General features: G+C 38.8%; 2 protein-coding genes and 1 long non-coding RNA gene across 4 annotated transcripts; 1 reads left to right on the top strand and 2 right to left on the bottom strand.

The window, feature by feature from the left end:
- Nucleotides 1-717: 717 nt before the first annotated feature.
- Nucleotides 718-61,156, bottom strand: ttyh2 (tweety family member 2). The gene is made up of 14 exons (XM_067576117.1): nt 60,680-61,156; nt 44,416-44,588; nt 35,682-35,793; nt 25,788-26,008; nt 21,345-21,440; nt 13,672-13,744; nt 9,475-9,544; nt 9,259-9,314; nt 6,855-6,947; nt 6,619-6,711; nt 6,053-6,195; nt 4,964-5,149; nt 4,791-4,869; nt 718-1,869 (listed from the first exon to the last, which is right to left on the bottom strand). The coding sequence occupies exons 1-14, from the start codon at nt 60,806-60,808 to the stop codon at nt 1,789-1,791; spliced, it is 1,605 nt and encodes a 534-aa protein (XP_067432218.1). The 5' UTR covers nt 60,809-61,156; the 3' UTR covers nt 718-1,788.
- Nucleotides 61,157-62,410: 1,254 nt separating this feature from the next.
- rpl38 (ribosomal protein L38) lies at nt 62,411-66,356 on the bottom strand. Of its 2 annotated transcripts, none has more exons than XM_067576299.1 (5): nt 66,271-66,356; nt 66,038-66,064; nt 65,380-65,440; nt 64,560-64,682; nt 62,411-62,479 (listed from the first exon to the last, which is right to left on the bottom strand). In XM_067576299.1, the coding sequence occupies exons 2-5, from the start codon at nt 66,038-66,040 to the stop codon at nt 62,454-62,456; spliced, it is 213 nt and encodes a 70-aa protein (XP_067432400.1). In that variant the 5' UTR covers nt 66,041-66,064; nt 66,271-66,356; the 3' UTR covers nt 62,411-62,453. The 2 variants fall into 2 exon arrangements, with proteins under 2 accessions (XP_067432400.1, XP_067432401.1); XM_067576300.1 differs by lacking the exon at nt 66,271-66,356 and adding an exon at nt 66,252-66,270.
- Nucleotides 66,357-99,048: 32,692 nt separating this feature from the next.
- On the top strand, nt 99,049-103,547 carry LOC137172464 (uncharacterized). Its single transcript, XR_010924985.1, has 3 exons — nt 99,049-99,248; nt 100,829-100,898; nt 103,264-103,547. It is a non-coding gene; the product is annotated as an uncharacterized lncRNA (long non-coding RNA).
- The last annotated feature ends 13,542 nt before the right edge of the window (nt 103,548-117,089 follow it).

Here is a 117,089-nt window from a genome sequence, read left to right as displayed (position 1 = left end):
TTTCAGCAATCATACAATAATCCTTATAATCCCAAGAGCGTTCCCCTGAAGATACATGCAAAAGGTGTAAATGTTTTATAATATGATACAAGATAAATACTAATTTGAAATGAGCTTTTGCCATTTTTAGACATTTTGTGAATAATTGATTAATCAGGACATAGGTAACAAATTAATGAATAATTTAAAATACAGAGAAAGTACTTTAAATTAATCTTTTTGACACATTAATGCTGGATGATTGACTGAGCTAATTTTAACCCAGGAAAGCTGCTATGCCTCTTATAAACTGTCAGTTAATAGACAATAATAATATATTTTTTTAAAAACTCATTCACCATGTTCAAGTTGTTGTCTGTTTTTCTTCTTTTCAGTTTAAATAAGTAAAGACATAATGGGAAATTTTAAATATCAATGTCTAGCTCACCAGGCGAATATCCTGTAACCAATGAAGCCTTTAAAAAAAACTAAATTTCTTATCTTGGCGGCAAGAAATGATGTTATGTGTATCGTTAATTACAAGTTATGGGTATAGTTTACATCAGGTTCATGTCTTAAAAACATCTTTTGATTTATCTTGACTTTACGAGTACTTTAAGCGCCATCTGGTGTCGATGACAGTGAAATGTAGCAGTACAGTTTGGTAAATTTAAGTACAGGTTGAAGAGATCCGGTCACATGATTTTCATGATGATTTTGCACCCAAAGGACACACAATTGTACTCAAAACTGGTTTATTCAACTCACAATTAGACCCCAAACTCTGGGGTCACACACAAAATTACGCACCACTCTGAGTGCCTGTACAGTGTAACATGCTGAAACAAACAACATAATCATTAATAAACAAAACTGCATTTATGTATTAAAACCCTACAGAAAACAATTATTGGACAGTTTGATCTGATGAAAATAATTACCTGAATATTCTCATTAATCATAGTTAGAGCAGCACAGCTTCCCAAGTAACGGTAGAAATTACTTTGTATTAGTTGAATTAGATATGCAGACAACATGAATTAATGACCCTTTATAAAATACAAAAAAAATAGTGATTCTATGTGACCGAGCCACAGAAAACTAGAAAAAATATATAAAAAAATGGCACATTGTTTGAAATAAAATCAAAATAGTACACATCAGAATGAGACGACAGTCTGTTATTGTACAACATATTTACAGAAGCCGTGGTCTCAAGGTTGCCTCGTCTCTGGAGATTTCAAAACATAAAGCTTCACTCGCAGGCGTGTATCTCTGTGTGTGTGTGTGTGAATGTAAATAAATTATACCTCAACGTCACCTCCTGCTGTGTGCTGCCAGTGCTGGGTTTGTGCTTCACAAATATCATGCATGAAGCATAATATATAGAAAATATGGCATGTTTACATCAGCTGTCATGTTCACATTTTTCTCTTTGGAGACCTGAATGTAAGTTGTCAAAAGTAATACACACACCTCAGCGTCAAAGCTTTGAAGGGTTGGAAAAGGAAAAAATATCTTTGAACAGGAGAGGCGGATAATTTAGAATACGGTAGTCTTTAAGATTAAGAGAGGTTAAATTCGACAGCCTGTGAAATGTTTTCCAACAGATGGCCTGGGGGCAGAAGAGTGTGATTAATCATTTATGAGCATACAACACATGGAGAACAGTACAGATATAGTTGCGTTGTCCTGAGTTCTGGACTAACGAGATGTTCGCTTTGATGCTTGCATGAACCACACACTCTTTTCGGGTTGTGTGTGCAATGCTGTTTTCCCTCCTCAGACAGATAAAGAAGAAGAAGAAGTCTATGCTTGGAAGTCGTTCCCAAAGTGTCTACTCTGTTCCTCCGTCATGGACAGATAGGTGGCCCTCATACTGGGGGAGTACTGTGAAGGAAAGACAAACACACAGACATATAAAGAGCATGTTAAAAGCGGAACTCTGTAAGCTAAAGGATGAGGTTTCATAGGTGTGGACTGAAGCCTAATTATCAGGTATGACGAAAGGAATTGTCATGAGGGGCTTAGAGGAACAGTCCACTGAAAATCTATCTTTTGAATATCAAATTCTCTTGTCTGTAGGATTGAAATGCGGCTCTGTAAAGACTGAAGCTTTGGACGGCAGCTGTAGGCAGCTTGGATTCACAACAGATACAATGAATTCCAGTCATGGTAGCATAACAATATCCATCATGATCCACCTCTCTGCTGTTGATCCATATGTTGAGGATGTTGGAGCTTCACCAATAATATCTCAATATGCTACTTGAACATAGAGAACTTCTGTCCCGAGTGTGTTTCACCAGTTTTAATCACCTGATCTCCACACCCACCTGCACACCTGTTCCCCGCCTCATCAGCTACTCAATATACATGTGTCCAAACTCATAATCCACACAGTAAATCCCACTGAGCTTCTCTCAAAAAAGGAAACATTTAAAATATACAACCATATACAACCTGTCCTCATTCATGATGATTTGTGTTGTTAATGTGTTATTATGTGCAGTAACTAAGTCTCAATATACTCCTATTTTGAGGCAATAACCCACTATCCATTTATCAAATAAATTATTCCGGTAACAATAAACAATTCAATTCTCAGGCATATGGAATAATATGCACAACAAAAAACTCAAGTCAATTTATAGTCAGTTTAGGCTCTTGCAATAATAGACACTCAACAGTAAATTGAGATTTTGGCAATAATGATTTTCACTTTGATTAAAACACAATGCATTTTATTATGGGATTGTTAGCAGAAAGTAGTGTTCATGCCAAGAAATCCATTGTAACGGCTGTGAATCCAAGCTGACTATAGTTGCTGTCTTTCACAAATAAGCATGCTACAAACTTTTTTCAAGTGTTTGATGCTCAAAAAGTAGATTTTTGGCAGAGTATTCCTTTAATTCCTTTCTGTTAAACTGTCTCAGGGCGTATATAACAGATGTAACCTTCAGTTTATTCAAACAAATCAATCCCTTACTCATTAGCAACATTAACAGTAACTGTGACACCGCTCTAAATCAGTCAGTACCCGCATAAATTCAATTCTAGAGCACTATACATGACGCCTTATGGCAGTACAAGCTGTAGACTTGGATGATTGGAGCATGCACAGGGAGACTAAAACTGTGAGGAAATCCAAGGACGCAACTACAGTACCACCCTGTGAACACCAGGGGAAGACAAAACCCTCACTACAGACTGTCTGGAATGAGAACAACAGGTTGTGAGTTTAAAAAAAAAGCCATGCCAAACAGGAAAACTGCACAGGAACCAAACAAAGAGATGTGAAGTGAAGTGGGGGAGAGGTAAAAAGACGGAGATGCAACAGAGGAAAAGTGAGGCATGTAGTCCTGAGGAAGAGTTGAAAAGACTTACTCGGTTTCTATACTGCTGAGAGTATATCTCCAAAAGTTGATTAAAAAAAAGAGGAAATATAGAAATGAAAAGATACAAACAAACAAACACATGACAAACGAACAAACAAAAAATATATAAAAGAAGCTGTTAGCCGAAAACTACTGCATGGTGCTGCACAGTCGTAGTCATGAGGGAGAATTGAATTAGACATTACTTGCTGGTATTAGGAAAGAAGTCATAAGGCAAAGTGAAATCACATATTCTGGTTAAGTTGGAACAACACGCTGAAGTTAAATGAGAATGACGACTGACATAAAAGGAAGAACTTGATATTCTTCATCATCTATAAACTCCACTAAAACTGTGGTGAGACTAACATGAACAGTAGAAAATATACTGATCTTTTAAAACTCTATGCATACCAATGAATAATATGCAATGTATCAGAAATAAATAATGTTTTTTTTTTACAGGTTCTTTGCAATTTTGTACAAATTATGAGAAAAAAAGAAACTATATTTGGGTTCATACATTGTTGTTTCAGTGTGTAGTTTTGTGTGTCAAACTATATATTAGCATATAATCGAGCACATATCCTGTGTATCACCAAATTCCATAACCCTTTCAAAGAAATCTCCTACGAATTAACATTTACACAGCAGCTACTTTAAGGAAATTATTATATAATTATATGCCGATATATCGTTTGACACGCAAAGCTACACACTAAAAACTAGAAGTATTTTCTGTCAAGTATATAAATAATTTATTAAGATTTTTTGCAAATTAACAACTACATATGAACCCAGATATAACCGACTAGATACCTGCTGAATGCATTTAACTGCTGTATTTCGTCACCCACTTGTGCCTTGTGCATGTTATAAAGAGGCTGCGCCCAATGAAAATTTAATCAAAAATGTTTCTATTTCTGTCTCCCTACATGACAGGAGAAAAGTGACCCAGTGGGGGACGAATTTATTCAATGAGGAAGAAAACCTTTAGTGTCAACAATGAGCGAGCTAGGGTTAAAACCTGTGTCACTTTCTCCTGGGAATATGGCCTATGAGAAGCTAAATGATGTTCACTCCATGATTAAATATTAACTACATTACTTCTCCTCTTCTTGCTTTGGTACTGTAAGTCACCCTCCTATAAGTTATGGAGGGCAGTAAAAAGGCACAGTGTACGACTATACACTATCTCATTAAATACCTTTTAAGAATCTTTTAAAGAGATGTTGAATATATCTTAACATTTCAGTTATGTAAAGGTGATATTTAAGGAAGGAAGTGAGTCACTGAATAAAGAAAATTAATAATCAGTAGTTATTTATAAATATAAATAAAATTGCTCCCTGTGCTTTAAAAGTGAAATCTGACTGGTTAGCTCAGAGGGAAGTGACATCATAGGAAGGACTTGGCCTCTGGGACCCAACGCACCGAGGGTGGAGGAGAGCCTCGTCCTATCAGAGGCACATTCTCGTACCGCGGATTTCCCCCGAACAGAGCTGTCTGGTTCCTGAGGAGAGAATAAAAGGAGCCACTCAGAAGCTGAAGGAACTGCGAGCACTTGAAATCCCAGTTTGCTCCGCGCATTATTTCCTTTCACTCACATGTACTCAGACATTGGGGCGTTTGAGACAGCCGGGGCGGGCGGGTGAAGGCTGTTCTGGCTGCCCATGCTGCTGCTGTAGCTGCAGAAGCTGTGCATGTTGGTGTGGTTGGGGTTCTGGGAGCCTATCCTCCTCACCCGAGGGTTGAATGGGTCCTCCTCGTCGATGTCGTCATAATCTCGTTCCCTGGAGGCAGAGTGAAATGTCAGCAAGATCAACAAGTTTGACCTGTGTGAGCTTGAACCAGTGTTTTGAATGTTACCAGCGCCTATGCACTACATTTCTGCTGACCACGTCCAAAAGTACGCCGTAAAGGTTTTAGCTTAATTTCCGACCTTCTAGGAAGCCTTTTGTAACTTTGGTACTATAAGAATATCTACCTAGAGGTACTTTAAACCTAAAATAATTGATTTTTTTGGCCACTTGCGGGCAGCAGAAATAAGCTGCGAAAGCAAAACTGACAAATTATCACCTTTGAGGTTGATATGGCAAACCTGTTGCTTATTGCCGCTGTTTTTGTGAAACAGCTGATGTGAATTTAGTTGTTTCTTGCATTAAAAATGTTTCTCCATGCCAGCAGATTCTCACATCTTGTTTGCCAGACCATTGCTGAATGCATCCACATGGAGTGTTTTCATGATGATAATGTAACTGAAGGTGATAAATTGCTCACTGTGATGAATTACCTTAATGTTCATTGTTAATGTTGATAGTGTACTGAAATGGGACAAAAACGCCTGCTTGAAAGACAGGAAAACAATCTAAAACCTTATGGTATGCTTTGTTAAATATGGAGCTGTAATATAAAGTATGTTTGAAAGGTTAAAATCAGCGGTATGGCCCTTTAAGTGGAGAAGAGTAACTAATGTTTCAGATGAAAGGAGCTCTAACATATTGTATGTCTCATTATGCTCACACAATTGAATTTGTATTTGTAGCAAAACATCTGGGCTCTTGGGCCAAACAGAGAAAATATTCACAAACATGCAGCAGTTGGCTCATACAGTACATTTGGTGCTGCATAGAGATGTTTCCAGGATGAGGAAATGAGGGCACTCAGGCAGGCAGACGAGCAAAGAACGAACTGACCTGCAGGCAATTTGTCTCCATGCCCTGGGAATGGCACACAGCATCACAGTGAAGGCACAGGCTGCCAGGATGGAGAAGAGGCAGAGGTAGAGCACACCCTCCACCCCGTCGTAGCACACCCCCACCATCGCATCCAGGTAGTCCTAAAGAGGTCAAACACGAAAACAAGGCGAATGAACAAACATTTTGCTTGTATAAGCAGGCTCTTGCTGTCATATATGAATTTGTAGTAAACAAAATTAAGCAAAGACGAAAAAGCACTCAGAGCGCTGGTGTGTGTTGTCTCCAGGAAGACGTATTCTTAATTCACGTCATGCACATTCGGTGGGACTTCCAGCATTATCCGTGTAAACCGCACTGCAGTCACACAATGCGAGTGAAGACAGTGCAGGAAATTCACACGTTAATAAGGGAGCAAAGCTTAGAGAAGTTGATCTCGTTAAATTTCAAACTCCGCTCTGCTGCCAGCTCAGTTTCAGTTTCATGATGAAATCCTGCGTGGCCACTTACTCTCCTGTTGACCTAGTTGTGCTACTGTGATGCCAATTAGGATGCAGTGAACGAACCTTGTTGAGCCCCCTGCAGTCCAGCAGGGCGGTCAGCTGGTGCAGGCTGGCCTCTGAGGAGTTGAGCAAATGCTGGATACCCAGTAGGTCTCTCTGTGGAGAGGTCACCATATCACTGAAACATACTCCAGCACTTATTTACACGAGAATGTCCTTTTACTGCTACTCCTATAACCACTTGACTACCTTTTACTACAGGATGTAGCTTGGTATGTGTGTGTGTGTGTGTGTGATACCTCAGCTGTAGGGAACAGAGGCACAGCAAACTGCAGCAGACCCTGGATCTGGATCTGCATGGTGGTCAGGGACCTCTGGAAGATGGTCAGAGGCTGTAAACAAGAAAGTAAGTTGAAATGCACACAGAGTAAAAAGAATGCAAATGAGGAGTAAACATTGATCTTAGGGGAAGCATTTTAATTAGTCTGAGTCTGCACACAGCGTAGAAAATCGAGGCTCCCAAGGCTGTTTAATGTAGCTACTGTAAAATGATAAAAGTGACTCTAGTGACAAGATGTACAAGTTGTGTCCTTCCACAAACTGAAAACACATGGATGAAAGCAGAACAGCCTGCATAATGGATTTTATTTTTTATATAATTTCATTTGTTGGTTTATTTAACAGGAATGATGCAGATTGATCAATAAAACAACAACAACATGGGAGCCAGAGTTAGCCTTGAAAGCAAATAAAATGCCCTGAAATCATATAAGAATGGACATTTAAGGAACATAGCAACAAAACAAAACAAAATGCAACTACTAATGGGCCAAAAAAGTGAACAAATACTGTTTTTTTTGGTTGGCCATGGCTGAATAATTCAACACTCACTGATATAAAATATTCTATGATTACATTACAACATGTAGTTTGAGTCTCTCATTGTGGGCTTGTAGGTTTTTGTTCTTCCAGCAGGGGGCAAAATAAGCCTCCCCATTCAACATGAAATAACTGGATAATCACATCCCACCTGAAAGACAGCACCTTCTGCATCTTGCCCTTTTTTTTTTTTTAATTAACATTCAAGCATAACCATAAATGAAATAATCTGTCACATTTCCAAAGTAAATTTGTATCTTCAAAGTCACCCAACCTAACAAGAGAAGCCTGCAAACCCCTGGCCTGTGGCAGAATGTTAAATTGAAAAAGGATATGGTCAATTACGTCAACCATCCATAAATGTAATTACTTTCCTCTGATCTGACTTTTTTTTTTTTTTCTTCCCGGATGTGCATCAGTGCCATGACAGTCTGTGATCAAACTGCTCTCTGCTGCAAAATCAGATTTGGCTTTTTTACCTTAGCCTGGGTGAGCTTGTTCTAAGCCTAATAAAGCAAAAATAGGACAGAGCAAGGAGCTGGAGGAGGACAAAAAAAAAAGAAAAGCAGAAGAAATGATAATAAGAATAGGAAAAAAAAAGCTGCGGCAAGAAGCAGAGTTGACGCAGGAATGATGCCCTGAGCAAGGAAACACAAGGGCACAGAGGGTAGAACTGCAAGGCACTGTTGCTGCTCAGGCTGAGAAACAGAGAGAGAGAGAGTGTTTGTATGTTTGCCAATCAGTGTGAATTCCTGTATCTGCCAGCTTGCTTGTGAACTTTGCACCTGTTGGGTATCTGTGTGGCAGAGAAAGGAGTGCTGACTTTGTTTACCAGGCAAGGTGACGGTTGCCTGCCCTCCGTAGCTGTGTGCTCTTGTTATCCTCGGGGCATGTCTACGAGAGCCAGATAATAAGATCTGAGCTCCGCTGGGTCAGAGCTCACAGAAATTGACTTTACCGCTGCCTTGATGTCAGCGGCGAAGTCAGTGATGTGACCCACAATTCCTACTCTGCTTCTCTGAAGAGTAACCTCACAGAACCTCAGAGGAGACGTAGGAGCCTTCATCTTGGCAGCTTTGTATCACTTTGGCATGTTTTGCCTTGTTTGCTTGATACACGCCAAAGACTGAAGAAAAGCAGGCAGAGAGAGAGAGATAGAGAAAATAATGGTGACAGACCAGGAGATAGTGTAGTGTTGGATGCTTTGCAGTTTTATAACTGTTGAAAGAACGGTTTTATGCCATAGCTAGGATTTTAAAAACACTGAGGTCCCTCAAATGCAACCCACCACCCATTAACTGTTCATTTATAGTTTAAATTTTTTTTTTTTCTTCACACCGCCAGGTATAAAACTCTGGGAGAGAAATTCTCTTTTATAAGGTTTAGTATTGAACTGTAATACATTCTGACCAAAATACGTGTGTAGAATCAAGTATCAAAAACTGTAAATTATCAAAGGTTGTATTGAATGCTTGGTTAGATTTGTGTAATTAGATATTTCCTAATTTAAAATCAGGAAACTTTTCAACCTTAAGATTAACTTTAATGTGGGCGTATGAAAAAAGTGAAGTAGTGCATAGGCTCCGATATCTTTCTATCCGAAATGTTTTATTTATTTATTTATTTGGTTTCCCTAAAAAAAGTCAAATTATTGTGCATGAAAGTCTATAAAATATTCATTTCTCAAACAAATTTAGTGCACTTTTAAATGATATGTAGCCGTGCTTTTCCCTGCAAATCACCAACTTAATGCTCACTATGACCCATCGCTGAAGATTCAGCAGGAGTTCAGCAAAGCGTCCTAAAGTTTGACAGGTTACATACCTGCTGGAAGGGGTTGGAGAGAGTCTGGTTGCAGTAAAGGTAGTAATGAACAATATCTGTGAAAAAGCAAAAAGACAAACAGAGGAAGAAGTTGGTTAAATGCATTTGGAGCCGTCATTTTTTACTTAACTACAACACTATTCTTGTCATGGCCACAGTTTAATGCTTTTGTAATTACAACTCCACTCAAGCAGGATTATTAATGCTGGAGCTTACCAGTACCGATGATACCCTTTGTCTGACTCATGAGGTACTTGTCGGGGGCTATACAGAAATCACTTGTGCCCTGAAATAAAACAGGAGACGTGTGAGAGCGGCGAACAGAAAACAAAGACACAGTTGAAAAGAATGAACGGTTCTTGAACTGCAAAGGAAAAAAGAAATCCATTAGGAACAGAGTGTCAAATACCAAGTACTCTATGTGACGATAATATTTCATTAACACCTCGGAAAGTCTTTTTGACAAAGCTGAATAACAATGATGACCATCATCTTTATCACTTTTTGACACAAAAGGGAAAATAAAGAGGATGGGCTGTGTTTTCTAATCCACTTTAACACGACTAGACAGGAATACTTTTCAGTTCTGTCACTCACAATCACTTTCACCTCACCACACAGTGCTAACAAGAAACCTGCCTTGGTAAAATAACAAAAGTGAAGAGCAGTGGTCTCCTCCAAACTGTGCTGTCTGAATGCTAAATGTCCCCCGGGCTCAGGGCAAAACACACTGTATGTAGCTTAACCCTCTCCAGGGGCTACGCTAATGAGCCTCACACACACACACACACACACACACAGATGAGATAAAGTGAGCCGAGTTCCTCAGCAAACCCAGGCCAGTTTATTAAAAACAAGGGATACCGAGTAGCTCTGCAATTCAGGGGCAAGTTTGTTAGAATTCCTGAAGGGAAAACAGTGATTCTCTGAGACTACCCGCTGTCTGTAATTAAGAGTTCTGCGAAGGGGTGCATTCATTAAACCTTCATTTATTGTGTACTCACTAATCTAACTGTAGCTTACACACACACACACATTTTGAAGATTCCCATGTAGACAACCAAACATCTGCAGTCAGTCAAGCCAAATAATATATCCGCCATACACATACTTGTAAGCACAAAGAAGATCCTCAGAAATAAATACAAGTACACTGTCTGCACTCTGGTGGATGTCTGACATCATTATAGCACAACAGCAAAACTTGTTCTCATTATAAGTGGGATGCAGCACTCTGGCTGCAGCGGCAAATAGATTGGAGTTTGGAACTGAGTTCAAACCCTAAATAAGGGTGGAGGAGGTCAGTGACAGGCTGATGGCAGTGGTTACCTGCTGTACAGGTGCTCCAGTTCCCTTCAACAGTCTCAATGTGAAGATTTTGCCCATTTTGTTTCAGCCCTGCAAAGGACTGCTGACCTGTCTGATGATCACTACACTCTGCAGCACCAGCAAGGCTCCAGAAATGACTAAAAAGTAAAAAGTAACATGGATGACTGGTGTTTATCATAGACATAGAGAACTACATCCATGGTGTTTATATTATACTTGGAGTTTTACTGAAATAACAGAAAATAAATGAAAATCATCTAAGAAATTCGAGCTTCAGCTAAAGCTAAATCTTTCAAAATTATTTAAGGTAGGGCTGCGACTGACTATTATTTTCATTATTGATTGAAAATGGTGATAAATGTCAATCATAGTTTCCCACAGCCCAAGATAACGTCCTCAAATGTCTTTTGTACCGACCGACAGTCCACAACTCATTCAGATTACTATCACTGAAGATTAAAGAAACCAGAAAATACTCACATTTCAGAAGCTGGAATCAGAAGAATTTGGACATTTTTTTCTTAAAATGACTTAATATGACGATGAATTGATTATCAAAATAGTTGGTTAATTTAATAGTTGGCTACTAATCAATTAATCAACTAATCGTTGCAGCTCTAATTTAACATACCACATTGGGTTTTGTTTTCTTACACAGTATTAGGGCTTAAACAAGATGATTAATCTGTTATTCCATTGTTAGAAAATTAATGAATGTGCGTAAGTCATTTATCAAGCAAGAGAGATGTAGAACAAGGGGAGAGTTTTAAGCTGAAACACATCTAACCCTGGTCAGTCAGCTTGCCATGAAATGTAGTACAGATATTTTTAATCTCCAGGTGATTATGTCAAATGACTGGTGACCCTCTGACTGTTTGTCAAGCACCACTTTCAGGTCAAAGTTTCCCCTTGACTTTGGTCCATGACAAGGAGTCTGAAATACTAATAGGCAGATTTCCATAAACTTTGCTTTAGATGTCCATCGTCTGCAAGGGATGAATATTTCTGGTGACCTTATCATTACTCTACTGCATTCCCCCCCAGGCAACAGTTTCTGTTTTTACATGGAAAATATCAACACATACTGGGCAGATAAGCGTGTATGTACTGGCTGTTCAGAGGATCTCTGTCCATTTTAGTCACATGTCGACTTTTCCTCCAGCGCTACCCTTGGGCAATTTTTTTACACAAGTAAACTACAAGCTGGATTGCCATGAAATTTGCTGTGGAATCCTTTTGATTTTGGTGATCCCGCGGCCTTTGCCCTGGTGCCACTCTTCCACTATTTCCATTTGCAGACAACATATATGTGCAAATACCCTGTGACAGTCAGGGGGTCTCAGTGCTGAAGGCGATATTACAAAACAGAAGAAGAAGCACATGTCAGCCATTAGATCCAAGTAGCTATACTTAGATCTAAGAGCAACTAAGAACAAAAGCGGTTGTGTTTTTTTTATTGGTTTATTTGTTCTGTGATAAAAGGAGTGTTTAAGGACTTTCCTCAAGATAAATAAAGAATTTTTATTTTTTATATGAATTAGTTCACATTCACATTTTTTACTGGATGTTTTAAATAGCAGAGGCGATATGCAGATTGCATTCAAATGCTGTAAATGATTTGCTATTTTAAAAACAATCAACGATTTAAGTTACATAAAATAAACCTTACTGTGTAGATAAACAGAAAATAATTAGGCACATTGTTGGGACAGCCCTAGAATTTCATTTTGAGATTTTCAGAGGGTCAGAGCTGTCAATTTAGGGGTCCCAGACCCCCCAAGAAGCCCTGTATTTTTCACACTGCATACTGTGATAAGCAGACTGACCCACAATACAAAAATGTTCACTCTGTCCTACATTTTTGTATTGTGGGTGTTTATTGAACGCCGTCTACAAGGGCTGCTTGCACAATCTTGGTTTTCCTGTGTGTCATGGCACTCGTATCAAAGGAATCTACCCGGATTTCAACCATTGATCCAGCAAAAATAGACCACAGAGGCTGGAGACAAACTGGTAGATATAAAAGGAAGATGGAACCGGAGACTAACGTGTTGTAACTGATTGCGCCTCCTGCTGCTTTCTACCCGATGCTCATTATCTCCAGCTCTAATTCACACATGTTAACAATTCTCTACGGCCCCCCGAGTCAAAACAGGAGATCCAACAACAAACCTGAGAAAAATAGCACACATGCCTCAGGCAGGTGAGTCAAACGCCAGCGCTCATCCATCTGATATGAATTCTTCCAAATGTATCTCTATTTTCACATATCACTCCCCTCTAGGCATTCAAACATTTGTGTGGCTCTTTTTTTTTTTGCCGTGGGAACGTAAAAGAGAAAAACATTGAAATTATTCAATTATTCATTATGATTTACAAGCTGCAATTGGATTCCGGTTGTCATAATCTTTGACTTTGTATAACGATGCCTGCAAGGTGTGGGTTTGGGATTTTGTTCTTTTGTTAGGCTATTTTTAGCGATGTGCTGTTTGACGGTAGAGATCAAAAGCTCATGAAGTGACAGATAGACAAACTATGATCAGAAGAATTTGAGAATGGGCAGTGAGGAGGTGCTAAAAGCTTTTTAGATGACACTGCGTGACTCTAAGGGCTCTTTCTAGCTCAGTCACATTTTACAGAGAATGATTTAAACTTCGGCTAAAATATTATGTTTTGCATAAAAAGGCTCCATTTAAATGCATTTTTTTACATGCAGCCACATGCATATTTTCATGAAACAGGTGCATATTTGTACATAAGACAGCATAGTACGTGGAAAAACCTTTATCTAATAACAACTGTTACCCCTCCTCATTGTCTGACACACTACAGAATTTTAATTAACATAAACATGCACATACTGTATATGCACATAAGAAAATGTGGCAGTGCATGCATGCAATGTGTTATCATCTCTTCTCCCAAACCCCCTACATTAAAAGACTATTTTTCAAGTGCAGTGTGTGTGTAGCTTAAGCAATTTATCACAACTGTCAAGCATGATAAGAATTGATTGTAGACCAGTATGCCAGTTTATATTGGGGCAAGCCGGTCAGTCAGAGGAGTAGAAGTGAAGCAGCTCACCACAGCAGTGGCCAGGTCAGCTCCCAGAGAAGTCCAGCTTAGGACCAGCGTCAGCACTCCAAACACCATCATCCTGCAGGGACACAACGCCACAGAAAGGTCACAGTGCAACTCGGTACAAAAAAAAATTGTTTATTTGTTGAATCAAATGTAGATTAACTGAAGCCTCAGCAGCCAGTTTGTTCCCAGGAACAGATGCAGCCTGCTGTAGGATTTCACAAAGATGGATTGGTAAAGCTTGCCATTTATCCTAATGAAGTAAAGCTTGCCATTTGTCCAACTGAAACACAATGATGAATGTTTTACAACACTTGTCCTGTTTTGCAGTAAGTTATTTCTGATAATGTGTATTGATTACATCTGTATATTATTCCTTTCTTAAATCAAAACTGTGAGAATACCAAGGGTTTGTCATTTAAACCTGCACACAAACATACAAACATAACAGACATATTATCCTCTTTTAAGTCGATATGCAGAACTTGTTGGAAAACAGCTGCTTATTTTCAAATCCAGTAGACTCTGAGTAATGTTAGCATTAATTTGAGGTCATGTTTGTGTCCATCTAATAAATCTAAGGCCAATATTCGCTCTCATTTTGGCTCTTTTCGCCTGTTAGTCGTTAACTTTGTTTGTTTTTTGGGGGGCTTTTTCGCTGAAAATGGCTACCTCCTGTGGTCAAAAAAGATGCTGATGAGGGCAGGTAGAAAGTGAACCAACTCTGAAAAGTTGCCAGCCAGAAAACCAAAACAGTGAGTAAAAAGAGGCTTTAAAGTCCCGTAGAGATGAGGGGAACATCAGAATTGGGTGAAAATTCTCTTTGAAAATAGTTATGTGACTGTAAAAATGTTGATTACATTTGCTTTAAGTTGGTCTGTTCATAAGACATGAGGAATAAATGGCTTGATGTACAATGCAGGACAACATCTATAGTATATACAGATGACAGATGTGTGGACAATCTCAAAACAAAACCAAAAAAAGTGGAATTTTGCAGAGTTAATTATGTTATCAGCAGTCTACAGAGGGAGTACAGTGACGCAAATGGAACTGTTTTCATAACGGCTTCTGCTATTGAAAGGAAACAGCATGAGCCCCAAGGGGCAGGAGTGGTGATCTCATTGGCCTGTCATCAACAGAAAAGGTCAGAGGTCATGTTTATTTCTGTGGGAGTTGATTCTGCGGCCTCAACATACTGTACAGCTGCAGTGACATGGCTTTATGAATGGAGAAGCAAGCATCAGAGCATGTCCGCTCCGTTGGCCTACATTCGATTACAGCCCCCTGGGTGGATGGCTGTTCCCTGCACCCATGAGGACACAGAAATGTGGTTTTGTTTTACAGAGGGCTCCCTCCCTGATGATCTCATGGTATCTGAAAATGACATCAGAGACATGTGACTTAAAGGCGGTAGAGACTGAGTATGTATTTCTGCATATAGGGGCAATGATATGCCTGTCTGTGTGTATACTACAAGATACAATAAGATCAATACCCATTAAAAGATAAACACTTGTCCTATTAAAGATCAGCTTTCATTAGATGAAATAATCTCCAGAAAATCCAATAAGCTCCTGTTTTCTTTGACCACTGTGGCACTTTCCCAATATTCCTCTTTCAGCATATCACCAGTGTTTAAATATAATTTGGATATGCATGTCAAGGCCAAGTACCAGCCTGTTCATCTTTCAACAGCTCCCCAGTTAATCCAATTCACAATGTGCTGAGAAGATACTGAATGCCCTACGTTGAACTTACAAGCCACCACTTAAGTCCTTCTTCCTTTATCTTTTTTCTATTTCTTACTCTCTGTCTTCCCATAGCCCTCTCTCCCCTATCATTTCTCTGCCTTCTGCCTCTTGCTTTATCAGTTTTTCTCTTGTAGGATGTCTCCCACCTTCTCTCTGATACAGAGCCCTCACCCAGCCCTGACACTTAACAACACAGGAGAGAGAACAAGGCTTCAAAGAGTAATCTTGATTTGAAATTGAAAAACAGAAGAGATACAAAAATTGCTCTACTGTCTTGTCTACAGTAATGTGTAATGAAAGTTCCCCTTTCAATTTAGTCTGATTATTAGTTGTTTGAATGTGTCTGTTGCCTGGATCCAGATCTTTTAATCCACCGACTGATTCTGGTCTGGCATCATGACACGAAATAGCAGTTTCTCGGTTGAAAAAGCAATCGATCCAATGAGCGCCATGGGGGAGACTAATGATTAGCCAATCAGTGCCGCGTTGTGAAGCGTTGTCAAGCTGTGCGCCGAAACCAAGGAGGAATAAAATATGAATCAAGATTCTGTTACTGCATTACCTATTTCTTGCCTCAAATGTCATCAGAAACATATTTTAGTGTACTGTTTAGCTGTAATATGAGAAAGTTTGTGACCCGGCTGCCATGTTGAAAACGGACAAACCAAAAGCCCCACTCAACTGGCGGTATGTCACCCATCACAACATAACTGTCATAAAAGTAGCCTCATTTTTGTGTCAGATTGGAGAGGCTTTGTTTTGTCCTCCCGATGTATGAAATAATATCACTTTTTTGAAGTCTGAAGTGGGACATGATGATATTTTGCTAAATAAATGTTGGCCTCCCTGATATGTTCTGTAGCTGAATATGAGAGCATGAAGAAAAATAAAGCGTTCATATGAAGTGCCTCCAGTATGTTCTCTTTAAGTTAAGGCAAACCCAACATACATTAGACAGAAAACGTCTTTGTTTATATGAACAGGTGTAAGCTTTTGTATGGCTATCACAGAACTGTGACTTTGGAACTGATTTTCAATTTAAACAGAAAACTTTCAGCCAAGTTGTAATAAACTGAAATGACCTTTGGTTCATTGGTCATTTGCCCTTTGTCACTGCATGCCAAGTGGACAACGTCCCTGTCAATCTCAATACTAATTGGAGGAGAGGACGGTCTGATTTATTGGAATGTGATCTACTATAACTATTAATCCGGGGAAACCGTCGAAATGGTACAAAATGTATCCCAAAATCATTTTCAAAAAGTATAAAACTGGGTGGAAAACTGTCCAATCTGACAACACCGTCCCCAGTCTTTTGGTCAAGACCCCCAGGTAGTCGCACAATAAATCTGAGGTGGTCACAAAATGATCAATTTCTTAAATGTCTCAAATGAAAAGAATTTCAGATTGTGACAAGGCCAAGACCATTGTGACAGGTCAATGTGAAACCTGATGGTCAGTCTCCTAATAAAGTTGTTCTTGATTGCCGCCTTCTTCCTCTCTGGTTGGACTGATTGCAATGTCCGCCTTTAGGCCATAAGCCCTGACGAGGGGCACAATTAGACCTTGCTTTGCCTTAAAGGGTAATAAGCCATAAAGGTTGGGAACCATTGGCCTATGTGTCTGACAGGCCATGCCTATTTGACAGTTTGTTGTGGTCAGTTTGTGATACTGCAACATATACCCTTCTTTATACAACTTTGACACTGGTGACAGACAAACGGGAATACAAACTGATCGCCCCCTCAGAGCTGGCAGGTCGCGTCCCAATCAAGCAAGGCTGTATTCAGTTATGTGCTCTGGTGAGCAAAGGGGATTCACTGAGCTACACAGACTGGCAGGAAAGCAGGCATAAAGCTGACGCAAAGCACATCAAGTGAAAAAGTGGCAGGGCAGTTGATGCTAGTAAATGCAATCACCAAGGATGAGGTCAAGTCACTCTGAATTAAATCAGTGTGGAAAATAGATTTTCTTCTCAGTTGAAAACTAATAGATTTCTATAGAACGCTGTTATATCTTGTCTTTAGTCATAAGGAAAGTGTATCATCATTATACAAACCATCATTATGATGTATGTGTCAATTAAAACCGAGTGAAACAAAAATGATATGATCATAAAAGCAGAAAAGCAGGGAATACACCGAGCGATACCAGACTCTGCCAATTAGCTTGTCATAATAATCACATCGTTTTCTCAAGTTCTAATTTTGGTTTCTGCTTTGTGCTTTGCCATCTAAGAGATCATTAGTGACTAACTTAGAACACACCTCATTATATTGTGTTTATGTGTCTTGAGCAACTTTGTTCATAGATTGTGACTTTGACATGCAGCACTTCATAACTTTCAAGATAACATTGGACTCTTGGCCCTGACTGAATTAATGAGTAGTTGGCTCCTGTGCCGGTTTGATATTCCATCTTTAAAGGAGAAAAAGATTCACACGGTTAAAAAAGGTTGTTGCCAGAGAGAAAACAAATAAGAGCATATTGTGATCTAATTGCATGTATAGGTGTACGGATATATGCATTAACATGCTCAAATAAAAAACAGAAGAAATGTGGAGTAAACCAAAGATGTATATATATTGTGAAATTAAACACGATGATTTTGCTGAAGCTTATCTTCTTTATAATCTATTAAACAGGTCTGTCTGTGCTCAGATTACAGCTGGTGTACTGCATTAAAAATGAAGAGGCAGTAATGATTGGAAGGATAAGTCTTTCAGTAGGTTTTTAACCAGAGTAACATACTTTAGTGCTTTAAGTCACCAGCGAGAGGAGCTCCACTGCTAGTGACAGTGACAACGATGATTCAGTATAGTCAATTTAGTTTGAACATTTGGTGTTGAAGATTTGATCGTACGTGTAATGAACTGTGTGAGTGCTACCTTTTTGAAACATGCACAACTCATAGGGACGTGGTTGGGGTGAATGGTGGGCGTATTAAGCTTAAAACTTGCTTAAAACTGACAGCAGAGACCGGGGTTCATATCACATCTGAGTTCTATGTGTGGTAACATTTGGGCAACAAAAAAACTTGATTATGATCATTGCTTCGGTTAAATGTTGATAAATATTTAACCAAGACATTAACCAAGTGCTGTGAGTGCCTAAACATAACCATAAAAAATGCTAATTGTGCTTTAGTTGCTATGAACAGGTATTGCACTACAAGAGTATAGATATTAGATTATATTATATAGATATTGTAGGAAAACACATTTAAATACGTTGTCAGTGAAAATGTTGCAGATTTGCTCTTGGTAGATATATTCATTAAAAACATTTCCACATTATGTTGATGAAAACGTACTAAATCAGGATGCATTACAGTATGTTTACCTCATTTGCTGTTGAAAATCAGTAGTCTAGAAAAAATAATTTCAAGCAGACAGGGTTGCCTGGTTGGGATTCTGTCTAAACTAGTAGTCTTATTAACTTGTATCTTAATCAGTTCATTTAACACTGCTGTGTTTATATCTAGTTTCACACTCAAAGTATATCTTACATAAATGTGTGTCTCAAGGAAGCAGACATTTGATCAGCAAGCTCGGCTGCACAGATGAAAAGCTAGTTGCTGAATTCAGCTGGCATTTCCTCAGGCTTATAGAGTCAATTGGTATTTTGGACATTTGAGGTTACTTGAACAGCTCTGGCTTTCCCTGTAAAACAGTTTATGTCTCTCCACGCAGAGCTTCAGTTGCCACTTGCTTCCTCCAGGCAGTAAATATATTTTTTTTTCTTCTCCTTCTTTATAAATGCTGTGGTTTTGTTTCATTGTAATTTGAGCGCATCTCAGTGATTTACCTTGTTTTATAGTGCAATTCCTCTTGCTGTATGTCCTTGGCCCATGACAACCCTAATGATTTCTGTCATCTAGGGAAACGGTTTCCCTCCTTTACTTTGTTCTGCACAATGGGGCACATGAGCACTTGTAATCCATTAAATTAAGCTTTGAAATGTGCTTATGCTGTATTTGCATCATGAAATTTTAAGGTTCAGTTCACTCGATAGTTTCTATTATTTATCCAAGTTTTGAATTTTCTGCTCCCGACCCATTATAATAGAGGTGGTGGAGGTTTGTCTGCAGTGCTCAAAGCATGAAAAAAAAAGGACATTTGAAAAACTCAACAGCAACACGACCCTCCGGAAACAGAAATAGTCCAAAAAAGAAATCAAAATAAAAAACCGCTAATGGTGAGGTCTGTGAATGTTTCACATGTGGGCGTATCTCCATGTCTAAGCTGTGTGTCATGCTAACACAGAGACAGCTGGTTGTGAGAACCAGGAGGAATCAGTAGGGGCCCCTGAGAGTAATCTGCTCCCGAATGCCTCCAACCACTTCCACTCCGCTGGAAGAGAGCATCCCTTGGAAAGGCAGACAACTCTTGACACTGACTTATCTTGTGTGTGCAAATGGGTAGGAGGGTGAAGTGGGGGGTGGTTTGTGGTTAGTAGGGCAAGTTTAGCGCAGTTCACACCCGGAGCTGACTGATTGAGAGAGACAGAGTGACGCTTGGCTGAATGAATGGAGGCCCGGGTGGATTTCATGCCCTGTGAAAGCTCATTTTATAGCGGAGAGAAAAAAAGTGAAAAAATATATTCACATTCCAGTGGAGATGGATGCAGTTGAGCTATAGATACTGTAAGGAGATTAAATGAAAGTGGAGGCTATGCATGTGAATATATACTGTACATACAGTATTTATGTGCTGTGTATAATCACTTTCAATATTATCTTTCAGTGTAATATGTATTCATGTATATATGGGAGTATTTATATGTCATATTTCTGTCATTCCAACATCGTTTTTTCATTGAAATTTCTTTCTACATCCAAAAAATTATATTAATTAAATTATTGTTTCTTATCTTGAGAACATTGTAATATAATTATTATTACCATTGAGACATTTCTTATACTAGGTGAATCTGTTTTTATTTATTTATGTCTTCTGTTTTCTCATGTGTACTTGTCACTTATAAATGGTACATTTAATATACAAAAAAAGAGAGGCTAAAAATACAAACCTAAATAATTAATGGCATGCCATGAAAGCCTCTGGAAATAGTGTGTTTCAAACACGTCAAGTCTTAAGCTACAAAAACAATCTTCAGGAAGTTATACTGTTGATAAGAATCAAATGGCTTCACTCCCTTCTATCCACAGCTCTCCGATCCAATTTGTAGAGCAAAGCTATTGAGATGGAAACACTCTGAGCAATGCTTACTGGCAATGCTAAAAGGCAAATGGTGAAATACAACAGGGCTTGCAGGGCAGTGTTTGCACAAGGACATGATCCAATAGTTAGCTGCCTCGTTCACAGGCAATGTCTCATGGGACTGAAGCAACTTCTTGCAGGGTACACACTGGTCTGCACACTGTTAGGCTCCCAATAAATAATTTTATTCTCTTTTTTTAAGGCAATGTTGTTTCGATTTGTTTGGATCTTGGTCCCTCTACTGAAGCAACTCCTGCCTCCAGCTCCCTTCCCTGTCTACACAAACTCTTACTGTACTAATTCATCTCACTGTATTGTATTATATGTGTCCTTGATCTTCATCGGGATAACAAGATGTGATTATGAGGTGTTAAACAGCTGCAGCAGCAGCATTGATAGAAACTCCAGTTTTAAATTGCTTTATCTTCAGTCTCATAGATGTAGGTAGTCTTCTACGTTGTAAGATCTGGACAAATAATGGAATTTGTAACAGCTAGTGTAGCACTTAATTTCCAAATCCACTGTTGCTCTCAAACAAGCTGCCCCTGTCTCTTTACTCCCTCCCGTACCTTCCTGTTGTGCGGGATAGGAAAATCACACATGAAACACATAAAAATGGAACAGACTGTCTCTCTTGTAAACAAAAAAACAGCTCTTCTCTCTGTAAATAGCTTGGTTTTACAGGGTATATTAGACTCACGTGGTGAGCAGCCAGCGAGACTGCTTGGCCAGCCCCAGACAGGCCAGCAGGCAGATGATCAGGTCCAGGATGAGTAACAGTAGGTAGGTGAGCCACCTGTAGAGACAGACGGAGACAGAGAATTAAACTGCTGCTTGTGAAGGCCTGTAAGGAAAGGGAGTTTTTTTTAAAAGGGAAATTATGCTTTTATTACACTTGGGTCTAATTTTTGACCATTATTCCTAATAATAATAATAAAATAGAACTCAACTAGTTCATTGAAGGTTCGCTAAACTGCTTACTGAGGGACTGTCCAATCGCAGCTTAGCAACTGCAACTAGATATGGCAGGCCTGTCAACCTTTGGATTTCTCCACATGTAGGAGTTGTGTGCGTGGGGCTTTAGTAAGAGTTTTACTCTGTCTAGAGTTTGGAAAGTTGTTTGTTTTCAGCCGTATCAAAACCAAAAACATAGCAAAATTGTAAGGAGTGGATGTGTAAATATCTGCTCCAATGTAAGCAGAGAAAGTTGGCATGCCAAGATAACTAGCTTACCTACAGAAGTAATCGGGTGTCAAAGCTTCTACATTGCTACTATATGAAAGTTTACAATTTACAATTTCCCCCACTCCTTTTTTTGTGGAAAAGTGACACATACTGTTTGAAAATACAAACGACAAAGCAAATCTAACCTCTCTGTGTTGTTGTTCTACAGAAATCATCTAAACAGGATGTAGCTTGTAAATTTAGCCTCATCTTTTTGCATCATAAGTGTATAAGTTAAGTGAATAAGTTAAGACCCTTTCACATGGTTCTTGTCTTAAAGTTATTAAAAGGTGAGGTGGAGATTTGCCAAAATATGGATAAAATAGGCTAGCAACAGTCATCATTTCAACTGACAAAATCAATGGTTGCTGGCTAGAAATGAGAAACCTATCATTGTTTACTTTGTGTGAAATCAACTCCCTGTTGGATCAACAAGACTGAGAGTCTACAAAGCAGTACAGCTTTGAGCTAAATGCTAATGTCAGCTTGCTAACATGCTCACAATGACAATGCTACACGCTGATGCTAAGCATAATGTTTACCATGTTAACCATCTTAGTTTAGTGTTTTAGCATACCAACATTGGCTGGTAAAGTCTTGAGGAAATTTCATGGCAATCCAATAACTGTTCACATTGTTGTTGACATTTCACTCAAAACCACAAATGTGAACTTGACAAACGTTTTGTTGGAATCCATCCAGTAGTTGCTTAGATATTTCAGTCTGTCATTGGCACCCTTAGAACCAACACATTTTGTAATTCTGCCACCCTTATCATTGTAAACTACAGTATATGTGCAATGCAAGAACAGAAAGTATGACATGCATAGCAACAGGAGTATGCTTAGGGTCAATGACCCTGGTAAGTACAATGTTCTGATAGAAATGATGGACAATACTACAAAAATATGACTGAAGCTGTAGGAGACTAGAATTTCCTTTTAAGTCAGTAAAGCCCCTTGACTTCAAAAAATGAGCAAGAGTGAGAAATCAGAGGCATACAGTGTCCCACTTATTTTCACCTCAACAGATACATGCAATAGCTGTCATCTGAGGTGTGTGTGTGTGTGTGTGTGTGTCTGTGTGTGTTCATGCTTGAGGGTGTACTCCTGTCCTGCATTGCCCTCCTCAGTGTATCCATCTGTTACGAAAGCATTGGTCAGTTGGTGACCGGACATAGCAAGCCTGTACAGATGGTTAATAATTAATGGAGTCAAATCCATATGGGTAAATGTTTTATGCTGTGAAAAAACTGAGAGGAAGGGCAGTCATGTCACCTCTCCGCCCTGATCTATCCCTCTGTATATCTTCTCCAAGTGACCTAAATTTTTCTCTCCTCCAAATTCCTCATCTTCATTTTTATCTACATCAGTGTTCATCTTCTTTTTCCATCATTCCTCCTGCACATTGTCACTCCTTCAACATGCTCGCTCTGTGCAGTCTTGTTATCTTTTAATCTTTTCTTTTATTCCCCATCAATCTGTGTTTCCATCACTCCGCAGCATCCTTCCTACATCTCCCCCATCTCTCCCGCTCTCCTCTATCTTTCCCTTTTTTTCCCCTCCTCCTCCTCCTCCTCTCCCACTCCCCTTTCATCTCTCTTTTCCTCTCAGCCCCTTTTCTCTCCCTTGCCCTTCTCTCCCTTGCCACCACCTCATTGCTATTTCTTCTTCGTTTCATCTTTTCCCCTCTCGGCAGTGTACAGTACAAGAAGCTGGGACATCAACATGCACACGGAGGCTCTCGGGTGACACCGCCACCGTGTTTGTCTGTGTTATCTTAATCCAATTAGAGTCAAACTGAGTACAGCGTAGAGTCAGGTGGGGATGGAGGGTTACATGTATGTATAATAGAAAAGTACATTTCCTCAAGACATGAAGCGAGATAGCCGAGAAAAGTTAAACGTGCTGGCTTCAGTTTGAAAGGTTTATCTTGATAATTAGACACAGTGGTCAGAGGTCACTACAAATTAGCTCGATATAAACCTCGGAGGAACGGAGATAAATTAAGATAAAAGCTCGGGCTCGAAGATGAGATTATAGATTAAAGGATTCTCTCTTTACCACACTGTCAATGTAGACATTTTAGGGGGAAAACATGAAGCTTTTTATGTTATATTTCATCTATCTTGGCAACTTTACTCACAAAGAAGGGATACGATGAACTCACATCAACTCTCAAATGAGATACAGGATTAGTTTGATCAAATGAATTTTCCTTGTTAGGTATAGATACTAATGAAAACTCACTCACTGCCAAAAATTGAGAGTAATATTAATAATTAATGTATTTGTATTGCGCTTCTTGGCATAGTTACAAGGTGCTTATATAAAAAAAAATGTGAGATAGTAATACAATTACACAGTGAAAAGTAAAAGCAGATACAATATTTTAAATAAAAAATAATAAAATAGCCTAGGAGATATAAAAACTTATAAGTAGCCATTTAAAAAGGTGTTTTTTAGATGACTTTCAGAAGAACTACACAACTAGTTTAGATACTATTAACAGCAAATGCAACCTTAGTAGGACAGATATTTACTGCAAGAGTAAATACCAAATGTATTAAAACAGTGAAAGAGAATCAAGAATCTGAAAGTTATGTTTCTAGTCCAAAGCTGAGAGGACATTAAATAATTAAAGAGTGAGTAGGAATAGAGTTTGTTAGCTCTGGGACACAATTAAATAATTAAATTAAATGTTGGATGATTCCCGGAGTGTATGTTGGTCTGTATTAGTGCTCAAACAGTCTGAGAAACACTGTGAGCATGAGCTTGAAGAGTAAACTAAATATTTCTGGATTAGTATGATAAAGATAGACAGCCAACACTGACACAAGAACACATAAACTTTGATAAGTCAAATCAAAAACATGCGAAGACACACACACACATGTCTGACCACACACAGTCTGTTTGCTGAGGTGAAGCAGTGATAATGAGTCCATTAACAGCTTAAAATGTCTGGCTGTCTGGTTTCAGTCTGCCAACTCTTTTAGTGTGGAGCGATGTGAGGTATTGAATTATCGGTGGAGCAGAGGAGTCACATTACAGATCAATACAAAAAAAACCAGCCTGTCTGTTACTCAAGACTCCAAAGAAAAAGTGGCCATGGGCCTGTTTCTGCTCTAAGATGATAAGAGTTGAAAGTTAACGAGACGCGGTCGAGGATAATACTTTTTCACATACTTTACTGTAGTCGTTCAGACTGCTGCTAAATCTTTATTTGATTGATGCAATAATTGGCAATGATTTAAGGTCCTTCTAATAAACCAATGTCTGCAACGGACTTTATATTCACATCAGTGGGTGATACACACAGGCAGCCACATTATTTCATCCCATCCTCAAAATATCATGTGATATATTCAGGTCATAATGTGCAGAATGTAACTACCTACACATGAATTATCTATTCAACTGCATGTTCAGCCGACAAATTGCTGCCACAAAAAAGACACATTATAAGCTTGAGTATTTTTCATCTCTAAGAAGTAAATAAAATCTATAATTTACTTTAATTTGTACTATTTATACATAACGATCATACATATGTGATATGTCATTTCTGGTTAATCAACGCCCATCTTTCCTTACACTTAGATGTCTTCTCTCAAATAAACAACCACCACTGATTTGCATATTAAAAAATGCATGTGAACATATTTACCTCCCAAAATTTTGTGTGCAATATACCCTTGAATATATTTGTATGGCTAAAATAAATCAAATTTCATGTTTTGGAAGACAATCCACTTCCTGAATTTTGTCCCTTCGGCCCTGAATGGGTATACCATTTTTGATACATCTGTCTTCCTATTTCACAAGAAACCAATAGCATCACAAGGACTGTGAGTAAACAGATCCCATGGCTACCCTGCACTGTACAAGCCCGACACGTGTATTTCCCTGTTCCTCACCTGTAGTACTCTATGTTTGCTGTTTGATCAGCGATGGATGCCAGGTCCACTTTAGCCTCCTCCCAGTCAGGCAAGCCCAGCAGCTGTTTGATCACGTTGTCAGCCATCTGCTGCATGAACTGCAGGGTCTGCACATAGTCGCCCCGCGTGGCAAAGATCTCGTCAAGCCTAGCGAGGTGCTGGTGCAGCCCGCTCTTCATGCTGCCCATGGTGCCAGTCACCTGGAGGGCACAAGAGAGGAGGGGGAGGGATGGTGAGGATGACAGTGAGAATAAAAAATATATACCTACTAGGTTGAGAATAATGAATTTGGAAATTTAAGGCCACCAGGTTGAATCGTGAATGGACAAAAAACTTTTTTTCTTTTCCTTCCAGTACAAATATTATTTACCTGGAAACTAAAACTCTTAAATGTCTTACTAAATAGGTGTTAACTGTTTTAGTGGTCTTGCCATAAGCTCCAAGAAATGTCATCAGCAACTGTTCAGTTTCTTTTACATTCATTTTATTATCTTTGTTTCCTGGTTCAAACACACAGTTGTGAATTGTTTCATTCCAGAGTGTGAGAAAAATCTCTAAATATAAACCAGCCAGTCAACCGCTGCACCTGTGGAGCTGTGAACGAGTCCTGAGGAAACAGCTTTGTGTTTGTGTCTCTCCAAGCCTCTTTTTACAGGCTGTAATTATACAATGTGGTCTTAAGGCAAGTAATCATAATTACTGTCAAAGTTGTTCAGTTTACTGTACAGTATGTGTTTTGTTGTACACAGTAAGAAGCCCTTTTCAGCATGTGTGACCTCCCAAAAGTGGTCTAGATATCCCTATAGCTAATTAACAAATGTTAGCATGCTAGTGTGTTAAACTAAGATTGTGCACCGATACACATTATACCTGCTGAACATGCTAATCAGCATGCTAGCATTGTCAGTTAGTGAGCATATTAGCATGCTGACATTAGCGTTTAGCTCAAAGCACTGCTGTGCCTAAGGATAGCCTCACAGAGCTGCTAGCATGACTGTAGGCTCTTGTTAATTGAGAATTCATTCATTCAAAACTCAACCTATCATCTAATTAACCTTTCATGAGGCATAATAAATAAGTGACAGTTAGTTGGTGATTGAATACCATTCTGAACAGTAAGGAACATGTTTTGCAAAGCTGCCAGCAGTATCACATACCAGTTTGGGGAGATGATAATATTTTTATATCCAACACCTTTCTACTAAAATAATGATGTACTGACAGACTTTTCTAACTGCTGAGCACAGCACAGAATGCTGATCATGTGTGTGGGCACCTTTGGTCAACTTTTGTGCCTGAGAAAGTTTCACAAAATAAGTGACCAAAGGTGAGAATAGCCTAAACATGAGGCTGGTCTGCGCTGCCAATCAACTGCAGAGGACATGGAGGGGTCACTGAGGGAGAACTGGAGAGCGGATGCTAGTGAGGAGGTTCATTCTGAATAAACAGTTCAGCTTGGAAAACAGCCAAAACTAGAAAGCCCAGAGGTGAAACAGTGAGTTTGACAGTGCTGGAATTTTGTATTCCATGATCAGATGTTTATCTACCTGACCAAACACACACAAGAAAAAGTTATATGTGTGGAATCAAGCATCTCCTGTACAGGCGCTACGCATTACCTTGGGTTTAATGACACCATGCTTTGCTTGAAGGGAGATGTTGTTTACAGGGAAATGGCATTCACAGAGACATCCCGCTGTTCGATAATTAAAAAGGGTAATAAATGCTCTCATTCACTCTGGGTACTTGGCATTCACAGGAGAGACAACTCATATTGTTGCTATGTTTGTCAGGGATGGAGTTTGCTGGAGCGGGAGGTGAGGTTGAGCGGAAGTAATTAGTTGGGTTTACATTCAATGCGTAGCCTACACTAGACGGTCTATGGGAAAACTGGGAGAGGGAAGGAGAACAGATTAAAAAAAAGAGGGAAAAAAGAGAAAAGCTTGACATGATTGCGTTTTGTCTGCTACACTTTCAAAAATACTGTATGATTTCACAAGCTGGCCTATTCATTGTAGAGCTCAATCTTAAAGGACTATTTTTCTTTCAACAAGTGAAAAACATCGAAGATATTTTCACCTACAAATGAAGTTATTTCAAAAATGTCTTAAATTAAGTATTATTTTTGCTGTTCGAGTGAAATAATTTGCCTTATTATGTCCTGTGACAATACAGACAAAAATCCCACATACAAGAGGAGCCAAAGTCAAACAGAGTGGAATTTTAAAAAGTTTTTAAAGATAAATTAAAGGTATACAACTGAATCTGAACAACTTTTAAGCTTATTTAGTAACTCTTATTTAGGTTGTCTTTTTCTTTGTGCATGTATTTATTCTCTGTTTTTCTTTTCTATTACTTATGTGCAAAAATGACATATTATAGTAGCGTATAGCAAGAATATGGTCAAACACGTAGTGTATGTGTTTGGATATGAACAATTTATATTCAATTTATATTTATATTCAATATCCTAAGTGATCAAATCATTTATATTTTATATTTAAAGCCACTATGTGTGAAATTTGAAAAAGTTCCCTCTGGCACTCCCAGAGTGAGATTGACTCATTTATCACAAATCAATTCAGGAAGATTTAATGGTTTTAAGGATTACATAAAAATCCTACACATAGTGGCTTTAACGTTTTAAATGACATAAATGAACCATTTCGGAAGCAGCCGCTGAAAGTCACGGACACATACACGAGCTTGTGGCGCTCTGTAGTTTGTTATCTGATCACTCATCCTCCTCAGACTGAGCAGATGAAATCACAGATGAGAAATGAAGCATGTATCTGATCCTTGCCTCCTGTGTGAGAATCTTATCTAAAACGCCCAGGGAGACAGCCAATCCAGCTAATCTCTTCTTCGTCTTGGTCTGATCCTCACCGTGTAAGTGATCCGCACCGATCAAGAAGATATGATTTTTAGTCCCAGTCTTCTCGGGTCTTTATCTCAGTCTTATGTTTTGAGGGCATGGCAAAGCATTCTCTGCCTCACAACTTTCTAAACCGACAATTTGCTGCAGAGTGTGTTTGACGCAAAGCTATTTAACTGTGGGAATTCCATTTCTACAAGTCATAGGGTAAACAACAAACAAAACAACACAAGGAACCATGATAAATGACATAACTGTGACAAATGACAAGTGGCTTTGGGCTGAACAAATGACAATGTGCTGTCAAATATCAAATGTAGATTCTTGCTTGAGGAAAAGGAAAGAAAATATATCAATGAGCATTATGTAAAGGTTCTGGTTTCCATGAGCTCGTATTTGTTTTGAAGACCCTTGGCAGTGTTGGGAGGGGTTGTATGGTCATGTAGTCTCACATCCTTTTCCTTTCCTCATTGGTTGTACTATCAAATGATAAAATCAGATCACTCTTACGCAGAAAACCTTGATTTTTATGTATTCCATTATTCTCATGGGCTTAAAATCAATCTCATGCCTGTTCGGGAAATGTGTATACTCATTTCAAAGAACTAAATACTTGCACTATAAATGGAAAACTATTACTACTGTATTATTACTAAATAATAAATTATATCAGGCAATTTATTTTCATCTGAGATTTATAGCAGGATCAGGACTCCCTGTTGAATTGCTTGTACGTGTCGTGCCCCCAACATTGCAATACTGACTCCCAGGCTCTAAAGAAAATGAATCCCACTTCCTTCAAAGGATTCAATCTCCAAGTTTAAGCCTGTTGGGGCTGGTACCCAACCCTAGAGAAAGTGATGCTTCAAAGATGACTCTGGGAGCACGAAACAGAGAAAGGCTGCAGAGCAGCATTTTTAATTTAAGACACAAACCTCCCAGAGAGTGTCCGCTGAGTTGAAACAGACGACTGCTTGGCAAAGTTTGTTTTTATGTTGTTTTTTTTAAAGGGACTTGTTCCAGATGAAGACTGACAAAGACTTAATTCTGCTTCATGAATTTTATGCCTTGTTCCAAGTTTTTCTTTTTACTAACTTGTGTTTCATCAATGGGGCTTTATTTGGGATCTGAAAATAGAAATGACCAATGAATTCCACACAGTTATTGTTATTCTGGACTTATTTTAGCTGCTGAGCATCCAGAGTCATTTGAACTAAATATTCTATACTCTTACTCATAATTACTTGAGAAACTGGGGCCAATGAGCATATAAAACAAAGGCTAAGATATGAAATTATACCATTTTTCCTGCTCTAAATCATTGTCTCTACTTGATAGTGCAGAGACTTTCTTCAATTAAAATTGAATGTGGGAGCTAGAGCGTGAAATGGAACATGGGTCTGAAGTGCCTTAGCAGCTCGGTCACCCCAAAGATAGAGACCATCTCCACCGCTGGGTAACGAAGCTCAGCAGTACATCTCTTTAAAAATATATTCTTTCCTACTTCCTTTTTTCCCTCTCAGATACTTGATGACCACAGAGCTTTTAAAAAGCTGTCCTGCAGAAGGACTTACAGGCGTTTATGGGCTTGTTGATGACACACTGAGCAGGTATTAAATCATGGCTTTTGGAAAAGCAATGGCCCATGCAGCAAAGATTGTTGACCAAAGGGAAGAAGCAGGTTTGCACTATGATATACAACCAGATGAGAGCAATTCAGCAGAGACTTCAACTATCTGAATGTCTGTAGTTTAGTTTTTAAGAGAGCAAGAGTTCACACAAGGGTTAAGTGGAGCGGAAAGTGGTTTGGCCACAGAGACAACCTCTGGCCAAGCATCTGTACTTTCAGTTCAACTTTACAAGGCTGCCCATCCAGCCATATGAGAGTAAGGAAGTCAGCAAAACTGTCCATTAGTCATATCTCAAATGGACACAAGGATGGCAGTTGTTTGTGGGAGTATTCCTCGTAAACAACTGAGGAAAATATTCTGTCTCTTCTCCTGAAACTGAACAGATTTCTACCTTTTATCACCTCCTCCTAAACCAACACCAATTGTGTGGTAGAGGAGAGATGATGGTGCCCTGTCCTGCTCTCTGCATTCTAGCTCCATTCTTGTGGAGTCACATCCATTCATTTAGCAGTTTTAAGTTGCTTATCCTAGTCTGGTTTATGGTGGCAGCAAGGTAGCCCAGATGTCATTTTCCACTGCCACATCCTCTAGCTCTCTCTGGGGGATCCCAAGCTGTTGCATTTCCCAAAGGACACGCAACATAGTCATCTGCTCCAGTTACAATTTCTTCACTATATTAAAAAACATAAAATGGCAAATTGGCTCTTGTCAGACATAGAAGAATCTAATGCCTAAAGGTATTCCCAGATGAGATTGGATATGTAATCCCTTCAGTGTAAGCGAGTGGGTCTTCTCCAGTTGCTGGTGCCAAGAGACCAAGAGACATCTTAATCAGATGCCTCATCCACCTCAATACAAAGGAACAGTAGTTCTACTTTCAAGCTACCAGGATGTTCAGGATAGTCCCCAGTGGTAACCCCAGACACCCTGTGAAGGAAACTTATTTCAGCCATTCGTATCTACAGTCTCATTCTTTTGGTCACCAAACTTGTGAGCGTGTGAGAGCTGGAGCATAAATCGACAAAACTTCTGAAAAAACCCCTAAATCTTTACATCCACTCTAAATAATTGTTCAACCTCTCCCCCAAGACTGTGACAAAAAGCCCTCACCAGTTTTTATACTCATAATCCTCCCCGCATATTATGAATGGCTTATTATTTTGTATTATTACAAAAAGCGTATTATGAGAATGGTGTGGAAATATGCATGCTTGTAATTATGTAGTGGGATAACTTCCAAATTGTGTTTGAGCTCTGGCCAAATGCTCAGTGACTGACCCAGACATCGACCACGCTCACTGGCTGCCAAAACCTCTCACAACACCCATCTCCTAACAATAGAGTTATTCTTAGTGTGGCTACACACTTCAAATGTCACATCAGTCCCATTACAGCATAGATAAAGCATCCTGGTTGGCCGCTCTCCAGATTTAACAGCCTTGTTTTTTGTATGTTTTTTTTGCATTTCTACTTGTGTCTCCAAATTACACAGCTCTCAGTCTGCAAGTGCTTTGTTTAATTCACATTCTCACTAAGAGAGAAGGTGTGTGTTCATAGACACATCATAAGCATATATTCCAGACTGTAACTAATCAAGGTCTCAACAGTAGCTGAGAATAAAAGCATCTACAAATAATGACTAACTTCCTTCCTTTCCCCTCTTACAAACTGAGTCTTTAGAAGCTAACTCACTTCTAAACTCTCTCAGAGCCCGGCTAAAAGGCATTTGTGTGGGCCAGAGGGCAGTGAGGACTTCATTGTCAATGAGTTCAATACCGATTTCAATCCCGACTCTGCCAATCAGATGGGCTAGCATTGCTCCTTGTTCTTCCCCATCAAAGGCCTTTGTCTCCTCAGCTCATGGTTGATTAGGTGGGGGGAGACTGGGAACTGTGTGTGGCACACTGAGCTCTTTGTCCTGCTCAAGAACTAGACTCCTTAACAGTCTATAGCTGCATGCAATGAACTCACTCAGGCACACATGCACAGGCGTGCATGTGAGAAAACTCACATGCATGAGATGCTAAAATAAAGGCCACCATGTCCAATTATGTGTTTGCATGAGTTCACAGATCTCAAAGGAGCACGCTGACAAGCTGCCAGACAAGCTACAGTATATGTTAATGATCTCTCTCCTCTTGCTAATGTGACTTTGAGAAATGAACTTGAAAACTACTTCACAAGATTAATAGGCGAGACAATCAGTGAACAATTCATACAATCTAGAAATGACAAAGAGATGTATCTATTCCACTGTATTAAAGGGGACATGTCATGTTTTTTGTGATTTCCTGTTATTCATATATTGTTATGATGTCGGACGTTTATGTAAACATGGTCCAAGGTCCAAAACTTTAGGTGAACATATGTGAAAGTGCTCCCTACAAGTCTAAAGCCATGATGACGCTTTGTTTTCAAAATTATCTCTACTTCCTCCTTGTGATGACATCAGATTGGTTCATGCATGCCCACAAACAGCCATCTGTTATGCAGACTTTGTTGCTAAGGTTATTGCAAAGGTTGTTCCATGGGTTGTTTGCATCGTTCACTCATATTTTGGATCAGATTTCCACTCAAACTTGCACAGATGTATTTGAGAAGTTGACGTTTTGAGTATAGAATGAGAAAAGTGAAGTGAATTCCTTCTACTACTGTCCACAGAGCATGAGCACTGGAGACTTCCGTTAGCCGAGCCGGCTAACTTCCGGTTGGCTCTCCATTAACTTGAATGGGGATAAAATCATTTAATCGTGTGGCTCCTCTAGACTTTCCAAATATTATCAGACCCAATGGATCAAATTCTGATAATAAATCGAGTCATTTTGTGGGAATTGTGACGCTGAAAAAAAGTTATTCACCATTTTACAGCCGCTCCTTTTCCCATGATTTTGTGTGGGAAAGATGCTTTTTGGGCCAATGTGCATCACGTGATGGACCCTGAAGTGTAATTTACATGGTTTGGCCATTATGTCAAATTTGGCTTCCAGTCCGGCACACTTTCTCGGGCTTGGTTTACCTAGCCTCCTAAGTCACTGGAAGTCTGCTGTGGGGCAGCTAACCAATAAAAATAGAGTGGGCTCATTGGGATTGCGGCCTTAGAGAGACAGGACCTAAAATGGCCTGTTTCACATAGAGACTGAACTGAAGGGCTGCATAAAGGGCCAGTATAAGATAAATAAGTTAGATTTTTTTTTTCAACTCTAAATCATGCAAAGATATTCCAGTAGAGCCCCACAATAAATAAATGGCCCTAAAATGTACCTGACACCTTCGCTTTAAGGTAATACAAGCTTAACATGTGGTTATATTGATGAAATGGATTAAATCAAAAAAGCTTAGATGTTTATAGTTTGTGTCAGCAGGTTAATCCCAACTGACAGTCTACAGCAGCACTACTGATCTTCCAACATCAGTAGTCACAGGGTTCTTACTGGTTTCCAGTTTTAATTATTTATAAAGTGCATCAATTGGAGCCAGACAGCTCTAACAGCTACTCTCCATTAAAATCTAGGACCGTTTTTCCTCATCATCAGTGTAAACCTTTAAGAAATCCTCACTTAGTGCTGTAGTGAGTGAGTGAGTGAGGTTTGGGCTCTATACCCTCTCAGCAAAGTGTTTATTACTGAGGCCATGTTGAGTCACCGCGCTGAGTGGCTCAGATACCACCACATTAATATCCATTAACACAGATGGAGACTTAATCCCTACTCTTCGACAGCCAGTCACCCAGGGTCTCTGCCTGCTCTGACATCGTCGCAGGACTTCTGCTGGTCACACACATCGGGACAACAACACACAGCTAATGCACAGTACCAGTCTTAGTTTGGACAAACCTTCCCATTCCCTTGAATAAGAAAGTATGTCCAAACTTTTGACTGGTACTGTATATGAACACTGCATTGGAAAAATACATATTATTACATTGTTGGGCAGCCCTTCTCACAGAATTATGACACATAAGTTTCCTATTTTTGTGTTATTGTTTTTGTGTTTGTTATACTCAAAACTCCAACTACCAGAGTTGTTTTCATGTATAAAATGTCTACATCGTGAAAACTGAGTTATTACAATGTGCATAAAAAGGTTCTTTTATTTTAGTTTCAGTCAAACAGTAACGTAGAGGACAACTGTCTACATTAGCGGTCTAGATGTGATGTGAATATTCAAAGTATTTTTGCACACCTAGTTTGCGGCGTTGTCATAATTCCAGGTTGCTAGCTGGCTCTGGCTAGCCTACGTCATAATGAATTTAACACTTACACAATGGAAAAAGATTCTACACACTCTGTGCTCTTGGTTTGTGTTTCTTGATGAAGTGTTCGAGGTGCGATCAACTTTGTTCAGTCCCTACCTACCAAGCTAACTGTAGCTAGCCTACAGTTAGCAAGGTACACACTGTTGCTTCAACTCTCGTCTGCAGATATCAGACTTGTCTTCTGTTGAAACACAAACAGCTGGAGCAGATGATCTTGCTGCATCTTAGTTGAAGTATCTGGTACTGATAGTCCATAGTTGGATAAACTGTATTTTTCTTAATATGACAGCCTTAATATGACAGGTGGTGCAGGCGTTTCATCATTCTTGCACATAAAATCCTAAAAATATGACATTTCAATCATGTTTTAAGGGATGTCCTACATTCTTCAGGAAAAAGAAATCATACCCAAGCTAAAAAAAGATGATTTTTGTCCACAAAAAAGTTTTTTTTCAAAAACAATGTTAGGAAAAAAAACAACCCAGAAAGCAAAATATCCACAGTTTGACTCTCAACTGAGAAGATAAAACTGCCTTGTCATAAGTGCAAAATTTGCCACAGCGAGCTACATTTAGGTGTCTGTGTGATCAGTGTCTCTAGGATGGAAGGAAAGTGAGGCAGATAAAAATAGAAAAGTATCACGCACAAGCACTGAGCTAAAGTGAGCACAAAAAAGACACAGGACGATTCTTTGTTTCTGCTGAGGCCACAGCAACTGGGAGAAGGTGGAGCAGGGAGAGTGTGTGTGTGTGTGTGTGTAAATATGTGTGTTGTCTGTCTGGGAGGAAAGAGTTTCTGCGTGGAGAGGCTGTCAATTTGTGTGTAGCGGTAAAAAGCCATAAAAAGACTGTAAAAACATCTAAAGGTAAACTAAATTGAGTCCCCTGGGCTTTCCTCTTCTCTTGGGTGTTTGTGTCTTTGTATGTGTGTGAAGCTGTATATATATACACTCAAGTCAGTTGGTTTTTACAAACTAAAAACATGATGCCACTTAATTTATACAAGGACATTGTGAGGTATATATGTGTTTATGTGTATGAGACGTTTAACAAAGTCATTTAACGATGTCTCATCATGTGACACTAATGTGAGGAGCACTGTGTTTTACCTACCAGACTGTCCACACCGCCCAGCGTATGATTGGCGTTGTACAGGGAGTAGGTCAACTGGTACACGCCGTCATTGGTCTCGCTGTTGCCATAGAAACCCACACCCACTGCAACGCTGCAGAGAGAAAAGGCATATAAAGGGACAGGTAAGGCTTTGATAAATTAATGAGGGGAGCAGAGTACAACTGATTGGAGTGTAAATCCTGTATGTTCGAGACGATGTCCTTTTCAGTCGCCGTTTCAGTCAGAGTTTGCTCATTGATTAAGTCAAAAAGATAATGTGCGAAAAACTAAAAATAAGAATGTTGTTTCTGTTCTAAAATACTGAACCATCCTGTGGTAGAGATATACCTACAAGAGAGAACAAAAATCAGCACCTACACAGTATTTCATGGCTTCTTTTTCACATTAGCATTTTGGCATTATCACAAAGTGGATTCATCAATTTCTCCACCTCAACCCTGGCTTTTGGAAAAAAACAAGAAAAAGCAAACGTACAGTAATGAGGCTCTTTGGGACGATCCCTGTAAGGAGATAAAAGTGTTATAGGGCATATTATGTCCACTCAAACAGCATGAATGACATGCATTCACTGGAAAGGCAGCAGGAGTTGCTGTGTGTGTCTTGGGGGGATATCTTGGGAGATTTCACACACAATTAAGATTGCGGGAGAGATAATATCAGATTCATTCAGAAGTTGTTTTGTTTGTTGCTTTTTCCTGCTAAAGTCTGTGCTTCCTCCATGAAAAAGGTTTTTGTGCTGCACATTTAATCAAAATGTCCAGCCTTATGTCCTGACTTGTTTCTTTTACTTACTGTACAATATGATAATTTAGTTAATTGAAACTGTAATCTGTGAGCAGCAAACAGAACAAAATGGTTTATTACAGCAGGAAAAAAAACAAAACAAATATGCAGCACATATAGAGAACTGAAACCATTTGGATTTCTGTGTTCATTTATGTAAACATAACTCTTTGAACCAGAAATCTGACAATACAGGGTTTTGGAATGTGAATGCATAATTTGAAAACACTTTTGCATATTCAGTCATCCAAGGATTTCATTTGATGAGCAAGAGAAGCAGCACAAACAAAATACCCGGCATCATAAACCTACGCTCTTAAGTAGTCTCTCTGAGCGTCTGCACTGTGGCACTGTGCTGCCATAATATGGGATTTAAAAGCAGCTACACAATCTCTCTCTCGACATAAACCCCACAAGAAGAACATAATGCCTCACAACATACTCTGAAGACATGACAACAATGATCCCCCGTGTTACATTTAAAAGCTGAGGTCAGAGGTCACAGTTTTTTATAGCAAAACCTGAAATAAAGATCATCTCTGCTAATATCAGAGGAAATTATTACTCTTTTTTATGAGATAAAACATTGATCTTCAGGAGAAACAAGTTGCTAAATGACACAGCAACTACTATAATTAGTGACGCTTTTGTTTAGACCACCACCTACTAACTCAATTCATCATAAGATGAGAAGCAAGCAGCATCTGTCAGACTCTTGTCAGTACAATTCAATACAGCAGCTAGTCATACTGTCACGAAGCATTTAACGATCATTGGAAGCTCTGGTTTGAGGTGCTGTTGAATTATATTACATTTTATTGAAAAGTGTGCCTAATTAAGTCACTTGCACTGCTGTCACTGACTACATTATCTTATAACCAAGTTAAGTTAAGTTTATTTGTAGAGCACAATATCATACAGAAGCAATTCAAAATGCAATTGATAAAACAGTAAAACAGTAAAAAATTGGTTTGGACATAGATAAAGGCACACATTACACACACACACACACACATGCAGGCAAACAAACCTACTTAAAAGCTAAACAAAACAATGTCTTCAGTTATTGTAAGCCGGCAGACTGTCCCATACTTAAGGAGCAGAAGCACTAAATGCTCTGCGCCTGATTTGGAATTAGAAAGCTGTCCTGGGGCCTGAGAGATCTGCCTGGTTGATAAAATGGAAGCATGTCTGATGTACAGTATATTCAGGAGCCGGGCCGTTTAGTGCTTTATAGGCCAGAAGCAAAAAAAAAAAAAAGGTTCTATAATTGAAGGTAGCCAGTGAAGCTGTTTAGAAATTGGAGTGACATGGTCAAACTTTTTAGTTCTATACGGGCAGACGCATTTTGAATAGGCTGGAGTCTGAATCTGCCTGAGAGATGATTTTTTTTTTGAGATAACCAGTCAGTTGATATAAAACAGAGAGGAATAGAGCTCTCTGGGACCAATTTCCCTCTCTAGAGTTGAGCAGATACAGTATATGGCCGATTGACTTGATTATTTATTACAGATCAATATTTTATAACCTCATTAATTCTACATGGTTTTATGAGTATGGGCGCCTCTTCTCTTACTTATCTAATAAACCATAAAACATCGATATAGCTTTCTCTGATCTGTTACTGTAATCACTGCATCCGCCCATAGCTCAGTTTGATAAACCACCACTGTCTCATCCCAAAACGAGTCCCCGGTGACGGCCAGGGGCAGGTCAGGTCAGAGCTAAAGGGAAGGCAAGCTGAGGTAAGCCTGACTGAGACGTGAGCAGTCTCCTTAACCTCCTGGCTCCCCTGGACTCCTCCCTTATGGTCCGGATAATAAACATTAAGCAGAAAAGAGAGACTATAAATCCACAGTCAACGGCGCAACAATGGAATCGCTGAAGTCTGGCAGAGCTAGCTGTGCGGCAGTGTGGCGCTCGGAGCTGAATGCAGGTGAAGCGGAACAACAGGGGCTATTTTCCTAATTAGTAGAACAAGGACAGAGTCTCATTAACTGACCCCCTGCAGGTAAAGCTCCCACTCTGCAGGTTTTAACACAACCCTCAGGGAGAGGCATGGAGATGTTTTAAAGACAGAGCAGACATGAATAAATAAAAGCCTCAGTTTGGAAAGAGAAATAAGGAAGACGTGGAGAGACAGGAAGTGACAGATATAGACAGACTGAAAGAGACAGACTGACAGTGATGGAGGCAGGAATCGAATACTGTATACAGGCAGACGGAGAGTTTACAATAAATAATGTGACGCAACAGCAGAGCGCAAGACAATGGGACAAACAGAACAAGACAGTTCCGTCTTGCTTCACGCACCCACAGTTATAATAATACACAAATAATGACACATACTGCTACATTTTATTTGTTGGATGTGGGTTTTTTGTTTTTTTTTTGTTCCCCCCAAAAAAAGACATCACCTGCAAAAGAAAACATACAACGGGAGTTGCTCTTCTTTCATCTCTGTGTGTCTAAACAGATCCTCTAATGCCACAGACGCAGAAAAATGTATTGGGTAATAGCTGGGAGAAACTTGCGCTTCTTTGAACCATGCAAATATTTTAAGGGTAGAATCTTATGAATATAAGGGAACTGGGAGGACAGAGAGACATTTGCAGAGGAAGAGAAAAAGAAGGAGGAATATTTCGTTCTTTTTCTATCCCTCTTTCGCTCTCTCTGTCTTCCCGGCCCCTTTAGTGCTGCTCCTTAAAATATCTATGGTCTAATTCAAAGAGAAAGAATATTATAGATTTGACTAGGCATGCACTGAGCAGAAGTCCAAACTGTCATGTTGATAAATGACAAAATAGATAAAAGACAGTGAGGGGAATTCAGAAAAAGGAACCAAAAGCTTCAGCCTGCAGCAGAGAAAAAAAAAAAGGCCTTGGCTACTATGAATAGACTGTGTGAATATTTGAGATTTGCACCAAAGTGGCAGCAATGACTCTCTTGAGACGACAAATATAAATAGATGATTTTATATTTCACTCTGCCCTCCTGAAGTCAGCAAACAAGCCACCCCCAAAAATCCCCTTAATATGCTGTAGGCCTGTAATATAAAACACAAATAGCTCCTCTCTAAATGTTTCATGCACATGTCTCTATTTTCAGAGCTCGAACATTTCCAAAATAGCCAATTTAAGACCCGAGATGCAGTAAAAAACAAAGTTATAAATCGGTTACTGAAAATAGATGACACCAAAAAGTGAACAAGGGCTTTAAAGCACTACCGCTGGCACGCTGATAGTTAGGTATTCTGTTACAAGCTGCTCGTGTGCCAAATAAATTCTGTATCAGATCCAATGAAGCATATACACAGATGTCATGTAAACAGACAGTTTATCTCTCTTCCTTTCTCATATTCTTCCTGCTTCTCACTTCCGCGCTATGATTGTCAGCAGACACAATATACAAAACAGATTAACAAATACAACAGAATTTTTGTGTCCTGGAAAAGGCAGCATCCTTTGATGATCCATTTTTGCCTGACAACCATTCATCGCAACCAGTATTAGGTAAACTGACAGGAGATATTTAAGATGTCTTTAACATCATGTTGCAATAGAGGTCACTGTTAACAACTTGCTGTACATCCAAGACTTCCTAAAGAAACAGAAGCGTCATTGTGCTCAAAATCCAACCTGGATAAAACTATCAGTGGCTTTGTAAGAGTCCAGATGTCCTCAGCATGAGCAGCTCAGTCAGTTACACTACAGTATAATTACACAGCTAATCTGTTACACCACAAGCAGAGCTACAACCACATCCACTGAGTGACATCTGCTCTGGCCTCACCAGTGTTAATTAGAATGGACATCACTGCATATCAGCTCCAGCCACTGTCAAACATAATTAGAGTGGAGAACGGCACGGCTTTAAGCAGAAACAGAAGGAAGAGGGGAGGATGAACAAGGATGAGCATAGAGGGAAAGGAAGCAAAATGAAAAGAGGACCTAGAGAAGAGAAAGGGGGAAGAAACATAAGGGTGAAAAGAGGTGAAGGAGCCGGACTGAAGAGATTAAAACGAAGCAGGTTTTCCTCTTCCCAAATCCAATGTGAAATCCACCGGGCAATTCGCATCCATCCTCTGGCATATCAAGTAGATTGACATAATCAAAGTTGGGAATCAGATGAAGGAGAGTTGATTTCCCACAGGATGTTTCCTCCCACTTCATTCATCTCACAATATTAAATCTTACAACTTATCAAATTGCACCACGGAAGCTCTTTAAATCTACTCCAGACCAAAACAGTGCACTCTAATGGGATTACTATTGAGCACTATTTGAGAGAAAAAAAATTTAAGCAACCAACATATGAAGACATTACATATTTTATAGCACTGACAGTATTTTTTTTTTTTTTTTTTTACAGTATATTACATTACAAAGCATAAGCTATGACACAGAAGATCAGACAGGATATAATCTTGTTTGGAGGGTAGAAATCTTGCAGAAGGGTTGACATCATCAAAAATTTGAGACTTTATTTACTTCTGTTAGGTGTATGCAAAGTTTTTAAAAAATCCTACAGAGAGCTTGTCCCTTAAATCGGAATTTGCTGGAGAAATAGTCTGAAGAAGGTACTGAAAGGGTTTTGTTGATCTGAGAACAACAAGACCTGGTGAATAACCCGTTAGGAGACTGCTCTCCCAAGAAAAAAACGAAAGCATCAACGGTTTCAGCAAATGCCCCTAAAACAACACTTGTTTACGCTCAAGTGACAAAGCCCTCTAGCGGCCGTAGGAATTCAGAGGAAGTAGAGTGACGTTGTTGTAGAGGCACAAAGTCCGCAGAGGGAGGAGGAGGCCGGGGGCCGGATGGATGGTGGGTCAACAAAACGAGGGACTTTAATATGGGAATGTCAACAATGGTTTCTTTCAACCATGACCACAGTTATTCCCTAACTATTGCCAAGTGGTTATTACTGTAACCATGACGACGGAAGTTCCCTAACCTGAACAAAGTAGTCATTTTAACCCAAACCACAATGTTTTCCTAAACTTAACCGAGCAGCTTTTGTGCCTAAACCTATAACCAAACTTTAACCACAAGAGTTTAAAATGAGAAGACTGTGTGTGTCGTTCTGGAGGGCATGGACCAACTATATATTTTTCAAATTTGGAGGACTCCTCTGCTAGTCGCTGCTTGCATTTTTTACGCTTCTAAGTTTGGTTTTGCAACATACATTTTTAAAGTGCGGAGGTCTGCCACTTTTTAAGTCATTCTACGTTTTTTAAAAACTTCACATGAATAATTTAATGCCACGTAATGAAGACTGGTTGACTGGATGGGAACAGAGGCCATTTTCAACACTTGACAGAGAGAATTCACTGAATAAATGTGTGTGACATCAAGCTAAGTGTTGTATGGTTAGTGCTTTAGTGCTGTTTTTCCCAAGTAGTGACTCAAAGGTATTTTGACATACAAAATATTCGCCATCATGCTTTTAGCGGCCAGAATTTAGATTTGAATTAATGAAACTGGGAAATTAAATATTTTTTAAGAATTGTTGAATGAGGCGTTTTTGTGAAAAGCATTTATTTTCTTTCTTTTTTTCACTTACGCTTCAGGAAATTACTTCCAGTAGACGTGGACAGTGGCTCAAAAAATATGACAGAGTAGAAAGCCGATGTAATTAATTAGTGATTCAAACCTACAGTGGTTCCAAGAGTTTATCCACTGCCATGAAACCCCTGTGTATTTCCATTTAACAGTGAACTTTGTCTTTTAACAAAAAAAAGACATACAAAAATGCTCGAGGCTCGACTAATTTAATATTACCCACTGGCTGTTAAACATGACTGTCACATGGTTGAGAGAAGCATCCACTCATCTGGCACCAGATTCAATTAGCTACTTTGTGGGAAGAGCACATCTCATTGACTGACTTAATAGGTTCTATCTGGTGATGTAAGTGCTGACTATGCTGCATCACTGCCTGTGTTTAGGTAACGTTATTACAGATTGTGACATGAACTTTGCCCCTATAGTTTGAGAGCTGTAAAGGTTCATGTTTGTCAGCGGCAAGCGTTGCTTTGCAAGTTCGACACAGCAGCAATGAATGAGCTGGTGTTAACCGAATAATAAGCTGGAATAATTAACTGCTCCAGGTTGTCTACGTACCAGCTATAGGCCACAATACTGATGTCATTAATCTTTATCGCAGCTACACGTAATGTCATTTCACATCAGGAAAGTTTTCAGCTCGACATATGATGAAATTCAGCCGCCTGCAGCCAAAACAAAACACATTCACTGGACCGCTCCTCAGATGTAAAATCTGAGGGGAAACACTGGGTCAGATATTATCTTAGAAACAAAGAAACATCTCTCCTGCTCTCAAATAAACCTCACACTAATCATTTAAGTGTTTTTGGAACAAGGTCGATTTCTTCATGCATAAAATGTGATAATTAAGATTTAAATTCATTATACATTATTATTGTCCTGTTGCGTGACGGTGAAACAAGCTGTGGACTAATGAGACTAATGAAAAATATTATTAGTAACCTGTAACCTGCTCTCCATTATTTGGGTTGTATTATCCTGCCAGTTATGTAAACAGGAGGTTTTTATAGATGCAAAATAAATAGGCTGCACTTTACACACTTAACAGTCTCCTAGTTCAGGCAAGAATTAAAATGTGAGTTTAAAAACCCATTATTTTTCATAATATTTCAATCATATCCCTATCAAGAATGTATAGTTACCTTCTACATTAAATCAAATATTTTAAAATATTCAAATAGCAACTCATGATGTTTCTCTGCCTTATTTTCTCTTTATGATATCTGTTAGTCTGCACCTACAGTAACATAGAATACTTAAGGCTACTAAACAGAGAAATTATTGCATTTTTTGTTATATTAGTTGTTTGATTTATACAGTAGTCTATCCTCCTACATGTCATTTGTTTTGCATTTTATTTTGCAGACTCAGTCGGTGCATCCTATCCAGAGAGAGGTTCAAGGTTTTAAGGTGAAGAGACTTGTTTGTGAGTTGGCTGTTAGAGGCAGTAATGCACCCGTTTCACTAAACTCTGCATTGTCAGCAGAATATTTATAATACACCCACATCAGGAAGGGTTTTTCGATAATGATGGTATACTACTTGAGAGTCAGAACACAAAGGGGATATTTTGTTTACACCACTATGAACTCGGAGCTGATGAGTTATCAGCCGATTGTGCCAATACTCCCTAAAACCACAGGTCATAGCTTCCTAAGGAGCTGTTTTGAAAAACACATGTCGAGACTGAGAAGACCACTCTCTGAACGAATATCAAAAACTTTCACTCTTTTAGTTCATTTTTTGTGTGTGTGTTTTTAAACTAGATATCATACAAAAATGAAGCAAAGGTAAGATGGTATCAGAGAGATTTCATCCACATAAACCACATCAATGTCTCACAGATGGAAAAGAGACTTAGCAGAAACAGATCAAAGACTGATTTCATCAAAAGGAAGGAAATAAAGAAGGCTGGATATGCCAGTGTGAACCCGAACCACTCACACTTGCAGAACTGCAAATAGGAGCTTGGGTATTTCAAAAGAGAGGTGGACTGACAGGCATGTACACCAGAGAGAGAGTCCCTGAATGTCTTGAGAATACAAATGGGAAAATGGAGACAGGCAGACAAACAAGAGACTAGCAAACATAATAGACAGGCGGACAAACACATACAGTGTGGACAAATATTCAGAGAGTCTCCGGATGATGAGTTATGGATCTCCTGTGAAAATAGGTTATGTGCAAAGACAGAATGAGAGTCTGTGCAGTGAAAACCACTTACAGATTCCCGTTAGGAATACAGAATGACCAATAAAGAAAATGGGAAAACACACAGAATCACATACATCAGCTGTGTCTGTGGGTGTGCACTATCATCAGCAATTAGACATAACAGCTTGTCAGCGTCTTGATTTTCTCACCATGTGATGAGGCCGGCAGCAACGGCAGACCAGGTTACACAGCAAGAGTTTGGCTTCTTGCTCTCCTCCTCCTCGTCTTTGCGGCAGCAGCACAGGCAGCTCAGGTAGATGGCAAGACATAGCAGGTTGAGGCCGAGCCCTGCAGCCGCCACACAGCCCAGGAATATGAGAGACTACAGAGGGAGAGAAGGGGGGAGGGGGGGGGGGGGGGGGGTGACATGATGCATTTGAATCAGAGACATAAAGTGGTATAAGATCTCGTGTTTTGCCTCGTGCGGTGCAAAACTATTTTGACCTGGAAAGTAGGGTCACTTATGAATAAGAATAGGGTAGCTCCCGATGTGCCAATGTGTAAGTGCCATAAACCTGCATTCTTTCCAAAAAGAAGTCTGAATGTAAGAAAATGACCCTACTTCTTACTTGATTTATTACACCAGTAAACAGTTTCCTAATGAGTTCATGGTCTCAAGTGCTAGTTTCAAGTGTTCTTAAATAGAGCATGATGTTCATTTTGATAAATTATGGTGGCATTTAGAGTAAAATAGACGATAAAGCAGGGTTCGCTTTGGGGCATGGCTACCTTGTGATTGGCAAGTTGCTACCACAGTGACGATGTTGATTACGTAACGTGCACATGGTGTAACCCCAGATTCACAGAGTATAGGCATAGCTGCCACTCTTTTACAGTGTGTTTTCAATGCATGAAAGTTAATTGTCTCTCTCTCCCCTCTACGGAGTCGGCTGTTCAGTTTTTCCAGTAAATACATTTTGTTTGAATGGTTTTAAGCCTGTTTTTCTCTAGCAAAAATTAGCATCAGTATTATCACAGTTAAACACAGAATGTAAATGCACCGTGCTAACCAAGCTAGCAGCTAGCACTAGGGTCAGCTCCACCCTCTCGTCCAAATATGGTCACTTCTCAGTCAATACATCTTACAGCTGGTCGAGGAGTGAGCAATTTCTGAAACTCAGAGGGATGTCAAAGTATAAAGCAGCATAAATTTAAATAGTAAATACTGAAGACATTATTTGAGTAAATGTACTTGCAACCACTGCTTGAACTGAGGAATAAAGGACGAGAAAATGCAATAGCAGAAGTTAAAAGTTAAAATAAGGAACACAGACATCCAAATCATCCATTGTTTGTTGTTTTTTGGTAGCACACTGAGCTAGCATGAAAAGTTTTTCATGTTTTAGTGTTTTCTTTCTTTTACAAAACATGTTAGCTCTGATAACCAACTGCATGCTAACTCCCCAGCAACAAATGGCAGGCAAAATTAGTGACTAGTTGGTGAAGAAATATAACATTTAGCAGCTAAAAATCCCACGTTTTTATCTCAGGAATTGGTGAAGACTAAAAAGGAACTAAAAAGACAGCATAGTCAAGTGGCCAGGAAATTACTAAGGTTAATGTTTCCCTGCTGGATGTGTGATGCTAAATAGCTGACAGGTGGTTTGCTAACAAGTTACCTATGTCAAGGGTCTGTGTTTGTCAGATTGTTGTGGACTTTGTTATCCTGTTACATGGGCTAATAATATAACAACACTGGCTCCCTTACTGTTAGCTCAAGTGTAAGCATTGAGCACTGAACCACATAGTTACCAGGGTTAAATGAATGACTTTTATGTTGTAATGATTGAACAGGTAATTTTACCAGTAGGCCATTTTCACAACTGTTCCTTTAATTAATTTGGCTGCCATTTAACTTTTCCCGCTGTATTAAATTTCCCAATGACAAGATTTCATCAAATAAATGCTGTCAAAAGCTTATCCTTTTCTCCTCTGCAAAATGTCTCTCTATTTATAGCATCATAATGCTGATGGCAATGACGTTCTGTGACTCCAAACACACCATTTCAAACTAAAGTTAACAGCTACTGTGTGGTAATAAAAGACACCAAAAAACTAATGAATATCTCTGCATCAGCCCCAGAAACAAGGCCAGCTGCATTCTGGGAGCCTGTTATCCTCATTCCCAGCGTCCCCTGCCTCCAGTTGGAGAGAGCAGACACCTCTTCATACATCTCTGAATCTACTTCTCTCCCTCTCATATTCCTCCTTTAGCCTCCATCCCACCTTCTGTGAAAGATGGAGTGTTGTGACAAAAATAGCAACAAGACTGTCCTAACAGCCTCAAATGAATTCTGCATCCATCTGTGAGCAGATGGGTTTATTCAAGCTCAGCACCCCCCAGACCCCCCCACCCCCCACCCCCCCAACCATTGCTCCTTTCTAGTTTGTCTGAAATCTTTTTGGTGCTGAGCCATCTGTTCCCATGCTGTGATGTCATGTGTCCTGCAAGTTGAGTTGTGGGATTAAAATCCAAAAATGGGAGAATATGCAGGATTATGTCAACGATTGCTATAAAAGTCCCAGGTAAATTAAAAAATCCTCAAGAAACCTCAAAACAGCTGTTTACTTTACTCACTTTACTAATAAAAGACAAAACTACAACTATATATAGATATCGTCACTACATACTTTGTGTTTTGCACCAAGAATCTTCCATTTTATAATTTGCTCTCCTCCCCTAAAAACAATCTTTCTTTCTACTCTCCCCAGATCTATTTGTTGGGGTGCTGTGCCTCATCTTGTCCCATTTCACAGCTACATGCCTATCATGTAAAAGGCTACGCATCCGCTGACAAAAAAAGAAAGAAAATGCACAAGAAGTGTCAAGGGAGCGACGGGGCAATCAGAGAAACAGCAGAAGGTTGAGAGGTAGACGCTTCAGTCATTGACCCCTCAACTTTCTCATATTCTCCAGTGCCAGATAAAAAAGGTCTGGAAATTAGTGGAAATTTGGCACTGCGGTTTAAGAGATGGGATCGTAAATGCATTAATGGGTGTGTTCAGACAGATGGATGGATGTGTGCACCAAGGTGAGACAAAGAGAAGGAGAGAGAGAGAGAGAGAGAGAGAGAGCTCCTCGTCTCATCTGAAGGCAGGGAGGGGTTTGGAGTCATGGGCGCCGATGTAAACTGGGTGTAATTGAGGTGAAAACAGTAATGAGATGGAGATGTGGGGCGCAGGTGGATAATATGAATATGGGGGATGGGTGGGAGACACCATAAGCAGTGACTGTTAGACAGAAGAGAAAGGGGTTGGAAACTCCTACTAAATGTGCAAACACTGGGCCACCCGGCCGCTTGAATCGTCATGGTAACGTGCAGGTTAGTTAGTGCCCTTGCGACGGGGAGGGAGGACGAGTGAAAAGGCAAATTATCACAGCCTATTTGAATTAAGCAGCATGTGACAGGCCTGCTTAAATTGCCATGCCTCTGTCTTGTGATTCTCCTGCAGCCAGGCAATACAGAGAAAGGAGGGAATTTGGCAGAAGGGGGAAAACCAGTGAGGAAAGTGGTTGACAGTAAAAGGCTTTACTGGGACTCTTTAGGGCGTCAAAGGAATAAACTTTGGTCTGTATGATCTTTTTGTGGCAGCTGTCATCATGTTTGGGCCTCTAAACTCCCTCAGAATCCATTGTGTAATTTAAAAATTGCATGGGCCTTATGAAGAAACTCATAAATGTATACTTTTTCAGGGAAACATTCATTCCAAGGCTGCTTTTAAAGCAGTTATGGACAACACTGTACACTTTCTTTCTCTCTACCTTCTCTTCTCAGTAGTAGGGCGCAAAAATAATGGCTTCTGAATAATGTAGCATCCATTCAGTGGAAGGACTCACACAGAGACTGTACGCACTCAAAGACACAAAGATGCACACACCACAACCCCATCCTGGAACCATCACTTTCCAAGTGCTCCAACCTTCCATTAGGTTTAAAAACACCATTTATCTTTTACCAACCAGTGTGTACACATTCGCTCTTTGGTAAAAATCAAATTGGCAGCTCTGACCACTTAACTGCTACCTAAATTAGGTCTGAGTAGTTTCCCATAAAAGCAGACTCAATATGTTAACACCCTCCTCCTTAGTTACTCATTTCTAACTCAAGAGGCCCACTCCAGTGTCTTCTCTGTTGTGTTTCCTCTCAATTGTCCCTATAGACGGGGGGTGGGGTGCGCAGGAGACTGCAGGCTATGACATAGGAAAAGAAAGGAAGGAAGATCTAGCTGAGCGGAAAGGCAACCCCAGAGTTGGGAGGGAGTAGAGGGGGAGAAGATGAGAAAAAAGGGAAATGGAAAGACAGCATGACAGAGTGATGGAGAGAATACTGTAGGTAATGAAAACAGCGAGACAGCTGGGCGTGGATGAGAGAGAGTGAAGACAGAGGAAAGAGAAAAAGAGGGGTGGTAGAGGCATGAATGATAAAGTATGTGTTTGCACGTGCCTATGGCCATAATGGGAGTACAAAGACAAACATAAAGCTACCTCATCCCTATGGCTACCTCAGACAGACTCTTCATTACTCATTCCACAGCCCAGTTTCTCTCCCATTACAAGCCCATTGTAAATGGTTTCACCCTGAGGCTGGAACATTGCATAATGCTACGATTTTCCCAAAATAGAGAGCAAACCTAGGAATCTGATTGTTGAGTGTACAAAAATGAACACACAAGTGTGTGACAAGACAAATCATCCATACTGTAAGCTCTGAACCAAAGGATGACTAATGGATTAATTTAGGGGTTGACACACCACTGAACTCAGCAAAGTTAACACTGTGATATCAAGAGAAATATTTTTATAGAGAGCCATCTATTACTCACAAATACTCTCATGTGGTCCCTGTATGAACTTCACAAAATGCAATGTTTTATTAAGTAGATGAAATGAAATTAGGGCTTAAAAAATAATAAAAGTTACAATCCAAATGTGCTATAGTCACAAGTGACAACTTCATTTGAGGTTTGAAGATGGAACTCAGCGAGTCATGTTTGGCAATTTTGCTTGATAATGACTTAAAAGATTAACCATTTCTAAAAATCATTGATTTATTTTGACAAATTCATTAACCCTATCATTACTAAACCCAATACAACAGCCCTGTAATGTTTTTGTCCAGTTTACGTTTGTCCATTCATGAGCCAACACAATATTAGAAGTATCTATATATATATATATATATAATATGAGGATTTATTGCAGGGCTGTTTTATTAGATTAGATCTGTAATGATTAATTGATTAATTTATTGACCAAAAATTGAACAATTTTGATGATTGATTAATCATTTTAGTCATAATGGCAACATTTGCTGGTGCCAACTTCTGAATGTGAGGATTCAGTGCTTTTCTTTGCCATATATGATAGTATCTTTGGGTTTTGGACTGTTGGTTGGACAAAACAAGCTACATGAATATATTGCATTGGACTGTGGGAAATTATAATGGGCAGCTTTAAGCATACCAAAAATAGCAAGTAAGTGTATGTTTTGAACATACAAGAAAGAATGAAAAAATGCATTTGTTTACTATAGAGGGATAGAATAAACAGAATAAGAGGCATCCACACACACACACACACACACACACACACACACACACACACACACACACACACACGCAATCACACTTCTATAGGACCAGGGAGTGGCATAATGAGGCAGTAGGAGCCTGGAGCAGAAATGATCCAGAGGGCATTGGGTGAGTCATTTACACCCCCCCAAGTCCCATCAGAGGTATGATAAAAGCCAATGGGAGGATGACAACAAAGATGGGACAGTCAGATAAATGGCCAGTGATGCTGTAATGGGCCTATTACAAAGCTTTCTGGAAAATATAACAAATACTCTAAAAGATAACATTTCAGACAACTGGCCACAACAGAATAGCTGTATTGGTTCTTAACATTCGGTGATTTGAAAAAGCACTGAAAAATAAACCCCTGAATGCTCTCGAGATTACTAGGAAAACAAAAATCAATACTGAGTAGAATCTGTGCAGCTCCAGAGCACATTCATGGTGCATCTTTCTCAAATGCAGGAAATGTGGTGGGAGGTATAATTCAGGGGTAATTTGTGAGAGTCCATATTAAAATTGTCAGTCACACAACTTTAACTTCATTTTGTCAGAGGGACTCTGAACAATGATTCCTTGCAGAAAATCTTCCCAAATGCTGTACATCTTAATGATGATGAGCAAGTTTCACCCAGAAAATCTGACATGAATCTTGATGAAACATCTTGATGAGCACTCTACTGGTGAAAACGGTGCTTTATTGGAGCAGAATGGAAATGCATGTAAAGAAGGCAGAAGAGATGGAGGATGTGCTGCACGTCAAGACGGATACAAACTCACAAAAGTCTAAGTGGTATATAGTTCGTGCCTTATGCCAAGCGCCCATTAAAAATCAATTTTTAATATACAAGTAGTGGCCATAATTAATACATAGAGATGGAAAGTACCTCCATCTGTTACATTGCATCTGCTAAGCAGGCCTAAGTCATCTAACACTGGAATTCCACAAGCTTGGAGCGGTGCTAAATGCACGCTAAGCGATATGAAGTGTCTTCCGCAAGCATGGCTGCTCCACAGCAGGTGGCAGACAGCTGTGCGTAGGTGGAGAAGGTCTCTAGGCACAGTGTGCATTAATGTACAATGTGTGTGTGTGTGTGTGTGGCCTGAATGGACAGTGACATTCCTTCAACTTGAGAGGGGTTAAACGGATGTCAAGTAAGTTAGAGGAAGAGGAAGACAAGGACGAAGAAGGAAATTCCACCTTAAAAGTCGAAGCCTAGCAGGAAGCAGGAGCCTGATCTTGCTGTTGTACAACAGATAGATTTTACTCTTGTACTTACTTTTTAACTATTGCAATTTTCTCCCCTTTTACTTTTAAGGGTATTTCAGCAATTTAGTACTACACGTCCATAAAGTTGGGGGACTCATAAGAACCAGGTTTTATGATGTCCTTAAGAGACTTTAAGTCCCAGCTATTATTATGAGTCAAGCTCCAAAAATGCTAAATGTTAAAAGTTCAAACCCCTAACCCCTAGTTTATAAGACATTGTGTATGACATCATCAGGATTATTTTTTCAACTTAGCAAAGCTCCCCCAGAGCCTAGAAGACATTATAAAAATGTTTTCACAGGCTCCGCAGACTAAAACCAAGAGAAATCTAGAAACCTTACTGAGTAGGAGCCACAAATTATTTCTTTCTTTTATACATTTACCACACTGCACATTATAATACAGCACTTTATGTAATGATTTTGTGCCACCATGAATCGTTGAATAAGGGCTGCCAAGTGCCTCGAGAAATGCAGGCCAGAATGGCATCACCGCGAGGCAAAAGCCCCCCTCACCACAGATCAATGGAGCTGTTCGACTCGCTGTCTTCCTCCATGCTGCCGCCTGCTCCTCTCTTGACACTTGGTTGAATTCCCCCAGGGTCCAGGGGTCTTTCCGGCACAGTGCACTCGGCTGGGCCTGCCCATGTTCACAGCTGGGACGCCATTAAGTCCCAGTAAAGCGACCCATGGGTTATGGATGAGAGGAAGGGGAATAGGGAGTAAGAAGGGGCTTCATTGCTAAAGGATCCTTCATATCTATTATGCTGCACTGCTTTGTTTCCCCTCAACACTTTGCCAGGACAAACCGGAGGTCTCTGGAGCTTTGTGAGGTGTAGTCTTTGCTAATTTCACAAGATTTTCTTTTCTTTTTTTTTTTTTTTTGGAAAAGAGGAATGTTTGGCTTATTCCTGTTGTTTCACGAATCTCTTTCTAGTAACTGCTTCTCTGTGCAGGCCTGCTTACCAGGACTTCTTTGGAGTGCAGTGAAGCGTATTATCTCCCTATTCCCTTGACACCCTCTGTGAACCCAAAGCTCAAACCCTACCCTCAGGGGAGTCAAGGGTCATGATTTTGATGCTAGACCCCCACAACAAAGGAAACTCAACCCCGCCTCCATGGAAGAGCAGACTTTCATTGTTGTTTCTGCTGGAGGGGAGGTTGGCTGCGTGAATCTGCTTGCCCCAGTTCATGCAGCTTTGGCAAGTGGGTACAGGCATTTGATCTGACCTGCTGAAAAAAAGTCTTATTTTGCTATTAATCATAAAAATTATGATACCAAGGAAATCCAGAGACATATCAAACAATCATTAATCCTCAGCACCATGCTGTCATATCCTGTTTATGTGTTGTTAGATCAGCAGGAGGGATGTTCATATTGCCTTATCGGTACAGACCTCAACAATACCATCTAGCCAATCAGGTGATGCTAATAACTGGCTTCATGCACTACAGAGACAGATTGGGGTTAATGACCTTCTGGAGAGCCAGAGGGGGCATTATGAGTGAATGTTTCTGTATGAATGCATGGCACAAAGGAGGAGTAAGGAGTTGGTTGCATAGGAAAAGGGGAGATCATTGCTACTACAGAGGCTGGGCTGAGATGAATCACTGTTATAACAATAAGGATATGCAATCTTTCATATAAACAGGGAGCGGCTGAGGTGGGACAAGCAGCACGGGAATCAAGAACGACAGATTTAAGATTGATTTTTTTTTTGAGGAGGCGACAATAGGAGTTGGTAAATTTCCAATGCAATCAGAATGGTAGTGATAGTTCAACAGATAATGGATTTCAACCCTCGGCATGCATAATTTTCCATTTTCTATCACACAAACTAGACAGAGCTAATGCAAAAGCACAGCATATGCAGTCAGTTGTAAAATCAGCTGTGATCAGTAAAATTGAACGACCTGTAACAGTGAGTGCTCGGACTTGATGATGCAATCAAATAGTTTAGAAAATTAACAAATGAAGAAGAGTATAATTATACTTAAATTGGTGCAGATCAATCAAAGTTAATCATTTGGGGACATTATCCTTTTCTGATTTTATCTTCATGATTTCACATAAATCCTCAGTCTTCCACACGTGAGCAGCTCTGACACGAGGGGAAATGTTAAATATATTAAAATATTAAAATTAAAATATTAAATTGACATAGAGAGGTCTAACATCAATGAACAAAAAGGCGAAGGTGAAGGGAATGCTGATGCGAAAAAAAAGAAGAAACAGGGAAAACAAAGACAACAGAAGAAAAAAAAAAAGCAAAAACAGAAAGGTCTGGAGGAGGAGACTGTTTGGATGCGCTCGGGTGGAACATTTGTTCCCTGGGAATCTCTGTATGAAAAGCCACTGAAGCAGAAAGATCGAGTGTGTTAAGAGTGTGTGTGTGTGTGTGTTTGCTCCTGTAATTGAATAGTATGTCTGTGGCTTGTTCATTTGTCCCGTATCATTCCAGGCCGCAGTAATAGCAAGATAAAGTGCTTTCAGTGGGACCATGTCTGAGCTGAACATTAAAGTGATCAGCGGTGATAAGTGAAAAGTGGATGCTGTGTTGTCAAGGACAAATGGTGCTGGGACAGACGAATCTTCTATAATTATGTATAGAAAGTGTGAGATAACCTCCAGTAGACATCCATGTTCTTTATGATGATAAAATGAATTTATTTTTGCATTAAACTCTGAAATTACTGTCAGTTCTGTAAATCAGGGTTAACTGAAGTTGGAACAGGCACAAGGACGGACATGATAAATTTCCTTACTTGAAATACTTTTTTCCATTGTTTCTAATCTTCAGCACATAAGGCATACTTAATGACAGTATATCCTATGGCTGGGTTTAAATAGTCGATTTTCCGATTTAAATCGTTCTTCATTTAAATTGTCCGATATCGATTCATAAAATCTGAGATCTATCTTTTAATATATGTCTTTTCCTGTGGATTTTAAATCCAAAATGAATCCAGACATCTGCCTTTAGGCTTAGCGGTGCCTTCATTGGAGCAGCTCCAGCCATGTTCAATGAGATCTGGCTGTGCACGATATCTCACACGAGATTTCATTGTGCGAGATCTCGTGGCCCGATCTCGTTGAACATGCTGTTCCGCTGAAGGCATGTTTTCCTGTGGTATAAGTGATGTTTACATTACAGCAGGTATGTTTCTAGCCACCTTATTTACACCGGCTGCCTGGTGTTGTTTATAAAATGTACTAAAGAAAGCAATTATCTGGTCACTCAATACTCACTGACTGTAGAGTCTGTAGAGTGGTATTATATTGTGTTGACTACTGTAGTGTGTTCATGTTAAATAGAAAGTACATTAATGTAACTGCTTTGGGGTCAATTCTTAATGTGAACATTAATGTTTTAATAATGCATCAGATAGAGGGTCTTGTACAGTTTACAGCATTAATTCTCTGAGAATATCTCATATCCAAGCAAAATTGGTATTGTAACTGAACCCCTGACCGAATCGATATCGAATCAAAGCCGGAATTGAATCGGGACCTTGTGAATTGGAATCGAATCGATCTGGAAAGTCCGAATCAATACCCAGCCCTAGTGGCTCCTGTTGTTTGTGACTGTTGGCAGATTTTCCTTCAGCAACAGCGGAACAACTAATTTTATGCTGTTGTCTGTGCTTAACTGAGCATGCATTGAGCATTTACAGTATCAACCACAGCTGATCATAGGAATACAGTCAATGCTCATGAAAAATGCCTGTTTTTTTTCCCAACAAAAGACCTCATCTGTAGAAGTAACATAACTCTGATACATGGCAATAACAATATCAGTCACTGTTCAGCCTGATAAAATGAGTACATTGGATAACGTCAGAGTTTCCTGAATTGCTGAGTGTATATGAGGAACAGCGGTCCATGTGATGGAACCTGAAAGCATTCGGCACAAACTTGTTTGGGTCACAATGCAGGAAATGGTAAGGGAAGTCAGATGGACTAGGACCTGCTGACCTACACATGATGCCACACACACACAAACACACACACACACATACAAACACACGCTCACACACACAAATTAAACCCCGTCCTATTTTAGGGTGAGCTTTTTCAGTTTGCAGTTTTTGCCCTCTTCCCATCCTCAAGGCCACCAGACAGAGAGATGAGGGGCAAAGAAATATATTTCTCACATCACACAGACCGGTGTGCTGTGGAAGGCCGATTGATTGTTGAGAACATCAGCAGATTGCCTCTCTACAAGATGGATGTGTCACTTTGTGAGCAGGAGGTCAGTAAATGACTCAGTATACTTAAAACAAAGTGCTCGTTGGATAGTCAAGCCCCTTTCCGACTATAAAATCAGCGTGGTGTATCTGTGTCTTTTGTAACTTTCCCAAATTTCAACAATCACGCCCACTTCACACAACAAGTGAAAGTAGGCAGGTCAAGCTCTGTTTTTTCATTCTTCACCAACTACTCCTGTCACTTTTCATCACCGAGTGCAACACCATGAATACCTTCGAAGAGTGCCTGTCTAAAACACCCTGATTGTCTTAGAGGTCTTGGAGAGAGATCGTCATGGAGGTAGAGGTAAGCTATGATGGCAGGTTTTTAACTTTGCCTTCGAGAACGGCCATTCAAAATAGGTATACTGGGACGACACGTTCTATGACCTAATTCATTTCAAGCACACTGGAACCTTAAGTGCAGTTCAATGCAGCATTGGATGAGATTTTCCAAAATATGTGACTGTAAGATTAAGGAGAATTGCTTGTTTATTGTCAGAAGACAGAAATTAGAGAAGAGCTCTGGTCAGGTGATTCAGCTTACAGGCATTCCAGCACGGACAACACCAGTGTCCAACAGAGGGTGAGAAACCGACTACCACACACACACACACACACACACAAACACAAAGAACAGTGAGAGATCGCGACCCCTTACATTCCATCACATTCGATGGCCCAAAGCCAACAGAGGAATTTAACCAGGATTGCCCACACTACAACTGGCCAATTACAATTCCTCTGACAAGGCATGGCTCAACTGCTCAATAGTCTCCACTAAACATTGATTCAGCAACTCCTTTACAAAAGAGTGGACTCAACATTACACAGCTTGATTAAGAGGCTTAATTTTTCTCCACTTACGTTGAATGCTTAACTATTAAACACTGCACATGTGCAATGCGGTTTATCACCCCATAGTAGAAATAAACAGCACTGGGAAAATATAACTGTTATTAATACCAGTGTGACGCTTAGATGCTTTCACTGCTTTACAGTCTGACCACTAGCACTTAGAATAAACTGCCAACCACATTTAATCGATTGAGTCACCTCATTAGCAACACTAACACTAGCCCTAAATAATTCACACGTATTATAGCAACCTGACAACCATGCATGTACATCCAGGGGCAATATATCACCTTTTCCCTAGTTCTTCATTCCCTTGATTGGATATACAGGATATTGTCGCCGCTGCTAATCCAGTCAAAACAGGAGGTGGTGATCAAAATTAAGCTTGACAGCCCACAAAGGACAGGAAATGTAATGGCCTAAATAGCCTTGCATCGACTTGAGATTGTGTCATTAGCTTTGGTGCTTTACGGAAAATTGCTCTCCAAAGTGGAAGCATGAGGGTTTGTGTCAGTGAAGGAAAGACAAAAGAGAATGGGAGCTTTTGCTTTTGTAAGACTTGAGGCAGAATAAGAGAAACAGATAAACAAAAGTCATAGAAAAAAAGAGAGGTTGATGGTTGCGGTGTTGGGCTGTGCGATATGACCAAAATCTTATATGCCGATATAGGTCACGTCATATCCAGATAACGATACATATTACGATATAGCACATTTTCTGTAAATTCAATGAATTAATAGCTTATATAAAATGACCACATGGAAAGGCCTATTTCTTATTACATTCTGAATTATATCTTATATATCTTTGTGATTCTTTGCCACATGGTGTGCCCTGGGCAAAAGCCTCTTGCAACATCTGAGTCTGGGGTTTGTTTTGAGCACTTGACTGTACTTTTGTGGTTCTCATCTCCGTACTATTTAATATGATTCTTACATAGGTGGTAAAAGAGGTTAGTGGTGTTTAAATCTGTTGTAGGAACCGGTCTGTGGCATAATTTGAAAAGTATGGTTTTCTGGTCCGTTTCAGCCTTTTCATACATAAACCACGTCCATGAGACAGAAGTAGACCCTCTTTAAGGTACCAGTTCCTCGTTTTGTCTTGGCTGGTTAGAGTCATTCTGTTTGGAATTACCCCATTCTGTGTCATGTTCACTCTCCTCCATGTTTTTGTGTATTGCCTTCATGCAAATTTCCTGCCTGCATCCGTGCAATATGGAAGAACGCGAGGCGTCATCCAAATGACGAAAAATATTGCCGTAAAGAGTGTGATTTGTGATGCAGTGAAACAAATGATAGAGCATAATATGAAACGATATACATTTTTCTATTGTCACATGATATATATATCATCATATTGCACAGCCCTGTTGTGGTGATTTGGGTTTTCCCATCCCTGGCTGACTGACTGCTTGTGGTTGACGGTTAGGAGGAAGTGCTGCCCTCCTGCTGAGACTCACCACCCTCCCATCGCACACCCCGTGGCTCTGACTCCATACTTCCACTGTGGCACAGAGAATGGAAGCTAGCAGCACGAAAAGAAAAAAAATTCCACTTAGTTTGCCTCTGTCTGTCTCTTCTCTGATACCAGCACAACATTATTCCACTTCAGTTGAGCTCAAGTTAAAAGCAAAGGGCAGCATCACAGATGAATGTTGAAACCAATGTTTAAGTGCTTTAAGATGCAATTGGGCCATAAATGCTGGCACTGATTTCGAAAAAACCTCTAAATCTCTGTAGAAATAGAGTCAGTCGTCTTTTTCTGAGGCAGCCTGGACTCCCTGTACTTATGTTGCAATGATTTCATATTAACAAAGGATCTCATGAACACGTGTATGTGACAGAGGTTGCTCATAGTGATGAAAATGATCATCTGACTCTGTAGTTCCCCACAGCTCTACAGAGCTTTTTAGTATTTTTCAGCTCATTTTGATTTTCCGTCACTTAACTTAAAGGCCTTTTCATGGTGGCAGCATCCAGAGTATTGTTCATGCTGACTCACTAAGTGTGTTTCTATGCACCTGTATTCATGTGCGGAAAACACCGGAAATTTGTAAAAAAAGTCAGAATTTCACACCTTTTTATACCTGGCTGAGGTGGAAAAGTTAGTGTATCGATGCAATGGAAACAGACTTTGTAAATAAATTATTATGTACATGAAGCATTTTACTTGGATGCTTCTGCTTCACTTCAGGGACGAAAAATGCCAGCAGACACAAACATCAGATCTGTGCGGAGCGATGAGGCGACTATAAAGTTCCTTGATCCATGAAACAAACATAAATGTCATATTTCTTTAATTTGAGTTTTGATTGGTGATCTTTTAATTACACTAACTGTTTATATCACTGAGACCAACTCCCATAGTCGTATAACAGTAATGGATATAAAGACGCCTTCATTAACATTTTCTTTTCACAACATTCTGGAAATTCTGTCAAAACTCGGGGACTATTTGGATGGACGAACTTGACTTACGACACTTTAAAGGGGACCAATCATGCTTTTTGTGACTGTCTTTTATTTTTATACTGTCTTAATGTCAGATGTCTATGTTAAACATAGTTAAAGGTCCAGAACTTGAGGTGAGTGTATGTAAAATGCTCCCTGCGAGTCAAAAGCCAGGGCTTCAACCTGCTCTGAACGCTTCGTTTGCAACGTCACCTCTATTTCCTCCTCTTGATGAAGTCAGCTTCCTCCTTCTTGCCCATAAACCGCCGTCTGTTCCAAGGGTTGTTTGCGTTGTCCACTTGCATATTTTGGATTCTGGCTCGAACATGTACAGACATATTTGAGAAGTTTCCATTTTGAGTATAAAACAAGAAAAAGAAGTGAATTCCTCCTACTACTGTTTGTTTACATAGCCTCCAGAGATGCTGGAAGTCAGCCAAGGGGCAGCTTCTGGGAGCTAACCAATCAGAACAGAGTGGGCTCATCGGGATGGGGGCCTTAAAGAGACAGGAGCTAAAACATCCTGTTTCAGACAGAGGCTGAACTGAGGGGCTGCATAAAGGGCCAGTATAAGACAAATAAGGAGGGGTTTTTTCACTTTAAATCATGCAAAGATATTCCAGTAGAGCCCCAGAATATAAATATAGACTTGGAAATAATAATGTGTCCTCTTTAGTAGAAGGGAGCCCTGTAGCACAAATATCTGCTGTTATAAAGGTCTACTGCAGAGTTAGAAAGACTTTGGGGTGTTTCCTTGACTGATTCATCTTTCAGCCAATCAAGAGAGGATGCTGTTTGCTTGCCCCACCTCAGCTCCACCCTGTCTCCCATGTTTTTTTACTGATGACAGAAATAGTATGGGAGTTTTATCTTTACTATCAAGGCACACATTACATTCATCTTTTGTGGCACAGTAGTATCCTCCCTTTATTTCAAGCAAGTCTAAACTGATCTGATTTCTGGAAGTTTAACCTTTTGCTACTTCATGTTTCTTTCCCATGAGGCCCCGCTCTTCCTCCACAGGATCCCTAAAGGTCCCCTGACCTCACTCTGTGAAAACCTCTGCGCTGAGATCCTGCAGCAATGAACTTAAATGTCACCTATTCTCGGCATGACGTAACCTCGAAAAATTAAACCGTGAAATAATGAAACATTCATAGTACTTGACATGTGTTCACAAGCAGGTCATTAGTCATCCAACAGTTGATCCCAACCCACTTCAAAGCTGTGTGAAACAGCCCTGTCACCGCATCTGGAGTTGGATGGGAACCACTTCGACTCCCATGGGTGAAACACATCTTTGCAAGCATTCACCCACAACTGTGGGTCCCGATCCTCAACTCTTCCTCTGACTCTCTCAAACACAATCTATTAGTCCCACTTAAATATACATGAAAAATGTTACCAAGTCCAACTGAAGGCAGTATTTAAAAGATAGGCATGTGTTGTCTTTACTGGTAAATGACTGTACATTTCAGTAATAAAACAACAAAACAAACAAAAACATATTCCACAATAGTGTAGTACCCCTTTTTGCAAAGAAGAGTAATATCTGCTTCTAGACAGACCTCTAAAATGACACTTTAAACAGATAACACCAATAACCCCAGCATTTCTGACTTGGTTTACTGGTCCATATAACAGTATGCAGCTTCTTATAAATGTGTTAGAGGCTACCACTTAAGTGGGCTGGATGACACCCAGAGTGATTTTTGGTCCAATTTTTCCATCAATAATGCAAAATGGAATATTAATATGAAAGCAGTAGAAAGCATAATGATTATAAACATCCTATAACAGTGATATACATGAGTGCAATTAGAATTATAACGAGAATGATTAACATTAACTTAGTAAATTAAAGGAATATTATAGAATCATACAATTTGTTATGTCACTGTAAATTGTCTATTGAGTAACAGACATTGCACAACCCCATAGGCATACTGTGTCCCAGTTTTACTTGTGTGCATGATAACTGGGCTTCTGGTATGTCCCATCTTCCTCCACTGACCTGCTGGTAGTTCTCCTCCTCAGGCTGGAAGCTGTTGTCAATGGGCTGAAATCTCAGGTTGATATGAGGAAAATTGTGAAGCCAGTAAGTCCACCAGGGCGCAATGTAATCCACCCGAGCCGAAGACATCCCTGCCCCGAGAAAAAAGTTAGGCTGCAGCCTAAATTAGCCTCTCTTTAGTAAAGCGGGCAGTTTTGGTCTTAATCCCGTCTCATATCAAACAAAGGCAGTGATAAAAGCATGCTCGTGTGTGGAAACACACTCTCGGCCACACATGAGACAAAAACGTAGAGGAAGTCCTGCAGAAACAGCAGTGTTGTTGCAAAGTGAAATCCGACAAGGGTTTTTTTTCATGAAAGAAAGAATAATCACACTGCGCCCATATCTCCGTGTCTGTGTGGACTCACAGCTATCCGACAGACAGCTGCTCCGAGCGCACACAGCACAGTCACCAGCGGGCACGCGCACTGATAGTAGGCACAGGACACGAGGGGGTTACAGGAGCGCGCAAAGACGCCCCTCTGATGAGTTTATAAATATCAGTCTGTAAGCATGTTTGAGGTAAAACTGTTAAAAAAATACACACCTTTACCGTGTGGTGATATAATTTTCATTTTTACAGAATGTTTCATTGTTTAAGTGTTTTATCAGTCTCTCTGCCAAATTAGTACCTGCACTGCCACCTAGTGGTCAACTAAGACAATTACAAGGACCTTTACCCACAGGAGGATCATAATTCCTGTCCTGGCAGGGGACGTCCCAATCAAACACCAGCAACTATTTATCTTCTCTAACTGTAAAACCAAGGTAGTGAATCATTATAAGACTGCCTTTACATCTGTAGTTCATCAGGAAGTGAATATACGAGCAAAATTAAGCCACAGAGCGCTGGTTGTTTGCTCGATTTTTGTCCAGTTAACACTGGTGATGTCTCACAACTTTTCACCCATTCAAACCCTCTTCCTCACTGGTTTTATTCGAGGCGTCCAGACTAGTGTACACATAAAACCTACTGTTTATATAGCATGTCACTGTGATGCAGAAAAATGTTTTATGCATGCTGTAATGTATCACCACACAATGACAGTGCTCACGGTTTATTATCCACATTAGTCATTCTTAAGTGATCACCTTCCTATAGAATATTTTACACGCTGTATTTGGCAGCGTTAGGCCATTTAACTTCAATCTAACAGTAGCTGGAATTATTTTGCTGGACAAGTAAATGGAATTTATTGAGGCATTTAGTTGAAAACTAGTTTGTCAAACATCTTTTATAGACATTGATTATAATTACCTTTTATAGAATATGTGCTATAATCCTCATCTACAATATGTAATAAACAAATTACATATACTTAATTGACATTTGTTAGTGCAGTTTATGAGTGAACAGTGAGGTGTGACAACTGTAAGGATGACAAGCCTCAGAAAATGGTGTGTGGGGCATTAAAACACCTGCAGAAAATGAATGAGACCTATAAAACATCATACTGATTGTTTATTTTAATCTCTTTAGAATTGTGGGCAGGACTCGTTCTGAGTATAGCTCAAATCTGACATCTTGTGGAGAGATGTCAAAACACCAAATATGACTACTACAGATAACCTGCCAGCTGCACATTAAGCCTAAAATGCCAGTTAGAACGACAAAATACAATCAAGTTTATCCAATCTATCATGTTCGCATCATGGCATGACACAATTAACACAACACCACAGACGAATAACTTAGTTTTCCAATTTTTATTACAATTATCTGTACATCACGGATTTACTTCAGCTCCTTAACAGCCAGACCTGTAAAAGAGAAAAAAAATACAAAGGTTAGAAAATACAGACAACACCAGCAAAGAGGGAGCTCTTATTTTCTGCACTCGCTATTCAATTGAGAATGGAAATGTGAACTTTAATAATTTGAAGCACTGAACCAATATTAGTGCAGACTAATGAACACATTTGAGAATGCCTTGTTTAAAAAGGAGAGAATTACCACTAATAGCGCCACCATTGAACATTTGACAATCCCACACAGACTGGCTTCATTACTCAGTCAGCCTAAAGAATCACTGCCAATCTTTCAACAAAGAGGCTTTTACTGATTCGCGCTCACCACACATTTTTTTCCCTGTCAAACCAATTACAAATAAATTACTTCAGAGCAACAGAACGCACAGAATCCCACATGATACAACCTAATCAATGCAGCCAATGAAGACTAATTATATTTGCATCAGCTTTGGCAGATATCCAGTGAAGACAGATGCAAGTGTTTCATTTACAAAGATTCGAGTGAAACATAATCTTTGAACACTTTCCCTTTCAAAGTGGAAGAAAAGCGGCATTAATTCTTTTGACGTACACTTCTCATTGTTTAACAACCACATAAAACGTCCAGTGAAAAACAGATGTATTTTGCCAAGAGCTCATTCAAATTAACAGATTGAAACTGCTTTGAAAGAATTTAACAGCTGCCCCCCACATGCACCATGGTTCATAGGTGACCTTAAACAGTCATTGTAAGTAGATAATCGTAAAAGTAATAACACTGGATCAGAAGACAAACTACATATAGATTCACACTGATACAAGGTGAGCATCTGTCTACCCTGTAAACTGTATATGTCCATCATAGATCTATCAGGTGATTTTAAAATCGTGAACTCTTTGTTCCTCTTTATCAACACATTTTACTGTTTGGAGTTATGATGACAAGACTATTCCCCAATATACTCTCATTTTTACAGACTGGGAATGAACAGCAAACTGATGTTAGTGGACCGGTGGAACTGGGGTTTCTGGAAGAGATCGAAACTCAGCACTAGGTCCATCATTATTCTTGCAAGTTTGTGAAATGCATCACTGGCACAACAGCCTGAGATGTTTGGACTTCTTGCTGACAGTAAGAATTACACCTTCAGTGAAGGTTTTTAGTTGTGATTAAGATTAGGCACTCATAAATATCACAACATAAATAAAACCTCAACACAACTACAGCTGTCTTTCTACTCTTGAATGTTAGGTTCAGAGTCATTTGGATAAATTAATACCAATAAAGGCTGGAAAACATGCAGTTCCTTTGCATCAGACTGTACCTGGGTGGCCCAATGAGCCTTTGAGCACTGCTATGCTAATGCTAACCTAGCAGTTTTTCTGCCAACTAACAAATATTCACAATTATAACTCACATTACACTCACATACAAGTCATGTAGACTCAAAGTGTTATAAGTAATCCTTACTATGCTGCTGTGTTTTTTGAAACTTAACTCTTTGTTCCTCTTTATCAACACGTTTTTCTGTTTGGCATGTGTTATGACGACAAGATTATTCTCCTTAATATACTCTCAATTTTACAGACTGTTGCTCCAGTCTGGAGTTTCAGTGGTCTTATAAAGCACTAAGGCCTTCTGTTCTGTAGCAGTGTCTGCATCTGTGCTTTAACTTGTCATTTTCTACAGTTTAAACATTTCTAACCAATAAACAGGTTGAATCCTTGTCCTACATAAAACATTGTGATACCTTTTTATGAATGCTCTGAAACATCTTGTTTAAGATGTTCTTTTACAGAGCATTACTACAACTGTATCTATCCTCTGCAGTCAGAGATGGATCATGTCATCCCTGTGCTTGTGGCATACATGTACATCCAAGCGAGCATGCTAGTATGCTTTGAGCCACAAGAGGTCCAAAACTCCACAGGGTTCAGAGCAATCTAGATTATGTTCGAAGTCTAGTGTCGAAAATTCACTGACATGCAGAACCTTTCAGTGTTTCATAAAGTGAGATTTCCTTCTCTGAACCATGGACGCATAAACCAGACTGTGGTGTGTCAATTGTCTAGTGTTCGCTTCAGCAGCTGACTTCTTACTAATACTGACCTGGGGGCAGGGACTGTTTGAGCTTCTCAGCCTTCTCCTTGTCTGTGATGACCAGGGTGTACAGGTATCTGCTGCAGCGCACCTTGAATTTAACATTGTCCTTGTTCTTCTTGATCTTTACGGCTGGAGGAAGACAAACAAAGATCATTATTCAGATCCAATAAAAACAACTACTTGTATTACTATCACAATTCAAACTTTAAAGCAACACTGGTGGATATGTAAATATTTGTACAGTTTCCAAAATAAACTTTTTTTTCTTTAAACAGGTCCACGATTTCCAAACTTCTTAAATGTTTCCTAGAGATACCTGTGTTATTTGGTAGTACTTATTGAAAAAAAACAGTTTTCTTGAGAGAAAAGTGTGATTTCAATGCTAGCAAAATGTAATTTCTCAAGTATTCATGATATTTTCCAAGTTTTGAATTGTGTGCTTGGCTGTAGACAAGTTTTACATTTCCACATGTTCAGCTGTCCTGTGCACTGACTAAAATATTCAGTTACACTTCAAGTTATTTGGAATTAACTGTTACTGTACCAACTTCACACTTTCTCTACTTTACCTATGTTAGGTATTACATGTTTTTAAGACACATCTAAGAAAAAACAGGACCTGTACAGTATAGCATTATCCAAGCTGCCATTTGCCATACATACTTGTTTGTATATATCTTAGTGGCAGAAATCACATGTAACTTCTCAACCACAGCCAACTTTTGTCCTGATACTGACAAATGTGCATATAATTCTGTAGTTTTATAGCAAGAAACAGACCAGTCAACCAGTACATGCAGTGTAGGAGTGTAAGAGCTTAACTTACACTTGGCATCCTTCCTCCTGGCGGTCAGCAGGAAATCTTTGATTTCTTCGATCTTGCGAGGCTACAAGCAAATAAAGAACAGAGCAGACAATTATTCTTCCGTAAAATCATCAGCTTTTAAAGCAGATTGGGACTGGAATTGAACCACAAACTGATGTTAGTGGACCGGTGGAACTGGGGTTTCTGTAAGAGATCGAAACTCAGCACTTGGTCCATCATTATTCTTGCAAGTTTGTGAAATGCATCACTGGCACAACAGCCTGAGATGTTTGGACTTCTTGCTGACGGAAGTAATAACCGTGACTGTAACGTAACGGCTATTAACTGTGTGTAGCTCATAGATAGCACAACGTGAGTAAAACCTTAACACAACCACAACTGTTTTTCTACTACAGAGTATTAGTTTCAGAGTCATTTTGGTAATTTAATACCAATAAAGGCTGGAAAACATGCAAGTCCTTTGCATCAGACTGTAGCCGGGTGGCCCAATGAGCGCCACTATGCTAATGCTAACCACCTAGCATGTCATCTGCCGGCTAACACACAAACGTACACAATTTCAATTCACGTTACACTAAAATACAAAACACAAGTTACAACCCTGTCGGTCATTTATTCTCTTATCTAACGAAGTGTTTAAATGAGACGTTATGCTTACCATGTTGCCGTATCCGCGGACTGAGGGCTGTGGAAGAGCAAAGAAACATGGAGTCAGCCCAACGATTAAAACAACGGGAAGAAATGTATTGAAAAACAAATTTTCATCTCGCCATTTAGTTAACGGGGTAAAGAATTATAATTTAGCTGTAACGGGGATATAAATATTAACGTTAAAGAGGATGGATGATGATTAAAATTGCGATTTTGTTTACGTGAGAACGTGAAACTCACTCAGTCTGCCAGAGAGGGGATGAAAAGGGGTGGAACTTCCGGTTGAAAAAGCTTTTATACTGCACTACGGGCACCAATATGGGGCCAATATTAGTAAAGAAAAGCGTTTCTCCCGTTGTAACCAGGTTTATGCCGATATGCCGTTGTTCTTGTGGCAGGTTTTAGAGTCTTAAACAAGTTAAATCATCCAGTAATTCACAAGAAGAAAAGCCAAAGATTTAAGGAAGTTCTGAATAAATCGGCATAACTTTGTGTAGCAGAGATGTTTTTGTCTTTTTTCACATACTGAACAAATACACTGACATGATAATGTTATTAGCGTTATTAATTGTTCAAAATACAGATGTTTGTCTATTTAATACTTATTAATACAATAACAGTGTTTCAACATGTTTGCATATACTTTCCCCAAACTGTATGATATAAGTCTTTCTGCTTATTCATAAATATTATTATTATAACGTTGAGTTTTATTACAAATGGGTCATTCAGCTTCCATCAACACCACCAGAGGAGTTCTCTCACACACATAAGTTTGTCTGGTTATTCCAAAATGTCATTATTATAATGTTGAGTTTTAATAAAAATGGGTCCAGCAGTGAGTCCAGCAGAGTTTTAGAGGTTAAATGTTGATGTCAAACAACAAACATGTCATTCTGATGTGACGTTGTCCTGATGTTTCACATTCAGCTTCCATCAATACCATCAGAGGCGTTATCTCACACACATACATACACACACACCTTTTCTACCCCTTTTGTCTTGTGGTCTCTAAAAACAAAATTGTGTCTAATGTGAACTCTCATCACCTGTTCCATATGTCTACCAGTTGTGACCAGTTTAATCAAAAAAGTGCTGTTATTGTGGCAGGTTTTAGAGTCTTAAACAAGTTAAATCATCCAGTAATTCACAAGAAGAAAAGCCAAAGATTTAAGGAAGTTCTGAATAAATCGGCATAACTTTGTGTAGCAGAGATGTTTTTGTCTTTTTTCACATACTGAACAAATACACTGACATGATAATGTTATTAGCGTTATTAATTGTTCAAAATACAGATGTTTGTCTATTTAATACTTATTAATACAATAACAGTGTTTCAACATGTTTGCATATACTTTCCCCAAACTGTATGATATAAGTCTTTCTGCTTATTCATAAATATTATTATTATAACGTTGAGTTTTAGTACAAATGGGTCATTCAGCTTCCATCAACACCACCAGAGGAGTTCTCTCACACACATAAGTTTGTCTGGTTATTCCAAAATGTCATTATTATAATGTTGAGTTTTAATACAAATGGGTCCAGCAGTGAGTCCAGCAGAGTTTTAGAGGTTAAATGTTGATGTCAAACAACAAACATGTCATTCTGATGTGACGTTGTCCTGATGTTTCACATTCAGCTTCCATCAATACCATCAGAGGCGTTATCTCACACACATACATACACACACACCTTTTCTACCCCTTTTGTCTTGTGGTCTCTAAAAACAAAATTGTGTCTAATGTGAACTCTCATCACCTGTTCCATATGTCTACCAGTTGTGACCAGTTTAATCAAAAAAGTGCTGTTATTGTGGCAGGTTTTAGAGTCTTAAACAAGTTAAATCATCCAGTAATTCACAAGAAGAAAAGCCAAAGATTTAAGGAAGTTCTGAATAAATCGGCATAACTTTGTGTAGCAGAGATGTTTTTGTCTTTTTTCACATACTGAACAAATACACTGACATGATAATGTTATTAGCGTTATTAATTGTTCAAAATACAGATGTTTGTCTATTTAATACTTATTAATACAATAACAGTGTTTCAACATGTTTGCATATACTTTCCCCAAACTGTATGATATAAGTCTTTCTGCTTATTCATAAATATTATTATTATAACGTTGAGTTTTAGTACAAATGGGTCATTCAGCTTCCATCAACACCACCAGAGGAGTTCTCTCACACACATAAGTTTGTCTGGTTATTCCAAAATGTCATTATTATAATGTTGAGTTTTAATACAAATGGGTCCAGCAGTGAGTCCAGCAGAGTTTTAGAGGTTAAATGTTGATGTCAAACAACAAACATGTCATTCTGATGTGACGTTGTCCTGATGTTTCACATTCAGCTTCCATCAATACCATCAGAGGCGTTATCTCACACACATACATACACACACACCTTTTCTACCCCTTTTGTCTTGTGGTCTCTAAAAACAAAATTGTGTCTAATGTGAACTCTCATCACCTGTTCCATATGTCTACCAGTTGTGACCAGTTTAATCAAAAAAGTGCTGTTATTGTGGCAGGTTTTAGAGTCTTAAACAAGTTAAATCATCCAGTAATTCACAAGAAGAAAAGCCAAAGATTTAAGGAAGTTCTGAATAAATCGGCATAACTTTGTGTAGCAGAGATGTTTTTGTCTTTTTTCACATACTGAACAAATACACTGACATGATAATGTTATTAGCGTTATTAATTGTTCAAAATACAGATGTTTGTCTATTTAATACTTATTAATACAATAACAGTGTTTCAACATGTTTGCATATACTTTCCCCAAACTGTATGATATAAGTCTTTCTGCTTATTCATAAATATTATTATTATAACGTTGAGTTTTAGTACAAATGGGTCATTCAGCTTCCATCAACACCACCAGAGGAGTTCTCTCACACACATAAGTTTGTCTGGTTATTCCAAAATGTCATTATTATAATGTTGAGTTTTAATACAAATGGGTCCAGCAGTGAGTCCAGCAGAGTTTTAGAGGTTAAATGTTGATGTCAAACAACAAACATGTCATTCTGATGTGACGTTGTCCTGATGTTTCACATTCAGCTTCCATCAATACCATCAGAGGCGTTATCTCACACACATACATACACACACACCTTTTCTACCCCTTATGTCTTGTGGTCTCTAAAAACAAAATTGTGTCTAATGTGAACTCTCATCACCTGTTCCATATGTCTACCAGTTGTGACCAGTTTAATCAAAAAAGTGCTGTTATTGTGGCAGGTTTTAGAGTCTTAAACAAGTTAAATCATCCAGTAATTCACAAGAAGAAAAGCCAAAGATTTAAGGAAGTTCTGAATAAATCGGCATAACTTTGTGTAGCAGAGATGTTTTTGTCTTTTTTCACATACTGAACAAATACACTGACATGATAATGTTATTAGCGTTATTAATTGTTCAAAATACAGATGTTTGTCTATTTAATACTTATTAATACAATAACAGTGTTTCAACATGTTTGCATATACTTTCCCCAAACTGTATGATATAAGTCTTTCTGCTTATTCATAAATATTATTATTATAACGTTGAGTTTTAGTACAAATGGGTCATTCAGCTTCCATCAACACCACCAGAGGAGTTCTCTCACACACATAAGTTTGTCTGGTTATTCCAAAATGTCATTATTATAATGTTGAGTTTTAATACAAATGGGTCCAGCAGTGAGTCCAGCAGAGTTTTAGAGGTTAAATGTTGATGTCAAACAACAAACATGTCATTCTGATGTGACGTTGTCCTGATGTTTCACATTCAGCTTCCATCAATACCATCAGAGGCGTTATCTCACACACATACATACACACACACCTTTTCTACCCCTTATGTCTTGTGGTCTCTAAAAACAAAATTGTGTCTAATGTGAACTCTCATCACCTGTTCCATATGTCTACCAGTTGTGACCAGTTTAATCAAAAAAGTGCTGTTATTGTGGCAGGTTTTAGAGTCTTAAACAAGTTAAATCATCCAGTAATTCACAAGAAGAAAAGCCAAAGATTTAAGGAAGTTCTGAATAAATCGGCATAACTTTGTGTAGCAGAGATGTTTTTGTCTTTTTTCACATACTGAACAAATACACTGACATGATAATGTTATTAGCGTTATTAATTGTTCAAAATACAGATGTTTGTCTATTTAATACTTATTAATACAATAACAGTGTTTCAACATGTTTGCATATACTTTCCCCAAACTGTATGATATAAGTCTTTCTGCTTATTCATAAATATTATTATTATAACGTTGAGTTTTAGTACAAATGGGTCATTCAGCTTCCATCAACACCACCAGAGGAGTTCTCTCACACACATAAGTTTGTCTGGTTATTCCAAAATGTCATTATTATAATGTTGAGTTTTAATACAAATGGGTCCAGCAGTGAGTCCAGCAGAGTTTTAGAGGTTAAATGTTGATGTCAAACAACAAACATGTCATTCTGATGTGACGTTGTCCTGATGTTTCACATTCAGCTTCCATCAATACCATCAGAGGCGTTATCTCACACACATACATACACACACACCTTTTCTACCCCTTTTGTCTTGTGGTCTCTAAAAACAAAATTGTGTCTAATGTGAACTCTCATCACCTGTTCCATATGTCTACCAGTTGTGACCAGTTTAATCAAAAAAGTGCTGTTATTGTGGCAGGTTTTAGAGTCTTAAACAAGTTAAATTATCCAGTAATTCATGACCTGACGTAGGTTTTTGCATGATGACGTTGCTACATATAAACCGATATAAACACCCTAGCCTGCCTAGTCAGTATCAAGAGACAGACTGAGCACTCACTGTAGCTGCTGGTCGGTCTGCTAAACGTGCTAACAGACACACACAGATGGAGAACTCACTGTTGCTGTTGCTCAAACTTTAAAAAATAAACTCTGAGCTCTCCTCCCGCTAGTAAACAGCTCCAGATCAGAGCAGTATCTGATGTGTCTCGCAGGTGTTTGTCTTTCCAAAGTTCCAGATGTGCTCCCGACTCCTGGCTCCTCTGAGCTGTATGTGTTGGGGGGACATCCAGCTTTGGATGACGTAAAAGTCATGATCGGACCGACACTATTTCAGCCATAACTCTAATGAATCTCACCTCGTAAATGGTCACATAGTTTAGTAATTAATGTTACACAACAGCATTTGCACTGCAATGTGACCCCATAATAAAACATGAGACACTACTTTTGCTGAAAAGAAAATTGGAAATGAGTCTATGATGAGCCCAGTCTGATGTGTGTAGAGGTGTGTGTGGTTATTCTGCAAAAGCCTGGTGCTGTTTTTACCTGATGTAATGAAGATACCCTGTCTATATGAAATATGTAATATTTACACTTACATTTCTGTCCATCAACAGGCTCACCGCCTGCAGCAAGGGGCAGAGCTGCACCACAGTGAGTGATGAATACCACAGCAGCAACATGGGACGCCTGAAGAGAGTGAAGCTTGATGCAGGACTGAGGCAGAAGCTGCAGGACATGTATTGTACAGTGTATTACTCCATAGTTACGGTGTCATCTTTTGTACTAACGGTGTACCAGTACAGTACGTACTAATACATGTATGTAGGACACATGACAGATAGATAGACTGTGGATACTTTTAAAAACAGCTCAAGATCTCTTTGTTTAGACTTGCTTTTGTTTCATTTGTTTTGCTTATTTCTGCGTTTGCCCTGTGTTTTTATCTGAATTTGATGCATTTAATGACTGTTGCATTGTTTTTATTATTTATTATAACAGATAAATGGATATTTTATTTATCCCAAGGGAAATTAAAGTGTTACAGCAGCCAACAGTGAGGTAACAATGTTGTAAAAAAGTTAAAAGAAACAAATTAAATTAAAGACTAACCTTTATTTAATCAGCCTTCCCAATCATCTGAGGGCAGCACAGACCTTAGACTTTTTCAAAAAAGGCCAAAAAACCTTTTTATTCAGGAAACCTTTTTCATATTAACTCTTATTATTATTATTTCCTTTATGTTGTGTGTTCTATGTTATTAATACTATAGCATTTTGAGTTTCACTATGAATGAAAAGTGTGGTACAAATTAAATTTATTACTACTACTACTACTTCTACTACTACTACTACTACTACTACTAATAATAATAATAATAATAATAATAATAACTTTATTTGTATAACATGAAAAAGTCCAGGTGAGCAGTTTGCCTTCACTGTCAGAGTCTCCTCTCCTGACACAGAGGAGAGTCAGCCTGATGGCAGTTGGCAGAAATGACTTCCTGTAGCTTCCTTGTTGTCACAGAGGAGCTGAAAAAGTCTCTGACTAAAAGTGCTCCGCTGTTTGGCCAGCAGGTCACAAAGGGCAAGATTTGAGGACAGAAGATGTTTTAAAATGTTAAAGACATTCATTTAATTTATGTCAACTAAAATAACTGACCTTTTTTTGCTGAAGAACCACATATGACCATTGTTTATTCAGAAAAAAGGTGGTAAGTGATAGGATGGCTTTCTTGAACAAGGTTTCCCCTTACAAAAATAAGACATAAAGGAGCCTATATCACAAATAAGAATACTTATCACCACTACTTACTTTGCAAAAACATTTATTTTGTTTTTGTCACCTTTTATCTTGTATTTGGAAAATGCAAAATGTCAGAAAGACTAGATGTTCTGTTATTAAAAGATATATATTGTTTAATGGACTGTTGGTAAAGACATAATTTTGGCTCATTGTAAATAATTGAAGCACTGTATTTTCTTTCTGTAGGTGAGTTTTTTTCTTTTGTTTGTTTGTTTGTTTGTTTGTGGCCTGGGTTGGGGGGAATGATGAAAAGTGTGTACTGCATTGGGTATCTACAGTTTGATGAAATTGAAAATAATGATAAAAAATATATGGTAATGCAAAAAATAAAATAAAATAAAGGAGCCTTTGAAGGGATATAAAAGTAAAATAAAAATTCATATTTTTTTGTCTAGATAATCTCATTCATGTTTTTATTGTATACAGTTAATCTAAACTTGATGCTCAAAACTAGGAATTTATAACCTGAAATCAGATTAAACACATAAATCCTTAGAGCAGTTTAAAACATTGTATAGGACATAATGCCTGGAGAACACATATATTCATGCTTGTAAGGCAGATTATTATTATGAAGGCCATTCCTCACCTTCTGTATGACGCTTTAGTCATCCTCCTTGTCATTACATTGCTTTTCCAATAAAGTATGTCTTGCACCTCTCCCTCAGTGAACTGTGATCATATAAACTAAATATAACCTTACATGCCTTTTCACCTGATACAACACATGTTGATGGACACCACCAGAGGAGTTCTCTCTCTCACACACACACACACACACACACACACACACACTAACTTTTACTTCTTCGGTGCAGGTTGACCCCAACCCTTCTGAAGTACAGGGGGATGTGGTGGATGGCCAGCAAACTTATCCCACCTCGGCTGTAAGTAAATACACATCTAAATGAACAGTTACTTGGTGATTTTTTCCTGATATGTATTCTACAATTGCAAAGACTATAAACTTTCATATGAGCAGTCAGTATGGAAAAGTGACTTTCATAACATTATATGTTTAACTCTTAAACTTTTGGTTTTCTAATTAGATTTTAATATGCTTTTCTTAAAACCGAAGAATATATTTTCCCCAAACCATATGACATAAGTTTGTCTGGTTATTCCAAAATGTCATTATTATAATGTTGAGTTTTAATACAAATGGGTCCAGCAGTGAGTCCAGCAGAGTTTTAGAGGTTAAATGTTGATGTCAAACAACAAACATGTCATTCTGACATATCTTTTTGTCTAGATAATCTCATTCATGTTTTTATTGTATACAGTTAATCTTAACTTGATGCTCAAAACTAGGAATTTATAACCTGAAATCAGATTAAACACATAAATCCTTAGAGCAGTTTAAAACATTGTATAGGACATAATGCCTGGAGAACACATATATTCATGCTTGTAAGGCAGATTATTATTATGAAGGCCATTCCTCACCTTCTGTATGACGCTTTAGTCATCCTCCTTGTCATTACATTGCTTTTCCAATAAAGTATGTCTTGCACCTCTCCCTCAGTGAACTGTGATCATATAAACTAAATATAACCTTACATGCCTTTTCACCTGATACAACACATGTTGATGGACAAACGAAGGAAAGCTGTCACTGCCTGTGACAGCTGCTGGGAGAATTCGTGGTGGCCTTCACAGGTGGAAATGCTGTATAGATTGATGAATGCACTCTTGTATCCATTCCTTGTCCTGCACCGAAGTCTTTGAATAGAAACACAGGGTGTATGGTGTATTTTACACCAAAAAAGTTGGTGATATATTCTAGTAATTTTTCTTCATATTTAATTATTCATTTAAATGTAACAATTACATTTCTGTCATTTCATCTCCCTACATCAGTGGTTGCACAAATTTTGCCTTATGACCGCACAAATAAGTATTATCTACTGGGGATCATTGTCAATGAGATGTAAAAGGTTCCACCAGTGATTTTTAGATTTTAGACAAGTGGGTAGCTACGGGTCTTGAAGCCAATGTGGAAGTGCCTTAAACCTGTATTCTCTCCATGGATGTATAATGGCCATCAAGGGGCTACTCCACCGGCTCCAAAAAGAGGTCCGATTGTATGAAAGTCTATGAGAAAATGACCCTACTTCTCACTTGATTAGTTCATGGTCTCAATTGCTGGTTTCAAGTCTTCTTCAATACAGCATGATGTTCATTTTGTAAAGTATGGTCCATTTTAATTTAAATTTGACGATTAAACAGGGTTTGCTTTAGGGCGTGGCTATATTATGACTGGCAAGTCACTACCACAGCGATAACGTTGGTTAGGTAACATAAACATGGCATAACCCCAGATTCACAGAGTATAGGCGTAGCCGTAGCCATAGCTATTTCAGTGTGTTTTCAGTTCATGAAAGTTAACTGGCTAACATTTCTTGTTCAGCGTTTGGTTGTACTAAAAGACCCTCTAAGGAGTCGGATGTTTTTCCAGTAAGTACATTTTGTTTTAATGGTTTTAAACTTGTTTTTCGTTAGCAAAAATTAGCAGTAGCATTAGCATTATCACAGTTAACCATAGACTGTAAAAGCGCAGTGATAACCAAGCTAGAAGCTAGAGTTAGGATCAGCTCCACCCTCTGTCCAAATATAGTCACTTCTCATTACTTCTGGCTCCAAAAATCTACGATGGCGACAGTCAATGCCAAACTCAAGGCTTCAAAATGCCTGTGTAGCAGATGTTTTGTCATATTTCCTATATTGTTGACCAACCGCTTAGATTTATTATCTTGTGACTACTTCCCTACAAGGTGATCTAAATGCTGTTCGAAAGCCAGAGACAGCCTAAAAAGTAAAATATAATATGAAGTGCATAACATAGAGTGAGATATTGAGTTTAAGACCATATGATATTCCTGCTGCACTGCACATTGCCCAAGTATTTGCTTTATAAAAACATGCAATAAAAAGATGAACCACTGGGCTGGTTCAAAAATCAATTATGGCTTTTCTCATTTGAACAATGGAACTTCCTCTGGATCTTGCCAGAAAAATAAGTGATTTTACAGCAAGGAGGGCAAGGGTGACAATAAATTTCATGATTCAATTAAATGCCATTAAATTTTTTTGAAAAGTGCTTTATATTCACACAGCAGGTTGTGTCAGCACTCAAGGTTTATCAAACAGCCCATGGTCAGACTTCCTCGAGGTGAGGCAACACTCCATTCTATAAAGAAAGAGAAGATAAGCAGCCAAATTAAGCTGTATTTAATTATTCAGTTATAAGTGTCTCTAAATGTTGAAATAGTTCATGAGCCTGTGCAAATTAAGAGATGTAGGTGGTTCTTCCATTTGTGTATCCATCTTTGTATTTATGTACCTGTCTATCTGCTCTAATCCATTCTACTCTATTTCTTCTCTCTTTTTCGCTTCCTAAACTGATGTGATGGTGGATGCAAAGAGGGTGTAATTAGAGGTAAATTTCTTTCTTTCGTATAGGCAGGGGTTAAAGTGGGATTTGGCAGATGAGGGAACCATAAGATCTAGTGTAGCGGTGCAGCAGGGAAAAATGACTCACCTCAAAATAACTCCCAATTTCACTTGTACTGTGAGCTCTGGTGGACTTGTTTTCTTTGTGGATAGGCTATGTGAATAGCTGACCTTCTTTTAAGCACCCATTTCTTGACATATTTTTCTGGATCCCACTGGTCCAAAGGACGCCCAACCAAAGAAAATGAACATCACTGCTGAGACCTTGTTGATTTGTAGTTGTGTCCGTAGTGGCGTTATTATGTTGTTCATTTCAGAGAATCCTCTTTCACAGTCAACACTTCTAACAGCAAGTGATTTTACTGCTTGTTGCAGTTTCAGCAGCTCATCAGTCACAGAAATTTCTGGATGCTCTTTGAAATTTTTATATCTCTGTCTGACACCAGAAAAGCTGATTTCATAAAGGTCACCGAGTTGTCTTATATTCTCCTCCCCATAAAACATTGCGGTAAAGGTGATGGCCATGCTTTTAGCATAAGAACGTTGATTGGGTCAAAATGCGATGTTTCATTCATGTGTGCATGCTGTCAGTGAGTGCTTCATAAAATGTCTGGGGGTTGAATGATTTCTGCCTTGAGTCATTTTGCACTATTACCCAATGGAAACTTCCATGTTCAACAATTTGATCAGCCTGTCTATACTATGGCCCAGGATTGTGTTGTCTGGCCAGAAAAACATCAATTTGCCTCTTAATCATGTTCACAGCGTGAGATAATGTTATGTCCCTTGACTGCAAACTTTCAGATGAATCTTTGAGCCCCTCCAGAGCATCAGGCATAAGATGCATGTTCTTTATGAAGTCATGTGAAGACAGCTTTGTAGCAAGTCCCTCAAACATGCTTCCGTCATTTGAATTGCATTCAGTATCTTCACTAGCCCTACACAAACAAGAATAAAGAGCACTATGCATTGTCTAAACTGCATTCACTGCTCTTTATGATGAGGCCACCAATCTCAGACCTAGGACTTGACCAATCTTTTTAATCAGTGTGCTCATTGCTGAGGCTGCAGAGCTCAATTCTCTGAAGAAATTTGGGGGACTGGTGGTACAGACAATATAATTTGTCCATAAAACTTTAAAAATGATTGATTTCAGTGCAGTACTTGACAGCATCCCCAACAGACAGCTCCAGTCTGTGGTTTAAACAGTGCCGGCCAATGAGACATGGAAACTTGCTTTTCAGCTTGGTAAAAACTCCAGCTTTTCTCCCAACAAGTCCTCCATATTAAACGATCACATAGATCATTTATACCTGCAGTCCAGAATGACCCACTGGAGTGTTTTCAGAACGAACCAACATATGCCACTTTCCAAAACTGTTACAAATCACTATTAAAAAATAATGATGTTTTATGGTGTGAAAACACTGTGGTTAAGGTCTGGTTAGGTTTAGGCAGAAAAACCACTTGGTTAAGGTTAGGGAAAGATCATGGTTTGGGTTAAGATTTGAAACGTGGTTACTACTTCCTTAAAGATAGGCAACTTTTGTTGTCATGGCAACAGTAAACACCACATTACGTTTGTTTTTTTTAAAAAAATGCCCCGATTTGTGGTTGAAAACATGACACTCTTGGTTGGAAACTGGAAGCAAACAAGTGAAAAGTGGTCTCCATGGTATCTAGCCATCCACCCAACCAGCCTCCTTCAGATAAGGAAGTCACCTTATTTTGATGTCATCTGAACTGTGTCACTTCCCCAGGTAATTAATTACTATGGCCACTAGATGGCGTCTGTCACTCAAGCATAACTGTAGGTCATTTTTGGCGACTGAAGTTATGAGCTATATGGTAATTTTTCTTGGGTTGGCAGGCTCCTTTCACTCCAATATCACCAAAGCTCCATCAGAGCAAAACCTTACCAAACACTTTTTTTTAGAAAGGCAATTTAGAAAGGCATCATCAAGCCTATGACTTATTAAACAGTTCAAAAGAGCCTCAGTAAGGCCCTCTCCATTAGTAGATCCAAGTTCAACCAAGTCCAAAAAATCACCAAAAAAAAGTAGTTGGCTCAGAATTATTAACTGAGCATCTCAGGCACACAACCAGGCAAGATTTCTTGCTCTTCTCATCACTGAGAATTGTGAGTTTTGGCCTTGTAGACATGCTTGCCATTAATTCATCTGTCATTTCTTTTGAAATAAATTGTATGATATCTATACATGTGACACAGGAGTGCAGTACTCTGCCAATGTTGAGACCATTTCACTTTTGCAAGTCAAGATGTTCTGGGCGGTCTGTGAAGGTCCTGTTATGTTTTGCAATACAATAAGCTGTTTAATACAAATTTTGTTGAGGAGTTTAACTCCTCTTGTGCCTTAAGTAAACCTGACTCTAATTATTTTTCTGATCTCTTTTCAAGTATTGCAACGGCCTTTCTGTGACTCTATGAATACTTGTGTTCATGTAGTTTTTTGGAATATAATTTTGGATATATTTGTTGGAAATACTGATAGTGAGAAACTCTCCAGCTATCTGGCAAATTCTGGTCTCTGTGTGTGCTTCTACTCTGGGCTGTGCTGTATTTGAATTAACCAGATAAGTTCAGCAACACATTATGTACATATCCACTGTCTGAAAAAAACAATCTAAAATCTAAAAATCTAAAATGAATGACATTACTTATGCAAGCTATAAATTTCTTCCACTTTATCAAATGTCATTTGTTGAGCAGTCCTTACCCTTCAAAGTGATCTGTCACCTTCCACATCTGTCCTCTCTTTCTTCAATGTTTCTCCATCTTTGAGAGTGAAATTATCACACATTAACAGTAATAATGTTTTTGCTAACTGGGAAATACTTAAGGCAAGGCAAGGCAAGGCAAGTTTATTTGTATGGCACATTTAAACAACAAGGCAATTCAAAGTGCTTTAGATAAAAAAAATAAAAGGCAGAAAAAATGTAAAAGCAACATAAGGCAATAATAATAATAAGACATTTGAATATAATTAAAAAGTTAAATTGGAAATAAAAAGCTAAAATAGAATAAGACATAAAACAGGAGAGTAAAAGTTACAGTGCAGTGAAAGATAAAAATTAAAAGTCTCAAATTTGATTCAGTAAAAGGCAGCAGCAAACAGAAAAGTCTTCAGCCTTGATTTAAAAGAACTGCATGTAGATGTTTAACAGAAAAGGCCCCAAAATGGAGCCTTGGGGAACTCCACAGATCATGTTTATCCACTCAGATGTGTAATTACCTATAGACTCAAAGTAGTCCCTGTCCTTTAAGTAGGATTCAAAGCAGTTTAGTACTGTGCCAGAAAGTCCCACCCAGTTTTCCAGTCGGTCTAGTAATGTTGTGATTGACTGTGTCGAATGCAGCACTGAGATCCAATAATACCAAGACTGAAATTCTTCCACTGTCTGTGTTTAAGTGGATGTCATTGAAAATCTTAACAGGAGCAGTCTAAGTGCTGTGGTGTGTTCCAAATCCTGACTGGAAGACATCAAAACAGTTTTTTAGTGCCAATAAGTTGTTCAGCTGTTGAAAAACAGCTTTTTCAGTGATTTCACTTAAAAACGGGAGGTTTCATATGGGCCTATAATTGTTCATTGTTGATGTGTCTAGATGGTTCTTTTTTAAGAGTAGCTTGATGACAGGCAGTTTTCAGGGCCTGTGGGAAGAAACCTGAGAGATGTGTTGACAATTTGTAGAAGATCTGAGGCCATGCAATTTGAAACTATATTGAAAAAGCCTGTTGGCAGAATATCAAGGCAGCACGAGGAGGATTTCAGATGTTGTATAATGTCCTCCAAGTTTTTATGGTTGATGTATCATACTACTTCAATTGATTTTAAGAGGACACAGGGATAACATATATCCTATATCTGATATGGAGGCACTGAAAGCCTAATTTTCTGAATTTTGTCAGTGAAGAAGGAGGCAAATTCCTTGCAGGCCCTGGTAGATAGAGCTACTGACACAGGAGGGTTTGTTGCAAACAAGGCATGTGCATTATTATTGTTTTTGGTGATGATGTCAGAGAAGAAGGACTGCCCTGCATTTCTCAATTGAAATTATCTACACGCTCATGGACTAAGACCCAAGAGAGGGCGGGTGTGGAAGAGAAAGCCTGAATACATATATATGTTTCCAGTGATACTGTTTTGTGATTACTTCTGTTTCTGTTACATTTATGCGCACAGAGATAGCACTCTCAAAGAAAACACAGGAATGATCAGAGAGAGCAACATCAGTCACCACAACTTTAGAAATGTTCAGACCCTTGGATGTGATTAAGTTCAGAGTGTGCTCCTTGTTGTGTGTGGGCTCTGTCACATGCTGAGTCAGTCGATAGTTATCAAGAATACAACACAGCTCTTTAGTCCTTCTGTCAACATGATGTAAAGATCACTAACAATAACTACACAATCAAAGTCAATACACATTATAGACAGCAGTTCGGTGAACTGAACAGGCTGCACAGGCTTTAGGTGGCCTGTAGATATTTAGAAATATAGCTTAAGAGGAGGAATTCAACTGAAGAGCCACATATTCAAAAGAGGCAAAATTTCTGTAAGATATCTTTTTACATTGGAGGGAATCATTAAACAAAATGGCAACTCCACCTCCTTTCTTATGCACTCTAGCTTTGCTCATAAAACTGAAGTTGGGAGGGGTTGACTCGATAAGAACAGCTGCACTGTTATCTTGGTCTAACCAAGTTTCAGTTAAAACATAAAATTAATTGTGCTTGATGATAAAATCATTGATTAAAAATGTTTTTCTGCCAAAGACCTGACGTTTAATAACTCTAAATTTAGTGTGTAAAAAGCATTATCCTCCCAATTTTTTGCAACAGGCTGTGGCTGACGAGGAATGGATGCTATATTTGATAAATTTGCTGAATTGGTTGAGTGCTTCCTGTTTCTTAGCAGATTCACATTTCCTTTTCTATTACTTATAGACAGGAATTGAGAAAGCTACCGGTGCACCGGGCCATGGCTTGTCCTGGGAAAATTCATGAGTGCAATCAGCCTTGTAGCCTGGATCCAGCACATATCAGTCAGAGTTTGTTGTATTTATACACAAATAACTGGATGTGCTGTGTTTTTATCAGGCTGGAGAGACAGAGGATGATTCTGATGCTGTCATGGGTGGGTGGGGAGGGTGGGGAGGAGGGGGGGATCTTGTAACTGTGACAAGTGTGTCAAAACTGGCTGGAGGTGGAAGCAGAGGGGGGTTTAGATGAGACAAAATGGGAGTAGGGCGGGGTGTAAGTTTGGTCCCAGCAGTGACCAGCTCTTTCATCTGATCAGTGAACTCAAAGAGGGGGGAGGAGGGGAGAAAGGGTGCCTGGAGAGGAGGGTGACCTGGATGGGGCTTGGGGGGAGTGAAGAAGGTGGTTTTTGGTGAGGGGGGTGGAGATTCTTCTTCTCAGCTCTGATGTCTCTCATGTTTAAATCTCTCTTCAGGCGGGTCCTGGGGTAGCTCTCTTTCAAGGTTTCTGCCGATTGTGTTATGTCTTCTTCAGTGTTGGGCAAGTTAATTGAAAATTGTAATTGTAATTACATATTACTCATTGAAAAAGTAATTATGTTACTTTACTTATTACTCAGCGGCTAAAGTAACGTGTTATATCACTTGTTACTTTACTTTAATTACTCAGCTGTCGGCTTCGTCAAAGTTGCCTTTAAACAACTCAAAATTCTCCACACACACACACACACACACACACACACACACACACTGCATCTTTTGCATTTAACATGTAAAAATAGAAAATGAGACGTTTGTGGTTTAACAAACAGGCAGGATACAATTTGGAAGAAGTCCCGACCTCAGCTGCTCGATTCACACACCCTCCAATTCTGAACTAAACTAGTGTCAGGTGACTTCTGACTGTAGACGTACCTGTGGCTAACTATAGAAAGCAGGCTAACCTACAACACAACTTTGGAATTACTGCGAGTGGCATTTCTCCTCCTCTGGAGCAGTCTGTCACCCCATACTGATATCAACCCTCCATTAATTCCTGCAAGACAGCGAGCACTGTAAAATAATTACTGAATTTCAAACTGTAATCCCTTACACTATTCGTTACTGAAAGTAATAACATTACTGTAAGGCATTACAAGTAATGTTTGATTCCTTCTGTCTCTTGTCCTTGGCAGAGAGAACAGATGGGTGACACAAGAAGTAAAATAGGTTAGAGATGAACAATTTTACACCTGACTTGTTAAGGCAAAGTCCATCTACCTTAAAAAGCCTGTCCCAGAAAAAGTTGAAATAAAGTGCACTGAATGGATGGTGTATGCAGTCTAACTGCCCTCATCCCAATAAGAGGGCACTTTATGCTCCTCATGGTGGAGCTAAAATCACCCCCCTGCCTGCGCTGACAGTGAGTGCAGACAGCAGGGGAGGAGAGCCCTTGTAGGCAACAGAATTCTTATGTAAAGTTGAGATGTTAGATCAGTAAGTTTTCAAATTATGGTTCAGGGCCAAGCATTGCACTGTGGGGGAAATCAAACCGCTCTACATTTTGCATGATTGTTGCCTTGGAGATTGAGGAAAATTGGAGAAATTCCAGCAATTTGTTTCCTGCAACACTGCTGCGCTGTGCTTAGTTGTTTATTTTTGTGCAGTTATTTCCTCAGTTTCAGACCAGCTGTATATTATGGTTGCTCATTTCAAAAAAAAGGAAAAGGATTTGCTAGAGATGCCAACTACACACTACATCACATTACAACCTACCTGCTGACTTATGAGTTCAATTATCTTTTACAGTCTTGACAGATAAACCCAAAGGGTGCCAGCATAATAAGCCTTTAAGTATATAAACGGTTCACATGGAAGAAATTCTCATCTATTATCCCCACAACTTGACAAAAATAATTTCAGATATTTTCACGGCAGCAGAGCACAGTTAATGGGCCAATCCTGCTATATATAAAGTTTTGAAACACATTTTGGCTCAGTGGGTGTCAATTTACTTTACTTTTCCTCAGTTAAAGTTTATGTTTGGCCTTGAAATTCATTGTACATATACTTTGTTTTTAGAGTAAATGATCAGCGGTTCACATTTAGTTTTCTACCGAATAAAGATTCCCTATAGATGTCTTACCTTGAGTTCATTAATTCTCTCCATCAACTGAATATTGTTTTAGTATTCCAGTTTCAAACACGATGGACATACTTTGTCAATAATTTACACCAGGAGCTCTGTTCGAGCCGAGGATATTTGGTCATTAAAATTTGAGTGACACCTAAGTCGGTTTCCATTGAGATCCACTTTGACATGGCATTAATTCATAAAGACAGAAAACACCAGACCAGTCGTTTTTAATTAACCTACTATCTACCTGTCTGTCCGTGTCCACAGGCCATCTCCCCCTAGATACTCAATCAGTGCTTGTACTATTGGACACGTTTCACTCAGGATTTTAAATTTTCAGCAGTCTCGTGTCAATCAAGGTCACAGATGCAGTGTAGTTTGTTTCAATGATGGCTGAGAATTTCAGGGAACAACCTCAGTGACTCTGCAATAACCTGCAGTACAAGTACAGACTAGAAAACCATACTGCAGAATGTATGTTTTTGTTCCGTTATTTCTTGTTGTTTTGTGTACTTGTTTACAGTCTAACCATTTTCTCACCACAGGGGCTAAAATGCACAGTTTATCTCAGCATGGCTTTCTACTCCTTGCTGCTGAGAAGATTGTACTCTATTTTTCCAACTGACATTCAGTCACTCTGCTCCTTGATGTAGCTGATGCACAATATATCTGGGATCCTCATTCTATTCTTGATCACCGTTCACAGTGAGTGTGACAGGATGGAATTGCTGATTTTCATCATTATATGACTGGAATTTGAAGTGGATAGAGGGGAGCTTTTCCTATACATTATACATCTTAAATCAGCAAGGTGAATATTTTGTTCAAGTGTTGCATGAGTGTATTTTCTTATGTATGTTACATAAATGCATAATTTTATGACTGTGTGCGTGGGTGTGTGTTTTCTTTTGCACTATTTATTTAAATTTCTTCAATTTTCATTATATCATTTTCTGTTAAAATCACTATTGAATGTCCATATCTGTGAGGGATGGAGGTATAACAGTAAGGGTGCATGAGGACGATCAGCTCAGCCTCATAGATTACAACAAATGACCATGCTTGGTTTAACTAAAGCTCTTTTGCACCTTTATTCCATTTCTTGCACAGCAACAAACATGATCCTTGGTGCCAACCTGCTTGTAGAATCCTAAACATTTTTTTTATTTATGTATTCATTTATTATTATTATTATTATTATTATTATTATTATTATTATTATTATTATTATTATTATTATTATTACTTTAAAGGGTGGTAATTCTGCTTTCCTGACAACAGAGGGCAGTGAGTAAATGGTCATGTGAAGCTGAGCAGTGTCTCATCCTCACAGATGACAATGGGAGACGCTGTGTATCAAGGAATGGACTCCACCAGTCACCACCTCTGTAATAATTTGGAGGGAGTGATTGCAAGGCTGAGTGCTTTTTTTTTCTGTTTACTCCTGTTTTTCAAGTATTAAAACAAACACATTTGATTGTCTAATGACCAGAATTAACCACTAAACCCCATATCATCAGGCTTATGCCCCCAAATCGTTTTATAAAAAAGGATTTTTTACCCAAAACACTCCACTTATCAATACATCTAAGCTTTGTTTCTGCTTCAGGATATGCTTGTATCTCGCTGCATGAATCTTTAGAGATATGGACTGTCTCTCTGCCTTTTTTAAAAAAAAAATGTTCCAATAAATAACTATCTCCCATCCAAAAAAGATGGATTCAATGAGCCTGCCTAGGGCAACTGTTAATTTGTTTACACAGCAGTGTTCATTTATGAATTTATTCTGCACTGAAAACTCATTTAAAGTCCTTTTTTTGGACACACCTGGTATTAAAATAGTACCCTGAAACTATAATTCTCCATTTTTGTATGAAGGTAGTAATTGGAATAAAAATATGTACCCTCAGGCTGAGGGATGATCATACTTTGTAACTATGTGCTGGCTTATTAAAAAGGCATAGTGGGGTTACAGGAAGAAAATTCTCTGAGATCCTTTTTAACTGTAACAGACATGTAAAGCGTGGATGATGGAATTTCAGGAGCTGCACCAGAGACATTGTAGATAATGATACACATCATTCCAGCCTGCAGGCCTGTATGGGGCAGCTCTACCTGGGAGCTAATGAGTTATGCAGCATCAGACTCTGTTATTAATCATGATTTGATCTATGGTTGAGAAGCAACAAAAGAATATCTGAAATAGTTTACTGAACCGTCATCATCGGATTTACTTTGGTCATGAAGTTGGTAGAGGGTTTTAAATACGTGTCTAGCATGAATGCACCGTAAAATAGAGCAGAGGTGGTAGGGTGTATTTTTTGATTTAAGGGATCAATTGTATCTGAAAAAGTTGTTATTAACTGCCGGAAACCACCTCCAGTGATAAGGTTGGATGAAATATGAAAGCTTAAAAGTTAATGTGAAATTAAAATGAATGTCTGTGTCATTGAAGTTATGCTGAAGTGTGCCCGTCGTTAGAAATGCAAGAAGAGAGTACTTCACAATCCTCTCTACAGCACTGCATCCCTAATCTCCCTGATTATTGATCAGATTGATTTGTCAAGTATTGATCCCATTTCCGGCAGTCTTATCAGAGGCAAACTTAAAGTACATCTGCAGACGAGGGGAGATTATCAGAGAGTCTGAGGCTTTACCCTGACAGAATCTCAATGTGAATATGCTTAGACTTGTCAGAGTAGCCACAAACTGTTGAGAAAGTTTACTGTGAAGTTCTCAGTGATCATGTCCAAAGACCAGTGTCTCACAACTCGCTGCCTATCAGTCCTTCTCAGTTAGAAAAAACAGGACATGGAGAAGGAGGAAGAAGAAGAGGAGCTCACTCCAGAGGTCAAAAACATTGTCAGCAGTTGAGTTCTTTGAAGAATGCTGCATTGAAAGCTCATGCAGAAGAGACCACAGGGGTTACAGTCATAAGGATGACCCTGACTTCATTGACAACTTCAAGGTTGATGATCTGACGGAATTGGAATTGAAGGAAACCTTGTTAAAGAAGGATTCATAGATGTGTCACCTATTTCATCACTCCCTCAATCTCCACACCAGTCAATCAATCCCACTTGTTACCACTATCCTACTTTCCCCAAAGCTCCATTGCCGACCTTTTTTTTGCAAGTGCTATACTGAGACTTTGTGGTGGAGAATGAACATAGAAAGATGGCGTAAGAGCAGAAATGAAGGATTTTTTGAGCGACAGAATCAAAGAAAGGTCAAAAGGGCAGAGAGAGTGAAAAGACGATGCTCAAGTGTGACGTCACCCATTGGTTTGCATTGGAGCTGGTTTGAAGCCCAGAGTTGCTACTTATGGTTAGTGTCATCTTTTCCATTTGGAGCCAGGATCTTCTAAATAAGGAGTGTTGGGTGTTGCCTTTGATGCTCTGCAAACACGCCCTGCTACCTCAGACCAAAGTGAACGCTAGCTTACTGGGAACACTGAGCGGTGCACACTTAGCTACTTTAGCTAAATTGTGCTAACAGGGTTGGTATCATAATCAAGTAACATTAAACTTACTGAAATATTGCAACGATAGTCCAACTCAGTGCGAGTTCTAGAGCCGCGGAGAGCAGCAGGTGAGCGAACTGTCAATCACAGCTGTCAATCAACGCCCACATGGCAAAATGAACAAACACACACACCAACACACTTACACAATTGGAACCACCATCTAACAGATGTCGGTGGCATTGCACTTTAAGGTACTTCTGCACTGGCTTTAGCCTCAAGCAGTGGTAGTTGCTGATTGCTCGGAGTCAGATCAGCACTGTGCATTGCAATCATCTATGTCTTTTTTGATACTACCACAGGGGGTGCCAAAATCAGTAATTCTCAAAGTCTACACGTAGTGGTTTTATCATTGTAATAGTGTCCCTACAGTACATGCAACAATATGCTGAAAATCTTATCATTTTGTATGTAACGACGGCAACAGACAACTAGGAGAGATATTGCTTTCCAAATATGACCAGATACAAATGCAAAGTGGATGGGAATGGGAACAGATGAATGTGAAAAGGTGGTGGCCAGTAACTGCAAAAAAATATATTGGCCTAAGAGTCAAAGGCTACTGACTCATACTGGATCTGGTGTAGGTGGTTTTGCCAAAAAAGGGTATAAAAAATGTATTATTCCAGAGTTTGGAGAAAACACTGCATATCACAGCTGAAGGCACTTTCACTCTGGACACACTTTTCTATTTTATGAAGAAGAGTGAAGCTAGAAAATAGAATAAAAGAATAGTTTTACACATGGAGAATTAATGAAAATACCAGAGGAATAATGAAGAGAACTCAAGCCGACTTTTATCTTTCCACATTCTTCTTTGTATTTCAAATTTTTAAGTTTTTCTCAGCCTTTGAACTTAGAGTTTATTGAATTGGATTATGATATACTGAATATATTTTTAACCATTGCCTCAACTTCTATACTTTTGATCATTAAAACCTAAATAAACTTCAATGAATTTTGACATTTAAGTTTTATTTACACAGATAGATGAACACATTTCAAGTGTATTCATAGTTGCCATCCAGCATACAACATCATACAACAACTGTTGCATCTGGGGAATCAGTAAATAGAGAGACTACTCCTTCTGGGTCAGGCCGGTTGGGAGCTGGCGTAGTGAGGGAGGGAAGGCTCTAAGATGTAGACTTTATACCACTGAACTAATCTCTTCTTCCTCAGCCTATTTTTGATTATTATCTTGTACTATTTCTCATTGACAGGCTAATCATTGCACATTAGAATAGGAGCTTTAAAGGGCTACAAACGGGGTACAAAAGTTCCTTGTATGGCAAGAAAATGATGGCTTTTCAGTGTATCTCTTGCTCATGTTAACACTTTATTCAGGCAGTTTTGCTCTGACTCAGGTCTGACTGTACAGCAGAGTTTAGTATGTCATAAACAGGTAGTTCTCTCTGTCTGTCCTCTGGACCATGTCGGAGACCTGCCCACCTGCCATTCGGTGTCTGTACAACTATACATTTCCACTTGCTCTCCTCCAGCCAGCACACACACACACACACATGCACGCGCACAAACATACACACACGTGCCAGCCAGCAGTGCCAGGATGTCTATTGTCCCACATGCCCTCAGTCAGATTGCCCTTGCCCACACCACTCTGCACTCACAGTGCCAGTCTTGGCTGACAGCAGGTCTGCAGTAGCCAGCTAACATTTCCTGGCCTCTGTGTGCTCAGCACAGGCAAAGCTGTCAGCTGTACATTGGGCTGAAACTCAGTTCTGAGTGCTATCTGTCATACTGTATATTTCACTGGTTTGTGAATCTATGTCTCTGTCAGAGAATCTGCTTGGTTACACCAACATGCGCATACTCAAAAATGTAACTTTATCCAAGGGCTACAGCACGGTGGCTACAGAGATACCAGGTGAAGACCATTATTGGCTGCTTGTGTTTTCTCCTACAAGTTTCTGATGGTGGCGTAGATAACATTAAAGAATAGGTTCACAATTTTTCAAGTCTGTTTTAAAAGAATAGTAAGGTGTCCATATGAACATTGAATCTGGTTTTGCTCACAGTAATCATTCCTCTTGTTCGTACAGACCATTAGAAGGCCCCCTCCAAATGATGAATACATGGAAGGAGGGCTGTTGATTTTGTCTGCCATCACTTACATTAAAGTGTATTATGAAGGGATCTCTTAATGGCTAGTGTGAACAGTAAGAATGATTACAGTAAGTAAAAACATGTGTCAGTGTTCATTTGGGCGCCGGACTGTTGTTTCAGGGCAGTCTTTAAAAATTGGAAACCTGTTCTTCAAGACAAAGCCTCTGTAATTTCCTGCTTTTCTGTAAAACACAAAGACATCTCCACTACAAGCCTCCTGCTCAAGGCAAAATAACAGTATAAGTTATGTGGATGAAACACCAATTTTTTAAATTACATATGTAGCTGGGGAATGGGGGAAGCTGGTGAGAATAATTAAAGCATAACACGGCCTGATCATGTCCAATACTACTGTATGAGTGTAGTGTTGCAGTGGTTTTATCAATGGGTGAAACCCAATACTCTACTATAAATCAAAATCTATACTGTAGCTATTAATTCCACCAATTTAGTATGGCACTTGTATGAAATTGGGGGACTTACAGGAGACAGATTACTAAAAGAATGGATGCAGCAGAGGCCAGGGTCTCCTGACTTTTAGTCTCTAGTATGGGCCAATTCCTCAAAACACTGCATCCTACATTTGCCATAATGCTCAACAACTCAACAAGTATGTGTCATTTGACCTTCCCCACCTGGTAAATGCTTGTATCTTTCAAACTTTCAAGCTTTCTATTAAAACTTGAAGTCTCATACACAAGGAAAATGACATCAGTCAACATCTTCAGTGTTATTTTCTCACTTTGGAAAGCTCCTTTCAGATCCACAGAAGTCATTAGGCAAACAACTGTTTTCACTGGCTTATCAGTGCTCATTGTGACAAGTAAACTCATCTTCATGTATAAAATCAATGGCAATGCAAACAAGTAGGCTAGCTGTAAAGTGCAATTGTGTTAAAATAGACTTATTAGATGGTTGCTATGACTACTGTATACAAATAATCCAGTGCAGCATACACTGTTGAGTCAAATAAAATACCACACTCCTCCTTCTTCATTGGTAAGTTTTTTTTTTCCAGTATTTGAAACTAGTATGGCCATAACATTTGAATCCATTAGATTAATCAGTATGTTTCATATCTACATAATGTCTATATCTCACTTGCCGTTCTCATTACCATTGGATCATTACTTCCTCTAATACCATGTACCTTCCAGCTGCTCTTTGTCAGTGGTAATTAGGTGATGATCTGTACCAAAAGATATTAAGATGAATTCTAAGGGCAATGAGTGGTATCATAGAATGAGATAAGTCCTTCGAATACCCTGATTAAGCTCTAAAATGGCTGCGGGGCACTTTGGGAAGATGGGGCTGAGAATCTATTTTCAAATGCCAAAAACAGTTCAGCAGCACTTGCCATTTTGTGCATATAGAATATTGCTGCTGCAGTCTATTGCTTTATGGAGGTATATTGAAACCTCTCATTTTCCACCTACTCCCTTTGCGTCGTTGAATATTTATCCAATCTCTCCGCTGCCGTACCGTTATAGTTAGATGAGATATTTATGATCTCCAAAACAAAATTGATCTATTTATCCACTCATTTACTCCGCATTCACTGACTGCCAATGGAGGCATGTAAACACATTTCTTTCTTTGGTGAAAGTCAGAGAAACTAGTCTGAGAACAGCTTAAAAAACGAGATAAATTCAGTCACTTTTGGCACCCTTTGAAATTTTACATTAACATTTTTTCAGCTTTTGTAATCACAGACAGCCTTAATACCAGATATTAGGTGAGCGTTTAGAGACAGCGTATCACCTTGACAGGCCAAGGCAATGTCTTTCAAGAGTGATAACTGCCTTCTTTATTCCATGACTGACCCAGTCTTGACCTCCAAGTATCGAACTATTTTCTCCATGGCAACACAGATGAAGATCGACCCATAGACACTCATGTATACGTACATTGGCACGGCCACTTGGCACTGTATGTTAACAGTGCCAAGTGGACATGACAGAGAGCATTTCATTTCATTTTGAAAAGAAATATATACATATTTATATGCAGGATCAGGGTTTTTTTCAAGCACCAAGAAATATTTAAAAGTTAAAACATTTCAGTTAATCTGTGGTTTATGCATTAGACTCTATATTCTTCACTGATTCCTTATCTGTGAAGACACCATTGCTGAGCTATACCTATAGAGTGCAACAGAGGAAATAAAGTGTAACTAAAAGGAAAGTCAAGCAGTATGCTCCCTGGTTTTGTTATTCTTTGTGCCCACAGGATTCATCCCATTTCTTCATCACAGCATCACAGCCGTCTTGGTCCTCTGGTGTCTAGTTTTATAAGAGAGCTGCAGCTCACAAATATGAAATTGTACATTTACAGATCATGAGAAGTAAGAAGCCTTTTGGAATATGCTGTACATGTGTTTAAAATTCAGTGGGACTTCCCTTAAAGTGAAAGACAGCGATAGCTATAACTTATCAGGGAGAGAAGCGGTATTGTATGAGAATAGCAACTCTGGCAGAAGAGATCAAAGAGAATAATATTAAAAAGAAATATTACTGGTCTCTGTGGGGAAATTAGGTCAGTCTACCAACATTTTATTGGAATTCAGGGGAAGGAAAAAGCAGTTCAAAAAAGTGCACTAATATTTAAAAATACTGGATATAGCATTAAATACACATTCAAATGAGAATATAGCAATTATTAGATTATGTAAACAATTTCATTGACGTTAAGGCTTATGTCACTCTAAACTCACATATGAAATAATTTCCATCTGACTACCATCTGTCATTCCAAACATATTTCAGTCAGAGACACCTATTGACCATTTATACCAACAGTTGGCAGATAAGACTCTCAGTGCTTCTGAGCAGCAACAAGGATTCTGCTGAGAGAACCAATTCGCCCTTAACAAACACACACATGAACATTAAATCTTAGTTAATCTTGGCTGTTGGATGAGCCTCTGATGGTGAAGTATGACTGAAGTAGATGATGCCATTCAGCTAATCCAAGTGCCTGAACTAAAGTGGAGGAAACAACTGGTGTATTGGTCTAGAAGTAGGAGAATTGTCTTCTTCTGAAGACTCTCATTTGAGGAAAAAACACTTGTCTTCACTACTGGTCTCCAATTCTCCACTGGCCAGGGGACGCCACACCCAGGGGCGTCATGCAGTTAATTTTTTGGAGGGGTTTCACAAAGCATATGTTAATGTTCACACCAAACCAAGCTGTTACCAGTAATTATCTACTTTGGCAACCCACCCACTATCAGTACCTATCTAGAACTATGATTGAATGACACTTATTAACACTATATTGCATTTAATAGCAATACTGAACATGAAGGTTTTAAACTCAGGTATGATAATAGCTGGTTAGCTAGCCAACACCATTGATTATTTATCGTTAAGTAAAGCTCACAAACACACTGTTTTTTACTTACACTATTATTAACTTGCACTATTTAGCTTCACTCTTTGTAAAAAAAAACAACCTCCAAATGTCCATTCCTTGTTTTGTAGGACAAATTTGTTTTGAGAAGAACAATAATTTAGCTACTAGCTTAGCAAAGGATAAGCTAACACTAATGTTAATTATTTGTGGGTAATAGTTGAAATCACTGATACTAAGATCACTTTAAATAGAGAAATTTCTGAAGCTCTGAGTAATTTACAAATTCTTTCGAGTCATACTTTTTTATAGCACGAGCTGAGATGAGTTATTCATACCTAACGAAGCAATTTGCAACAATTCTACACAACTTCCACAGCATCGGCTTTAACAGCTCTGTTGATATTACATAGTGCTTTTTAGCTTGGGGGGGGGCTGTGTGTAAATACGAATAAAGTTAAATACGAGTAAAAACATACAGAAAAGCAACTTTTGTTTATATACTACAGGCTAATTAAAAACACTTATTGTGAAAATAGAATGACAATTTCTAAAGCCATCTGATCTCAAATATTTTAGGTGGTACATGCCCCCTCAAGTTGAATAGGCAAGACGCCTCTGGCGACACCTTTGTAGAGGATGATAAAAGTTGTAACACAAGCTTTAACTCAGTGATGGTTTATTTGTGCATATTGGCATTGTCTTCCATGAATCTATTGATACAGCACAAGAATGAGCGTATACAGGTGGCAGCACAATAATATAAATCCCTTTACAATCTAATGTAGGTGTTGACTATAAATAATACGCAGATATGTACATGCAACCAAGCCTGAAACGTAGAGTGTTAAAAGTGTGATTTTAGGATTGATAATATAATGTGTTTTTCCACGACTAAGAGTCTGTACAGTTCATTCACATGTCCCTTTTCAGTCCGTGTGTGTGTGTGGGTGTGTGTTTGTGTGAGTGACAGTTATCAACAGTCACATGTTAAACCTGCATACACACAACAAGGTCACAGTTGCTCTCACCTCCAGTTCAACATTACTATGCAGACAAGTGAAGGGACTGAACTGTGCATGGCTCCTGCACACGATGATGCTGGAAGATGCATTATAATTGTGTTTGTCATTCACTCACACTACTCCTCTTTTTGGAACTCACTATACACAGCCACTGTGACAAGTGCATGACTCCCACATGAATTATGGATCATCCTCATGGGGCAAATACCGGGCCAAAAAGCTGTTAGGCCCTCCAGCCCTCTATGTGCGACATCCCTCATTCCATACAAATTCATTTCCAGTCAAAACTGACAATGGGGTGTCCTTCATAATGCAAAGACAAGGTGACAGTCTTGATGGTGTGGCATCATTAGGGCCAAATGGTGCTTAAACTTGGAACACTCCTGGTTTGATCACTTTTTGACACCAAAACATCAACATGAAGTCTTTCTTTGAAGACAGAAGTTGGACCAAGGGCTTATTAGTTTTAACTTAGGGACGCACATACACACATAAAGAGCTTGACTCACAAAAAGTTTACTATATTGACTATGTATTTGCTAATATAACTTTCCTAAAACAGGACTTGTATCATTTTTGAAAATAATTTTAAGCATATATCTACATCTTATTTAATCTTATTTATTGAGGCTAAAATTAATATTTAAAATTGACACAGGATAGACTTTCAGGTAATGTGCTACTTTTTAAACTAGTTTCTGTGGCTCTGTCCTTCTTACAGTTTGTTGATTTTGGCTACAAATCAAGTTTCCTGAAACTAATAAAATATTGGATTGATTACAGAGCATTCTTAATAGCTAAGCTCTGCTGTTTTTGTAAAATACAGTAAAATATCAACTGGCTGATGTTCAGTGAAGAACTTTTTAATTACATGATGTTTGAAATGTTTAAACTATAATATACTAACCACTTCAGATTCACCACCATTCATCACTGACTCTACTACTGCTGTGCAGCTAGCCGACAAAGCAGATATAGCTTGAAGTTGCCAGATCATCAAATCAAGAATCCTCCATATCCATCTGTTCCACTCTTTATCCTAATAGCTCTTTTTTTTGCAGAAAACACACAAACCTGGCAACTCTGCATAGATCTTATTGGTAACATTATGTGGAGTTAAAACGACAAGATCAATAAAAATATTGGTAGGGACAATTCAGCAACACTTTGGTATTGGTAGGGACATGTGGTTAGCATGCATACCCATATTTACTCCTATGGTTTTAACAGTTTCACTTAGATTTTCCTCATATTGTCTCTACTATCTGGTGTATTCAATCTCCTCACATTAATCTCTGGGAGCTTCTTTAAATTGTCTTGTTTCTGTGTTCTGCTAATGCTGCACTGCTCCTGCATTCTTATGTCTTTGGAGCATTTTTAAATTCCCTTGCTGCTGCCTTTAGCTGACACCTAAGCAGTCTCTTTTATTTTCAGAGAATGTAATAAAGGATACCATTGAACCGGTTAAATGTTTTCAGCGTGCTTAGACGACACTGTGGATCGAGGCTTCTGGCCTTTTTCCAAACCATTACGCTATCACTTTAATGGTTGTGAGGAATTGGCAAATACTCAGAGGGAAATGTGACTCGCCTTCAGCTGCCCCCTCATACAGAATGCCAAGTCTGTGCAAGCTGTATTTTAAGATACACTGGTTTTACACTAACAAGAGTTGACACCTAAACTGGTGGCATTTTCATGCTTTTGCGTTTACGCCATTATATCCACAATGACATGAGTGAATGAGCATAGTATTTGTTTGTAAGAGGAGGAAATGATAGCTTAGGAAAGCAGGATGAGGAAGGAGAAGCCTGTGAGCCGTAGCAGTAGGATTAATTCCCTTATTAGTTACTCTCTGCAGTGATGCTACACCATGAAAGTCTAATACCATCTTTTTATGGATTTGACTCACTTTAGATTACCTCCCCCTACATTCAGCAAAGGGATCACAGTGTCTCTTTCTGTTTCTCCATCCTTTTTTAAAATTCCAGTGGCTTCTCGTTGCTATGTCAGAGATGATGTAGGAGAACCAGTGAATGAATTGGAGATTGGCGAAGGAGGACGCTATTAAGAACCTCACCCCAAAAAAGAAGAAACACACACACCACCAGAAAAACAATAACACTCTGCTTGAAAGGATCATTAAGGCAAAGTGAGAAGTTTCTCTACAAGTAAAAGACAGCAGGGTTTGCAGTGGATATAGTGATTTTCAAGGTGATTAAAAAGCCATTAGTGGAACGACTCTCGCAGGTAATTCACAAGGTAGTCATTCAAAACCCAGTTAGAAACCAGGAAGGGCTCCGACTGAAGAAATGACTGTTATTAGATGAAGATATTATATCAAATTGCCCAAGTGAAAAAGCTCCCCCACAATCTCCTGTCTACGAGCTAAATCGCTGTCATTTGGAAAGATGGGCTTTCATTTCTTATGGCATTTTCTCATCAAATAGAAGAATCGCGAGAAAAGCTCAAACTTATTTGCTAGAGAATCCGAAGAAAGATAAAATAATAAAAATGACTACATTTAATTATGTTGTCTGTCAACGTCTAGGACTATAACATTAAACAGATAAAATAGAACAAACAAGGCTTTGGATTTTCAAGAGAGCTGTTCTCAAAATGAGTTCCTCCAACTGTAAACTTTACACCTTATCATCTTTTTGAAGAAACAGTCATAAAAAAAAGAAAATTCTCACACAGCGGAAACTATTACTGAACTCCACGACATTATTTTGGTGTCATTCAGGGGTGCTTATTGAGTTGTACACAGAGTATGCTTTTCTAATGTATATTTGTACTCTACATTGACCACAAACTCTGCTTCTATTTCAAATTACAATCATGGGGTAAATCTATTTCTATTCATGGCTTATTGGCTTCCATCTTTCATTCCAAGCTCCATTATTTTTGAAGATTGCTTCTTGGTATTTGATGATATGAGTTCACCAGCCAATCTGTGCCCCAAATTCAGCAGAAGGATGGGAAGTTGGTCCATAAAAATTAGGAAAAGCACAACATTTATCTGTAGTGTAATATTGTATATTTACCTTCATTGAATAAGTTGTTATTTCTGTCTGACCCGCTAAAAATGTAAATTTATTACTTCACCTGAAATAAACCAGAATGTGACTGTCATTCAGGATCCGGCTAATTGCTGAAACAAATTAAAAGTATACACCTTGACAGCTAACGAGTAAACTATAGGCCTAATCTAAAACAAAATTTGGAGATCAGTCATGCTGTCAGGATGTTTCATCTGGTTCTGTTAGCCCAGCTAATTGGTTGAATTTACAAAGCAATTGGCAAAATCTTTCTTTGATATCTTTGTCAAACCTACAAGGCAGAATGTTGTGTTTCTCTATTTTGTCTCACCCAGGCAAAATGGAGGGGAGCGCTGTTAAAATTCATAAGATGTGCTTTTGTAAAGCATTTCAAGACATCCATCTCGGATGTTTTCAGGGGCATGAAGGTTTACTCTGCCAAGCCTCAACTTAGCTGCCATCTTTTTAAGTTTGTCTTATCCTTGTGTCGTGGCATCTGGCATATATAAAACCCCTAACATTCAGTTTTTCCCTCTCACTCAATTTGAGGTTAGAAAAATCTTTCTTTTCCAAGCTGTCTGTCAATATTACATATAAATTGTGTATCACTTTGTTCCAGCTCTTGATTGAAGCCCTATGTTGTGAATTAACCAAACAACCAAAGAATCCTTGTTTTTATGGCTGCACCATTCCATCCAATGGAAATATTCCTCATATCTTGTGCATTATTTTAGACACACTTCTCTAGTGTTAAGCTTGACATATTTTGTATCTTTGGAAAATTTGGGATTTCCACTACATTTTAAAATAGAGTTCTTTGGGGTTTAACAAAGCTTGCACAGTATGAGTTTGCAATGACCAATTTAATTAAAATCTGCATATTGAGGTTGTAGTTCAAGTGGCAGCTGAAATACAAATACTGAGGTTAAAATGGAAGTGCTGAAAGAAGTTTAAGGTTAAATGTTGAGTGTAAGCACCAAATTAAATGTTAAGCCATGAGCGAAGTTGAAATGAAAAGTAATGCAAGGGTTAGGGTTAGGGTTAAAAATTAGTTCCCTAAGCCTCTTTCACACATGGTTCCTGGTAAATTACTGGGATAACCTTTCAGGCACCGCTAGTGACTTTCACTATTTACACATGCAGCTACATTCAGGAACATTTCCGTCTTGTGCCTTTTCACACATGCCATAGCAATGCCAGAATAGATGGGTAAGGGACAGTCCAGCAGATGGCGGTAATGCAACACTTATGGATGCCAACCGCCATAAAACTCAACAGAAGAAGAGGGCAAAACTCATTAAGCTCAGATCAAACTTTCAAACTATGCAACCCTGATCAAATACGAATCAAGATTCTGTTACTGCATTGCCTGTTTATCCCCTCAAATGTTTCCAGAAACAAATCTTAGTGTACCATTTAGCTGTAATATCAGAAAGTTTGTGATATTACTGCCATACTGAAAACAGAAGAGCTAAAACCAAGCACTGCCCAACTCGCAGTACATTGACCACATGTCAAGACTTGTGATTGGTTCGCTTGCTCCACATGAAAGCATCTTTCATCAGACGGATATAACCTCTTATGTGCTTGTCCCTGCAATGTTACTGGTTTCATTCACAACAAAGCTGAACCGGCATTTTCCCTGAAATGTTACTAGGTCTTGAGGTGGGAAATTGGTGGTGCAGATTTCCTTGAATATCGACGCCTGCTCCCATTCACACATGACCCTAAGCGGGAAATGTTTCTGAACATTTCAGGGGTAGACTGCATGTGTGAAAGGGGCTCTAGATTAGCCATTATAGCTAATTGCATAGTGACGTACCTCCAGGACAACTTGCCAGCGAACAAAATTAGCTGCCTGTAAAACCTATTTAGTCCTCCTGTAGTGTTCCTTCCGACATTGGGCTTGCATGTTTTGCAACCATTTATTCATCCTTTATCTCTGGACTGAATGTATGACCCATTTAGCTAATACATTACTGTTAATTTTGATAATAGTGAAACATTCTGGTCACATATTGCATATTTACCCTTTCCTTTCAGCAAGGTCTTGGGTTTTCTCTTAATTAGAAGTCTCTTTGGTGCTTTAGGACAAGTATGATATGATATTATAATGTTAAACACAAAGCAGCCAACCATAACTCCCTCACTCTCAAACTGTAACACATTATATCAGTCTCAAGGGCTTTGGGAAATTTAACCCCTCTCTGGTTTGAGGCAACAGTTCTTGTTTGAATTAGGGGTTGGTGTGAGACGGGGTTTCGTGGAAATGGAAAAGACAGAAGTGGAAGCTGTGGCTTATGTGAATAGCCCTCTTAGAAATGACTCGTTTTCAGCTGTGAGAGATAGCACCAAAATGATTCCCTTTAGACTTTAGGCCTTTATTAATGTCCCAGTCCAGGTTTTCTCTAAGGGACACATGACCGAAGACAAGCTTCCACTTTCATCTCCCAGTTAATGAGAAAAGGCCAGATAACCATTGAACCCCTCAAGGCTTAAGCAGAGATATGGAGGGAGGGTTCTCGTAATCTCCTAACATAAAGCTTCATGCTTCACTGCCCTGGGATCCGGGACCACTTCAATAAGTCAATATATACACATTTAAACATCATGTTCAAGACATGTATTTGCTCTTTGACTGTATATCAGATGCTGCTCTAAAAGGGACTCTCTGTCATAGCTATAGATGGGTTTTCTAATGCTACCTAGTATGTGATTTGATAGGGATTCACCAAAGGTCCCTACATGTTTCCCTGGGCCGTCACAGCTGCCTTTAATCAGTCGTCAACCAGCCCTGTTCAATAAGCTCGTCAGTCTGTGAGTCTGTGAGTGTGTATGTAGTCGATTCACTTCATCAGCCAATGCTTGATTGTAAAGACTATGCAACCGATCTTCCAGCCAGTGTTTTATATACCTAGGCTGCCTTCTGTTGAGAGTTTTGCTTTTTTGTTCCTGCCTGGCTGAAACCTTTTGTAAATCTCTGAAAAGATAAACTGCCTCAGTCTCCTGTCTACTCACTGCATTCAGGTCCTCATTCTCTGCCATTGTCGCACTCTCTTTTTACTCTCCAATCCCTGTTTTGAGTCTTCAGATTTTCCCTCAATAGCTCTTGTGTTTTCTCAAGATTCATCCGAAGTACTTCTGGTGAAGGACTGATGTTAATGTTTGCGAGCAATCAAACAAATTGGAAAAATCAATCCACTCAGCGTCTGCTAAGAAAACATACAAAGAAAGAAAGAAAGTGAGAGTTACACAAATTTAAAGGTGCACTAACCAATATTTGTATATTAACAGTGAGTCAAATGTTGTGTAATGTGAGAAGAGTCAGACAGAGAATTATCACCTAACTCAGCATTTCCCTTCAGTTCAACAGAGTGTTTTAGTCTCTATTAAATTATTGTTTTGGTTTTTGTAAATGTACTGTTATGGTTCAGTCTCACCGCTCTTGTTACCTTTGATTTGGTTTCAGAAAAAAAACAAAATAAAACAAAAACTTCTGATGTACAAACTGTTTGTTACCTTCTCAGCACCAAACGGCGAACAGACCTAGTTAGTGACTCTCTGGTGTTTTCAGCCTGTCAGCAATTACAGGGACTTAAAAGAAAGCCGAGGCTGGTTCTTGACTTCAAGAAAAATACTGGTTTATTGCAAATTGGGTCTTATATTTGAATTTTTGATTAATTTTCCATTGGTTTTGATAACACTATACTCACCTTGAGATCTGGGAAAGCAGTGACATTGCTAAAAAGACGAGGCAAGAAACATGAGCAGTCAGACAATCATACAGGCCTTATACAAACCTGGGGATTTTACCCAAACTGTCATCACTCTTTACGGACCAACTTCCTGCTCAACTTCGACTTCCTTTACATATTTCAGTTGTGCACAAATAATGCTCCTGTGCAATGAAGCATCATTATCAACATTTCACTTTGTGTTTTACCTCCAAGTTCAAATAATCTGGCTTGTTTACAACCTGTCTGACCACTCACATTTTTGGCCCTGTGTTGTAGCAAGCAATTAACTTAGTGGGTGCACTGTTTTCATAGCCAATAGAAAATTGGCCAAAACTACAAAAATAAATTGTCATAAACGTAGGAAAGAATTCAAATAGAAGGATCAGTAAGTTTCGTACATCAGTGCAAGTTCTCTTCACTTTGTTTACAGAGATCACAAGTTTATTGTAGAATGATATATATTCAAGAGAACACCCTCGATGATGGCTCCTGTGTTGTCAGTGATTTATTGGAGAGCTCTTTGGGAATTTGGTATACAATCCTAAAATAAGCACTTTGCTTTTAAATTCCCTAAACAAATTCAAGAATGTCAAAACTATTATACATTTTTTCACCAAAACAAGCTGGAGGAAAGAAATGTTGTGCACTTCTAAAACTTCTCATAATTTAAACTCCATGACAGTGTCACATCATGTACCAGCCTCTGTTCCTCAGGCACCAAGAGGAACATGTGGCATTATCATTTAACCGCAGACATCAGTATCAATTATCAGTTTTCTGACTCATGACTTCCCATCCTTTCACTTCCCCTCCTAAACTGCTCCATTTCCAATCTTCTCTCCTATTAACGCTTTTCTGTAATTGCATTAGGAGCGACAAAGAAGAAATAGATGTGCAAAACATATGTTCCAGAAGCAAAGTAATTTCTCCACATCTGCAGGTAATTGAATTTTAATTGTTAGGTAGGAAGTGCATTTGCGATTGAGTGGGAATGTATAAAAAAAAAAGAGGAACAGCAGTGGGCAAAGACAGCCTTATTATTACACTGATCATCAAGTTAATCACTATGTATGACCACACAACCTGTTTGAAACCATATTTATTGCACAGGGTAAGGCAGCACATCCGAGTGCTCACACACATATGTGCCCTTACATACACACGGATATAGTCTTTAATAATAACACAGGTCTGACTCAGCTTGGTTGCCCTTGAAATGACTCTGAGCTCATTTACCATTTTGTCCTGTAAGGGAAAATTCCACAAAATAGATCAAACTGCGAGATTATTATGTGGCAGCAAACCCCTGCTGAAGCAGAGCTGGTAAACATATGTGTATTGCTTGATAATAGGAGTTATGGGGGGGTCAAAGCCTGTGGCAGACAGCTGATACACACATGCTGTTATTTCATTGTGATTAGATTTTTAGCCATTTGAATCTTATAGTCTAAAAGGTGATTGGTATTGTGTTAAAATGTGGAACAACTGTATAAAGAAGGAACCAATAATAGAGTTAGGGAGCTTTGTTGTTCAGTCATTGATCCTAACTGCTTCATTTAGAGTAGCTGGCACTTACTTATCAGTCAGCTTAAAGGTATAAATTGACTTGAGGTTGATGAGAGGCTCAGCTGTTGAAGCATATGGCTTTGCATCTTTTATAGCAAATTACTTCAGCCAACTTTATCAGTGTACCCAAGCTGTATCCTCCTCAGTTCATTTGGCATGGAATCCAGCTAATCCAATCTGATTATTTTATTTTTGTTAAGTAGTCTGTTTTGTTCCATACTCTGTTTAGATGAATGTTTCTTTGTTATTAGAAGCACACTTTTCTGAAGCAACAATTCTGAAGTTAATGTGGCAATCAAGTGGTGCATATTGAATCTGCCCCTGTTGCCTTTTTTGGAGTTGATTCTTTACAATTTTAAATAAAACAAGTAGCCTGGTTTTACTTTTGTCCTGTCAACATAAACCTTGAAGTCTATTATCAGGGGTAACTGTACATATTAACAAAAAACCTTGAGCTCTATTTGTTTTTTTTCGGCTACTCATGTTTGGTATTTTACGATTCAAGTGCACTGCCCCACAGTGAAAGCAGATGAAGAGTGTCAACAGCAATCAAGCCTTGCAATTTTCTATATTTTTCTTATTGTCAAGAAATCTCATTCGCAGAGCTAAACCAACATTTAATTAATTCTACTTACAAGTATTGTGTGTGCTTGTCCAAAGCTTGATATATCTTATTTTGTCTGTGCCATAGACCTCCGTTGTCAAAAAACGATTAAAAACACATCAGTGAGTCACATCGCTGCACTGGGTGACATGTTCCTTCACATTAGTTTTTTTAGAAACAGCTGCAAAGACTAATAATAATGATCATGTTTTCATTCTCTGGAGACTAGTTAGTGTACAGTGGACGCCACTGCACATGCAGGGGAATGTGGTTCTGTTTACAGTGCTTCACTAGCTTGTTGTGATACATATCACAACCTCTTGACTTTGTATTAAAGTTCTTTATGATAAGAAAAATATGGAAAATCGCCAGCCATATACCGTTTTAAAACCCAGGCTTGAAATTGTATAGTACTCATTTTTCATACTATATGCAACATGAACTTCACAAGATATGCAACATGTGCTTCAATGTCACTCCAATATGTTTCTGGGTATTTGAAGGATTTCTAGGAATTGTTATTTTTATAGTTTTACCAAGAAATGTGTACATGAACAGCTCCTAATCAAAAGCAAATCAAAACTGAACTTGAATGTGTATATTAGCCAATTTGACGTCAATAGAAATCACTTGAATGAAAAAAGACATTCTTCTTTATAACTATACATCTAACTATGGCTATAATGTGAATGATTGACATTCAACACAAAAATCTTGAGATGTCGGTATGTAACATAAGTGGGAGTGATGGAGGGTAGAGGCAGCCAGAACCTTACAAGGCCTTCTCCACCACAGGAACTTAATGACACATAATTATTGTGGAGGCATTGTCACAGGTTCTGCTTTTGTTTCCATTGTTCTCCACCCAGTTTGAAAGTGCATTACTGAACTTATTTTTAACATACAGATGGTATTCTGATGTTTCACATGCATATTTTGCTGCCTTGCTATACATTTGTCCTTGTAAACTGTAGAATATTTTCACAGTATGTCCCTAAGTTTGATTACATTTCACAGTAATGTTCAAGTTGCACAGGTATTTTCAAAACTACATTTCCAGCAGTGAGACAGCGTGACCAAAAGCTTACAAAGGGTTCCATGACACAACATCGCTGTCTTTTATTCTCTCTTGAAGAATAAAGACCCTTGGACACCCTGCAATCTGTTCTCCACCAGATTCCTCAGCTGCATCTCCCCCATCTTCTGATTCAGGACAACACCTGGCCTCTCTCGGGGGATGCACCCCGCAGTGGAGAACTGCAGACTGAAGTGGCAGCTGGTCTGGTGCGTCCACTCTCTGCTGTCAACCTCCTACTGCCAATTGGAGTAAACAGAAAGAAAATCTATATTAGCCCCACTTATTGCATTGTTTTCTGTCCCATAACTGCTCTTGCCTATCAAACAGTGCATTAAATTATGTCCTGGTGTTGCCTTTTTTAATGAAGTATATTCAGAATGTTCTGTTTTCTAAAATACTATCTTACCTACCCAACCTACCTAAAACCAAATGCTTACCGGTTCTTTAAAGTTCAGGTTATGGGAAATTTAACGTTGTGTGTCATTAAGTTCCCATAGTGAAAAAGCCTACAGTGTATATAACAGACTGATGAAATCTGTCTTAAAGCCAAAGTAGTTCCATTTTACTCTAATATCAGTGAAAAATCTCCTACACTGGGCAACAGCTCCCTCAGCACCAGAACTAGAGTAATCCAATCTGTCATCTCCATATCTCTCCATCAAAAAATTGTCCAGAGCTCCATCACTGCTTTTTTATAAGAAAATGTAGATTGGATTTGTCCTGATTGAACCCATACCCAAATCCAACCCTGGACTTTTGGTGAGATGATAAATAGTTCTCTCATTCCTCTGGCAGACTGAAGCCTTTAATATCATCTCATTTTCAGCTGCACTCAGCTATTGAAGGCAAATCCAGCCATAAAATGACCACAAGTAAGTTTCTAGACTTTGCACCGCTGATTCATTAAAATAAAGCTTCTAGTTTTGCTGAAGAAAAGCAAGCATGAGACCAGTATTTCATCATGAGGGTGGTTTTCTTATCGTCAGTGTACTGACCCTGGAGAACCACTGCTTGGCTTTAGCTGTGACCACAGATATCTCAAAGCTCCAATTGGATTAGAGACATTGAGCTATTGGAATTGAAATAGTTGGAATTGAGCAGCTATGAAATAGGTTGTATTTCTCAGATGGCATTAACCCAGCCCACAGGGAGACGGAGTATGCTGCGGGCGTGTGGAAGAGATCAGAGAGAGGGGATCCTCCTCTGCAGCTCCATTGTAGTCCAGGTAGCATAGATCAAACAGAGCAATCCCCACAGAGCTCCCCAGAAAGTGCTTACCGGGAGGCAATCTTAGGCAACCCCAAAAGACAGGCATGGCATATGGCCTTTTGAAGATAGTGGTTTGAGATTAGAGCATATCCCGAATCAGGGCGCATTGAGAGGGGCTAAACTGCAAGTATGTTGGTAAGAGACAGAATGACAGATAAGGGAAAGGCAAAAATTTTAATGCAGCTGTTTCAAAGTACACAGCAGAAAATGTATATAGACCTGTTCAGATATTGATCGGCGCAGACGTCAAGGGCTTGAGGCAGAGATGTTTTCAAGAACTGACTGGAATTCAATAAAGATGATGCTAAAATGGGTAACATCATGCTTCTCTCCTTCACCTTTCTGTGAAATTAGATGAATTTCTTGACAGGAGTATGACTTGTTTTCCAGTTTGTGTGGCCACTAATTTTCTATCTGGACTAATTTCCGGTTCTATTCTTGTGTCTGCTATGCCCTTTTCAATTTGAGAGCATAAAAAACAATCCAGTGTACTCTATAATAGCATAATTTATGACAGACTATAGTAGCAGTGTGTGTGTGTGTGTGTATGTGTGTATGCGTGTGTGTTCTCTCTCCCTCATCGAGTGCTGTTTCTGACAGCTGTTCCCTGCAGCAGCCCAGAGAGTCGCCCACTGCTGCGATGCCACTTTATCTCCCAAACATCTGAGTAATAGAAAAACTGCTTCATTGTACGCTAAGGGGGCTGATATAAAAAGGCACCTCACTTGACCGGGACTTATTACCACTCTATTTGTGAAGCGATGTCTTGGCGATATTTCGTCTGATAAGATGGCAATTTCAATAAGAGGCTTCACTGGCTTTTGTCCCCTGTGGGCTTTGGCTTTAGTAAAAGGGATATATTTCACAGGGGAGAGCTTGATGAAATGAGGGGTGAGCATTTGCAAAAGTGAGATAAAACTGTCTTTTTGCAGACGTTTTGCCAGGGAGTCATGAGAAGTTTGCTCCACGTAGAAGTGGAGCAGTCTGTGGTTGGTGTCCCATCCATTTTCCACTCTTCATCAGAGTGGAAAATGGGGAGGCTATTGGCGGTGGTGGTGGTGGTGGTGGTGATGGCAGGGAGGCGATTTGTGGATGTGCCAAGCCCAAAATTAAGATGACAGCAATGACAAGGCTCAATACCAACCAGATCTATCCCACTGATGCAAGCTGCAAGCTTAACAACCGATGTAGGCTGCATCTCTGTGTGTGCATCTGTTTAATATGGAAGCCCTGGGAGACAAGTGAGAAAAAAAAATTCTGGTGATCCATTTTCTAAATCTGATGTTAATTGTTTTCTCTCCTGTGTTTATGACTTAAGAACAGGTGAAAAAAGGTTTTGCCGGGGTAATTTAAGTTCCTTATTTTTTAAAAATCTGAACGAGGTGAAAAAAGAAAAGTTTCGCCAGGATAATTTTTCTAAGTTACTTTTTTTCCCCACCTGTTTTCACAAGTGACAAAAAAGTTTTGGCAGGTGATTTTCGGGCAATTTTACATCAACATATGTTAAAAAAAGAGAATGAGATTGAAAATCTTGATTTTCATTGTACTGAATCTTTAAAATCTTGCTCCCAAAATGTGAAGTAGCATTGATTAAATACATTTCTGGCCAAAAAAAAAATGACTGTAATGTTATGTAACTTGCTAACACACAATATACAATATGTACCTTGTGTTTAGAGTGCATGGAGAAATTAAAACTCACATGGAAGAAAACATGAACGCTTTTCGTCCTATTTAGAACATGGGGTAGTGGTGCACTTCAGACTCTTTTGGCCAAACTTTTTTTCCGCCTGTTTTTACAGATGGAAGAAAAGGCAACTTTAGAAAAATTATCCTGTCAAAACTTTTTTTTCCCACCTGACAAACCCTTTTTTTCTCACCTGATTCACAGATGAAAAAAAAGAAACTTAAAAGATTATCCTTTTTTCACCTGTTCTCAAGCAATAAACACAGGAGAGAAAACAATTTAGATCAGACTTAGAAAATGGATCAGCAGAATTTTCTTTTCCTCACTTGCCTCTCAGGGCTTCCATAGGTTGATGTAGCGTGCAATATGTGCGCCTGTTGACAAGATCATGGAGACTCAGTGTCAAACTAGACAGCTGATTGCAGGCTGGAATAAACACCTGGCAATACGCTTGTCTACAGCTGAGGTGAATCACTGCACATGTACGTCGACTGAAATGTCAGAGTGGCGGCATTGGAAAACAAAGAAGTAAACAGGGGTGGAAATGGCAGCATGTGGGAAAATGTTTTATTGGCTGTTTGATGTGTTTGCTTAAGTCAAAAAATTTCTATTTTATTTGATTTTCTAAAGAATAGGCTGTGAAAAATACCATATTGAAAATGAGTCGTGGTAACTGATGGTATGTAGTTTTAAAATTCAGAAAGTGATCATAACTTGTTCTCCAATGAACCTTCATTAATAATTCTCCTATTTCCCATTCTGGATCATTTTACTCGAATCAAATAATTGACATTCACCATGTTCTCTTTCAATTTAGCTGAAATTTTAAGGGTAAAGTCATGTTGAAAATTAAATGGTATTCATAAATTAACCTAGATTTTTTTCCATTTTTCATTTAGAAAATAATTTTGTGTCCTTTGAAAAATGGTTTTGACTGAGAGATTAAAATAAATGGTTCTCAGTGAAAGCCAGGTTCACTCCCGCTGACCTCCTGCTCGCTGCTTGGAAGACAGCAGATCTTAAGTTCTCCTGGTTCGGGTCTTTCTTGGTTATACATGGTCCTCTCTCTCTACTAATGAAGATTAATTATATGAAGATAACAAAAGGAGAAGAGTTATTAGGGAAATTGCCTCTCCCACTCAAATAAGACGGCCATTCTTTTGGAGATAAGGAAAAAAGCCACTTATTATCTTCACTGGGAGCAAAGACTGGTCTCAAGTATATGCTCAAAAAGGATATGGATCTACCCTAATCACAAGGCTCTCTTGACTGTGGCCCACTAGTGCTGCCCTTAAAATAACTCAGCCCTAATGTATGGTCAGTAGTTGTGCCCTAAGTGAAATGTGGAAACTGAAACAGGATACTGCTAATTAAAAGCCTGTCTCTGATTACCACAGTGTGCTCTCAGTATGTAACACAATTCAAGAAACCTCACTGAAAATGTGATAATGACCATTAAGTTGTATAAAAGAAAGAAGTGTAAGGTTGTAGATGGGGATGATGACAGGAGGACACAGCAAAAGAGAAGGGGAGTAGCTCTTCTTCTTCAGACTCCCAGAAGTAAGGGTGCAGACTAATTACTGCAAGTAATTTAGTACGTGTTAATGTATGTTTTACAGCCAGTCTTTTGGGGCAAGTCAAGGCTTAAGATGTATCAAATTAAGTCTCAAGTCAAGTCTCACGTCCTTGAGGGCAAACTGCAATTCAGTGAAAGTATTTCAGGTGTCTGACATTGAACATTTTCTTTCAAAGCTGTGTTGTTATTGATTTAAACATAGATGAGAAACTGTCCTTTGAAAGTATAGTCCTAATGATCAAATATTTCTCAAGTACTGCCTTATTTATTGTTATTCTTTGATTGGAATTTGAGGCTTGAATGCTTTTGCTCTTAAAATTTATTCAAACGACAAAAAATTAAGATGTTATAGTTTGGATGATATGAAGATACTATACACCTTGAGACAGCCATTTTTATACAGAGGAGGCTCTTGATATCTCTGGCTGTTGGCAGATCACTGAGCTGGACTGCTTTTTGGCAGCATTAGGGATGCAGGATTGCTGCATCAGTGTGATAAAAATACCTTAATTTGGCAGGTATTTAATTCACAGGATCAGCCAAAAAACAGACATTACCCTCTGTTTTTTCATCTATAAATGGTTTCTCAATTGAAATTCCAAAAATACTTCTGTATCATAGTGATGTTGCAATATAAAATTACAAGACTGTCTTCATATTTGTTCAAAACTTCACAAGGATCTCTATTGATGCAAAGGTGGAGGTAGTGTGACGATGTTACAGAGGCTGAAAACCTCATAGGGAGATGGGTACCTTAACCAGTAGTTTTTTTTAAACCTAAATCACAATTGCTAACTTTACAGCTGCTAAAACCAGTATTTTCATATCAACAGTGGAACACTGAAAGGGGTTGCTTATAGTGACAACAAATTATCACCCAACTCTGCAGTTCCCCTTGACTTCACAGATTTTTACAGCAACTTTCAGCTTGTTGTGGTTTAGTCTCGTCAACAACATTTCAAGATTAAGTTAGCAACTAGCTAATGAACACATAGGAGCATTAAATAGGAAAGAGCCTGATATTTTCCAGAAGTTGGTGGAGTTCAAAACAGAGAACAGAAGAGTGAATATTGGACTTAGACTCATCAGGTGGCCAGAGACATGATTCCAGATTAATGCTAATGTTGCCCTTTATCTAGTGATGTCTAAATAGGCAACTGTTATAAACACATTCACAATCAACTTTAACCATCAACAGCTTTTGCTGTCCCCAAGTAGCCAAAACAAATCAATTAATGCAGCTTTAACCAAGTGCCTAAACCTAAAAAAACCTAACAGTCATGTAACATACTTGTAGATACTGACAATGTCTTCCTGCCAATAAAGGTGTCAGATCAGAAAATGTATGTGTCAGCTTGGAGGGTAATCAGAAACAACATATTTTGTTGTGCAATTTGGAAGGCTTATTGAAAATTACATGTAGGCCTAATGTGATGTAAGATTTTATCCATATCACTTATCTCTACCTCAAGTAAGTTAAGTCTCACAGCAGTGACCATAGAGTGGGAAGCAAAGCAGAATTTAACAATGGGAAGACAGAGGACATTGTCTTGGAATGGGTCGAACACCAAATCAGACTTGTCTCCTTGTACGGAAGCTGCTGTGACACATGTGAGAGTTAATTATTCCCTGGTTCTCAAACAGCAGATGTGATGGTGGGGGTGAGGTTTTACTTGGCTTGATAGCAATTATTTGCTAAAATATCAGTAGTGAAATGCTTGGTTTATCATGTTGGTTGGACTTTTAAATGAAGGCTTTTGTGTGTAAAAATTAATGAGAAGGTTATGGACTGCGGTTTCCTGAAACTAAAGGGATTCTAGACTCCCCTGACAAGTTTCAAACTAGTACACATCCTCAACATAATGCTGATGTCAAGGGAGCACACATTTGGAGCTTGTCTTATTGCTCTAGTTTTACTGTTGCGATCGGACAACAACAGCATATAATTTACATGACCTGCATTAATAACTTTTTGACCAACTGCTATATACCAATGCTAACTTAAAAACATACACACACACACACACACACACACACCAAAGCACGAGAATAAAAGAAAGTAAAAAATGGAAAGAAATCTACTGGAGTGAAAACTTGCGATGTAAGTGAGGAGAAGGTCATGGCTGAGGGCAGGCAGTGCCTCGGAGGAGATTGGGAGTTCAGAGACAATGAAAATAAACCCAATAGATCTTATCGCCTATGCATTGTCTTGTCTTCCATAGTGATAGTGCAAAATCACGTCAGGGATAAACACAGTATGAATTTTTAAGAGGCACTCCTCTCCTTATTTCTATTCCCTCTTATTTTCCTCCTGCATACAATGACCTCCGGTAATCTTCAGAGGTGAAAATCGTCATTTTTCCTGAAACCTGAATATGAAAGGAGATTGTGATACCTACCAGGGGAGTTGAAACACAGGTGTTGAATATTACAGTATGTGTATTTCATTAGTGTTTGGCAGTTTGAATGATGTGGCTGGAAATATTAAAAGCAGCATAGGTCTATGTGCATTGATCTGAATAGTAAAGGCCACCTTGGCTGTGAACAGAATGCAACAAAGGAAAATGGACATACTATAACACATCCACAGATTGTGAAACTGATCAATGAATATTTGATCAGGGAAAGATAGCACCCCTATGGAGGATTTTCAGCTGAAATCAGCAATTTCCTTCAAGCAAAAAGCGAAGAAACAGCAATTGTATGTGGACCAAACACATGCACAATGAGTGGAATGTATGAAATTATATCATGTGTATACTGTATGTATAATGAATCTAATATATGCGGGCGCTGGCTTCCCTGGGAGTACAATGCTGCACACATTTTAATCGAACAAATGAAAAAGAAAGTTGCCTCAGACATCTGTGAAAGATCATAATACAGTATTCAGAAATACTGAACCAGGCTATTCAGCATCTTCATGAAGATGGATATTGATCTGCATTTAGACATCCAGCTCACACACGCAACATCTTCACTGTGTGTGAAGTGGATGTCTTATTAGCATCCTCTCAGAAATGAAGATTCTCTACAGTTCAAGTTCTCTGCCTCCTGCAATGTTTTTTTTTTTTTTGCCCTCTGCATTTTCTTCTTGCGGGGAATTTAATTATACAAGCAAAGTACACATTTACATTTATAAAAATATATGATTGTTGTAAGCAGCGATTTAATGTCATCATTATCAGGCTTCCATAAGGCCTACATACACTATACTGCAAAAATAATCCATTTTATCAAGTAATATCTGCCTAAAGTGAGTTCTTTTAATAAAAAGTGTAAATCTACCAATCTAATAAGAATATTTCAACATGTTTCTCATAGAAACTTTTCCAGAAATTTGTTTCTGTATCAAAGAAGAAACAAGAAAGGATGGAAAGATCACTGCACTAGAATTGAAAAGGTGAAACTTGATTTTAGGAAATACGTTTTATTTAAACACTCGAATCGGAAACAGAATGCAATAATGTTACTACACTGGCATCATTCTTAACTTGGTTTAAGAAAATAAGACTGTAAAGAGCAATTTAAGAGTAGATGACCATGACCATGAGTGGTTTAACTTATCTTGATGCAAGAAAAAAGAACATTTCTTAATATATTATTTTACTTAATGATCATTATTTTATTTTAAGTACAAAGTTCATTCAGATTTTAAAATGCTTATTACTGCACAATATTTTCTATAAGTTTATGATGATGACATGTACAGTTTATGAGTTATTATGAGTTATATAATGCTCTAAATGCTGTGGAGCTTCTCACTGTATTTATATATACACAATATATCAGTCATTGCATACAGTAGAATTTACAGTACAAACAGTACAAATTATTTATGAATTATGAGCTATATAATGCATTAAAGCTGAAATGCACTGCAAGTGTTTAGGGCCAATATATCCAATAACATATAAGGTCAATGAGTTAATTTTTTCACATGATTATAATTTCAATCATTTTTACACACTGGCAGAAAAGCTATGCCGATCAGCAATATTTACAGCAATCACACATAATTTCTTAGTGAATGTGAATCAATCGTACCTAGCATTGGTAGCATTGTGGTCACACATCTCTGAGCACATATTAAAGTTCTTGTCAGTTTATCACTTAATGTAAGAACTTACACAAATCATTCCTAAAAAGAGTTTGTGGAATTCTTTGGCTGTGTTACAGGTCTGTGACCTGGCCTGAGTTTGACGGGACTGACAGGCTTGACAGTTTTGATTTATTAAGCAATTACTCATTCATGTTTTATTGTTATGATGGTTTGGGGTTGTGCTTTATCAGTTGTTTTTTTTTCCAGAGTTTTCACTGATCTTTGCTTTTGTCTTGTGAGATCCTGGAGGTTTTCACCTCTTCAGGTCTCTGAAATGTATTCAGATGAAACAATCTAAGAAGTGAAAATCACTCTATAGTTGATCTGCTCACAATTCATTGACATATTTGTGCCTACTCTAAGGAGGGGTCACAAGTAGACACTGCTTTTTTCTAAGTAGATCAAGCTAAAAAGGCTATGCTGAATTAATCTCTTTTCCCCCCATTAGACATTTAATGATGACAATCAAACAATATATATTTATGAGCATGATCATGACTGAGAAGAATGTATTTTTATAAAGATACCATGCAACACAGTCAAATTATAGAGACAGAAAAGGGAAAAAAGAAATAGAATAACAAAAAATATTAGAAATTATAAAACGGGTAGTTAAAATCTTACAATCTGATTGATTGATAGCCATGGTATAATGAGCATACACTACAGCTATGATGTTTAATGTCCTGTTACAGTTCCATTTTTAATTATCACTCTGCAGCTACCATTAAAATGTTGACTGCAATCTGTAAGCAAGCAGGGACGATGCAGAGCTACACCAACCACTGTCTCACCAGCACCATGGTGCAAAAGCTTTGGGGTGTGGGTCTTGAAGCAAAAGAGATAATGTCCGTGAGCACAAATGTGAGCGCACTCTTCAGAATTACTGATGTCTGGAGAAGGTGGAGCAGCATCCTCGCCACACCAAGCAATGCATCTCCTAGCTAAATACGTAGGCCTAACATGACCCCAGTGACAGTTTTTCCATGGGTGTACAATTGATGGGAACGTTCAAATTAATGTGAATAAATAAACCCTTGTTAGATCGCTGACCAGCTTGCACATTAGTTTAGCAGTTTACTAACGTTCTTGTAAATGACTCTGTCGGGGTTCTGTCCCAGTCTGGCTCTATTTCTCTCCACCAGTTGCCTTCAGACTTCTTCCCTGTTTGTTTAGCCTGGACTGAGTGGGAGAAGGACAGATAATATATGTTACAGATTATATTAAAAGACCTCTTGAGATACTGTTGCTAATTACATTGAGCCTTTGTCCAGACATTTTACTGCCTAGTTTGTAATACATGTGCTCGATTGGAGGAGCAAACAGAACTGAAATGAAATCTGAAATACTTTTGCCTTCACCTGCTTAAGAATGAGTATGTATGATTGTTTTGAGGCTGGTTTCTCTGACTTGCCAGGTTTAATATTGTTCATGCAATTCACACTCCAAGTGGTGATGTATCAGTTTTTGGAAGAGATCTATGTTTTGGACTTTTAAAGTTGCAGCCCACTCTAGCACAGAGTGTTTTTTTGTTTGCATTTGACCTGCTGGCATTTAACACTTTCTTGAGCCTACTTGTGTTTTCTGTGTTTTTGGTTGTCTGTTTGCTCTGTGCTCCTCTCCAGCCTGCTTTTCCCTCACACTTTCCCTCCACACATGCCCTGCATTCAGCCTCATTAGCCCTGCCCTTTTCCCGGTGTTTTCCCCAGCCTATCAGCTCCTTTCTCGTTCTCCTGTTTCATCTCCTTACTCCCCTCACTTTAGTTTCTCTGCCCATCTCCCCACCTACACCTCATTAGTTCAGTTAGTATTTCAGTCCTGTGTTTCAATTCAGCCTTGTTGGATCCTTTTTTTTTGTGTGTTATTCAGTCTTGTTCTGTACAGTTGTGTTTCTGGTTTGCTCTGCCAGCTTTGCTTTGCCTACACAAGCCTAGAATAAACAAGTTATTCTAAAGAAGTTATTAGCCTTGCTCTGCCTACGGTGTCCTGCATTTGGGTCCACCATCCCCACTCCACATAACAGACTCTTGTAATGTAATTTAATACAACTGTTTTTATTGGATTGTGTCTATAATTTTTATATTGTAATATTTGGTAACCATTTTATAAAGCAATATCTTACTCCTGGCGGTGATATATTGTGATTATATCACAGTTACCACGTCCAGTCTTGAGATATTGCTGCAATATATTATCAGTGGTCAGTTGCTAGATCTGGAAATTATATAACTAAAGAAAAAAAAAAAGTTGATAACGATGCCGATGCATATCTGTGAGACTGTTAACTCATATTTTATGTCTTTAAAGTTGAAAATAGTTTGGAGCCAGTTTTCCATTGTTGAAAGGGGTAAAATGTCCAGATAGAATAGTGAAAAGGTGGTTATCAATTCAGTTTTAGGGTCAAAGTAAAACTTGAGAATGGGTTTTTTTTTTTTTTACCTGCAATTAGGTTGCACATCCTAAACATGCACATCCTAGACAAGTCACTGACCAAAAATACTTTTACACTGACTTTTTTAAACAATTTGTGACCAAAAAGTGAGGCAAGACAATCAAGCATTAGAGGGCAGATCAATTTATCTTTTTAAGAATATTCTCTGAACTTTTGTGAAGACGATCCCCCTCTGTCTGTTGCTCTGATCGCCATACCGCCTACAACCCACTGTGTGACAGATCAATGAGTTAGTGTATGAGCTAATATAAGCGTTCAATATGAAACAGTAGACACTAATTAAAATGACAGTTTGACTCCGTATCGGCTTGCTGTCTTCAGGTGAAGCACTGAAGAGATGACCTCTCCTCACAGTGGAAATGTAATTTCATGGCCTGTTAGACACTGAACTCCAGCAGTAAACACAGAAGTGTGAGCGCTCACGTCTGATGGGGTCACGCTCGGACCACAACAGCACTCGGGTGGTGGCCCTCCTAGTCCTTCATAGCCAATCCTCTCTGGCTCGATGGCTTTTGGCTTCGAGAGTGTAAACACTGACAGAGTGGATTGAACTTCTCCCAATAAGCACACTTACAAATAATTATACTCATGGAGATACGGACCATGTGCAAGTTGTTTGTGTATGAGTGGATGGGTGAGGGAGGAGGAGAAACTCAACTAATGAGATGTTCAATGAAGCACCACTTGTGAAATAAATGTGGAAATCAGTATTTTTACAGCAATCAGAGGCAATCAGGATTAACCTTAATCCTACTGACTGGGGTACCTGCAGACCCCACAGCTATACTTTTTGTCATATTTCATAGGTGCTTCATACTATCATTCCAGTTTATCATGACTTTGTCAATCAATTTGTTCCTAATGACTTCATATCATTGTTTTCTGTTTCTGTTTTAATTAGTGCTTTTAAAAAATACCAATGTATCGTCAGTCAAAAGCACCCATAAAAGCTGCAATTTGTATTAAAGAAAAGTATATATTTTCGTTTTACACAATATGCCAAATTAAATGTAACTTTCCTAAAATAACATTAATCTGTTTTTTTTCAGATGACATGATTATTATTAGTTAGTTAATGTTTTGAGAAGAAAGAAGTTAACATTTTGTTATGATGGTTGTTTCTTACAGTAGTTTATTCTTGGGGTCTCCAGGGAATGCAGTCGGAAGTCCTGTATGTTAAATATGTTGGTAGGATGAGGGTTAAAACTAAAAGACAATGGAAAAAAGAAAGAAATTCAACAAAATTCAGACTCATATTTTTAAAAAAAAAATCATTGACACTTACTAAAAGAAATAATAAAAACTAAAAATGAAAAGGCAGATACTGCTGCCGCTTTAGGCTACAGCAGGCCATTCTCTGTCTCACTCCATTTATTATGTATAGTTATACCACAGATACAGACCAATGCATACTCAATGGATTCAAAGACAGTGGTGCCACCTGAAGATCTGCTGGCCTTGTAAAAAATTCAGTGAGTCTCTGAAAGCAGAATATGAGCAAAGAGAAATTCAGAGCCTGCAATGAGTCCCTGAAGACATCAAAAGTGAGAGAAAACATAAAACATAAAACGACCGATTCAGGTTTCGTCCCACTGGCTTTCCATCAAAATTGGCAAATTAATCCTCTAGTAGGTTGCACAACCCTCATCTCTCAAATGATGGACTATGTTACCATACCGAGATAAAGAGATTAAATAATTCACAGAGTTGACCTTTGATGAACCTTTTATTCATTTTCTCAGGAAAGGCCCACTTTCATTCCATATTCACTCCGACAGAGTTCAAGACAATTTCTGTCTGAGGAATAAGACAAACCTGTCACAATCAAATAGGTCTGGCAAATAAACTCTGAATATAATGTGCTATCTCCGAACTCTGATGGGCGAATCATACAGATATGTATTATTGCATTGATTCTTATTCTCTTTTTAAATGGAAAACAAGGAAGGGAGATTAAAATTGATTCAATAAATAAAAAAGCCACTGCTCTTCCAGAACCAACTCTATTCAACTGTACCTTTCCTACTTAAACATGAGAGGAGGTAAACAAATGTGCTGCAGTATGTACATGTTCCCCTGTGTTGTTTTTGACAAATAATGCAGCAACCTGAACACACTTGAGAAAACAGACAAAAAAGAAGTGAGACAGTCATATGGTCCAGACAGGTAGCCTCATTTTTATTTTATAGCAACAATAGAGGGAATAGACAAAATAACATTAACACTGCATGAAAAGGGACTTTGAAATAAATAAATCACCATTACAAACAATACTACAAAGCTGGTTGCATTGTATTTGTTCATTCATCATATCTCTGCAGGTATATTTTCTACACAAAAATTTAAATTTTCAGGCTTTTCAAGCCAACAATATAAATGTAAACAATTACAGCTTTATTATAAAGTTACAAGTCAAGATATTCTTTCTGTTGCCGCTAGGTTGTGCAGTCAAACCTAAGTCATTACATAAACACAGCTTGTATTTGTGTGACATACGGCGCCACATTTCCTTCATCGATTAGGCCTTTAAATGACAATACATCTCCAGTGTATATTATTGTCTGTAACAACCCATTATTGAGGTCCATGTCTTTCGCTGGCACCACCTAATGCAGCACTGTTCCAGCCCACAAATGTTTAAAAGGTTACTTTTATGACCCAAACATCAATCATGACCCTAACCTACTCTGCAAGAGGGGGATAATTGGGATAATTCTGGCATGGTTACTAGTCCGTTACTAATAATCTCTGAAGCCAATTAAAGCAGCCATGTGTAAAAGCAACACATCAGTGTTGT

The sequence above is a fragment of the Thunnus thynnus genome, chromosome 20, assembly GCF_963924715.1.
Source record: "Thunnus thynnus chromosome 20, fThuThy2.1, whole genome shotgun sequence".
Classification (NCBI taxonomy): domain Eukaryota; kingdom Metazoa; phylum Chordata; class Actinopteri; order Scombriformes; family Scombridae; genus Thunnus; species Thunnus thynnus.
Note: the sequence above shows the minus strand (reverse complement) of the source record. Positions and strands in the feature narration are given on the sequence as shown.

Coding starts and splice junctions, on each gene's coding strand:
- ttyh2 (XM_067576117.1), bottom strand. CDS start 60,808: ATGTCTTCGGCTCGGGTGGATTACATTGCGCCCTGGTGGACTTACTGG. Junction 35,794..44,415: donor GCTGCCGGCCTCATCACATG/GTGAGAAAATCA, acceptor TTCTCTCTGCAG/CGTTGCAGTGGGTGTGGGTT. Junction 9,545..13,671: donor CTGACCTGGCCACTGCTGTG/GTGAGCTGCTTC, acceptor GTTTTATTTCAG/GGCACAAGTGATTTCTGTAT.
- rpl38 (XM_067576299.1), bottom strand. Junction 64,683..65,379: donor CAGGAGGAAGGATGCCAAGT/GTAAGTTAAGCT, acceptor GTCTTCCTCCAG/CCGTAAAGATCAAGAAGAAC. Junction 62,480..64,559: donor CAAACAGTCCCTGCCCCCAG/GTCAGTATTAGT, acceptor TCTCTTTTACAG/GTCTGGCTGTTAAGGAGCTG.